At 42.5% G+C, this 144,179-nt stretch overlaps 4 protein-coding genes across 13 annotated transcripts in view; 2 read left to right on the top strand and 2 right to left on the bottom strand.

Moving 5' to 3' along the window:
• Positions 1-1,421: 1,421 nt before the first annotated feature.
• On the top strand, positions 1,422-6,120 carry LOC114565943 (histamine H3 receptor-like). Its single transcript, XM_028594286.1, has 3 exons — positions 1,422-2,151; positions 2,633-2,799; positions 5,368-6,120. Exons 1-3 carry the CDS (start codon positions 1,905-1,907, stop codon positions 6,118-6,120), a joined length of 1,167 nt encoding a protein of 388 aa, XP_028450087.1. The 5' UTR covers positions 1,422-1,904.
• Positions 6,121-16,425: 10,305 nt separating this feature from the next.
• Positions 16,426-106,357, bottom strand: znf521 (zinc finger protein 521). 5 transcript variants are annotated; one of them, XM_028593502.1, is made up of 8 exons: positions 106,211-106,357; positions 98,502-98,555; positions 91,216-91,416; positions 63,003-66,514; positions 62,737-62,821; positions 34,459-34,590; positions 28,470-28,585; positions 16,426-17,904 (listed from the first exon to the last, which is right to left on the bottom strand). In XM_028593502.1, exons 4-8 carry the CDS (start codon positions 66,156-66,158, stop codon positions 17,875-17,877), a joined length of 3,519 nt encoding a protein of 1,172 aa, XP_028449303.1. In that variant the 5' UTR covers positions 66,159-66,514; positions 91,216-91,416; positions 98,502-98,555; positions 106,211-106,357; the 3' UTR covers positions 16,426-17,874. The 5 variants fall into 5 exon arrangements, with proteins under 5 accessions (XP_028449303.1, XP_028449302.1, XP_028449300.1 ...); XM_028593501.1 differs by having other exon boundaries at positions 98,502-98,558; XM_028593499.1 differs by lacking the exon at positions 106,211-106,357 and adding an exon at positions 105,514-106,200.
• A 25,318-nt stretch (positions 106,358-131,675) lies between these two features.
• On the bottom strand, positions 131,676-142,369 carry ss18 (SS18 subunit of BAF chromatin remodeling complex). Of its 6 annotated transcripts, XM_028592520.1 has the most exons (11): positions 142,187-142,369; positions 141,630-141,706; positions 141,458-141,542; positions 140,530-140,686; positions 139,114-139,344; positions 138,770-138,940; positions 138,383-138,460; positions 137,261-137,383; positions 132,987-133,117; positions 132,479-132,541; positions 131,706-131,790 (listed from the first exon to the last, which is right to left on the bottom strand). In XM_028592520.1, the coding sequence occupies exons 1-10, from the start codon at positions 142,253-142,255 to the stop codon at positions 132,524-132,526; spliced, it is 1,140 nt and encodes a 379-aa protein (XP_028448321.1). In that variant the 5' UTR covers positions 142,256-142,369; the 3' UTR covers positions 131,706-131,790; positions 132,479-132,523. The 6 variants fall into 6 exon arrangements, 4 of the variants coding, with proteins under 4 accessions (XP_028448320.1, XP_028448323.1, XP_028448321.1 ...); XM_028592519.1 differs by lacking the exon at positions 132,479-132,541 and having other exon boundaries at positions 131,676-131,790; XR_003693856.1 differs by having other exon boundaries at positions 131,755-131,790; positions 132,479-133,117.
• Positions 142,370-142,925: 556 nt separating this feature from the next.
• Positions 142,926-144,179, top strand: part of psma8 (proteasome 20S subunit alpha 8) — a 5,900-nt gene continuing 4,646 nt past the window's right edge. The window contains exon 1 of the mRNA XM_028592523.1: positions 142,926-143,169. Coding sequence (XP_028448324.1) covers positions 143,068-143,169 — 102 coding nt within the window. The 5' untranslated portion in view covers positions 142,926-143,067. The remainder of the gene's footprint in view (positions 143,170-144,179) is intronic.

A 144,179-nucleotide genomic window follows, 5' to 3' on the forward strand; every position in this document is an offset into this window, starting at 1 on the left:
TGAGAGATGGTGGTGGCTCCATTTCTGGGAAAATAACAGTAATTTAAGGTGAGCTCCTTCAGTCACTTCTACTTTTCTGTAGTGTTTCTCATTTCTCTTGGGCCACAGCTGGGGGACTGACAGTATAGTATCAGAATGCAAATAAGGCTGCTTCCACTGTGTGGGAGGTTATACACCCACAAGTATCTTAACAGACACATGAAATATACAAATTCAAACATACTGGACTTTGAGATGCCATAGACGAGAATGCTAAATACATAGGTAAAACCTTTGTTAATCTCACAAGGCATATTAATGAGAGCTTGAGGGAGAGACCTCCCACCTGCTTCGTCCATCATGCCGTTGCTGGTTTTCACAGCTTTTCACGTCACTCAAATTGAAGGTAGTGTCTGGTGCAGGGTGGGAAGAAAAAGCAGAAAATATGAGATTTATTTTAGGTGTCTCTATATATAAATCATAACACTGTTGTTGGGTGACCAACTTGAATTTCCAAAGTGACAACTTTGATGAAACAAAATCCCTCATCAATTTCCACAGTAAATGGAAGATGCACAGATGTGCCTATGAAGCTAAAACAAAATACACAGAGTAATCTGCATTTCTAGTTGTTTCGTTGTTTGTTAATAACTGGAAGGCAATGTTCTTAATACCTTGTACAGTGTGGGATGAGGTAAGGGTAATCACTAGAGAAACCTTTAAGTCGCTGCTGAAGATTCACCTCTTCTTGTTCACAATCGATTTAGTTGAGCTAGACACCTTGATTTCATCTTCTGTCAAATTTTTGCTATTGTTTTCTTCTTGTTTACTTTTGTAATCATTTGTTCAACTGCGGTTGTTTAAAATGTGCTATACACATCAAGTTTGACTTGTCTTGACAGTTTTTGTGCCATGCTTTCAGCACACCTTATCCGTGTTCATGTCCTGTATCATATCCACACATTCAAAGCATGTTCATTTGAGGCAGCAATCAAAATGGGTAGCTCCTTAAGTGGTGGTGTGCACATGCAAGCCTATTCAATTGTGTGTTCTGCTGAGGAACTGCATGTCTTTGAATCAAATATGAGGTGAATGGATTTCAGCAGAGAAAATAGGATCAGCTCACTCTGCTGATTCACAGAACATCTAAAAAAAAAGAGAGAGAGAGAAAGAATGTGAGTCTCTGTCTGAACAGAATTATGTAAAAGTGGCAATCTCAGTTTCTAGTAGACTTCATTATACATAAAATATCATTTTTTTCATTTTTTGGCCTTTATTCAACAGGACAGCTTTAAGACATGAAAGGGGAGAGAGAGGGGGAATGACATGCAGCAAAGGGCTGCAGGTCGAAGTCGAACCTACGGCCGCTGCGTCGAGGAGTAGGCTAAACCTCTATATATGGGCGCTTGCTGTACCAACTGAGCTATCCGGGTACCCGAATATCAGGTTTTAAACATCAGCTTCCAAAACCTCTTCAATGGCAAATAACTTGTTCATTTCGCGATAGTGAAAAGAACCACACTTTTCTATGGCTATCTATCGTTTAATACCACTTCATCATATCCACTATTAGGGATCGTGGCAGTGGTTGGAATTAGTTTACTTTGAAATCATAGTCTGGCATTACATACAATGTGTGATTACAAAAGCTATTCTTTGCTTGGAGAAGTTATCTCGTTATAACAAGGCTTTACCTTTATGCGTAAACCACCAAGTGTGCAGGCAGCGTTTTGTGATGGGCGTTGTGCGCTCTCCTGTGGATTTTCTTGGACACTGTGTTCAACAGGAAAGCGAATCTTTGAGCGCACAAATTAGGATGTTGGATGCAGTGTGAATTCGCCTGGCACCTGTTGCTGTCTTTCTTATTTTCAGCGCTGGTCTACTGAGGATTTAACAGCATCATCGCTCACCATCACACCAGGACAATGTCGGAGGAACAAACTGATTCGAACTCAAGTCGGTACTATTTTGACAACACCTCTACTAGAGTCCAGAGCAGCTTCGTGTTTTCAGGACCCATGTTTGTCATTTTGATGGTGATGATGGTGACTTTGGTTGTTGTAATAGTTTTGGGTAACGCACTGGTCATTGTGGCCTTTAAAGTGGACAAGAGTTTGAGGAGACAATGTAATTACTACTTCCTAAATTTGGCAATATCAGATTTTCTTGTAGGTAAGTCCAACTTTAGTTTTTTTTTTATTTGATAGACCATGGAATAGCAGAACATAGAGTAAACGATAAATGTGCTATATCTGTCAAAAGGCTTTCTATATGAGATGATATGTGATATATGCATCCATGCTAATATATACAGGTGAAGTTTTAAAATCCTTAAAATATATTTGATGCTTCTGTGTATGCCTGTCAATCTCCCTGTAGCTTACTGCACTAATAAGTAGAGTAACTGAGTTGGTCTACATTGCTTGATAATGTTTCTTTCTTTTTTGGCAATGGGGGTGCTCATATTTGTACACATGTAATCTTTCTATGACCTGCTGTTCCACACTCATTCCTCACTATTTGCCACCTTTCTTACTTTAAAATTCAGTGAAGTAAAAATGTAATTTAGGTAACACTTTACTAATGTGCCTTACTGAAAATGTACTGTGTATTCCCTGATTTCTGATCCCTTTCCCAATTACTGTTTCTGTAGGGGCATTCTGCATCCCAGTCTACATGCCTTACATCCTCACAGGCAAGTGGACAATGGGTCAAGGACTGTGCAAGCTGTGGCTGGTCATGGACTACCTGCTTTGTTCTGCGTCTGTCTTCAACATTGTCCTCATCAGCTACGACCGCTTCCTGTCAGTCACCAGAGCAGTGAGTGGAATGTCCTGTGCCTCACATCTGTAATACACACAGCCATAAAAGTGTTTTTAGGATTGTGACTCATAGCACACTAGCCTGCCATATTTGTAAAATAAATAAATGTAAATGTTTTCACAGTCAAATAAAGGTAAACCAGAAGATGTTTTGTTGTTAATTCTAAACTTGCCCGGGATCATTTCCCTTTCTCAGTTTCCACTTAGGCAGAACTAACCTCTTCTTTTCTTTTTCTTTTTCCCAATTGGAGTGAAGCGTCTACATTTTAAAGTTAAAAGTTGAAAAGCCTTTCCTTTCTCACCATACAAATGTTCATGGTTTGTGGTCTGTGGCTTCATTTCTGACTGGTGGGTCTCCCAGGTCATTGGTAGGGGCAGTGCCACCTCATTCTCCCAAATGTGCCCATCTGCAGAGGTTAATCATTCCTGACCCATTCAGGCCCAGTGCCACCCCTAATTATAGCTCTTCCCCATGACGAAGATAAAAAAAAAAGTCACATTTTGACTTTGGGACAGAATGGGCTTCAGAAAATATTGTCTAACATTTGATGATGAAAACTTAAATACTTACTAACCTATTACCAGCAGATTAAAACTATTTAATGTATGTCCATGCAACTATGTTCCACTGCTTTATTGTGCTGAAATAAAATTGTACGGCATCAGTAGGCATGTCCATTTTCTATTTTCTGCCCATCTTGGCACATACTATATCTAGTTGTTAGCATACATTTCAGCTGCAGCTGTTAGACACATTGAACCTCGTTGGGGCTTGTCTGGGCATTAGCAGACTGTATCCTATACACATGTGTGTTAACTCAAAGGTGGGATGTGGCTTGGCATAGTAGACAAAGAGAGTGTTCTCTTTCCTTTCACAAGCAAACACTTAACATCAGAGCAATGAATACAAATAATACCAGAGAGAGAGAGAGAGAGAGAGAGAGAGAGAGAGAGCCTCTTCTTTAATTAGCTAGCTTTGATCATAGAGATCCTCCTCCGTGCCATGGTCCTTCCAACCTGGAGAGATCAATCACAGCAGAAACAGGCCACCGGCTGCCAAGCAGCATTTTCCTAAAAGCATTTCTCTCTGAAGATTGAAAGACAAAGGGTCGTCAACAGCCACAGGACAAAGTTTGTCTTTTTAAAGAAAAGACGGAGTCAGATCAGATGCATATATTTGTCAGTTAGATGAAATGTCAGCACATTAACTAAATGCTAACTGCACAGTATTAGAAAATATGCTATTTTATGTGTTACTTATGATTATGTGAGTGACGTAAGATGAATCCCTAGTAGCTCTCAGGAAGAATGTAACAATTTAAAAAGATATGCAAAATTTCAGATTGGATTCATGATTCACACCTGACTCTTCTCCGTTAAGTCTGCCATCACTACATGAAGCAGTGGCAAGAATTACGTTACACCAATTCATTCATACAAACACAAGGGGAACTATATTCATCTTTTTTGAAGAAGAACACACAGTGCAGTTCTGTCATTCAGAACAGGGGAATATATTCAGAGCAGCTGGAGAGGGTGGATAGTAGGCTGCCTGCTGAACAACAATGTTGACAGGGACATACTGTAGGATGTGACACTAATTGAGACAAGTGGTTATGAGAGGTGCTTCATTGACTTAACACTCATTCACACACTTTTCTGCAGTGCATGATGTCAGGACCTTGAAAAGGTTCTGTTTGTCCACCAGAATGTTCTGTGATTTCACAAAGCTATAATTATGTAGATGTTGAAAGATGCTAATTATATGTTACAATGTTATTAGCTTGATGATTATATTGTGAGATTCTGTTAGGGGTTTCATTGGATGCTTTTTGTAGACATGGTGGTTTAAAGCTATGGCTTCTGGTTGAAGGCCAGCCTCTGAATTAATTGTACCGCTGGGCTGTGATCAGTTCAAGGTGATCAGTGTTGTGTTTTAATACATTTACTTAAATACTTTACTTAAGCACAATTTTAAGGTACTTCTCTTCTCGATTACTTGTACTTTCTACTACGTAAGCAAATGTTGTGCTTTTTACTCCCCTGCATTTATCTGGCAGCTAAAGTTACACCACTAGTTACTTTGCAGATACATATTTTACATACAAAACATGTGATCAGCTCATAAAATATTATACATTGTTACTTGTTAGAGATTAAACTACATAACAAGCTGCAATGTTAAGTTGCTGCTTACACATTAATGCATCACTAATGACAATCCAATTTTAGAACAAATGATGATATAACTCTACAGGGGCCATTCTGCCTGCATGACATTTGTACATACATTTAAAACATGTACGTAATATTTAGCTGTGCTATTAGTTGTAATGCACAATTTGTACAGTACACTGTGTTATTGCTCTTATACATCAAAATACCTCTTCCACCACTTAAATTAACATTTTCTACCTTTCTATGGCAAAATTTCGGAGAATAAATGATTATTTTGTGCTATTTCTCCAATAATGGTAAGATGCAGCAATTGTAAATCAAAATGAGTGACCCCACACTGGCAGTATCTCTCAGTATATTTTGTGATTTGTGCTTATATTTACTGCAGGTAAGTTACCGCGCCAGACAGGGCATGACTCATCAAGCCATAGTCAAGATGATTGCTGTCTGGGTGCTAGCCTTTGTCCTGTATGGCCCAGCTATCATATTCTGGGAACTGGTGGTGGGCAAAAGCCGCGTGCCAAAGGATGAGTGTTTTGCGGAGTTCTATTACTCTTGGTACTTCCTTCTGAGTGCCTCTATGCTGGAGTTCTTCTCTCCTTTCATCTCTGTGGCTTTCTTCAACCTCAGCATTTACCTCAGCATACGCAGGAGGAGGCTCCACAGCAGGGAGGCCCAGCTCCAACTTCAACTGAGGGAATCTGCCTCTGCCCAGGAGAAAGGTATCCCCCTGTCCCACAACTGGTGGTTTGGGATGAAACTGGCTGTAAGACGCTCTATTCAATCCCAGACCTCCTCTTCCACTTTGGGTAAACTAGATCCCTCAACCAGCAGGGCTGTCCAGCCTAGCCGTCTGTCCAGGGATAAGAAAATTGCTAAGTCCCTGGCCATCATAGTGTGTGTGTTTGCCATCTGCTGGGCACCGTACACCCTACTGATGATCATCCGTGCTGCCTGCAGAGGGCGGTGCATCCAGCATCACTGGTACGAGGTCACCTTCTGGCTCCTGTGGCTCAACTCTGCTATTAACCCATTCCTGTACCCACTTTGCCACAGTAGCTTCCGCAGGGCCTTTAGCAAGATTCTCTGCCCAAAGCGGCATACTACTCCCCCATCATCTGTCCTTCGTTCTGGCCAGTGACAAGCGGATATCCATGAAAGAATGGGGATGGACAATGTGCCAAAACTTTTTCAGCAGGTGAAGCTAAACTGCATCATCGTTTGTCACATATACCATAAATAATAATTTTCAACTGTGCGTTTTTAGTGTTTGGATGTATAAGGTTGGGACTGTGCAGTATGATGTAATTTACAGTTCCCTGTGTTCACATCTAAAGTATGTATTAAACATCCATCATAGACATGAAAGTAATTCTCCTGTCCAAAAATCTGAATATACCAACACAAGTATAATGATAATTAATATAGTAGTTTTCACATTCTATAAGAAAAAGTTGTAGATTTCATATTTTGCTAGAATGAGTGCCATATAGGCTAGAAGCAAATCATCAATTATGTTGTCTAGGTTAATGTTCATAAAATGATTGCCCTCATTGTGACAACCCTGCTTTAGCTGAAGTAAAACAGATCACTATCACCCTCTGCTGTTAGAACGTTTACTACTATTGGTATTACAGAAGCACAGTGACAAAAATAAAAAGTGCTATTAAGTATAAATGTATGTTAAATGATCTATGTTTGGGCAGGTTGTTATACAATAGGTTACTAATGGATTACATTTCTCCACACACTGAGTATACATATTCATCACCCCATGCTAAAAACAAGAAATGGCTTCTTTGCTTTACTGTAAAAAAAACACACACAAACATGAGTAAACATTCCGTTTTGTTAACTTTACGTACTGTACGAGAGAGATGAGTTTACAAACAATGCCAAAATAGCATTTTATTGTGATCAGCAGATGCATGTATAGTTATGTGCCACTAGATGTCACCATTAACCTTTGAAGCTTCCCGTGTTTGCAGTGCTTGAGCATTAGGCTTCAAATTCATAACAGAGTGAAGTCACTCGTTGTGATTGGCCAACGTTTCCATTAACTGTTTTCCTTTATTGTTTGTATTTGATTTGTCAGTTAAATATGTGCTATATTTTTGCACCCCAACACTGACTAATTGAAATTGTAATAGAGAAATGTAACCTAATAATCATAGATCCATACAATTAGCTGATGCTCTCTTTCCAGTTATTCATAGTGAGTGCTTTCACTGTCACATAGTGTCGCTTGTTATTGCGTTTTTGATCAGTTACAGTATGTACTATGCTTTTTCAAATGTATATATAGTCTTTAAGTGCTGCTATGCTATATATTTTTGGTAACTGTGTTACTAAAATATTGGAGTAGTGCCCTAAATGTCTCTTGTCTCAGAAGAAAGTTATTGTATAATGTACAAAGTAGAATCTTTTGTGCTTATTTTAAGTTCACAAATCACACATCTCTGTTACTGGCTGAGGATCGATATGCACAATATAAAATTAATGAATTAAGCTCTGATGCATTTAAAAGTACCGGTAGTTGCTTTCTACCTGATGGCTAATTGGGTCAGTGCCAAGTGCAGAGGGGCTTTTGTTTGATGTGCAGATGAAATGCTGAGACTGCAATACCATTTTTGTATTGTTCCCCAGTCTAGGTAGGTTTGATTTGATAGATTAAATGAATTCTTTCCAGATGTAGACTTATTAGACCTGTAATTACGCCATCATGTTAGATAGTGGGGTTACATTTGCAGGTGCCTGGGTCCCACAGGGGACTTGCATTGCTCAAATTGTTGCTGTTTCCCGTATGCACATCTGGGCCCCTGGTCAGGTGCTGGGAATAAGGGCACAGCTGCAGGGAACAGGCCTGTGCTCCCCCCCTCACTCCCTCTCCGCCTGTGGCATGGTGGGGGACAGAAGCACACTTCTGACCAGAGGGATGCAGGCACATTTCCCTGGGGATGACAGAACTGCATTTATCAGCAGAATGGCAAGGCTGGCTTTACTCCCTGTGTATCTAAATGCGACAGCAAGAGCCGTATCACTGTGAGGAACGCTTGCACTGTGTGCAGTTTTATTAGGAGGACTACTATTGATTTTGTTGATAGATTGAAATGTCATGGCATGTGTGCCAAACCAATGGGGCTACTGACTGAGGCTGTGTTGGGGATCATGCCAACTTAAATTGGTCTAGGAGGGGTAGCACCATGGAAAATACAGATGAGAGATTTTAATTATGTGCACATGCAGAGGTGTGTGTGTCCTTTTAATCTTATTCAGTTTGTATACATGAATGTGTTTATGGGGAATTTGGATGTCTGTGACCTCAAGCAATGACTCTAAAAGCTTTGACCCCAAATGGAGCACACCTGTGCCCCTTAAGTTTATAGAGTCCCATTAGCAGAGACTCAGTCAGTGATCGGGGGCGGCGGTGAATAGTTAAAGTCTTAGTTTGCACTTTGTTAGGATGACTTAATGCGGAATTATCTTGTTTTTAAACTGGATAACACCTCTGGTCTACACAATAGACTATAAAAGGTGACATATGTGGAAAAACCAGATCCACATTCCATTTCCCACATACTTTTTACAACAAGGGGATGGCCAATATGCTACACTAGGATTTTAAAGTTAAGCTGAAATATAAAAGTGAACCGGCAGACAAGACCAAACCACTTAAGTCTGCACATACAGGTCAAAACTGTGACCTCTTTTGAAGTTGTAGCATCACTTATTGTACATCTTCCCCCCACGTAGGCTGTGCACTTTCTCAGCTAACTAAATGTAAACCACAGTTCCATATTTCATGAAGGACACACTCAAAAAGAAAAATAGACTATTTCTGCTTCATTTTTCCCTTTTTTTTTCATTCTTCCGTTTTTCCCTCTGCTTTTTCCTGCAGTGTACTTCCTGACTAGAGATTAAATAATTCCATTGGAATCCTCTTAGGATGGGTTCCCAGCACTTGGCAATTAAACAATTACATTTAATCAGCATGGGGCGACGCTTCAAGTCACCCTCATTTCAGACGTTGATTAAAGCAATTCTGCAGTGGTTATTGCTGTCGACTTTCGAAACTGTGGTTCACTTAGGTTTACTGCATCTGTGGGGTCAGGTTGGATAGCAATATGGCAGGTTCAGTGATGGTCGAGAGCTGTATCTGCCTGTGGTAGGTAAAACAGTAATGATAGAACTCATGGGAGACCTTATATTGTCCCTGAAGTCGGAGCTAGTTAGATTACTTGGAGACAGTTTGACCCTACAGCAAAGAAGACTAAACGAACAATAGAAAGCAGAGGGACATTAAGTTATGCATGTGGGAGTCCAGATGTGTGAGCGTGTGTGTGTTACATTTGTGCATTTGACTGTGTCCACACACAGCTGTTTCTTTCTGCGTCTACATTTAGGTGCATTTGCAGTGAATGAAATGCACCTTGACATATACAATTTCATCATGCCATGCAATAACATCTCCCTCTGTGATGCCAAACAAGCTGAGAGAGGGCACACAGGGGGAGGAAGGCTTTCGTGTGAGCCGTATTTGACATTATGCTCGAGTAAAAGAGTGCTACGTGGCATAGTGCGGGAGCGAACTACAGTTTTCCCTGTGCAACACAGATGAGTTGTGATGGATGCCCGGCCCCCTCTTGTGAAACCCAGGTGCCCCTGTTTCATAAGGCACCCCACTGGCTCCCCAGCCCTCTTAATTAGCGGCTTCCGTCAGCTGGCACCCAGGCCTTCAAGCACCAGTCACTGGCCTCTGCTGCTGAGGAATCCAGTTCACTCCAGATCTTCAGCTTTTCTAACAGATGGATACATTGACGGGTTGAGAAAGAGGCATCACGTTTTTGAAAAACCTGTAAATCATCTGTGAATTTCCTGGTATCTAGATCAGGAGGAGAACATGCTGTCTTGGTTTTAATAAAGATGGGCTACTGCAGACAATGAACCGTGAGTTTTTAGTCTGCAGATACACTGTACAAAACATTGATGATTTTTATATGATGAAGTCAAATATAGATAAAAGGTTTCACTAAGATTGGAATGTAGCGTTTTTCCCGGTGCAGTATCACAGCAGCGCTGTAACAATAGTCTCCTCTAATGACATTCCCCTAGTAACTTCTTGCCTCTACGGATCTCACAGGGGAAGTGCTACAAAAAGTGATAATTACATGAAATATACATAGCGAATAAAAGGAGCATGTTTACATAACCAGGCCCATAAATATCTGACGGAGAAGACATTGTTCTCCGACTCCTTTTAAGCTGATCTCCCAGGGATGCCATTTTAATGACATGATGGTTTAAAGAGATGCTGCTCCATCTCGTTCCATATTTAATTAACTTTTGCTTTTCTGACGCAGAGGAAAAACAGAATAAAGAACGTGTGATAGAGACAAACACACACGATAGCGGGGAGACAATAACAAATAGCTGGGAGAACAGAGAGGGAGGCAGGGGGAACATGAGCAGAGACCTTGTCATGCTTTTGTGAGCTGTTTACAATACAAGAGATGCAAAGGGAGGAGGAGGGGTGGTGGAACAAGAATGGGGAAGACTGACATGGGTGAGAGAGGATGGCAGTGAAGGATGAGGAAGAGAGGACAAGAATGAATGAGAAAACCCACATTTTAAAAAGGATGGAAAAAATTAAGAAAAAGGAGAAGGGGGAGAAACGAGTGAGAGAGAGCAGGGAACAATGTAAACCTTCATGTTTTGTTAAAAACCATATTCATTACTAAATCACATTAGTTGTTTGTAATAAGCTTAAGTATGCAGTGCACAGATAATTGAGCAGAGATAACTGGACATTACGTTTCTGTATGGGAGGGGGTCATTTGAACTGTTCTGCGCTGAAGCGGTGCAAAGGCTCATGGGAAAAAATATATGTTGTGAACGGTTTCTGTCCTAGTTGAAGTGTGTTTTAATAATGTTCTGTTAAAGTTGGGTGACTGACGGCATCTTGGCAGTGAAAAGATATTCTCTCTGTCTGCTGAGGAAATCATTCTTGCAGGATTTTTCATGAGAAAAGATGATTGTGTGTGTGATGGTGGTGTGCTTTCTGATGAACAGGTGTAGTAAGTACATTGTTCTTAAAATTATACTGTTAAAAAGGAAATGCCATTCATTAAGAAAAACTAAAAATGTGTTAGTAATGTAAAGTAGCCAAGTGTTTGATGTTTGTTATGTTTCTTTGCATGTTAAAAGCTATAGTGCGTAATTTCTGTCTCCTCATGTGGAATTCTAAGTAATGACGCAGTTACTAGTACATGGAGGACACGGAGGATTAAAAAACATGGTGGACTCTTTCAGAAAAGGAAATTGTCTTCACTCAATATTTCTGAGTGTGAAAGTCTCCTGATGACACCAGTTTCTGAACATAGCCATGCTGAGAAATCCAGAGAGAGTTGTGTGCAGCTGATAGTCTTAATTAGCTTTGTACCAACTCATTTGGCAATGGCTTGAATGTTGACGTTCATTAATATCAAAAAGTGACACATTACCCCTTTCCCTTCCCCTATCCCTTCGTCTTACCCCTAGCCCTTACCACTCGGTTTTGAGGGACAAGGGCTAGGGGTGAAAACATACACCTATGAAATGAGACACCACTTGGTTACATTTACATCATCATACATTGTCGCTAGCTGGCTGCCATGGAGTCCATTCAAGGCTAGTCAGAGAAATGCGGGACTGTTGTACAAATCAGCAATGTAACGTTAGCGTAGCAAACTAGCGATTTTTAAAAATGTTTCAATTAAGAACATGGTTGCAAATATATATGTACAGGACTGTGTAGAGCACAAAACAAGACTATTGTTATTTTTACAAAAGTACTCTGGGTACCCCTTGGTTTCAAGTAAGCTCGTCAAAATGCTTGGTTTTTAAAGGGTATCTACCCCTTCCCCTTAGCCCTATCCCTCGATCAAAACGAGAATCGGGATAGCCCTTACTCTCACGCGAACATGCAAAACTAAGGGGAAGGGGTAAGACAGAGAATTGGGATTCAGCATAAAGCTTTAACTTAACATGCTTATTTTAGACAACATAAAAAACATTTTATGTTTACTAATGATTTTTTGTAATCATTACTAATGTAAACTTGATTTGTCTACTGCATCAACTTAGCGCTCTGTGTTAATGCAACTTGACTTGTTAAGTTTCACCTTGTGTAAAGGCAACGGCTTTCCACGCTAATTTCTAGTAAAGCCAACTAATTCGGCATAACAGTGCACTGGGAGAATGAGGCAATTGTTTTCCCCGAGGGGCTCCATTATGGAGGTTTTTTTCTCACTTCATTGCCAATAACAAGCAAAATAAATGTGAAACTGAAATGATGTGTTAAACTGACATTCCAGATACACCAACAATAAATACAATAAACATTAACAAAAATCAAACGAAAAATGAATCCCTTTTTATTTTCTAAGGACAATGCACATTAATGAACACTTCTGTAAATGCACCAGTGTTAGCCAATCAGCTAATTTCCAACTGTAGTCCTAGTTGCCTAGCAGGCATGTCTTTATGGTGGAAAGAAACCAGAGCACCTGAGGAATCCCATGCAAACTCCACACAGAAAGGCCTGAAACAACCTGGGTTCAAACCCCAAACCTTCTTGCTGTGAGGCAGAAGTGCTAACCACTGAGCCACCATGGTACTGTCATTCTCCACATTTTGTGCAACAAACACCAGTGTTTATCTGCCGTGCTCATTAAGTCAACTTGTGGCAGTGTGCAAAGATTATTTCACATCAGTGTTAATAGTACATGTACAGAGATTTCTAAAGACACTGAAAGCACTAAATCGTAGAAAAATCGGTGTTGTCTGTTTTTTCTTTCACTCACAAAAATTGGTTTCAGCAGTCACAAGGAACCCAAATCGTTTAACCAATGAATTCATGTTCTGCCACCTATATACAAGGGACTTCGGTGTACCCTCCTCTTTCTCAGACAGTGTGTTTTCCATTTTTACTGTCAGCTGTATACAGTGTATACAGTATATAAAAGTATGCATTATTGATACTTTTTTCCCCTTCCCGCTACTCTTGTTAGACTTTTCTTGTCCTCATATCATCACACCGGCCACATTGGCTTCGCAGCCTGGAGGGTTGCAGTGAATTTGACCCCACCTGGTCTATATTTTATTGCTCTGTGTTTAATACATTTTTGAAATCCTCCCCCATCCCATCCAAACACAAAAAAAGAATCTAGTGCCTTGTCTATTTCAAGTGTTGTCCTGGTGAGGCAGAGGGAGATGACTGGAGGGGGATTCTCACCTTCAGCTCTCCTAGTTTAGGAGACAGGGGGGATCATTATGAGGGGATACAGAGGAGGGAGGAGTGTGAATGTGTTTGTTTGTCTATATGTGTGTTAGTTCGGTGATAGACTGGCGACTCATCCAAAGTGTGCCCTGCTTCTTGTCCAATGTGTGCTGGGATAGGCTCAAGTCCCCTGTGACACAGGATAAGAAGTTTAGAAAATGTATAGAGGGATAAAAAATCTTCCCTATATAAATCAACTCAGAATAAATGTTTTATTTTTACATACATTTATTTATATTTACAGGTGGGTATCCTCTGAAGGTGATATTCACAGCTCCAGGCACTTTTCTTTTAATTATTACCTCAGAACTGTCTTTGCCATCTATACATAAGAAAAGTCTGCAAGGTAACTTTACTCTGAGGATGACTATTTGAGATAAAGCTTTCATAGCAGTTTACTACATTACTACAATTGCATTTGAAAGACACAGAAACAGGGTGTATACACATTTGCACAAGATATAAACGAAAGACAATAGCAAAGGCCCTTGTGTTCATAAACACTGTGGCAGGGTTACATACTGAGGTTGAGGCGTCCATTTTGCTGACACAGTGCTGAAGTGAAAAGATGGCTCTCTGGATGTGGAGTGCCGGTTTGAGAGATTGGGTTACCCCAGACACTCCCAGTGGATCTCCCGGCCAAATGGATCTGGATCTCACGCTTGGGCGCACATATTGAATGCCATAAGAGGTCTCTGAGGTCTCCTTCAGTGGGAGGAATGCGCAGCCTAACAATGTGGAGTTTTCACCAAACTAAATTTTGCACCAAAGAAAAGTAATAGCAAGGACACTGGAACACAAGGGACACACACTGGATGCATACTGTACCTACATTTGTGCAGGTTGCTTATATCGGATAAAGTGGCAAATTCTCAGTCTGCCGAATAGCAACATACTGCACAGGTTCAGTAGGATCTCATAATTCTTTAATAAAGTCTTAACACAGACTGCCACTTTTTCTCTAGGGGACTATGGGTATTGTGCTGTCAAATGAAGAAAACAACCAAAATGCCAATTCACACACATCCTGGAGTGGAACAATGGCATTACAGCTACTCCCAAACATCTGGTCCGACTGCCCAGTTTCACCAAAGACTGGCCAGGCTCTTAGCAGCACTGAGTGCCACTTGCATTGAGGTTATGTTCAGGCGACGACACCGCAGAGGATCAGCCAGGCTAAGTTATCTCTGAATAAGCAATCCATTCTGCTGCTTTCTGATGGAAGAATACTTGGGGGCTGTGTAATTATATTGCTTTAAATGAACCCCTGAGAACGCCCCTGCCAAAGCGCCCACAAAGTCTCACACTTGGGCGAGTGTCAGAAACATATCGCTTGTGTATGCACTCATGTGTGTGTGTGTTTTGCTGCTTAGACTGGCGTTAAAAAGGAAGGCCGTAGTGGTTCTGATATGCCTCACAAGTGAATTTAATTAAATCATAAATATGAGCTGGAGGCCGCCACCCAATTTAATGTAATGGATGATGTGGGCCAGTCCATCTCTGGCAAAGCAAAGTTCTGGACCCGTTCAAATGCCCTTGAAGCTTATTAAAAGTGCCTGGCACGGGGAGATGCTAGCAAAGTTGTTTAATGGATGCCCAGCTTGCATTCAGTATGACAGTTAATGTTGGGCCGTACCATCTCTGCTTTGGACGAGGGGTTGTGTCTCCATTGTAGAAGTCTGCCACTGAAGTCCATTCTTCATCTGATCCTCATTATAGCAATGTAATAAAAGCTAATAGATGACAGACAACATGCACATTTGATGTTATGCTTAAAATAAAAAACAAATTGAACACGACAAGCTTTAGAAACCTCAATGTATTGTAAAAAACTGAACAGTATGTGATCATTTTCTGTGAGAAATTATCTTTAATATTATTATCCAGATGGGCAATATTTATATGGCTTTATATATGTTCTGCACGTAATAGACAATAGAGGAATATTATTGTGATTTGTATTCTTATTTCTGTTTGAATATGCATACAATATATGGTATTATGCAGTGTTTTATGTATGAAGTCTATAACGAAATACATTACAATATGTAACTTTATAATGTTTCTGAAACTGTGTAATTTTTCATCTAATGATGAGATTTCTTTGTAACACCGGAAAAGCCTATGCAGCCAGGTAAAAGGTAGCATGAGATTTCTTTATACAGTATAGCCCTAATTGTATTTTAATTTGATTTTAGAAGTTATCTGTTGTAGTTATGGCTGATACCGGGGCAGTGCCATCACAAAAAAAAAAAAATTAAACAAAGAACAACTAAAAGCTTAAAGGGAAAGTTACAGACGACGGGTGAAAACCAAGTCACACTCGGTCGGGCTTTTAACAGATGGAGACAATTACGGGATTGTAAATGATTCAAAACCAACCCCGAATTGGCCCTCAGGTATGTAATATGTCTATTTCATTCATAAAAAACCTTTACAATGCGCAATGTGGTTGTACCAATGACTGTATAAACAGTCTATGGGTTGTACGCCAGTAGCCTAAATTAAATTACGTCCCCCATTTCATTTTTTTTCTTATTTCTTTCGCTAGAATTAAAACACACTGACATTTACATATAGCCACTTTAAAATAAAGCATGAGTTCACAATCATTTGTTACTCACAGTGTAACCTAGTTACAATGAGCTGCAGCGCTGAGCCTTTTCAAAACAAAACTGAAAGCTTTAACAAATGTTATGCCGCTCGCGTGTCACCATTGATGAATCATTTGCTAAGACAGACAGATGTTGTTGCATGGGTTTTGTCCCACCCGGCAAAAGCATAAGAATCTTTTCCTCGGTCTCCCGGAGTGCTGGATGCTCCCTAAATAGACCTAGCGCAAGGGTGTGTAGAATGGGACCGCACAGGGTGATGGGTAATGGAGTCATTAATAACACAGACCTCCCTTAAGATGCTCAGATGTTTGTTAGCGAGAGCCACGAGGGAGTGAGGAAAAATAGGATGCAATTTGATACAATGAAAAAAAAAAGCAGTGGAAGATTTTGATGATGATCGTGGTTATGCTGTCATAGGTCTTATCTGATGGGTTTATTGTGTTCACACACATGCACACATTAACACACTGCTACACAAGTATTTTAGATAGATAATGAAGGGACAAAGAAGCGATTTCCTCATACAGTTTTTAATATTTCCATCACATGTGCAACACAAAAAAAATGAGGTCTGCCAAATACAGAACTCCATATTTGTACAATACATTTTAATAACATCAGAGATAACTGTCCTTTTGCTGCAGGAGATGGTGATTTCCTGTAAACTGTGTACGAACAATTCTCAATCAAAATGTCAAAACATTAAAGTTTTATACAAAAGTGCATCTCAGGTTCAATGAATGCAAAACATTTACATAACAGAATGGTTTAAAGTTATGATGCCACAGTGGCTTCCAGCTTGAGCAGAGAGCAATGGTACACTGCAAAGAAACAAGAAGAGTATTTGGGCACTCTCCAGGAGAGCCAGGGATGGAGTTTTGTAACTACGGTATATCCCCAAAACCCCCCAACATCCCCATTATGTTCAGTCTTCATGACCCCAAATCCAAATGGATTTACTCCCCCGTTGCGAAAAAATAAGTATGGATAACAAAACATAAAGATTAAAAAAAAATTCCAGTAATCTCCAGGCTTCAATGAGCAGTAAACATTGACAACAGAAATGTACAGGTTAAGTCAGTGGGCTGGAGATTTCCCCATGCTCTGAGAGCCACATGGGAGCTTCACGCCTCTGTTCACGAGCCAACCAGAGGAACTAGCCTTTTCCAAATCTGTGTCACTGCGTTTGCATATATCAGCATCCTGTCCTGTTTTTCTCTTCTCTGTGTTGTTTTTCTTTCTTTCTTCCCCCTTTTTTTTGCCTCTCATCTGAACTACAGCACAGGCAGTGCAGATTAGTCGCACCGCCGTTCCCAGCTGGTCCTCTGGCAGCCATGTTACGATGGACACACAGACAAGATCTCAGCCTATGCTGGTGAATCAAGCTTTTCTACCCCATAATGATTGACCATGTGAGGACACAGAGTGACATACTGCGCAGTAGGAGTGGCGCTGATGAAAAGAGTCCTCCTGACAACACTTGCTGGTTCCTACAGCTTCCTACGCTCTCAGTGGCACCCTGTTTCTCCTTTACACAACTGGGTTGAGTCCCATGTGGTCTGATTGACAATGTCATTAATATATTTTTTTCCTCTTCTCTTTTTTTGGACAAACATTTTGAACTGTACATTGGCAAATACTGCATAAGATTGCAATATAGCTGTAGTTAAGCAACACATGAAGAGTCCTATGTACAAACAAGTTGGCTTTTTCTTTATTTTTGAAATAATGGTTAGTAAAGAACAGAGAGGGTTCTTTTATGTTCTTTCCCCCTCTTTCTTTTATTTTCTTTGCTTTGCTTTTCTTTTTTCTTGCTGTGGCATGGTTCCTTGTGGTGAAACTGAATCGAAAGTTCAGTGCAAGACAGTCAGTGGGAAACTGCACTGACGGTAATTGGCGGTCAGACATTATTCTCTGCGTCATGTGATCCTTGTTCTTGGCCACGGCGCTGATCTTTGCCACGTTAGCTGCTGTGCTGAGTCAACGCGTGGTTCTGCAAGGACACAAAAAGAAACAGGGGAAACATTATGATCACATACAACAAATGTGTCTTTCATTTTCCTTCCTTTTCATTAAAAGGACAGTGTACATTATTCATCTTCCACTCCAAGGACACTAATGTTCTAAACCTTGAAATGTATTGTTGTAATCATGATGCAATCATAACACGTAATGTTATAATTGACAACTCTTTTGATTATCTTGACATTTGAACATTGTCATTATTAGGCTTTCATTATCCAGCTCCAGGAGTCAAAACCTGTGTGGGCTTTGGGATTAAGCATAGTTAAGTCGTGGTCTAACACAAAGGCACAAGACCACTGGCAGATAACATGCCATTCCTCAGAAATCCTGCCTCCTGATCAAAGACTGCGTCCATGGAAACAAATCCATAACAAGGCACTGACACACCTGACACAATATCCTCCTATCCACTGCCTACATGTTTGGAATTTGCTTCAAATGTACAGTGCAGAAAAAAGAAGTTGAGAAATATTTTATGTGCAGGTGAGGCCGCTGACTATTTGATCCTCCACACTAAATAAATATGTAACGGTGCACAATTCACTATGACAGAATAACAAGCTGATGAGATCATTCTGTTTTGCTGTATCTCCCAAATTTATGCAGGCACACATACAGACCGTTGAGAGTGGTTGTAGTGTGGGCAGCTGTGCCAGGTTCTTTAAAGGGAGTGTGGACCAGGGGGTGTGTAACTGGTGTCCCTGGTGGGCTGAATCCAGGTCATCTTTTGAAGTGACTGCTAATCCCTTTAATGCAAACTACATGCCCCACTTGCTGCGCTCTGTTTAAAACACGGCCTTGGACTCTCTAAACTGGCATGGACTAGACACACCTGTCACAGAGTCATCAGCACGCATGCATGCACAAATACACACACACCTCACTGAGTGCACACATACATTTTGTTCTGCACAGATATGAGTGAACAAGGATGTGAAATGACATTTTCTAGTTTTAAAAATAAAACGGTAAGGAGGAGACAATCTAAAATGATTAGTGCAACCTCAGTGAGAAGGTTTACCACAGCAGTCACCTTCAGTCCTGTTGGTGCAGAGTCCCTCAGGCAGCGCTCGGAGACGACTATTAGCCCCCCTTGCATTCATTCCTTCCCTCTTTACCCTTTCAGCTGCCTCCATATAAAGCATTTAAACACCTCGACAGCTTTCCTTTCAGCTAGGGCGATTACTTCCCGACAGGTGGGGTAATAAGCTGTTTGACGGGGAGCAGGAGTGTGACCCCTGTAAGGGTTAGCGTGGCTCGCTTGGGCCCTGCTCTCCCTTTTTTAAAGAGGCGGCCCCGGACAGCTCCTCTTTTTCCCTCTCTTCTCTCTTGCTGAAATAAAGCTCCTTTAAGTGAGTCTGGGAGGAGACTCCCCACGGGACGCTCTCTCTCTCTCTCTCTCTCTCTCTCTCTCTCTCTCTCTCGCCTCACCTCACCTCCTCCCCCTCCTCACACTCCACCAACCCCCTACCCCCCGGTGAAGACATCCTTGGCGTTGCTGAGGAGGGACAGGAGCACAGCAACCTTATTAATGAATGCGGCCCATTACCCGTCAGCCTGGCTCCTTGGCGACTCCCAGAAGCCCCTGCAGTACGTGACTTCAAATGGCAGGATATTGACACGAGGAGAGCAAAGCGGCTAGGACTGAGTGTGTGTACCGTGTGTGTGTGTGTGTGTGTGTGTGTGTGTGTGTGTGTGTGTGTGTGTGTGTGTGTGGAAGAGAGAGAAAAAGAGAGCGAAAAATGGTGTGCATGCCTTTGTGTGAGTGTGCCAGTGCATCTAGGTGTGTGTATGTGTGTGTGTGTGTGTGTGTATGTGTGTATGTGTGTGTGGACCCCAAAGGAACGTAGCTCCTTGGATATAATGTAGGGCTCGTAACAGCTATTAGAGGGGAAAATAACCTCTCTGGGGAATGGCTCCCCCCTCTGCATGTCCCAGCTCTGTCTGACACACACTGCATTCTACCTTTTCCTTAAACATACCAGGAGTTTTCTCACTGAGGGCTTTCTCAAGGACGGTGTTAAACGACTTCAGTGGCTGTGGCAGCCATGCAGACTAAAGGGAAATAGAGGAAAAATGTTAAAAGAAAATGAAACTGATACCTTTATCTCTGTGGATACTGAACTCTGCAGAGTAGCTATAAACTGTTCTGTGTATGAGTATGGAAGGTTGGAGGGAGGGGGAAAAATCACTTCCCAATTTTCATCCTTGTCAAGTTCATCAAGTACCTCTGCACCAGCACTGTATAAGTTAAATACTTATAGTACCAACCATAAATGTCAAACTAGATGTGTGCAAGAAAATGACCAAAATATCCACTGCCCCGGCATGGAGGATGTCACTAATGGTGTCACACCAGAATCACTGCAATTTAGGATTAGATGCCCTCCATTAAGCCTTTTAGCTCTCATCCTAACGCCCTCCTTCGATGCCATCCTATTCCCCCTGAAACTCTGCCATTCCTCTTATCATCCATTTCCTTCCCTTCTATGCAACCCTTAATCTCCTCCTCGATCCTTTCAACCACCTGCTGGCCACACAGGCCTGCTGCAGGGCCCAGTTGCCAGCAGTGTTCAGGTAAACCACAGCAGTCAATTCTCCACTAAATTAAATTTTGCTCTGATCAATAATGCGCACCCGCATCTCCCTTATGAAGACTGGCTGCATTGGCTTGGAGCGAGCCTCTTCCTCCTCGGCTCTGTACCACCGTTAAAACCACCACTTTCATCTGATTACATCACCCTACTGCAACGCCCTCAGGGGTAGTGGGAGAGGAGGGGGAACATCCGGCAGGGGTCTTGTGTACCCATGCAAACAGGTGCAACATGTCTTAGGAATTTAACACTGCCGCAGAGAGGGAGAGGGTGAGAAAAAATGGGGAACGATTGGGGAAGAGCAGAGAGCGAGAAAGAGCAAGTAGGCTGGGGAGTTGATTTATTATCTAATCATTCTTTGTGTCGTTCCCCATTGCTCTGGCCTCCATCGATAGCACCCGGTCTCCAGTGAGGCAACAGAGGTGCATCTCTTACATCAGCTGTGCAAAGGAAGTCCAGCGAACTAGCAGGCACATTCTCTCTTTCATCTGATCTCGCTGTATTAAAGACAATCTTCACATCGTCCAACATCACAGAGAGAAGATGTAAAGCTTAATCGCAACAATGTTTGATTAGCATAATGTTAATACCTGCAGTGCACATGTTAAGTACATTGTGTCTGCTCTTCTACCTGGCGTTATCCAGCGTGTATCGAGCGATTAGAGAGCTGAGTGAGCAGTAACGACTTTTTAAGCCATGGCCTTTTCAAGGCTTCTCTAACAAACGTAGCACTTTACACAAGTGTAGAGCTGACCACTGAATTGTACAGAATTTGTCGCATTATGTATCCTTCAAATTCTAAGTGCTGTATCGTTAAATTCTAACAAATTCTTGACATTTACCATATATATTGCATAGAAATGTTACCTAAATTAAAATTAGTACAGTAGTAGAACTAACACTTAATAAAAGCACAAATAAATGCATTCATCTTTACAAGGCTGTTAACTAATACAGTTGAAATTGCTGCAATTACATTGTTTGAATGACTAGTTCTATGTACGTCAGGATTATGCAAAATAATAAAAAAAAGCAATTTAAAAAAAAACAAAGCCAAAATGTAATTAACCTATAATTTTTTTTTTTTTACTGAGTACAGTGTAAAAAAAGGTATAGAAAGGTATAAAAAGCCAAGCAGGAAGAAGTGCAACTATAGAACAGATCATAACACAGTTTGGAGAGTATTATCTGCGAATATCGTAGTTGTACATGTCTGACAAAAAGAAAACTTTTTACAGAAGTTATTAAGTACTATTAAAAGAATCAAGACATTTATTTCTGACATGACATGCTAGTCCAACTGTAAAGCATAGCTTTGCTATTTTGAATCAAGAAAGTCTTAGTTACAGTAAAGATTACTCATTAAAGAAACTATTTAATTAGAAGAGTGAAACACATTCATAACCCCTGCGGCTAAAGTGTCTTATTTGGTTTATCTATAATCAGAAATTTGAAGGAACCGTCAAAACTGTAAACATCCCCCTCTAAGCTCTGATTAAAAGTCTTATCCGTCTGTGCCGAGTTTCTCTCCTACCCTGCATGGCTTACATGCATACATCTGCATAGCCGCATCTGGAGCATGGGGAGTGTGCACTAAGCCACTGAGACTTGTGCATACCCGTAGTCATCACTTAGGAATTTAATTAACACATAAGAGGACGCCATCAAATGATACTAAAACAAAGAACCTGTGGTCTTTCTTTGGGGCTCCAGACAGCAGGGTGACTTTAAGCAATGGAATCACTTGGATGTTTAAGCAAAAATCATGTTCGTGTAATGATTTAAAGCTAAAGAATGGTCAGTAACGACCCCATTTTGGCTTGGGTAATTTTGTGAAAGTTCTGCCCCCGTGTGAAGTGTTTTGTTATCGTTCAAAACTGCTGTGGAGAAAGACCAGAGTGCTGCATTCTGCCTAGATCTTTAATGGTGTGTTGAACTCGGTCCAGTATTGACTCAGTCCTCCCTTTGTGCATTCCCTACTGTTGACCAGTCCACTGAGGGAGTAATCCTTTCCTGCTTTGACCTCAGGCCGTGCTTACTGCTGGCTAGTTTAGCCAATGAAGAACACAATCAAATAAATAATACAGCAGTTGGCATTCTCCACAGTCATCACTTATCAGGCCGTAGGGAGGGTTGACCCCAAACACTGTTGTGCCACAACCGGCCTGGTCTCCTTGGTAACAGACTGTCTTGTTTGAAGTGAGGTGCCCGGGGAGTCATGGTCGTACAGTAACAGCACTAGGCTAGGGTGGAGTTGACAACAGCAATGGATTTTAATGTCTTCCATGTGTGTCATTTTACCTACAGAGATATTCACGCTGAACGCTTGTAAAAATATCTAATAAATCCATAATGCTTGAAATGCTTTGATTAGATGTCTAACTACCCCAACCAAATGCTTTTGAGGTGTAACCGGAGATGACGGACCACCCTTTTTGTGGGCTGGTGCTTTGTAGCTCCAAATGATACTCATTACCCTGTCTAAGTAGACAAGTGAATGGTACTAGAAACACACTATGCAGTGATCCCGCTGTTTGACTGAGGTAGCAAAACAACTGCACAACTGCTGTGTTATTATGGGGCCTCATTAAGTGAGGAGAGAGTGGGAGACGGGGAGAGGGAGAGAGGGAAAGCAATAGAGAGAGGGCCGGCGAGAGGGAGAATAAAAAGAGAGGTAGAAAAAAATAACACAAGAGAGCGATACAAACTGTATTCTGAGGTGATAGCAACACACAGATGCCTTTCCAGCCAAAATGAAGACTATGACTAAAGAACCCAATTAAGGGCTTTCTTAGGGGAGCCATCTTGGGAGGGGGATGGGTCTTCCTGGGACATGAGCCCTGGGCTACATCCTCTAATTAGACAGAGCGAGGGGGGAGGATCTCTGCCTGTCACTGGGAGGGAGATGGGGTCCATGGGGTTCCACATGTCAGTCCCAGAAACAAAACACAATTACTCTCACATTTAACCACTTCAGTCAGGGACAGACTTTGACTAGGGATGCTACAGAGTGTCTGGCCCCCCTCCCTCTCCTGTGCTGCTAGATATGCCACTTCACAAATGCGGAAAATGTTGAGGACTAAATTTGCTAGTGCATTTCCGCACTTCTATGGGAAGGCGAGCGTCGATCCTGCACTCTCATGTTTTCCAAACGAAATGGAGGAGCAAAACAGAAAATGAGCTTTTAATTGACCAGTGTCACTCGGCATCCTTTTCTAAAACTGAAGAGTTAAATTGCTTTGGTGGTGCATTGTGTGAGTAGTAAATTCGAGAGGGAATAATTGTTCTAATGCTGTTTATTTTGGCCTCTGCTGCATTTTGTTAACATCAACAGCGTAATAGACACTTGAAAACCAAATCACTACAGGCAGTAGATTAAACCTGTAGTGATTTACCTGAAAAGCGCTTATAATGGCATTTATCAAAGTTGTTGAAAAAGTCAACTAAGAAAAGTAAAGGAGACATGTTTGAGGGAGAGATCCGGTGATGGATTCTAGCACAGTACACCAAGCGTCTCCTCTTTGTTTGGATTTAAGTTTCCCCAGTGGCGCAACACAGTAAAAAGAAAAAAAGAACAGCTCAAAGGCTTCTGGGAGTTTTTGTCATGTCTCCCTCCAGACAATGTGTTTGCATGCACATATCAGACCCTGGGAGAGACAGACACAAAGACAAATACATAGATGTACACACACACACACACACACACACACACACACACACACTGAGAAAGAGAATATCCTCCCAGGATCATTAGGTCTGTCATGCTGTCTTATTCTGATCCACCTACAAAACTAGCACACCACTATTGTGATACATCACTAGTCATCTAAGGGTGTTTATGTCCCCATTTACAGTGTGTGTACAGTGTTGTACATAATTATAAATAAGCTTAAATATTAATGATGGCGCCTCACAAGCTGCTGTGTTTTTTTTCTAATTCATTGTTCTTTTATTTTGTAGTGCAACTTTTTGAAATGGTGACAGAATTCTGAGCACCTGGGGTGATGAAGAAGAAAACAAGTTGTCATATAAAAGAAAGAAAATACATATACAACTTTCAAAAGCGTGAAGAGCTGTCATATTTGGCAGATCAAGATATTCAGAGAAAATGGGGTGTTTGAGAGCCGCTTAGGGACAAACACATGAAGCTTTGCTTTTGTGCGACACTTTTGGGACTCGGGGCAGTTGGGGCGTTTTTGGGGGCATATTTTAAAATTCATAAAAAAGATAAAGGAAAGAAAAACTTCTGGGGAATTATGTCTCTGTGCTTAATGCTGAAAAGTGTCATTCTTAAAATTTTAAATGAAAAGTAAGGGGGGAAAAGAAAGGCCTAAAATATTGTTTTGAAGAGCTATCATTCATAGAATCAACTTTAGTTATTCTAATGCATTATAATATAAAAATGCAGCACACTGGATACACATTTGGATACATTTAACCTGTTTCATGCACTCTCCCCCCCTACTCCCTCCTTTCTCTGCAACTGTCCATCTCTCATTTTTCTCCCTATTTTCGGTTTTAGACGGACTATGACACGCGTAGCTGTTTACACCTAGTGACCGTGAAGCCTATAAATATGCTTAATTAAAACAGTGGAATTGGTCACAGCTTGGCAATAATGGCTATCACACGGGGAGCGGAGAATCTCATTTGTGTGGGGAAGTAGAACATGATGCAGATGTGCTCTTGTCACTTTCAGCACTCATTAAGGCCAGGGAGCTTTGGATTGTCTTTGAAGGAATCCTTTTAAAAGACACTCCAATTAAGGTACATGTCCTGCGGGCGTCTGAGGAGAGGGAGAAGTCATACAGTACCCCAGTCCTCCTTCCACTCCTCCGTCGATCGCGGCGCGACTTAACACATGACTTACAATCTCGTGTCACTTCCGAGGAATGATAATGAAATTGGAGGATGGAGGGGAAAAAAGACAGCCCAGCTTAAAAGGACCAAGGGAATCTCACGCAGAAAATGTCATCTTCACTGTTGTGTAACTTCAATCTCATTGTCTTGTCTTTGGAGGAATTGGGACCATTGGGAGAGAGAAGAATCCGATTGCAGCCCTGCAGTACACCGCATCGCTGGAGGAGCTGAACTTACGTGTTTCTTCACAAGTGAACTGCACTTAGAGAAATGTCAGATTTAAGCTGTGGCTAATATACGGCACATACATCAGTTAATGAATCTGGCTAATTACTGTAATCCAGCCTAGCAGCATTGTCAGTGGCTCAGTTCCATTCACATTGTCAAAAAACTACTGTGTCTGAAGCCATCGCAAAGGGAAAAGGAAGTTTATTATCAAGTTGCACATTGCAATGTGGCCTTTGCTAGAACCCAGGGACATTGTTTTTCTCATAAGTCTGCAGCTGCTTTTAAAATGACAGGGCAGTGGGTCTTATTTGGGAGAGAGGATGTAGTGAAGCCATGTCTCCTATAGTTGATCAAGGGGTGGCCAGTATTTGAGGGTCAGAGAGAGTGCTGCACTGCCAGCCTGCTTGCCCTCCCCATCAGCACCTCATGAAATATCTAGACTTTGCTCCATATTTTAATGGGCAGAGGGATGCGCAGGGTGGAGGCTGTGTGAGTGTGTGTGATGGTGGAGGGGAGTCCTCTGGAGAGTTTTGAGGGGAATGGTGGTCTATGCATCTCAGTGCTTATTTTTTTGTCTGTGAAAGAAAGAGGAAAGAGGGAGCGGGAGAGGGAGAGCAAAAGATATTATTCTCCTTTGGAATCTGGATTCTGGGGCACACAGGCCCAGGAGTCAGTCAATCTGGCCAGTCTGAGGGGGGCGGCTGGGCGGGGGGTCCTAGGAGGGCTGATTAGACGGATGCTCTCCCATCATCCATCTCGACAGGCTGGCGAAAATTGGCTAGCCCCTCGCAGGGTAGAGTTCACGGGGGGAAGCGGTGGGGGAGGATGTGTAGCGGTGCACTGGATACCTGTCACAGCCTTTGGTCTGTTTCAGGATCTCAGCAGCAAATTAATAAAATATCGTTCCTGCTTCTCTTTACCTGCCGTGGCAGCTCTCCCTCTCGCCGCTCCTTCTCCCAGCTTGCACTGGCCCTTTGACCCCTCTGACTACTGTGAGAGATGAGGAGCCCTGGCAGCCTGTGAGTGGGCCAGAGTGTCAGGGAGAAACTCCAAACTCAAGACTTGGCAAAGAGAGAGAGAGAGCTTCCACTTCTCTCGCTGCTGGAAGACAGCTCCACTTCAGACAGACTGACAAACGATGGCCCCGTGTCAGTGAGACATTTTGAAGTGTGATGCATGGGAAATGGCAACACCAAACAATTAAAAACAAGACTCCAACCTGAAACCTGCAAATCCTGTTTGTTAAAGTCCTTAACTCTAGACATGGAAAAAGGCAAATTTAACATCCACCATTACAAAGTTCAGATGTTGCATCTTAAGATAAAGAAGGATCTATGAAAAAACTTTAAGTTGGTCACAATAAACTGATGTTGTGTATTTTTCTGTATGAATGTGATAAGAAACAGTAATGCATCCATATGAGCCACATAGGTATTTGAGAGAGTGTGTGCATGCAGTCACATGGGACTGCCTTTAGAGCATGGCACAGGTTGAGCGTAATGATCGTCTTATCCCCCGAGCTCATTCCTGCTCTCCTTTCAGAACCCCGTTTCACAACAAAGTGCAATAGGTCTTTCATGTTTTACTCTTGTCTTTTCACACAGTGTGTAAAACAATATAATCATGCATGAAACAACACCTCCGGGAGGTGGAGATCACTTCATTCCAAAAAATGTCAAACAAAAAAAGTAGGAAAATATCCCCAGGTTATTTGAGATTGTTTACAGGTACCGGCAGCAACCCTTGCTATATAGACAACACTTGTACCAATGAGAGATGAAAATGCGATAAACAGGAGGCCTCGGCATGAATGAAAAGACTCCATGTAAGCAGTTTGGTGGAGCACTAGGCTTGTTAAATAACCTTCTTTGTGGTGGATTTGCATCTAGGTGGATCAGGAGTTGTTTTATTCATGGTTGCGATGCTCAAATGACCAGCAGATAATGATCACATTCACCTTCCTCCTGGCAGACACACGCCTCTGTGTTAACAACCTGAATCTCAATATGAAAACTGTTGCCGATCAATGGGCGACCAAGCCCTGGATACTTCCTCTGGCAACCCACTAATACATAATGCGGCTAATCCAAGTTTCAGATAGATGCACTTGGAGAATGAAGTCTGAAGCTTGTGGTTTCTTTCTGCGCTTTAAGGCAAATTAAGAATAATTCCAGTGATTGGACTGAACCTGATGGTTGTAGACTACTTATATATTTTAATCATTCAGTTTCAAAAGGTAATGCAAAAAGATCTGGATATGAGAAGTGTGCCATGTGTATAGTAGAGAATCCCCCAAACAAAACAGTGCTGTTTGAAAACACCACCGCAGTGAAATAATATAATAAGGTATGTTTCATTTTTTCTGGCTCTCCAAGGACCAGAGAAAAAGATTGCTAGAAAATGGATTATCTCTCTAACGTTGCGAGTTCATAAGTCCAACTACTAACTTTGTTGAAGGGCAGATACGGTCTCCCAGAGGACAAAGCTCATATTTAGCCATGAGGCCTCCTCTGTGATTAGGAGGGGAGATGCAGGCGTATTGACTCAACTGTGTTTTTGCCTCTGCACTGTATGTAATTACCTCTTCAAAAATGAACATTCCACTAATCCTCTAATTCCAGATATTTTAGTGCTCTGCTGGTCTAATAAGCAAATCAAATCATATCTGCACATCACAAATGAGTTTTGGAAACGGACTGAAATAATTCCTTCTGAGTCTCTCATCCCAGCCGGGATGGAGGGCATAGCCGGAGTGCAGTGAGCGGTGTTTAGTGTTTGTTAAGCTGTCATGTGTGATTAGCGGTCGTAGCTTCTGCTGGTGGCTCTTTTGCTACGCCAGCCCGAGGCTCACCTGTAACTCTGTCTGGAAGAAGAACTTCTGTGGGCACTGCGAGCAGTCGTAGATCTTATCCTCCTGGCCATGTGCAGAGAAGATGTGCTGCTGGAGCTTATTGGCCTGGACAAATACTGCTCACGTACAAGGGACAGAGACACAGGGACAGAGGAGAAGACATTCATGAATGTTAGTGCATGACTTTACAAGGGCTGTAAATTTCAAATATTGTCCTTGTAAGATGCCCATACTCTTTGCTTCCTATTGTTGACTGTGGTAAACTAGAGTAGAGCCTTGCCTGCATTAAGGGATCAAAGGCAACATCATATTTGCATCTGCTTGAATAAAAAGAGACTATGTCAAATGGCAAGGAAAATTACTTAATTACAAACAAATGAATGTACTATCAACAATAGAAAAAAAAAACATTCTATGTATGTTGCTATATAATTGAAAACAAAAGACGGAGAACAATTTAGATGTTAACAGTGAAGCTAGAGTGGTCCTACTCATGGCACTAGAGCTAGCGGATGCATAATGTTTTGGGAATAATGATGCTCTTTATTTAGCACTACTGTGGGGACAACAAGCCAGAAAATAAACAACCACAAAAAATTGGCATGGCTTCAAGTGCAAAACATGGCCTCCATTAGTCTACATCGCTAATTATATTGACAATATAAATATTCATGGTGTTGCACTACTTATTCATGCAGACTTAGACTACATTCACCATCATATAAACACACAACTCGCTGGCACTTAAAACATATACCATACATTTGTGCTTTAATTAAACCATAGTCCACGCTAGAAAGCTAAGGGGGAGGCAATTGTGTGGGTCTTGTGTCTTGCATTTGTGTGTGTCCGTGTGTATATGTGTGTGTGTGTGTGTGTGTGTGTGTGTGTGTGTGTGTGTGTGTGTGTGTGAGTGTGTGTGTGTCTGCATTCTCCAAGGAGCACTTCAAACATGCCGTTTGTTATCCCAGACCCTTGTGCTTTAAGGATGGCTGTCTAATCTCAAAGGTCTGGATGCTCTGGAAAAGTTAGCATGTGGGGGCTTCATTTGAATTTCTTACAGCTCAAAATAACTTTTTTTCTAATGCATGCACCGTGGGGCCACAAGGAGAGGGAGAAAAAACACACAGCCACAAAAGGTGAGGTGTCTGTCGGAGATGGCTTTGGGGTCGCTGGAGCCCTGTGGCGGGGCTCTGCAACATTAACGTGTCCCAATTTGAGCTCACCTGGGAGAGCGGTTATTAATTATTGAGCTGCGTACACTTGAGACACACTCGGCTTCATTGAATGTCACACTCCTGACCTGGGAAATAAAAGTTTAGATTCAAAGCAGACACACTGTGCAACTTTCAGACTGCTAATGCCCTGGGTGACAGCTGTCTCTGGAACATGGCAGCATGTTGACCAGAAATGAACAAACCTCCTCTAATGAACAAACAACAACTCCATGGTCCATTTCGGAAACTAATGACCACAACAATATGAAGACAAACATAATTGCAGATAGATGGCTGGTTTTATAGTCTGCTACAAAACATTGCCGCTCAAGGTTAAGGCCTCGGCTATCATGCACATTTGAGCCTCCAAAAACGATGACAATTTTCTTTGTGGGGAATACATGCTCTGACAGACAAAATGTGCGGATAAACAATAGCTTTTTTCTTTAGTTGTGTTTTGTCTGCATATCCTGTACAGAAGCAGGTCACAGCAGCTGCAGGAAGCCTTCATTATGTCTTTGGCTAGCGGAGGAAAACGTCAATACAGCAAAAATAAAAATGGATTTGAGACTTGGGGGGCCTTCAAATACTGTACAATAGGGCCAAACACAACTGAGATGTCAAGCTAGCTGATGCGCGCTGTTTACATGCATATCTGGTCCAGTTCCAGTAAGAGACACATTTAATCAGCTATGCATTTATCAATTTATAGCTCTGCATTCATTCATATGCAAGTGGATAATGACAGCTGATTTAAGTGCCAGAGCCTAAAATGCACTAATGGCACTAGCAAGTCTACTGTATATACGAACAATAAATACTAAATGGACTTATGACATTTAAGGCATGATGATTGGAAAAATGCAGTGTTTGCTAATATAAACTGTGGTAGCCATTTAATTAGTTGTAAGAGTTAAAATAAAGACTCTTTATTTATCTTCATCACCATATTAGCATGCAACATGTCATAAAGGGATAAGCTGAAACGGCCAATGAGGGGACATTGTGTTGGTATTTGGCAGCAAGAGTCACATATGAAATATGCCATTGCCATGCCCATTTAAAGGAGGAAACGAGGCATGTCCTCCTAGAGGGTTAAAATGAGGACATAGAGAAACGAGAAAGAAATAATCCAAAATCACATCCAAACAGGATCAGTGGCTGGCCATTGTGTCTCTCCCTGCTGAGAATGAGAGAAAATAAAGGAGGGATAGAGAGAGAACGACAGAGAGAGAGAGAACTTTGTGGAGTTTGTTGGCCGTGGAGCCAGAGCGGAGCTGAACAGAGCGCTGAGCCGGGTTGGGCATCAGGGGTGTCAGGGCTGAGGGGGCTGAAGGCTCTGAGGGGGCTGAGGGGCCAAGGTCTCCTCGCTGTGGGGGATATTAAGCCCTCTGATTAGATCTCAGGGGCTGCCTATGGCAGACGTCTCCTTTACTACAGGCCCCAGCTCATCTTTATTTTGGCAGGGTGGTGCTCTCTGCAGGCTGCACTGCACCAATACTAAGATGTTTGTGCAGGGAGGGAAAAAAGTTGATCCTTTTTTCCCCTTTCTCCTTTTCATTTATTTATTCGTCTAGCCTACATGTGTTCATTTCTGCTTAATCCAAGTGTTCACAATGCAGAGGCTGATCCAAGTGTTCCGAAGCAGCACAAACAAGTCGGCTGTGTAAGTTGTTTTGGAGCTATAAGCTGATAACTATGATTTTTTTTGAGTTAAAGCTAAGCCCATGTCATTTTTTTTGGATGCAAGATGTCATAATTCTAACATCACACACCAGCAGAACGTGGCGGCAGCGACTAAACAAAAAGCCAATTAAACTACTGTATTTGTGAGACTTTCGGATTTGCATCCTGTAGTTTTTCAAGTTGTACTTCACACTGTGACATAAAGTAAAAGAAAAGCACACACACACAAACACACACACACACACACACACACACACACACACACACACACACACACACACACACACACACACACACACACACACACTTTCATCAGGCACACTTTCTTCTGTTTTGTTTGTCTTAAGCACATATTCCCAATCACAATTTCCACACCAGCCCTCACTACTGCTCCTAAGGGTGCAGGCAGACACTTCTAGCTGCAGGCTCCCCCACTTCTGAAACCTGTCAAATCTGTCCTGGGAGAGTCAGCCTCCCTCTCATCATCCAGGGGCTTATGGACCTCTCTCCATTTACCCTCCCTCCCCTACACAGTTCTCTTTCCTCATTCTCTTCCCCCCTTTCATCTCACATCCAAACTTGCCAGTTGCAACCTTCTCAGCTTCCTCCAAGTTTTGTCTCCTTTTCTCCTCTATTTTGTCTCCCCTCATCTAGTGGGTACGACTTACCTTTCCCCATTCCTTCCTCCGGTCTGTTTTGTGGTATGGTTTGCCCTCTCTCCCTTCCCTTAGGTGAAGATTGAGGATAATCAGGTATGTCAAAGAATGACAATCACTCTCTGCCTCCCACCGAGTTTTTGGGTCACGGGGGGGTATATCAAACTAACACATGGGCACAGAGTGGGGATGATCTTTTGAACAAAGAGTAATTTTGTAAATCGAGTGAGCTCAATGATCCAGCCACTATTACCAGCACCACCTAGTTTGATCAAAGTTTAGCTTTTATGTTCAGACTCATTATGTCTGTAATAGGAATCATTTTAATCTGTAAATAAAGTTTTTGGAATAGTGCACACAACATCAACAGCATCTTATCAAACAATATAAAAGCGCTGCTTATATGCTAATGCATAATAATCGCAGTACATAAAAGTATGTATATACATGTATGGGGAGTAACTCTGCGTCAATTGTAATTGTATTTGTAAATTAATACTTATATTCATTGTGCTGACAATACTTAGTGTATATACTTTTAATCCTACTTTTACTTTTACTTTACAACCCTCTCCTAGAAACTATATTTTTGTACACTACCAATTTGTTTTGCCAGTTACTTTTTATGGGAAACCAGGCGTTGACATCCTGAGTCCTGTTTGGTTATGTGTGTGCAACAAAACCACTAAGGTTACAGTTAATTAAAGTGGTTTTGGATAAATAAAATAAACACGCCTTGTGTTGTGCAATGTTGACTTTTACAGCAAGACCATAATCTTTCCCTAACCTTAAATAAGTGCTCTGAGTTCCGAAACATCACGCTTTAATTGCAGACATTGTATAAAAACATAATAAATACTGTGTCAGTGAACTTTTTTTCTTCTTTATTTTATTGTTTTACTTAGTTAAAAGATCTGAATACTGCTGCTGCATGACTGCATATGTCTTAAAAGTAACACAAATCTGTGAAATTATCACACATATTATTCATCACATAATGAAAAATAAGCCTACATACATTTATCTAACAATAAACTGCAAGCTAGTGTATGTCAGGGTGTAAAAGTAGTGTCTTTTCTCTACTTTATACCAGGCTCAACTTGAAGAAATAGATTCAAGGACAGCTTTCAGCCAAACTCTCAGTTCCTCCTTTTCCTCCGAGTGCTCTGACTTCAGTCTGCCTGTCCCCTGCATCCCCAACAGAGGGAGGCCTTTCAGTCCATACATGCTCTCCACAGCCTGCCTTCCCCACCACCATGGGCCTTTGCCCATCTGTCTGCTCTGCGACCACTGTCCTGAGGGTGTACTCTGTCTCTCCCTCCTCCCCTCTCCCTCCCAGCATCCCTCTCTCATGCGCCGTGATCGATATGGACGCGGAGGGAGAGGGGGGACCTGTCTGTCAAAGCCGGCGGTGGAAAATGAAGGCTCAGATGAAGGAGGCATGCTCTGTATATTAAATGCCCAGACCCCTGTGAGGGGTGGAAGGGGGGTTCGGGGTGGGGATATATCAATAGGCTTCTGCTAAAAGAGAGATAAGGCCCAAAAAGCAATAAGAGAAGTAGAGTGGAGTAGCGGGAGGGGAGGAGAGAGAAAGAGAGATGAGGAAAATGAATAAGGAGCTGAGTAGTGAGGTGGATGAAGAGGTAAGAAATGTGGAACAAAGATATTTGAGCATAATGCAAAATGTGAGCCAATAAATGCTAATTGGCATAACTAGTGAAGGGGAGACGAATTAGTTATTTTTGAGCAACTGCGGGGGGAGGGGGGTGGGGGGTGGGGGTGTTGCAGGAAGCGCAAAAGAGGGAAATGAGCTGAGGACCCAAAAAGTGCGAAGAAGAGTAAAGAGCTGAGAAAGGAGAAAGAGTGAAGAGCTGAAGTTAACGACTTTGCAGATTTCATTATAGAGATAGTTAACCCTGTTGACACTGAAGGAGGGCGCTATTCTCTCAGGAGGAGTCCGGTCCCTCCACCTCCACGCACAGAGACAGATGAGATCATTACAGCTATCAGCACCACTGCCATCCACAATTAGCACATCTCCTTTTCTTTCCCCACTCCTCCATCCTCCATCTCCCCTCAGCTCATACTGTCCTCCCCCCTGCTCTCTTTCTTCCCCCAACTCTCACCTCATGACACTTCTTTGGCCTTGATTTGAAGGCAATTTGACTAAATAAAAAGCCACATGCAGCAAACTGTTCTCAGCTTTAGCCGACCTGCTTGGTTGACCTTTCCCCAACTAATTTAGAACCCATTTGCCATTTCACACATAAAAAAAAAAAAAAAGACAACACGGGAATGCAAATCTTTGCATCTTGAGGATGTAAATGTCTCTAAACATGTACATAAAAAAACAACTTTCTATCAGTCCACTGGGTTGCAAAACCATGATACGCACTCTTATGGACACAAACACACACGTACAATACATACCTGTAAAGCAGACTGGACACTTGAAGGTTCCTCCCATGCCCTCAAAGCTGTGCTCAATCAGGTGGCATTGAAGCTTTGCTGGTGAGTCGAATGACTGACTACAGAGCTTGCATTCATGGTTCAATCCTTCCTCTGCAGAGAAGAAACAACAAAAACACACAGAAAATCATAAGAAAGGAAATAAGCAGAGCATGAATGGCAGAGGTCTCATTCTGCCTTGTTTTTTTTTTTCCTCTTTCACAATTTAAATCACCACATTTGTTGCAAAGACCCCTGCTTGTGATTTTCATGAGACAGGAAATAATATAAAGTGTGATGTGCACCTATAAGGCATAAATTAGATGACCAGCCAAGGTTCTAATCACTCAGAGGAAGCCTTGCACTTAAAACACACGGTGAGCGTCCGCATTTGGAATAACTTACATGCAAAATCATTTATTTTTAGCGTCTGCAAATTACAACAGATTTTGAAGGACGTCTAAACGAAGGAAACAATCATTTGTGCTTTGAAAGGTGAATCAAAAATAAATAATGGAGAAAGAATAGTTCACTAGTCTCATTTCAGATGTGCAGTGTTATTACTTTTACTGCAAGGACAAAATAATATAAGAAATAGTTTCTGAAACTTTCATTTTATGTCACCAAATCATCTCATCACTTCTTAGTGTACACTGACTGTCAAGGCTGCCAAAACAGCTCTCCTTTACAACATGTTCACATGTTGACATTTTTAATACAGTGATACGACGAGTTATTTCAAGAGCATGACAGATTCCCAGTTTATCTGCTTGGCATTAGAATTCCCTGCACGTCTATCCAAACATTACACTACCTCAGCCGAGGCCACTGATAGCTTAAATGAATGTCGTTCAGACTGTGAACCTACACACTCATTTGGAGCACAGCAATGTGCTGACTCAGGCTTCCAGAGAGCTGCCCATCTCCAGCGCGTCAATAAAAAAGGCCTAAACGCTCTGCCATGGGGCCGGACTAGTGCTCGATCAAACTCCTGCCAACCCTGACATTAGGCCAGCTACTGCAAGGGGTGGGGTGGATACACACGGGACTCATCTAGGGTTTATCCCCAGGTCTCTACAGCCCAGTGCCCACCGCATATGACCTGGGTAGCAGAAGCATGAATAAACAGTCCACCTAACCAGCTGTGCCCGGCTCGAGCCCTGGAGGATCCAAGTAGAGGGTTAATCGAAGGTGCTTTAGGCAAATTTGGCAAAACATGTCTGCTGAAAAACTGCTGCTATACAACAGAAGTATAGTCTAGTTACAATACAAACCTAAAATGTACAAAAATGAGCAAGGCACTTCCTGCTTTGTAAATGTTGTTCACCAGCAAATTTCATTTCTTTTTCCTTTTTTTCTTTTTTTTTGTTATTTGTCTACTGACCACTAAAAGCTCACCTGTATGTAGAGGAACTGCTTTGAATCTGTTTGTTCGCCATCAGTTTTCTATTTTTCTATTTTTTACTCATTTTACTCACTTTAAGCTCACTAAGCTCACATGATACATGGGTATATAAAAAGGTACTGTAGTATCTCTGCACCTATTGATTCTGACTAATAGTGAACTGCAACCCAACGGCCCCTGGTATTTGTAGGAAGAGAGGGGAATGGAAACATCTCCTGCAGTGCCAAAAGAAACAGTGTATACATATTGAACTTTCTCCAGTAACATAATACCACATGTCCTTTTACAATCTTTTCTCAATAACATAAACATATGGCATTGCATATTGCATTAGGTGGTGTCTACAGCATAACAACAAAACATTAGTAACAGTAAGTTAAAAACAGACTACGTTCCCTCATGACTGTCTAGTCAAAGGTAAAGGCTGATCAAAGCAGCTCATAGTAGTTTGGAAGGGACTGAGTTGATGATATGTTCTGCAATCATACATTTTACAGATGAGCTATTCTGTAGCCTACATGTGTGTCCGAGTGTAGCAGCAGGCATCAGTAAGAGAGGGGGAGGAGGGTGGCACAAGTGCATCTACGCAGCCGTGCAATAGGATCACTGCCCTCTTTGATCACCATTCAGTTTGCTTATCTGTGTGAGGGTGTACACTAAGGTCAAGCTTGCTGCAGGGTTCACAGATCTGTTCTTCTGCCATATGCGCAGCCCCTTATTTGACCCTAGTGCATAACGCTGTCCCTTTGGAGACCTGGCCTGCTTCATTATGCAGATAACTCTGCACCTGCCTGACCGACCCTGTGTGCATGCATGTGTGTGTTTATGTCTGTGAGCAGGTGCATCAAGGGAAAGTGGCATAGAGATATTTATACAACATGCTACAAAATTTGAAGAATAAGGCTGGTGTTCTTCTATATTTTTCTTATGCTAACAAATACCATTAACAGATTAAAACCAACAATGTGTTATTCTGTTTCGACTTCCTTACCCTGAATGTGGCTCTTGGCATCAAACCCATTCATTCCCATTGAATAAGAACACCTTTAAAAACAAGTTGCAAATATGTAGTTTCATTTCTTTTTTTAAAGGAGCAGTAATTCCCTAAAACAGTAAGACGTAGATTTTACCAAACACTAATAAAACAGGAGTAAATCGTGCATTTGTGGGGAACTATTTTTCGTGGATTAATACACATTTGGTGTGCAAGCAGGATGGTGTATTTGGGATTGACTCAAAATAAACGACATTGCCCATGTTCATGGTAATGTAGCAACGTGTTACCCGGTGCACAGGTGGGGCTCATTCATGTGTTCTAATAGTTTTTGGAAACAATAGAGGTCTATGGCACAGAGCAATGAGCTACAGTATATCTTTGGCCACACTACAACACTTGTTAGGAGGATTAATTCACTGTTGGTTTTGGTGTTTTAATGAGAATTGTTGACAATAAAAAAAGTTGTTGATTTGGAATACAGTATATTTAATACAACATTGCTATATTTACAGTGATATGTGTTTACATTTTTGTCAGTACATAATTCTTCATATGTTTATAAAGAACCCTAAACTAAAAGAGTGCTATGTAATATATAGATAAACAGATGGAAAAAGAAAAGAGGTTAAGGGAACAATAGAGGTTTGACTGTGAGTCTGTTATGAGTAAATTGTGCTCTGTTAGCCGCTGTAATGCAGCCTGTGTAGGGCTGGGTTTGTATTCAGTGTAACAGCGGTTGAATCAAGCTGGCAGCCTGTTTCTTAGTGAGAGCCAAGGGAGGAAGTCAACTCGATCGCCCCTATAGCTGCCTCATTGGGCTGAGGTCACTTCCTGTTGCTCCCCCAGCCTTTCTCCAGGGCTGCCCAATCAGTATGGCTCTGCGTGGGCTCCCACCCCTCTCTATGCACTGAGCAGACTCTGGATATAGTTACAGGGCCACAGGGGACTGTCAGCTCTCTCTCTCTATTCTCATCTCTGTCTCTCTCCCTTCTCTGACTCTCTGTTTTCTAGTCTCCCGAGCGTTCTCCGCTGCCACCACCCTGTCCCTCTGCACTCCTAAGAAAATCCTTTAGATGAGAAAGGCTCCTGTGCCTGCTCCCTCTAAGCATCCCTGACACCAGCAAAGTAAGCCCATCTGCATATCCACAGGGCCTCGCGTTCCTGTGGCTCATGGTTTATGTATTTCACAGCTCCTTAAAACACAAACGCCTAATATCTCTCCCATGTGGAGGACAGGAGAGGGAAAGGCAGAGTGGAAAAACTACTCTAAAAAAGAATGGTCTTTATTTCTCTGCGCTGTTTACTTTTTATCCAGGCTGAAGTTCATGTGGTGTTGAAGGTTGTTTGGGACATTGGGGCATGCGGGTCTGGCTTGAATAGTTTAGTGAACTCTTTATGTAACAACGGCACAGCTGCAGCATATTGAATTCTGTACCTTTAAGGCAGCGGTAAAGGTGTGTGTGTACATTTGATAGAGACGTCTTTGTTTGCTTAGTGCCAAATGCACAGCCATCAGCTGACAGTGAGTAAAAGACTGAAATTAAAGTAACTAAAGACTTTCTGATAATAGTGTGTAGTTAAGTATAACGCAGGACATTGCTTAATTAAAATCTCTCCCTCAGCTTATTCCGTTCCAATGCCACCACTGACCCTTACTCTACTTAAACAACTCTGTTGAGGAGCAGTTTGAATTAGAGGGGAATTCAGAATCACTTTGAGCATTTGGCTTCGGAAGAGAAAAATCTGATACTTAGATTTACACTCCTCTCTGGGGGATAGTGAATGGTTCTTTGAAGCTCACTCTTAGAGGGACCCATGCTGCTTGTGTCGCCAAAGCAGCACACTCTAATAAATGATATTAAGGACATCAGTCAAGGCACTTCTTTGCTGAAAGTAATGAGTAAACAAGTGGGAGAACAAATTGAGAAAATGTAGTAGGCAGGAATGGGTTGTTTTGGAAAAGCCGGAGACAGAACTACCATAGTAATCAAAGTTGGTCCAGTCAAACTGGCAATACAAAGTTTCTAAACTGCCAAAAGTTGCCATTAAAGCAGACATACCAGCTCGGAGCTATGTTGTTTATGAGGAACTTCACCTTTAGCAAGAGTTTGCTTTCCGTTCTACCATCTGTTTCACAATATTCAGCCTGATGTTGGAGTTGTATGTTAATATGGTTTTCAACGGACTCACTGCTGTATATACAACCCACAACGGGATTGTGGATGGTAGCAGAGTAGACAGCTCCAGGCCTGTAAACAGTAGGTGGGTTTACTTCTCTCTTCTCTCCGCGGGAACTATCCATTAACAGATAATGGGGGGAAAATCAGAGTGATTAAGGCCCAGGGAATTATGGGTGAATACAAATTGACTCCACCTCCGTGTGGTGTGCTCTCTTGAGGTAGAAGCACTGCTCATAAGGAACAAACTCATTTCAGAAGTACTACAAGGCCCATTAAGGCCTGGAGAATGCTGCAGATGGGGGTGGGAAGGTGGTAGGTGGGAGCGCAAAGGGATGGACTCCCCCTGGACCAAAGCTGATTGGAGAACTGGCGCCTGGGGGGAACATTACTAATATCTATTTCCTGCCTCCACAGTTTGAGAAGGACAGAGTGAATCAAGTGCAAAATGTCAAAATTAAAGTACAAGATTTAATCATGGCACCTTGAAAATTCACCCCATTCTATCAAAGTGTTAATGTATTACACGAACAGTGATGGAAATGTGGTCGAGTGCTAGCTAATAAAATCAAAGAGATTGGAAAACTACCACAGCATGAAAGGGAAAGCTTTACTCCAGTTTGCCTGTGGGGAAGTGGGAATGCAAAAGACACATTCTGTGTCTGCAAGTAAAAAGTAAAAGATGAGCTAAGCGAGGTACCAAAGCCCTCATGTCAGGGTCCCAAGTTCAGTGCATGGCTGATGCTGTTTTCCAACCTCCAGAGAGAGAAGGAGGAGTGAGGTGTTGGCTGTGACATGTCAGTGGTGGTGACACCCTCACACAGCAAGAGCAAAGGATTGTGGGGGAACATGGATCTGGGAGAATGTCAGCTCAGATGCATGGCAGCTTGTTGGAGGTGCTAATCAGAGCAGGGCTAGGCTCCTGCTAGGATCAGCCACTCTGCGCCTACATTAACCGCCTCACGGCTCCCCTGGCTACTGGGCCAGAGGTAGAAACACCAAACTGACAGGTTTTTGTATCGAGATAAACATGCGTAACGCTTGAATGGATATTACAAAAGGTTTAGCAGACTAGAACACCTTTTGGAGTTCACAAAACATGGGGGACGAAAACATAAGGACACTTCTCCTTCTCCCTAACATAAACACACTGAGCAGACATTTCCACTTGAGTTATTTGCCAAGAGCCCCTGTGCATCTGTTTAGAAATACTCCGTTTTTTATTCTGAAGCAGCAAATAAAGAAAATAAAGCCAAAAGTCATTGGTGAAGCATTAATATTGGAAACATATGAGAATAAAGGCACAACTTTATGCTTAATTAGTAGGCAGGAATGGATTCTTATGGAAAAGCCATTATTATTATTATTATTATTATTATTATTATTATTATTATTATTATTATTATCATCATTATTATGTTCAATAATTTTATACCAGAAAACCCAGATGTATAAGGATAAGTTCAGCCAACATGAATGCATGTGCCGCTTCTGGTATTTATGAAGAACATGCTGTGCCTTGGGTTCCTTTATGCATGGCTTATATTAGGCGTTTAGAAGCTTTTATTATTCAGCTGTGTTGTGGCAGCATAACATTATATCAGAGGAAATTAGATTTTGTGTTTCAAGTTACATCTCATTCAATAGCAGATTATATGTTGACATTTCTCATTCTATTCTTTTTTTTAAATTCTAGAATAAGTAAATGTGCAATGTCACTCAAAAAAAACACAAGTTAGTCCTACACAAGATATGTCATGACATATGTGCTGTATGACATTTTGGAGGGCCTTGGCCAATTTATTATATTATTGCAAATGTTGTGCATATAAATAGTTTAAGATTTGAAACTGCACTGAATGTAATTTATCAGCCTGCAGCCTGCCAAAGGGAAACTAGTTGGTAAAACCATGATGAAGCTGGTGTTTTAGCAGCTACTGCTTTGAACGATGCCATTTTGTGTTTCGCCTGGACCACATTACCAGCTATTCTTACAGCTGAAACCCTCCATGGCTAAAACTCGGTCAAATGAACAGTGTGTAGGTCACAGAGGCAGAAGAAAAGAAAAAAAAGACAAGGGAGAAATCCAACACAACAAAGGCAAGAGCTGAATACTTGTTAACGAATGATGTGTAGGCGCTGCAGCTGCAGGCAGGTATGGAGGTCCGTTGGGGACAAACAGTGCAGGCTGCTGAGATGGATTGCATGGGAGTGCTGGACCCCCTGCAGCCACACATACACCTTTCTGCACTGAAATGCTCTAATTTACTCTATACATGCCAATTCTAAACTACTAGGCTTTTTCTTGTTAGAAGGAAATAAAGGTCAAGTGGCTACGCCCTGACTTTCCGAAACTCTTGTGCTCAATGAAAGTTGCTGTGCACGTGAGAAAAGAAATTACAAACAAGCAAAGAAACAGTAAAAAGGAAAAAGAAAAACTTTCTGGTAAGCAAAGAGAGAAAAAATGAGGTGTGAATCTAACCAAAATCTCTTTCAGCTTTCAAAAGATTGAGTGGCCTGAATGTAAAAAGTTAATTATGGGCACATGCCTGGCTTTTTTCACTAGCCTCACTGTGGTATTGTCAGGCTGAGGTATGTGGCTCTATGGGGTCTGTGGTCCACACAAAGGAGCAGGGAAAGAGAGCGTTGCGGAGAGGCCCCTTGGCTGGGCTCACGGCATGGAACACTGTACAATTAGCCAGCCCCTGCGTTCTGCCGGCTTATAATTATCAGTGCTTGCCTTAATTGACTCCCTTAGCCTGCTGCCCCCCTCCCCCATACCCCCTTCCCCCCTGTTCAACGCAGGCCGCCGAGTGCCACGCCAGGCTCTCGAAAGTCATTTAAAAAAGCGCTCATATTTTCGACACAAAAAAGGGGGAACATTTGGTGAGAGAGAATTCATCATCAGGTGTCTAGAGGTTTTCCTTAATAGAAAAGCTGAGTCCCACTGAGTGCGCTCCATGTAGCGGCCAGCCACGCATGCTCAGGACCAGCAAGCTGCCATTCGCAGCGGGCCACGAGACATTAACATAATTTTATATAACACAGGCACCCGCGCTGGAAATTTAATACATCTCAGCAAATACGAGACAGTCGTTTTGCATAATTTTTTTCTCATTCTCCACCTAGCTTCCTCTCTTCCTTCTATCTTTCTGTCCTCGCTCCATGTCTCTCTCCTGTCTCGTCTTCGTCTTGCCTCACCCCCTCTCTCTCTCTCTCTCTCTCTCTCTCTTGCCACCACTCTCCTTTGCCCCTGCCCCTTACACAACCACCCCTCTCTCCTCGCCCCATGGTGCTGCTCTCACTAGGAGAGGGGAAGTTCATTACCTCAGCTAAATCAGAATTAGTCCCTTCATTTTGACGGGGCGAACTTCATTAGAAAGGCCCTTCCTTAATCCAGCAGGGAGAACTGATGAATCTACATGGGGGGAATAATTTGCTTCACACAGCACATTCAGCTACTTCCTCCACACTGTTTCCCCCCTTCCTTTTCACCGTCTATCTGGCTCTATGTACTTATGGTTACATTTTTATTAGATCTAAAACCTGAGGAAGGAAAACACCTGCATATAATTAACTAATGGCAGCAGAGAGGGTGTAAAGAATGAGTTATGCTGTTTGGAATGTCCCGTCTCCCAACAGGCTTGAGGGCCTCTGGAGCAGCCATGGCTGACTTGGCCGGCACTCAAACACAGACTGAGTGAGCACGGTCGACAGCAGACGGGTCTGAGGTAACTATTCAGGATGATTATATGCCATGATTATGTTCTTGTGTTTTAAGATACACAAATCGTACTGTACTGTACATGTGGTTGTACTGTAGGTAGAATGAAAAAACAAACATAAGAATGAGTAATTTGCTGTTATGAAAGATCCTTGCATCCTTTGTTTTTTCTTTTTCTTTTTCTAAATCACAAAGTTTTGCAAGACTCTCTAAAGAGACGAAGCTTCAGCAGTTGTCCAGATCCTTAGAACAAACTAAGCGAAGAGATGTGAATCGGGACAGACAGCCCCTGACTGCCATACCACAGCGCCTGGTGTCAAACAGATGTGCAGCTTGGCAGCTACGCTCCCCAGAAAACAGAGAGCCCACGGATTCCAGGGTGGTGTTGAGTCGTGCTGCCCTCCCCCCATCTCACCACTCCCCCGTCCCCCAACATCCCCAACTACCCCACACTGTGCCCCTGCAGTCTCCCTCCCTCATCACCTCCACACAGGGGTCCCCTGACTGGTAATCTCGTCCCTCGAATGTGAAATCTCCGACAGCGATGCCCCGTGCTTTTACCCCCTGCCTCTGTGGCTGATGGGTAAATTGGAATGGCGCTCCCTGCTGGCGCAGAGAGCTCTGAACAGACAGCAGTACACACATGCTGAGGCACCCCTCGCACGCTCTGTCTAATATAGTGGACATGCACACTCTCTCCAAGCTGCAATATCCATGCACAGACACACGTCCACGCACAGATATACACACGGGAACAAACAGACATACACACAGTCACACATTCACAAAAAAACTTTATGATCTATTCGCCCTCATCTGCATAAAGATTGAATATATGATAAATAAACAGATACTAGGAACTGAGTCAATACATGTTCAAATTTAAATGTGCACCGTTTGGAATGGCTCAGCTTGGGTCCTTTTTGCAGAAACAGCACCTGATGCCGGTTGCCATAGTTTCTATTATGTGTACAATATAAGACAGAACTCACATAACAGAAAAACAGTGAAAACCGCAGAGTAAAAAAGCACATAGCTAGGTCCACAGCATGTATTATAAGCTCTGCCGGCTTGGTGTTTTTTCAATAAACATATTATAAAACTAATAAATACAATCAATGTAGAGGCTATCTATTTTTATTTGAATGTGGCCAGGAACCAGGGTAGGATTTCCCAGAGGGCTGGTTTAGCTGTCTGAGGCTTCCACTCCATCTATCTGTCTATTTTTCTACTCAGTCGATGCTCTGAAGCATGTGTGAACGGTTGAGTCCACCCTCAAATCGCAGGGACGTCCTGAAATAGTCAATGGGACCTGAAGGGGCTAAAGATCACTGCAGAAGAAGCCACAGAGGCCTTCCTGTCAAAGGCAGTGCTTTCAGGGGGCCAGGGGTGAGGGGGAGCCAGAGGGAGAGAGCCAGAGACATGACACACATTTCATTACACTTAAACCAACTGTGGGTTCAACTTAAAGCCCCGGATTTCCAATGGCGTCTCAAAGGATGGAGTAAGTGGAGGTATAAGAGAATGTTTTTTTACAAAGAACACAATGGGTAGGTGGACAAAGGCATGCAGCTGGACTAATTGCTTGGGGGCTTGTAGGAATATTTTTCTAAGTACTTCTGTTTAAAGCTTAATTTAGTGGCGTACGTCACCCTGGTGAACATAACTGTAAATCTCACTCCAGCTGCAATTAGAAAGGATATTATAATCAAAAGTTATATTTCACAATGTTTGCATATATTTGTAATTTATCTAAATGTGTTTTCATTTGATTAGACACTGTCACACATTTCTTCCAATTTTATAAATTCTTTAGCTTTTGTTATTTATCTTAAGGTGAGTGCAGCATGAGAAGAATCTACTCTCCTCTCGTCCGTGTTTACTGCCGTCTGACGGCTCTGTTTAATTTCTGCCCATAAACACATGGGCCTTAGACAAGAGCGTAGAAAACAGTACTTATCCCAGACATGCCCAGAGTGGTCTTTTCAGCGAGAGCTCTTCTGGCCTTGCACAAAGACTACTTGTCCATTAAGACTGTCAGAGGATGCTCTCAGAAATGATAGGCCATATCTCTGGAGAGGTCTACAGGGAGCATGCTCAGATGGGGGCTGGGGTTAAAGAAGAGTTAGCTGGATGGGTGTAGCGCAGTGGGCAGTCATGCACAGGGTTAAAAGGGAATCTGCGCACAGTTTCATGGCTTCCCAGTTTGGGTGTACATTGTCGTTCAGCGACGTACTATAAAGACACACAGCCTGTCATCATTGCTACATTATGGGAAATATAATTTGCAGCCTAACCTACTTTGCTTTACAAAGAAATGTCTATTTAAAATTCCTTGGAGTATTATCAAAAGGGCTATAGAATTACAAAACGCTATTATTATTGCTCGCTTGGGGGGAGCCCTCGCTCATTAAGCTTCTAAGATGTCGTGGGTTTTGATTATTCTATCAGCCTCATTCTCTTATTATAGTGACAAACTCCTGCTATTTTGTTGCCAATCTCCTTCCAGCTGTCACATCGTTTGAAAGATCACAAAAACCTTCAAACACACATGTGATATGTCTTCAACGTCACCAGACATCGCTTGATTCCCCCATTGAATTTGTAGGATTAACTTGAGGAAGAAACGTCTCATATTTCTTAACTGGTTGCTACGTCTGACATCAGAGTGTATGAGATTCTAGCATACTGGTATTGTCCAGGGGAGGGAACCCTCACTCTAACCGTCAGCGCTCCTCCAAGGGGGACAGAGATGATTAAAACACACCATGGCTGTGACTGACAGACTCCCCACCGCTTCTAGAAGATGACATGTCTCCAAGTCACACAGCAAAGCAACTCCTCTAATTTTAACTCTGACTACAACACCGACCCCCTCTGTCAAAACCCACAGAAAACAGCCATGCTGAGATTCTTAACTACAATTAAAGTGATAACAACTAAACAGAGAAATAAGTTTAAAAAAACAAAAAAAACAATAGGGAGGGTGGAGACAAAAGGGGTGAGAAGGCACCATTTCCCTCAGGTGCACACAAACAGCAGGAACCTGTGAGCTTGTGACAACACCTTCAAAGATTTCTGTTACTTTCACAGAAATATCTGATGCTGATGCTCAAATGTGATGCTTCCGCAGCAGTCTTGTCCCAGCGCACATTCGACTTGGCAAGCTCTTGGTTACCAAAAAGAAAAAAACACCCTCCTAACGGAGTGTGTTTGACATTTGTCATGACAGGAATACAGTGAGAGGGGAAAAAAGAAAAAAGGAGTAAGAGGTGGGAGGGGAAGAGGAAAATGGAGGAGTGGCAGAGGGAGATCGATGTGTGAAATTGTACGTGTGAAGAAAATCATTCGGCATTCTTTGGGTTTGTTGCAGTTTTCATTTTTTGATGATAAGGAGGACAGAGGGGGGTTTCCTGTTATTGTCACGTTGTGTAGAGCTCAGGGTTGCGTACTAAATGATTCACAGAAAACGGAATCTTTTACATTGGCGTCAGCAATTCAGCCAGGCGCCCTTGTGGGGGAATTCTTTTTGTGTGTTTTTATTGAAGTCTGCACTGAGCGCGCCCAAAAGCTCTGACAGGGGGCCCCCGAGGGCGCTTGTCTTCACCTCCAAATCATAAGATGGAGAGACGAAGCTCCCTCTGTGCTCTCAATTATACCCCTCAACACCCCATCTTGCACACAGACTTGCAAACCTGCCCTCCCCACCCAAAAAATAAAACAGAGTCAGAGAAGAAAAGCCTTCAGTAATACAATCCCTGTGGAGGGCTCCACGACCGCTTTGCGCTGCTAGAACAGCTGACAGGCTCGATGCGGCGGGTCCATTCCCTGCGGTCTGTCAGAGTTGGTGCTACAGCATGACGGTTAGTACTTCTCCAGGGATGTGACTCCTTTGCCTGCCCCTACGTGCCCCTCACATGACAGGCCCCGGCTCTGACCCATGGAAGCACTGTGGTTTTGCCCCAATTACTGGGGGTAGGTGTAACTCTGGGTTACGTGCCCCTTCATGTCTCTTCACCTCTCCCATTCTCCCTGATGAATGGGAGACCCATTTGAGGATCCTGGCACATTCAGGAGGTTGGTGGGGGGGAAGGGGGGGCACCGGCAAATGGGGCAGAAGGAGGTGTGGCTGTTGCAAGAAGGTTGGTGTAATTTGATCAGAGGGCACAGCTGCATAAATAGGGGTATCAAGGAATTTTTCTGTCTGCTTGATGGAATTGACTTTGCATGAATGGCCCCTCTTTTACCCCCAAAATGGGCCATTTTCCACATGTCTCAATGAATATGACAACAACTACAGCAATATGAGCGTAATACTGGAACTGCAACACCAACTAGGGGTAGTTTGAGCCTTTTCTCGAGCTGTGAAATTCTCCCTCTCTGGCTGTCTTTGCTAAAGACCTAATCCAAGTCCTGCTGCCTGACCTGTCAAAAGCAGCCCCATCCTCTCTAAAATGCCCAAACAAAATAAACCAACAACCGCTGGCAGGGTCAGAGGGCAGCTGCTCTGGGTGACTGGACTCTGGCGGGCCCTCTGATTGGTGGAAAGGGCAGTGAGTAAAAGGGAATCTTTTCAAAGTGAAATCTCCAGCTGATGGCTTAGAGCTCCACACCCCACAGTTTGTTTCGCTTGCTGCTGTCAGGAGTTTTGCCTGAGCCATTTGGACGGATTAGAAAAAATGCGGGAAGAAAAAACTCAACTGGGCAGATTGTGTGTACTGTAGGGTCTGAGTGATGGCTCCAGGACCCCTCGGAGAGTGATAAACCTTTGACCTTGACAGCCCCCTGTGGTGACCCCTGACCTCTGGCTTTGTGCCACAGACTCAGTGAGACAGGTGCAGGCAGGAGAGTGACCACACCCCCACTGTCCAGGCAAAAATCTCCCTCATCTGACCTACCTATCCTGATGGTCTAAACTATGTAGGAAAATAAAATCCATCACTAACCAGAAGAACAACAGCTGATATTGCAGAGTAAATTACTATTTGCAAGGGAAGCATGCAAACATTAGATTGTGACATAGCAGAATACAGTCACACTGCATTTACTAAACCAATACTGTAAAATCTCTATCAATAGATTGCTATCTGAAACAGCTAAAAGGGAAACGGGAGAGACAGGAAGAAACATAGGTAGGGGTACAAAAGCTCTACACGGAAGCGGGGAGGGTTTACAAATGGATTTACTTCCATTTTTAAAAAAGCACTTTGTAAAAAAATACAATTGTGAATATTATCAAAGTGGAGGTGTGTGGTGAGTGGAGGCACAATGACACGTTCCACGGCCTCGTTTTCGGCTGCGCAGCGGGCACTAGCTCCAAGGTCGCGCCAGTCCGCGCCAGCCTTTCCGCAGATCCATTTCCACTCCCTAGGCACTTCCCTCATGTTGTTGGCCCAGTGATTCAGTGCCTTGCATTAAGAGCAATTCACCTGCCTCTGGCATCCCAGCGGCACAGGTCCCCTGGGGAAACCAGGTGGAGCATAAAAAAGTTCCACATATGGTAAAGTCAAGCTGCTCGGAGGCTGCCGAGTGTCTGCTGTGGGGATAGAGGCTCCTAAAAGGCCCAGCTGGTACTTGGAAAAGGGCTTCTGCATTACTACACCTCAGTGTCTGTTTGGGCTCCCCTTTGGAAAGTGTTGGCCGGTGTACATGACCAGCCATTTTAGATTTCTCCCTCTACCCTGCCTCATCCCTCGCTCCCTCCCGCCTTCCAACTGGTTCTGTATCCAATTGAACATTTGGTCCTCCACTGCTGGTTAATCAAATTCCTCCATCTGGCCCCCCTATCCCTGTGGAACACAAAAGGTGCAGCCTGAGCCCGGGTCCAAGTGCATATTGGGAGGGAGGAGGGGGATGGAGACAGGGACTGCCTACCTAACTTACACAGCCCAGTCAACTAGAGCAGGTAGAGAGCACGAGGCCAGGCCTGATCGTTTTGGGCAAACAGGAACAGCTTGGGACTAAGTATCAGAGCCCTGCTGTTCATATAGAGCTCAGGGACGGCAGTGGGTTCATATGACAGTAGGAGGGTTTTATGAGCTAATACCTCCACATACACTGTAGAATACAGAGTAGAGTGGAGCCTAAGTATTACTGGATACAACAGAAGGGAGGCACTGCCCTGACTCTGATGTTATTTAGTCTCCGTGGCAGTAGAGGGCACTGCTATTGGAAAACACTGCCCAGGAACAAAGACAAAAGGGAGAAAAGGGGAATAAAGACATTAATGGTAAAACTGCAAACTTGATTGTTGTCTTCCTACAATGCTTCCTTGAGTTTAAAGTAGCGGTGTGTCAGTAACTAAGCAGTGTCTAAGTCTGTACTACAGATCAAAAAGAGCTATCTTAAGATATCACACAAAGTGATCTTTTAATCCCCCAGAGAGACTGTGCAGCCTTCACAACATATCTCCTTAACTACATATTTATTAGATGAGACCTTTCAAAAAGCAGTCCTCCCGCACAGTTAGACAGGTCTTTTAAGGGCAGTCACTTTCACAAAATGCTTCCCTTACAACTGTGACATATCCAGCTGATCACTTCTGCTCTGATTCAGCAGGAGAACCTGAGGCGAGGTGAAAACGTGGACATGAAATGAGTCACAGATACGGAAACACATGGCATCTCAAGTGCTAGCTCTACCCGTCCATAACATCTATTGTATGATTTCTATTCATGTCCAACCATCCTTTCCCCTGCCAGGTGGCAAAACATGTGTCAATAATTAAACTGCTTTTACATAACAGGATACAGGAACACAATGCAATTTGCTCCCCATATTTCATTGGGCCTTTATGAAAGCACATGAGAGAGTGTAATTAATCAAACCACTGGAATATGTGAATGGCAATTTCCAGTTAATGGCACTTACAGGGATTGGGTCCCTTAAGCACCACGTTCTGTCTACCAAACGAGCGGGATTCATTTTCATCTTCATAGTTCAGACAATAAAACCTGGTGTGGATGTTAAAAAACACCCAACTGACATTAGGAAATCTGCAAAACAACATCAGATTGGGTCCATGTGGCCTGGTCTAAATGCAATATGCCTAGCTCAAGTTAAGGATGAATTGATACAGTCATATGTGTATGATTGGTATGCTTGGACTTCCGAAATTAAGATTCTTTTAAATGATCTTGCTTTGACCTCAAACCTGAGTGTATGTTCTGTATTCACTTAACCACAGGAGGCTAACCGCCTCCCAGCCAGGGACAGGAAGAGGATCATTCACTGCTTTTAGTGGCTTTCTGTGAGAAGATGGTCCTGGTCTAAATGGCACCCATGTCCCTAAAAGTGTTTCTCTCTCCCCCACATCTCTTTCTCTCTGCCTCTCCAAAGACTCCTCTAAGTGCAGCATCTTGTTTCAGTAATTCAGCCAGGGCAGAGACAGTGGATAGAGGAAAGTAATCGATTTCTCTCTCATTTGGTTCCTCCTAGACTTGCTGTAAGGCCTCTTGGGGAGTTCTGGACTATTGGACAGGACAGTGTTATGGGAAAGAGTGTCATTGCGTTTAAGGTCATCGTTACACCAAGGTTTCATTTTGAGTGTATTTTTATTGGTGTGCGGAACAAAGTAGACAAACAAACAATGCTGCTGTCATTTCCAGGATGGCAGACATCAAGATATGCCCTCCCTTTTAATAACGGCATTGCCATTCTAAATGATAGAGCGAGATATCATGCACTACAGCAATACGATCCACTGCAAAGATACCCTCTGAAAACTGCTGCTGTGTACCAAGCTTTTAGGTCCATAGGTAAACCTTATGTCTATAAAAAGGCACCATTACTAAATAATTTAGAGGAAATGTCTTTACTGTATGAATACTATTTCTGCTTCATGCTTCAAATCATCAAGAAGGAATAAAGAAAAAATGAGAGTGGAAAGAGAAACAACAAAATGACATGCAAGATTGGGGTTGGAATAATATTATGCTTTTGAGTTTCACTGCAATATTAGACATCCACAATTCTAAATGAATTCCACCTATTTTCCTCCCATATTGAATACTGGCATTACGGTTCAGCACATCATGCAATAATATTTAGTTTGTTTGTATCACTGTAACATGGCTGCTTATAAAATAACTTATTTTTTAAGGAACAGATGTGTATGTTGAACAGTATGTTTTTCCAAGTATATAATGTTGAAGTTGATATAGCAAATTCGAAAAAGTATATCTTGTATTTTAGAATGAAACCATTATATATATATATATATATATATATATATATATATATATATATATATATATATATATATATATATATGGTATATATATAATATATATATATATATATATATATATATATATATATATATATATATATATATATATATATATATATATATATATTATTTAAATAATTAGCATTAGCTAAAAAACAGCAGGAAAATGACAGCCCGTCTGTCCCTATAGATAAGACTAAGCATTATTGGGCAGTGCCAGTGAGGCCTCTCTTGGCTTTTCAGCCTCCCTACCTGGCTTCATCAACTGGTTTGGGGTTGGTTTAGCCCTTGTGTACAGTTCGCATCTCCTCTATATTTGGAACCCTTATGGTTTCTAATCATTCATTCTGTGTTTCAACTCCACGCCAGCCTGCTAAATTCTTAATAACAGTCAGTACCTCTCAGGTTGAGCTTCCATTCATTTACATCTGATTGAGATATTCTAGCACAAAGCAATTAATTATACAATACAACTACCTGCAGATCTTGGCATGTATTATTTTCAAAATAGAGACCAATCTCGCGTGTCATTAAGAGTTGGGCAGCTGCAATACAAACAAGACAAATCTATCTATTGTTTATTGCCTCCTCGGGCTTTTTACCCAGAGGGCAGAATAAGAGAGGGAGGGGCAGAGGTCAGCGTAATTACCATTCACTCCTTCCTTGGAGCCAGACAGTGCTAAGACATGCATTGGCAAATTCCATGGCAGCATCGTATATCACATTACCATAAAGCCCCAAAGAGCTAACCTTTGTTCAATTCCATTTGATTCTAAGAGAGGAAACAGTCTCACTGACAGCCTCATCCACCCTCAGTGTTTCATGAGTTTAGTTGTTTGTCTTTCAGTCTTGTGACTGCTCTTGCTAAAGATGTGCTATTCCAAAAATAAAGCGCCAGGGGACATGGGGGATCATTGAATCATCCTGGGTAGAATATCACATCATCTGGAGAGCTTCAAGGTTCAATCTCAAACTCTGCCTGAGTAAAAAGACAGTTGGTGTTGAAAATAATACACTGAGTTTAGCTCCAAGTCACCCTATAAACATGGTCTATTCAATAATTGTATATTTCTATGGTTGCTCACATTCTGATTAACAGTTACATTGATTTCTATTTTCTTCACAATAGTGTGCCCTAAAATTCACCTGAAAAGCAATCTCCATTTTGGCCTCTGTTGACGAACAACAAAGCGCTTGCATTTTCAGCATCAGTACACTCTAACATGCCTGTTGACTGAAAATGAGAGCACCAATGCTGACAGAATGTGAAATATTGTTACTGAGCAGAGGAGGCTTAGTGGCAATGTCTTCAGTCATGCTTAAAACCAATGGCTTTGGCTCTGTGGCAATCTTTAGGTGCCGCAGAAGGACAAATGTCGCTACATAGGATGAAAGAAAGAAAAAGATGAGAAGGGGCAAATTGTACGTAAGCAGAGAGAAACGCATAGATGTGAGACATGTAGACAACATAAACCAAAGGAATAAAAACACAGGAGTGGGCAAAGAGAGCGAAAGAGAGGCAAAGTGGAACGATCGAAAAATAAATAAAGTAAGTAAGAAAGAAAGAAAGAAAATAAGAAAGAAAGAAAGAGAGAAAGAAAGAAAGAAAAAGAGATCTGTGAATTTCCCCTTCCTCCCCTGAGACCCCCCTTGATGCCAAGCATTCATCATCCAGCCTCTAATATCAGTTATTCTGTGGCTCCTCTGCTTACAGCAGAATTAATTTCTGCTTTAATTACTCTCATCGGCGGAATGCTGATGAAGGAGAGGGACGAGGCATTCTGGGACTCGGGCCTCATTCCACCGCTTTAATTTGAATGAATTCCACCCGGAGACGCTGGCAAACAACTGGCAGCCGAGCCCCGGGAGCCACTCTGGGACTGCGCAGAAGAGCTGCAGCCATGGCCCCCACCAACCTAGCTACCTTGTGTGTGTGTGTGTGTGCTTGTGTGTGTTTAACTTGCCTGTGTGTATTACGTGGAGCGCGTTGATTGTGCGCAAGACTGAGCGTCGAAATGAAAAGGTAGGGTTAGAACACACAAGACGAATATAGGAGAAAAAAACAGATTGATGGGTTCAGTGATGAGTGTGTATACAGTATGTGAGCATGTTCATAGTTTCTGTATGTAGGCGTGTGTGTGTGCGCGTGTTTGCGTTCATATAAATGTATTCAGGAATATGGGGTGAGAAAGTAGAACTGCAAACGAGAGACAGTGAGATCAGATCCATATGGACACAAAACATATGAAATATGAACAACATCACTGACTGTGTAACATAAGTGTTGGTTGGAGAGCAAAAAACATTAATAGTTAATTTGATTATTCCAGATATGGCACATCATACTCTACAACAAACCCCCAGTCCGTGTATCATACAAGAACTAGCAGTATAAAAAGGAAAACTATGAAATGACTGTATGAATAGGAACAGGCTGTGTGTGTACAATGCACACAGTCTACAGTATGTTTACATAATGAAAATAACTGCAGAAACAGTATAATATCACAGCAACCTCGTCAGAGGAGCAGAGAGAGGGGCCATAATTGACTTTTCTCCAAGCCAGCTTGGTAGTTATAGAATGTAGCATATTGGATAAGGATTGTGATTGATTATGTGGGTCTGCCATACCGATTCGTTTGATTAAATGTAACCATGGGTTTCTTTTCCAAGTCCTAATGAAGCAGCAATTTGAAACTGAGAGACTGGAGGAGGCAGAGCCAGGCTGCCTTGAGCCCCACGACATCTATCTGTGTGTGTGTGTGTGTGTGTTTGTGTGTGTGTGCGTGTGTATGAGGCTTCATCACACATCATCATGTCACTGTACCTCTTTTAGAATACAATAAAGGTGAAGAATTTTGTAGTCTTTTTGATTCAATTAATTAAGACAACTAAATAATAAAAAAAACTCTGATTTTATGCAAAAAATGGAAATTCAATGACAAATTATGTGGCCTGTATCTCTGCAGGGAAAACACACATTTCCCTCACAGCAGAGTAACATAACTATAATTAATATGTATGTTGACATTATATATGAGAAAGATACAATCTGAGGTGAAATCACTTGAATTCACGCAGTAGCGCATTTTTTTTTATCGTCATCCCACATAACACAATTCATCTACTCCAATTTTATGTTCTGAGCCATCCATTCAGCAGAGGGCAGGGAGGTAGGTGGGTGTGCCCTCCACTGACCCTGAAACCTCTGGACAGGTGGGCGGTGGCCTACGTGCACTGTCCGTTTTGGCAGCAGCTCTCTTCCACTCCCCGACAGGGAGCTCAGGCCATGATGAGCAGCTGGGTCGCAAACACTAAGCACATTAATATCTTCTTAATGATAATAATCATTATGGCATAAGCACCTTCCCCAAAGTGGGAAGGCTCACGCAATGTGCCAGAGTAGCATCGTCGTTAAGGTAAAAAAACGGAGATGAAATGACTCTTTTAATGGGCAGCAACTTACAGCCACCAGTATAATGCAGACACTAATGTAATAATGTGATAATGAGATACACCGAAGACATTAGGGAAGCCAAAAACTCAATGAAACCAGAGTGAATGAATAAATAAAATTTGTACTTGAAACTTGGGTTGACACAATTACCACTGCAGATATTCATTATACATACTGCATGCTAATATAGACTTGACTGTATTACAGATATATGTTTTAATTAGTACAAACTATCTCTCATATTTTAAGACCTTTCTGGAGTTACTGGAGTACGTCACCACCTTGTGTGCTGGTGCCTTTGAATCCATGAAGTGCTACAGCATTTCCCATATACTCGCCTCATTTATTATAACTGTCAGTATTCACCTATCATAGGCCATTATGTGTCTCATCCGCGTTCATTATTGAAGCTAATGATCTGTTGTCCTCTCTGCTCCCCATTGAAAGAAGACTACATTAAAAGTCTCTTACTAACTTAATTAGTAATTATAAATGTTAAAGATTAATCAGAGAGTGAGTGGCTTAAGGTTTGCGTCTCTAGGCAGCGGTGGGACAAATGGAGAGACAAAGAGGCCATGTCACTTCAGTGTTCACAGTCCACTGTCATGCTGGAAATGGAACGAGACATATGAAAAAATGGAAGTGTGACAATTTTATCTCTAATGAATGTCAGGTGTGTTTTAGCACTGTGTTTGCACATTAAGAGACACAAAAATACAACAAAATATTATTTCAAATTTAAAAATGTGTCGTGTATACAGTGAGAGCCTATGTGCTTTAAGCAGTCTTAAAGATACAATTCTTCCAGCCAAATATATATTGTTGTTTCTTTTCTATAATCTACAAGCACTACTATAGTTGATATAATGCTGTTACAGGAAGCAGCATTTAATATGGTAACCTATGATGCATGCAGTACTCACATTATCTCTTTCTAACAAGATGGAAATAGATCCCCTTAATTAAATCCTGGGTGTACACTAATTCCTTACTAAATCTGCACCTCTCAGACAATTCCACATTAGCAGCACCATGCACTCCAGTAAACATATAAGCACTGATATCAACATTAAACCTTAATAACTAATAATGCTTTCATCCAGGGAGTTCCTGTGTGATTTCCATTAACGTGGGGGGGAATTGCCCAGGACCATCTCCCTGTTTTCCGGAGCATGTTGACGTTCAAGCCGGGGGGTCGGTACTCTTGGTGCAGGAGGGAAAACAAGGAGGAACTTCAGCTGTGCTGAGTTGTGGGACGGAAGAGATGCAAATTGCATTTCTGCCTGAACTTCAACCATATGTGTAAGAAATACTGTTTAAATACAAAAAGATCAGTCAGAGGAGAGGCACAAGGCTCTAAGTGAACCAATGAAAGAGTAAATAACAATGGACTATAGCAAAGATGAGCAAAGATTTTACAGTAACAATGATGGGTATCCATTTCGTAGCTCTGCCCTCTCTTTTAGAGGAGAAATGCTGGTGATTTGACTGTTGAGCAGGGAGTCCTATCACACAAGACACACAGAGTGGGGTGATGGTGGGGGGCTGGCCAGTGGCCCGCAGCACCTGAAACCTATTAGAGAGCTTTGGAACATTCCACAGGGTTCTTCCACTTTGGCCAGAGGGCATCGTAAAGGTCCTCCTCACATAGTGCGACTCAGACGCCGACAAACAACTAGCAAGGTGAAACACTAAAACTAGAGTCTGGTATGGAAAAGCGTGACATCTGAGTATATATATATAGAGTAATGGTGGGATTTTTATTTTGTTGCTTCCACCAGATCCCTAACTTGCCTGTGGTCCCAGCTGAAATGAGAAATGTGGTCTAAAGGTAATGATAATATTTTCTGCACTTTGATTCACAAGGTGTTTGTCTCCATAAGAGAACACGGATTAAAACATTTACCGTCGGCAAGCCAAGCAAAACTATTATCAACTTTTTATCAAATGGTTTGCCATCTGGACTTAAAACAGTAGGGGCCCAATAGTGCGCTGACACTAAAAACAAACATGCATAAACACACACAACCTGCTGCCAAATTTCTTGGAGATAGCCTTATCTTCTCCGCTATGTGTGTGTGTATATATGTGTTTTAGTAGTACCAAGGCCCATCTCTTTGGCTGGATCTGTGTCCATGCCTCAGTGTTATGCTCACTGGGTTTCGCTCTATGGGTGTCTGTGGCCTCTCCTCTGGCCGCCCGTGTCCATTTGCTCTGCGGGTATGGCAGGCCTGAGCTGACAGATGGCCGCCCCTCTCCATTCCGCTCCAGAGTAACACAGTAACTGGTTTTTCCTCCGCCGTTGACCTTGCCACAGCCAGCCAGCAATCCAGGCTGGCACTCGGCCTGTTGAACAGGAGGGTAATGAAGTCCAGCGCTGCTCACATGATTATTAAGGCTTTGACGCTGGGGGGCCTTTCAGAACCCTATCCCCCTCCCCTCTCCTCCCCTGTCTGCCATTCACACAGCCAAGTTCAATGAGGATAGTAATTCGTTACATGGTACTTTGTAAAACCACCAATGGGCATCATAAAGAAAGCTAAAACTTTTTGGTGTACTCTTTTGGAGTCTGTTTGTATTCGAAAACAAATCTCTCTACACCTAAGAAGCGTACTTATCAACATTGAGACTCTTTCCTATTCAGTAGCATATGATGGCTACTGGCGTCCCAGCATGCATGTCATTCCAAAAACAAACTAAGTAAGAGCCACCACACAAAGTTAGATCAAATCTGTCACACTGCTATTGGTGCTGACAACTTCTAAAAGCAATGCAGTTCAGCAGTAGCGCACCACTTCACTCTCCCTGTAATTCTCCCTTACCACAAGCATCTCTAGGCACGCTTGGAACCCTGGTCCCATCAGGGCCAAGCTGGGAATTGAGAGGTGTAGGTTGCAGCTCTGACCTTTACTAAGGCAGGACTGTCTGTTTGCACTTCTCCCATAAGCCCCCCCTCCAGTCAGACTGCTAAGCAACCCCATCAGACCAGGGGTGCGCATGCACCTACGGCCTTGGTGACTTCTCAGAGACCATGGGGAAGTGGAGCAATGCAGAGGTTAATTCTGATCATCCAGTATTTATGGGCTTCACTTTAGAACAAGGGTTGGCATTAACACTCTAAAGGAGACATCCCTCCTGTATATCAATAAAACATAGTCAGAAGCACAGGAAGAGCCTACCTTTATTCAGGTCGCCTAAGTCCCTGACTAGACTTGGATAGGAGGTTTCAAAAAGTACACCAGTGATTCCTTCATTAGATGATATCTTTAAATTCAAAGACAAAATGTAGGATTTATACAAATCTGTAACATTGTATCTAGCTTGTGACATGTATTGAGGTAATCCTTCTAAAGCATAGAATGATTAGCTCAACAAATGAGCACAGCTCAACCAATCACTGAGAGGAATTTGGCCCGACATCACCATGGTGACATCAACCTACCAATTGCAATGCAGTAAGGGGCAGCAAGTGTTCGCTCAGAGTTTGTACAAACAGGCTGTATGAACTGAGAGCATCAGATATTTTCTCACATGTTGGCCTAGTCTGTGGAGTGTGGGGAAATGTCAGGAAAATCAATATATAAGGACCACATCAGCCTGAGCTTGTCTGGCCTAGCAACAGAGCATCCCCATGGTGATGTCAATTACCCCTGCTTTACAACAAAAACACCGGGAAGAGCAAAACAGTCTCTGCAATGCTGTAAAACTTTTAATGCAGTCTCCTGGTTACATTGAGAACTTTGTACAACACTTCTTTTTTTTGTTTTCCATCCAGAGAGGTGTAGGTAACACAGTGAATGTGAGAATCTTATTGATAGCTCTTTTTTTTTGCAGCTCACTGTTTTCTATTCTCCTCATGGAGGCCACATTAGTCAGGGAGAGGTATAATGTAACGAGCAGTAAGGTGCGCATAATTGCATATTAGCAGCAACACACTTGACTGCACGGGAGGTGACTGCGCTAACGAAAAGAGAGGCATTATTAATCACCAATTAATAAAAGCAGGCAGATATCACGCTCAGTATATGGCACACATGGATTCCTTTGTTTCCACTGGCTGGTCCAAGCCTGTTCTCTTATTTATTTCATAAGATTGATCCTGTTCCTGTGCCGTGTTGTCTATTGAGTTCTGACTCTTATCCAGCCCCCTAGGAGTCAAACAAGGAGTGTTTGGCCATGTTTGTTAGCAGATTACATGTGTGTGTGCTCTATGAATGAGTCCCAGAAACTAAGGGAACATAACACATACCCAATCAAAGAGGATTATAGGAAAAGAAACAAAGAAGGAAAATACCAAATTCTGTTTATGCACCAGGAGAAAAAAATCACTTAATAGAGTAGTAAATGTGTTGCCACCAGGGCAGAGACAGTGATGGAGACCATGTAATCAACAAACACTGGCCAAGTTGCTCTAGGGGCCCAAAACAAGAGGATATGTGTCAAGGATAATTTGCGGCCTTTAGCAAGAAACAAAACAAGTCTTCCAGCTTCAAATACTGTTACAGTGTGCCTCCTGTCTGTCCCCCCACTGACAGCCAACACAGTATGTTTTGCCAGGTTGGAGCACGATTAATATGAAAATGTGAGAGCTACTGAGGCAGAGGAAAATGGAGCGATAGTGGACTGAGAGAGGGGGGAAAGGAGAACGAGAGAACAGAGAGGAGGAGAAACTAGAGGAGAGCTAAAGGCCTCTCACTCTCTCTCCTCTCCAGCTCTGTAACGGCCCACAGTGCCTGCTTCACACAGAGCGGCCAGCTGTACAGCAAATGTGCCTTTCCCTTTCCGCCCCCGAACCTTTCCACCCCTCCAGTGCCCCCCTCTGCCTGGGCCGACCAGGCCACCGGCTCCTCTCTGTGAGAGAAGGCTCCTCCCTGACTTGGCTTCAAGCTCACTGCTGTCACCAACCCAAAAAATCCGTAGAGGTGACCCCAAAAACACTTTTCTGGGATGTGGTTTGGTTTGTTTGTTTACAATTGTCCTTCTGAGCACTGCCACCTTGGCAATAGCTGCTTGGAATGGACAGGAGTGAGATAAGAATTGGATTGAAAGCAGATATAACAGGAAAGCTAAAACCCTTTTCACCTTTTACAACCCTTTAAGACAGAGCCCACGCTTCAAAACATGTCAGGGCTCTGAAAATTCACACAGGGACATTTGAAACAGTGCGATAAATGGGCCAAACGTGCCCCCCCTGAGGCTCCAAATGTCATAGTTTACAGTGGGGTCAAAGTGAAGCAATGGGGTGGCATGATGGCATGCTGATAAAACCAAACAGGCTTTTGTGTCAATGAAAGACCTTCAAAGGTCCTCTTAAAAAACACTTTGTGAAAGCATTGTGATTTAAAATATTGTATTTCCAATGCAATTACTACAGATCAAGATGGCAAATTGAACTGCATGACAGATTGTTGTTGTTTTCTAATCTCAAAGAAAAATATAAATAAAAGGTTTGATAGTGACTGCAGCAGCTGAAAGCTGTATAAATCTGTGTGTCTCTAGAGAAAAATCGGACACCCTCAATTCTGTAAGTGAGCCATGCCAAAAAAACTCTAAACTAAAGAGTGGCCAGCTGTCTTCTGGCCTGCTATTAAATTGCTCCTTGGATGGTGGCGATATCATTTTTTTCTCCATAGGAGTATCACACCAGGTCCCCAAACAGAGCGACCAGCTGTACAGCAAATGTGTACTGATCCATCTGGGCCCTAGCAGGCTGCGGCCTCCATCTTAAAACACGTGGGGCCGTTCACAGACTTGGCTTGGGCTGGTCTGCAACACACCCCTCTGCACCCATGGCCACCTCCTTCCCTTTCATTTACCTCTTTTATCATAGTAAATGTTGAGTAGCTGGGCAACGGAGCTGCGCTTTATGTCTGAAACAGGACCCTCATCGTTTGAGTGTAATATCCGTGCATCAAAATGTGCTGGCAGACGTACAGAAGAGGCAGCCACGAGCACCTCGGACCGATCGGAGGAGGTGAGGGTGGAGGCTGAGTGCACTTGGTTTAGGGAGACTATTGCATTACAAAGGCAGCTAAAATGGACTTGTCTGGGTGAGACAGGCTCAGGTTTTGTTGTTCCATACACTTAGCACTATGGTTATGTCACGGCACATCACTATATATAGAGTTATCAGTGTGAACTGACACCATGGAGCGGGGCATGGATGAAAACAACACCCCTATGAATCCAGCGTCTGCTCCATTACCTACGCTAATAACGCTGACAGCTGAGCGGAGATGACCCCAGCCCCCTGTTTCCCCTCTCCTGTGCAGATGGCCATTAAAAGGAGAAAGTGTCCCCTTTTCAGTAGAGAAGGTATTTAGAGCTTTTCCAAATGAGTATTTCTTTTTTCTTTCTGTTTTTGGCCCAAATTGGCTTTGCAGTGATTACAGGCTGGATTGAATTTAACCCCATACTACATTAAAAGAGACCAATTCTTCAGAAGCTATATATACTATACCTCTTCAGTCAAATATGTTTTCTTTAATTGATTCGGTTTCATATTTGTTTGTTTGTTTTAAAAATGCAGTCACTTTTTGACAACTTCATATTCCTACCAAAATTTCATTACAATGAGTTTTGTTTTCTTCACATTTTAGAAATCATCAAACGAATGCATCTAACAGAAACCCTTTTGAGAAGTCTGATGAAACCTGTGATCATGTTGAATACAAAGCAATGGCATATCAGAGAAGTAAGAGATCAGACAATAACCCAATCACCTATCCTCCTGTTATCTTAAGCTGTCTGAATTCCACTATTATGGGGAAACTGTGTGCTTGTGCGGCTGACAGACATAAAATAACCAGTAGGGGGGTTTGTTTTCCACCCTCCCAGTGTGCTCCGTGCCTGCCTTTGCAAGAGAAAGGACTAATGCTGGCATGGTACTGTATTAGGCACCCCCAGTAGAATAGTGGGTGAGCAGATCGCAAAGATGAATACAAAATACACACCTACACACTCTCAGCTCGTCTCTCTCCTTTGCAAATACACCGAAGCATCAAAATCACAAATCACATGCTTCTGATTGTTTATGCACAAACAGTGGGTCCCTGATAGAATTGCCTACCGGTCCTGATAGAATTGCCCACCGTGTTTAAATTCACCTGCGCCTAGAAGCGTGTCCCAAACAGAGAGGCGGTTTGGTTCCAGATCAATGAGTCTCTCTCCCACTGAAGACAACAGATAATGCAGTGTAATGAAAGAGCCGCCAAACGAGCTGAATAAATGAATGAATAAAGGAACGTGAGACTGGAATTCAGACGCCTACTTACTGCAGGCAAGACAACCTGTTTTCCAATTGTCTGTTCTCTACAAATTATTCTGCCTGCATACAAATGACAACCAAAAGTAAAAAGACATTTTGAAAATGTGGAGTTTAGTCTTACACCAGCACTCTTTCTTTAGAAATCTTGTGAAAGAAAATGAGAAATTTGGAATAAATTTATGATACATAAGGTAATAAAATCAAATATCCATTTTTTCAGTTTATTTGACGTCATTAATGCAGCGAGCATGAAAGTTTTGTATTCAGATCTCAGTCATCAGAACAGACTACTTAAGTGAGGAGGCACGACAAACAAACAAAATAATGTACAGTAGCAATGTGGAGATTTTTCAAAAACTATGGAATAATATTTGAAATTTTTGTTTGAATAAAATCTGTTTTGGTATTTTAATATTTCAATAATCTGTATATTTCCACTACTTCAAACTACCTCCATACAGAGTGGTTTGAAGTGGAGAGATTCTGCTCCACAAGCATGCACACGTACTATATTATACCATTCACATGCATGGAGAAATGAATACAATGGGTTTATAAATGCACAACACTGGGGATGCAGTTGATGGTCAAAATATTAAAATAATTCCACCTATTTGGTGATGTGATCCAGATACTTGTGAGCCTGAATGAGACAGGGTCAAATATTTCATTACATATATCACACCAGTCCTTTGTATGTGATTCACCTTTTTAAAAAGTATAAAAAGACTATGCCTGAAATTTAATTAAAAGTATCAAATCTAGTTGTGAAATTTGGTGAAATTCCTGTAATGATTTGTAAATTGTTTCGATGATGATCACATAAAATCATTCCCTCTAACATTTAAATCGCACACCTACAAGCCACATTGATTAAATGTATGCTACAATGTAGAAAAAAAAACATATTTACATAGATATTACACAACAAGCACTTTTATGACTTTGTTCCAGGAGTGCAACAGAGACCATAATGAATGAAACAAAAAGAGTTATCTCCTACCCAGCATGTGGTTGGCCACATGGACTTGGATGTCCCATTCACTGTAGAACACCATCTGACATTTGATGCACTGGTATGTCTTCTTCTGGAAAATAAGACCAAGAGGAAAGGGATTATTATAATAAACTTTAGATAACAAATTATATTACACACTAGAAATCACTTTGTTTTACCAAGTTAACATAGCAATACAAAAACAATTGTGAACCTCAGCATATTTCAATGAACTATTCAACCCCATTCAATAAAACACTAATTAACAATACCTCTTCAGTTTGTGAGGGACTGGCTCTGGGCATGGGGGACATCTGGGGGGTCTTGAGCTGCCCGCTGTTGCTGTCTCCAGCCTGTTCCCGATGCACTGTCTGGACATGGTTTTGCAACTCTGCTTCAGACTCAAACTTCACATTACAGCTGGAACATCGTGTCTTGGCAGCGGTTGATGAGGATGTGGAAGAGGATGAAGATGAGGAAGAGACAGCTTTGCCTTTCCCGTCTCCAGGGCTAAGACTCTCCCCTTGGATCCATGCGGCTGTAGTTGTTGCTGGAGTGGTAGCTCCACCATGATGCTGCTGTTGCCTTCCTCCGTTTACTGTTGGACTGGAGCTCTTGGAGCCAGCTACTGTCACGCAGGATGCACAGAGTCCGTAAGGCAGTCCGTTGATGTCCAGCTTTACCAGGTCTTGTTTAGACCGAAAATCTTTCAGGCATGAGGCGCACTTGAAAGGTTTTTGGATATGTTGTTGCTGCTGATTATGAGAAATTATATTGCTGCGGCCCATGGGTTGGTGGTTGCCGGACATAGTCCCTGTCTTTTGCATGTGGAACGTACCATGGATCTTGAGCTCCAATGTAGAGGTGACTGTCTGCATGCACACAACACAGCGGAAACCTGTCAGGGAGTTCCTCAGGTCAGGGTGCATCTGGCAATGCTCCAGGAAGTCCTCCTCACTATGCAGTGGCATCTTACAAATGCGACAGCTGCCTGTGTCCAGACTTTTGCTATGGGTGACCTTGTGCTCAGTCAGGGTGAGCAAGGAAGGGAAGCGCTCCCCACAGATGGGGCACATATAGTGTTTGACAGGTCCAAGGTGGGTCTGCATATGTTCCCTCAGCCCAGCATCAGAGAAGAAGGTGCGGGAGCAAACATTGCACTTGTGGTTGCCCTTGATCATTTCAGCTTTCCTTTTCATCATGGCACTCTCACCAGGGCGTATATTGTGGTCCCTCAACTGGTGGTTAGTGAGGAGTGAGTCCATGGTGTAAGATGCCCCACAGATGTCACAGCCATACATTGGGTCTGCAGTGTCCACTTCTTCCTCACTTCCATCATGGCTGTTCTGAGACTCCACCACAGGTCCAACTGCTGCCCCTGTACCATGACTGTTAGTTAGGAGACCATGTAGCTCAGCATCTTCTTTAGGTTGGCCTTCCCCACCACTTGCAGTAGAGCCATTGGCACCACAGTTCTGTGCCTTTCCCTCAAACACACAGTGTTTCTCCCTCAAATGCTTCTCCAAAAGGACAATGGCATGGAAGGCCTTACTGCAGAAGCGACAGTTATACTTCTTGCTATGGGTAGTGATGTGGCACTGCAGCTCCACCTCTGTGCCAAAGGACTCCCCACAAAAAATGCAGCGGTGGGCACGGCCCTGGTTTTCCAGATGGCTGTGTTTGACGTGTAGCTGTAGGTCAGTCTCATGCCTGAAGTCCCAGTTGCAGGAGGTGCAGCGATACACCTTTTTCTCATTGCTGTGCTTTACAGCCAGGTGGAGCTGGGTAGACACCTTTGAGTCAAACACCTCCTGACACAGAGTGCAACGAAAGAAAACAAAGGTATGCATGTCAAGTAGGTGCTTCTGCAGGTCATCCACTGAAGTGAACTGTTTGTCACAGCTCTCACAGATGTAATAAGTGGAGGTAATAGTAAAGTGAATTGTCACATGCTTCAACAGGGACTCTTGGTTGGGGAACTCTTTGTTGCACTGTGGGCAGGTGAGTTGAGGCTGCAGGCCATCCAGATGAGTTTTTAAGTGAGTCTGGAAAAGGTCTAGACTGGTATACTTGGCTCCACACTGGTTACATATGAACTCACTGGTAGTGCGTGAGGCTGAGCCACTTTGTTTCAGCATGGTGTGTTCCACAGATATTGGAGAAGAGGGGCTTAGAGTGCGCAGGGATTTCTTCCCATTGTTTATGTAGTTCAGTGCCAGTGGAATGTTCTTGTGATTCTCCTTGATGTGCTTGTTGAGCTTCAGAACACTGTTGAATATGGGAGAATTGGTGCAGTACGAACAGGAGTACACCTCTACTATAGACTCCTTGGGTGTTACAGCCAGAGGAGAGTCAAAGCGCAGGCTTCCCCCATCACAGTGAGTCTGACGAACATGCTCCTCCAAGGTAGCCTCTGTCAAGAACCCCATGAAGCATTGGGGGCAGAAGAAGGCATTGCTCTCCTTTGCCACAGGACTGGGAAAGCCGTGGGAGCAGCGAATGTGTTCCTGGAGTGCGTTGAGGTCACTCAATACCTCAGGGCAGAAGTTACACTGAAGGAGGGCATCAGGCAAGCTGCCCAACAGGGCAGCATGGTCTTCTGCATTGTGGACCTGCTTAAGATGTTCATTTAGATTTAATAAAGATGGCAGAACCTCCAAACAAAACTGGCAAGTATGAGCCTGCTCTGGCTTGTCCAGATGCATGGTTCGCAGGTGAATTTGAAGCACAGCCAAACTGGAGAATACTTGCTTGTTGCAGTAGATGCAACTGTAGGAGACCTTGGGCTGTTTGGAGGCACGTCCTCCCATGTCTGATGTGTTCTGAGCAGCCCTCTTTCTCCTCCCCCTTGTCTTGGGCACAGGTGGTGCTGTCTCCACCATTGTGGAGCTGTCGACAGAGATGTTGGAGTCAGGAGTGGTGCTAGAGACAGAGGTGTAGCCCACAGTCAGCAAAGAAGGGCTGTTGCTATGGTTACTAGATTCAGGGAGCTGGTGGATGTCCATGTGAGCATAGAGGTCCTCAACAGACAGAAAGTGCTCAGAGCAGATAGCACAGGTGTGGCCCTTCCTGTCTCGGCTGTGGGCCTGGTCAATGTGGGTCAGCAGGGTACCCTCGTCACTGAAGGGCTCATGGCAGTAAATACACTGCAGGGTGGCACCCAGGCCTCCATCCTCTGATGGAGAGCACTCAGGGTGGCACTCGGCGATGTGCCTCTGGAGCTCCTCTGGGACATCAAAGCCCTCTTCACAACGACTGCATTTGCGAGTTTCTTTCAGCTTCCATTCATCAGATCTAGAAAGGCTTGAGCTGCTGCCGTCTTTGCCCCTTTCGTGTACTTGCATGTGGCCGTGGAGAGAGCTGGAGGAAAGGAAGCCTCGGCGGCACACAGGGCACTTGTGAGGTTTGTTAGACGCGTGAGTTTTCATGTGGATTTTGAGGTGATCACTGCGGGAAAAGGCAGAGTCACACTCTCCACAGTGGTACTTCTTATCACCGGTGTGTAGCTTCACGTGTCGATCTCGACTGCGCTTGTGCTTAAACAAGCGACTGCAAAAGGTACAGCTGAAAGGTAGTTTATCACCGTGGCTCTGTTCGTGACGCTTGAGGAAGCTTAAGCGGCTAAAGGACTTGTCACAGAACTGGCATGGGTATGGCAGGCCAGGGCCCCCTTCATCCTCCCCAAAATCATAGTCCTCGCAGTGTCCTGGAGAAGTCTGATCCTTACTGGAGGGAGATGATGCTGGCCAAGAACATGATGGGTCATCCTCAAGATCACCACCGTCTGAAGAAAAAAACAGAAAGAGGGACAAAAAAAAAGAAAAGAGGGAATCAGTGGCAAGTCAATAGGAATAAGATGGGGAGAGAATGACAGAGTGAGCAAGAGAGGTGTTTTGTAAGACTTAGCAACTCATTTGTTTCACTCTTTCAAATAGAAAAGGTGGGCCACCGTGGTGTTATTTGTCGTAGTAATAATAAGGTTGTGGTGAATACATTTAGAATTCTTTGCAACATAGACCATTTTTTCTTCAGTGGAAATAATACCTCTCCTTAGGTGTTATCTAGAAAGTTATACTTAAATATGCAATTTAAAGTATAATTAGAGAAGAGAATAAGTGGAAATACTTTTACCACAATTAACCTTGTATGAGGCCATGTAATGGCTTAGCCCACTGTGACTCAAAACACAATCTCTTTGACATTTAAAGCTAACACAAGACAATGAGTGTACTTTAGGACGTAAGCCCGGCATGAGGTAAATTAGAACATTTCTATTATTCCTGAACAATTACTAGAACATATTTGAAAAATAAGAGCCCTTGAAATGACCTTATGACAAGAGAAAAAAAAACTGGGAAAAGCAGTTTTCAAGGGTGAAAGGGAAGATTAAATGTGCAATTTAGACCAAAGCTATGCATAGCTACTAGGAAGCACCCACTGCAAAACAGATGATTTTCATGAAACATGGGCTTTTCAGAACATCAGTCAATAGATATCAGATTATAGAATATGCATTATTATCATATTTGTCTGTGTGGTCTGCGCTAAGCCGTGAGGCAACTGATACAGGATGGATGAATGGGCCGTGTGCTGATGCAGAGGGGGGCACGAAGGGGACAGGGAAACGGATAGAGGAAGACAACCGAGTGGCTAACCATCTTACTCAAGGACAAGCAGGTGCAGAGAATGACCGGTGAACACCAGTCCACTGACAATGCAACACCCATTTGTTTTACAATCACTTTAATGTGTCCCTTTTCAAATCGCTTCTTTGCCGACATTCCATTCCCCTGGTTCACTGCACAGTGATATGAATGGAAAACACAGAACACCACTTTCCAGAAGTTCAAAAGGTTACAGACCACTTCTTCCCGCTGCCGAATTCTAAGTGCTGTGAACTTCCTTACCTAAATAAAACAAAGTAATCCCAACCCCTTCAGAAAAAAAAAATTGTGTCAAAAGGCCAAAACTTGGAATGGGAAAAACAAGAGGAAACTGCAAAGATTTATGAGAGGGACGAAGGAAAAACACAAGCTCTTTCCAGGATCCAACCTGTACTCTCCTTCAGCTGACAAATCTAAATCTCTCTATCTCTCTCTCCCCCATTCTGTTGTTGTTGCTGGGAGATCTGCCCTTTGTCAGGATATCATGCCCTCTCTGAGCACTTACCCCCATCAGGGCCTATCTTCAGGAAACAGATGGGGTCGGAGGCCATTCCCTTGCCCCTCCAAACTGCTGAAAGCGGCACATTGAGAGCCCACCTCCACATCGTGGCCCTACCGGAAACCTCCCACCTCTGGCAAGGCGCCCACTCTGCACACACATTTAACTCAAGAAGCAAACCTTGCCTGATTTACTCGCTTTATCTTTCATACATGTCTCAATGTTTTCTCTCTCTCTCTCTCTGGTTTGAGGGAGGATGGGTGACTCAGTGCTATGCCCTCCTCCACAGAGGGGGCGGATCTGCCCTCACTCACACTGCCTCCCAGGGTATAGGAGAAGAAGACAGTGCAAGAAGAATGACCCCAGCCAATGCCTTACAGTCAAACATATTGGCTTGGAGACAATAATATAAAACAAACAAATAAATGGGCATGTATACAAGGCTAAATTAAATTCTACTGTCTTAAATGAGGATGTATTTGCCTTAAGACATGACGAAGCTGTCAGGACAACATCATTCAATTTTTTTTGGTTTGTTCATTCGATGTATATTATTTATTTAGTGCCTCAGCTCCAATAACACACATACATAAAGCTGTATCTGTGGGGGACATGTGGGCGTCGCAAACATTGGGAAAATAGCTATGTTAATATTAGGTTTGTGAAATATTACAGAAGCTGCTGTATACTAAAATAATACCATTTTACAATTACAGTAATAATGTAATTATTTTGCCTCTGAATTGCACTTATTGTACTATTCAAGGTATCATCAATTTGACTAAAATATGTTGTATGTTTGTGTTGGACCAAAAACTCAGAATTTCTGTTTTCAGCAGTCGCTTAGTCCTTTGTGTTACTGTATTGGCCATCAAAATAACTGATTAGAAAAAGAAAAAAATGAAATCTGTTTTAGAGCATTCAGAGCTAAAACTAAATTTGAGGTACAATTGACCCTCATAGTCAGACTTGCTACAGTTTTCCTCTCACACGCACACACTCGGTAATATACACACAAGAGAGCATGAGTGCACACCCTGCACACTCACTCACAGTAACAAACATATAGATGTGCAGACATACATGTACACAGAGCATACACAGATACAAGCGCAATGGCCGAAACAAGTGTGTGAACAACTGTAGATGAAAGAGCAATCTTCCTCAGGAGACCTCAAGAGGAAACAGAAAGAGAGACTTGTTTTTTTCCTTCTTCACCCAGACAAGAAATGCCCAGGCCTCAGCAGCAGCCTGAGTAAATAAAAGAGCGGGCCTTACTTCCCTGTCTCTCGGGCCGGGGGCCTGTGCACGCCAGTACTCTCTGTGCTGCTGCCAAAAGGGATGCTGGGGCCTGAAAAACTACACCCTGCAGCTGAAGGGCTGTCTTTGTTGGTCTGCCAAGGCCTTCCTGAGCATCCTCCAGCCAACAGCCTGTCACGTCCTGGGAGGAAGACCTCCATCTTAAGGCCTGTCCCTCTCTGGGAGTTCTGTCCCTACCCCCTCCCTCTTTCTCGTTTAAATGTCTCCTATATGGAACAAAACAGCCTCATTTGGAGAGCTCCTATAGGGGATGGCATAAAATGTGCCATAGTCATATTTACTAGTAAGATATAAATTCAGCCTTAAGCTGCAGTGCATGAAAACTTTTTTAAGAAATAAAGAAAAGAAGCGTAGCTTAGTCAAGTTCAATAAATCCATATATGTAAGGTTAATAAAGACATGTGAAACAGCTTTATACAAATTAGTGTTTCTTTTTCTTCTTTTTCTGCAACCAGTAAAAATTCCCCCTTCACACGCAGGTCTCAGTTTCCTCTAAGCCAGTCTGAACTGCTCTTTGTGCACCACTTCCTCTATGTTCATTTATAGCACCCTTTCCCAGAGTAAATACTCCTGTTCAAACAAGATCCTTAATGCTGGGAACAGGTAAGTTTGCCATTACTGTACATAGCGGCCCAGCTTTTAAAACCCCTGTAGAATGTTTTGATTTATGCAATTAATGGAGCCTATTTGAGGTTTAGCAAGATATATGAATATATTGTTAAGAGAGTAAGTCATTAATTTTCCTGATGAAACTGTTTCCCTTTGGACTATTATACATATGGTGGAAAATGTTGTCTCTAAATTTTAAATGCTAAATAATACGCATAATTTGAAAAGAATTATTGCAATTTAATTTTTGTAGCCAGATACTACTTTGTCATAGTGTGAGCTGTGCGCACGACCAGAAAGAAGGCTACATATCATTTTCAGCACTTATTCTTCACACTTTTCTTGCAAAAATGCCTATTGTGTATACATTCCAGACTAAAAGAGGTATAATTAATTATCATGTTAAATGTATTGGGGCTAAAGCTAAAGGATGTTTGGTGTTACATTTTGTGGAAGTAAGAAAGTCCTTAAAACATGAATGGCTTTTTGCCAAAATACCATTAAAATCTAAAGCAAAAGTTTTGTTACCCTCATTCTCAGACCCAACTGTCTGGCCATTTTTAAATGTTGTGAAATCTTTTTACAACCACCAGCGCTACACACTGATGTCTTCAAACTAAAATAAAAGACTAAAAAATAATTACAAAAAATATTTTCATTGTAGTTGATTTAGTGTAAAACTATAGATTCTAAAGCTATTCTGTGAAGTTTCTATTTCAGTTGGACGGAAATAGCAATGATTGCCCTGGCTTTTTTTTTGTGCTGTGAAGCATGTTGTAGCCCATAAAGTGCAATAATTACATAAATAAATAAAGTCATATTTACATAACTACTTACCTACTTCCATTTTTTAATCAGATAATTTGACATTTATTAGCAGGTTTTTCCCAAAGCTCACTCCTAAACAGAGTGCTTACTAAACAGGCATTTGTGATTCTATTGTTTTTAACCCCTCCTGAAACCTTTCAGGGACCATGGTTTTGGAAATAACTCACTGCTGGTGCCCGGACTTTCGTGTCCGAGGTCCTGGAAGCAGTTCAAGATGGCTTATCACTGCCTAACAGCAACGGAGTACACCTCTTCTATTTAGGAAGCCAAACTCTTATCCAGGTCCAGGACCTTATCTTATCAGAAAAGTGTTTTTGCTATCACTCATCTGCCACTTCTATAGCAAGCTAGACTTTGTTCAAAAGCCATTCTACTGAAGCAAAGCATGGCCATGTTTACAGCAGCCAAACCTCATCTTATTGTGTGTTGTACTAGAGATCTGTACGTAGTGGTTGTCATAAGAGATGTGTTTGTGTGAGTGTATTTGTGGCACATTGGGGATTGGGGATTCAATGAATAAACAAAAAGCTGACAACTTGTCTGATGTAACACTCTGACCCTACTTCATATTCAGAGAGGGGATCTTTTTACAGTTACAGGGAAAAGTAGTGAGCCTCTCCCATGAGACAATGCATGTGTCATCTCAACACTTTTCCTGTTCTGATGCCCAAATAGCAATGTGTGTCTGAACAACACACTATCATGTACGGCCCTGTTTGTGACACAACCACTTAAGATCTAATAGAGGAGGTGGTGAGATAATTTTTTACATTAGCTAAGCCTCCAATCTCCCTGACTGAGACAGAGAGGGGTGGTCGATTTTTTTGGGACTAATTCCAGTCAGATGAACGCATCACTCAGTTGATTCAGGACCGAGAGCTTAGAGGACACAGAGCTGTTGGAGGAGGCCCAAGGCTGGGCTTTACTCACAGTAGTCCTGCTACATCCCTGTTTTAAGACATCAAATCCAGTCAAAATAAAACACTGATAATTCCCAGTAGCTGTCAACTAAAGTGCCAGGTGGCTAGACATGACTCTTTGCACCATGCCGCTGATTAACACACACAAATACACACAGGTAGAGGAGCTGCTATTTACCATGAGACAACCAACCTCAGATATAAGTATTGTATATGCATGTGTGTGTGTGTGTGTGTGTGTGTGTGTGTGTGTGTGTGTGTGTGTGTGTGCGTTGTGTGTATACTCAGCCTGTCTCTCTCTTATTCCCCTTTTTTTTCTTAGCAAACACAATATGTTTTTTACACATCACTGAGAAATGTCAAGTCCCTCCCCCCCTTGCTACAGATCAATCAAATCCACTATGCTACAGGATGAGAAGGAGGGGTTGTGTGAGACGGCTGAGAGGAGCAGCGAACAAGGCTGCTATCTTTTACCAAACAAGGTAGAAAAACAGTAGATGAAATAAGGATTCACTTCCCGGGGTTTCATCAGTGCCTTAGCAGCGAGTTGCTCTGGCCTAACATCATGTACACAAGACATTTCCACACACACTTGGAGGAGAAATGCACACACCCCCAAAACTGCAGTCAATGGGGATTTTTTTCACACAGGGCCTGACACAAAGAGCTGGAACATCAAGCGCTGTCCTGACTCTGTGGTCTGGGTGTCCATTATTCCGGCCCTCATGGCTCTGTCTCTCAACCATAGGGAAGCGGCAAACTGTCAACTACTTTGTCCACATTACCCACGTCCCCCAGCTCAGACAGGAGCACTTGGTCACTGTCCCAGAAATCACAGTGCCCTAGTGGCGTCCCAGGAAAGTTAGACAAATGGAAGGCCAGAGGAGGAAAGTAGGGCGGCCAGTCATCCTTTACTAGGCTTTTTCTTTCCATGATAGTGAGACACAATGAAAAGTGGAATTCCATTACTTATCGCAGAGATGTGTCCCTGCTACACTGATGTCTTTCCACCAACATGGACAAACTGAAATCAATACTAATGATGACAATCAATAATAATGTTTCTTGAAATAATGCCAGGCCTCTAAAATGACGGAGGATGTTTGTGCTTTGGGCAGGATCTGCCTCATTTTTTTTCTGTGAAAATCTGCATCATGTAACAATCCATAACCGCAGTGTTTGAACTCTGAAAGCATGCCAGAGATGACTTACTGCCGCGTAACACATTTCTTATCCTCCATAAGAACTGCATACTATTACATTGAGGTCACTGAGGTCAGCAACACACTAGCAAACACAACATATGAATGCCAGATAACAAAAGAATAGGGGTTTAAAGTTGCTGTTAATAATGTATTTTACTCAGTTGTTGTAGAAATATTATCAACATTTCATCATTTTTTTTTCTTTTGTCATTAAGTTTGGCCCTGCTGTTTGTTGTGTATTTCTTTGTAAGAGAAACAAGTGTTAAATCAGGGCAGGTCACAGAGACAGGGTTAACACGAACTGTCAAGAGGGCTTCATTTTGATTCTTGCTTTCAAAAATGAAACCGTTTTTTTTTTAAACGAGAAAAAGAAAGACAAGTAAAGGGAGACATTTAATTACACCATTATTCAGGAAAGGTGAATTTGGGGTGCAGTGGGTGGGCTCGGGGAGGGCTAATGCAGATTTGAAGTGTTAGAAATATTAAAAGTGAATCACACTGGGCCCAAAATACACTTCACAGCATGCATGTCGTTACCTCTGTGATGCTGCATATAGTGTTTTTATGTTAGAAATACATGCATTTTAATTGCATATCACTGTGGCAAAACTAAATTAGTAACGTGGAATAATTGAAATGGTCAGTATGTTATACAGTATTCACTCATAGGTTTATAACAGGCACGCGTATTAAGCTTTGGCGATGAACGATTCGACCTAACTGTGCTGCGATGAAAGATGGCAAGAGGTTGTGTTTAGGATGTAGGTGGAGCAGTTTGTGATGAGGGGGTTATGGTGTCATCTCCTGTAGAACTGAGTTGCAGGTGGTGTGGAGAGGAAGGACAGTTGACCACTTCAGGTAGGCTACAGCACAAACAGGAAGGAGGCTGTTCCCCAGGTCTTGGCTGGACCAGCAGCCAAAGTGAGCCTCCCAGGGGGAGAAAGGAGGATGACAATCTGTCCCCCAGCATGCCCCTTCACCGCCTGCCTCACTGCACTGGCTCTAAGGGAGTGCTGGGCCAGGCGGGACTGGGCTGGGCTGGGCTTTAATCAGCAGGGGAGCTTGTGTGTGTGTGTGTGTGTGTGTGTGTGAGAGAGTGTGCTGCTCCCTCAACACTGCGGCAGACCAGGCGCAGGACCCAGTGGACAGTCAGCTAGCCAGTCAGTCAATCAGTCAGCCAGCCACTGTGAGAGACACTGCAGCACTGTGCTTTACTATGCAACGACTCGATTAATATATATATAATTCATTGCGCAAGAGTTTACTTGGATGCTCTTTTATTTTCCCCGACTCTTAGTTACTCACGGAAATTTGATTTATGTGAAAAAAATGTTGTGCGCACAGAAATATGCTGAGTTACTGTATGGCTGCTTCATTAAAATAGGGTTTGCTCTGCAAGTTTCAAGAGGTGCTATCCATTACTTAAAACCAAGCACAGCACACACTGAATTCAGAAAATAGGGTCTAATTCTTTTTAATCAAACTACCTCATAGTGACCCATAAAACTTGTGCTAGACTTACAATTATTTCACTTTTTAAGGATAACTTCAGACACTTGGATCTACGTTTCAGTACACTGGGAATATTTTGAAAAAGGGCAGTTAGTCTGCCAAATGCCCATAAAAAAGCCTTATATCAACACCTCTTTTTTTCTTTTCTACAGAGGATGACGAAAATCACTTGCATATGGATAAACAACCCGAGATTCATGTGTTAGCGTTAGCATTAGCATTTATCAGAAAAGCCTGACCATGCCTCTTCACCCTTGACCTTTGGTCCCACTGATTAATACACTGTGGCTCTATTTGATATCTCCTTAATGCCATCCCAGCTTGTCAGTGGTAAAACAACTGGAGACAGCCCAGGAGGGAGAAGAAAACATGCATCTTGGAGAGGAGAGCAGGAGGGGAAGAAAAACAAGCATCAACTCAAGCAAGACGATGTATTTTCATGCATCCCTGTCTTAAATGTCAAGATTTCTTAACCCTCAGTGACTGCAGCGCTGACACCTCTCCAAGGTTCAACAGAAACCGCATTCATTAATAATTAGCTTAGCTGCGAGAACAGGGAGTGAGCCTGAGAATGAAAGAGCGAGCGAGACGGCTCAAATTTAAACTTCTCTTCTTTCCCGAGAGAATCAAATTTCACTACAAGTTTTTTTTTCATTCTTCTTCATTTCTTGTTTTCCTGGTGTGTTGGCCAGATTCCCGCAGGCGGCCCACGAACGAGCGATGCAGACGTCGCATCAGCCTCGCTACTCCCTCCTCTCCTTAATTATGGCTCTAATACCCTCCAGATGAATAAACATCTTCATCCCCTCTCTGTTAAAGCCAGAAGGCTCCTCCACTCTCAAATCCAAAAAAGGGGGGAAGAAAGAGAGAAAGGAATGAAGAGTTGAAGAAGAATCACAGGAAAGGGATGACAGATGGAAGGGTGGATCAATGTCGGAATGAACCAACAGCAAAGTAACAAAGCCACGGCAAGGTTTTTTGGTTCTTCCCCTAATTCGTCTGATCTATTTCCCTCTCGACACAATTATCACAGTCCTCCTAATTATTTTTTCTTCTTTAACAGATTTCTAATGGCAGGCTGTGTTTTTTATGATCATGTTTGTAAAGTGGAGGTTTTGCGAGCTGTTGTGCAACCTTGTCGCCTCAGACTGTGTCCACAGACTGCACAGGAAGGGGGAAGGGGGCGGAGAGGGAGTAGGCGGGGGGTTGTCTCTGGAGAATGGGCCAGGCCCCAGACCAGCACTTCCCTGGCCCAGTAACTGTGCCAGAATACTCATGACATGTGTGTACAGTATGTGAACGCAAATGGCAGACAGATTTAGAGGTTTGCTTTGTTTCCCCTTCTATTGTTTTCTGCCGGTATCCAGGCAGCTCATCATCATATCTTAATACTACTAAGTGTTATGAAAACACCGACACATGCACACAAACATGCACACACTTCACGGAATGAAGCAGTTCCTTCGCTGCCCTCACCCTCATCTTCATTTGCAGGGCTGGAATATGAGGCCTGAATACAACCAGACAAATGACTACAGGGCATTTTACTTATTCATTCATCACTTCACATTGATTTATTCCTGTTTATCTATTTATCAGTTGAGAAAAACTTCCCCCTGAATTGTTTTTGCTTGAAGTTTGCATGCTGACGTACTTAGTGGAAAACTTTCAGGGTCACTGTAGAAAAATTCCTAAAACAGATCATCCTTACCCTTAGTCTTGCATTGCCAGACCTATCTCCACAGTGCTGTAAAGTAAGGTCTGGCTACGCAACAGATACATTCTAGGATAGGAGGAGAAAATGCTCTGGGTTGTTTGCATTTATTTAAACCAATAACAATCGTCTTGGGCGGCGCTAAATTCCCGATGCTGCGACGGTGGCTCTGCAAAATAGTCTCGGGAAGGAAGTTGTTTTGGTGGAACATTTGCCCCCCGCGAAAGAAAACACCACATACAATATTAAATGAAGGTAACCGTTTACAGAATACAGTAACGTGAGCTATATAAATTAGCTGGATACATGGTTAAACGTAATTTGCTCTTACCAGTATATTGCCGTATGTGCTTCGCCCATAGCAATTCACACCAATTGGTCCCAAAACGTAGTATGGTAAATGCTATAAACATATTATTTGTAGGTCTTTACAATGATTTCTTGAAATAACCAAGCAGGCCTGCCTTATTGCACTAATTACATTTTGCCATTTTCAGCGCGTAACGTAATCTTGCTAGCTCGGAAGTTGTTCTTGTTGTTTCCCGTAGCGAAAGGATTTTGACACACAGATAGTAGCAGGGGACGGGAGACGCACTTTGCTGGAGTGTCCGGCTTGTCAGGCTTATCCTGGCAATTCACTTCCATTGATCCAGACCATCTTACCCTAAATACCCTCCTCTCACCCCAACACCTCAATGGATACTTCTTATCGCCCTATTTACATAGGCCCAGCACTCCTTGGCTTAGTAACCATTTACTTAGTTACACACCACCACCTGGGAGGCTATTTACGTCTCTCTCTGGAGAGGATCTCGGTATGACAACCAACACCCCCATATGAATTATCATCCATTCAATACAAGTAACATTGAGAAAAGACCTCAGATGCTCAGTATGACTTTACATTTTGAATCTTATACAATATTACATGAATAAATCAAATATTGGAGGTGAGTCATGTGTTAATAAAAAAGAGAAGACTGCAGTATATTAAATCTTTTTTTGTTTTTTGTGGGATACTGTGACCATTTCCTAAAAGGTATATGCAACTCTCCTGCAGTAACTTGGAGCTTTCCTTCTTATATGCGGTAATCGTACGTCTATCTGAATGTGCAGCTTACTGTGATGAACCCATTTCAAGGATCATCATTCCAGAGAGTGAATATAATAGTCCCCCAATATCCGTTATCACTGACAGCAACATCCATATCAGCTAATTACTTTTCATTGGGCTTGTAGACGAGAGGACATCAGCCTTTATCTGTATATGAAAGGAGAAGACATTACTATTATGCTATTACTGTGAAAGAGCTGGTGTTACTGTACCACTAATATAGAAACAGCATACAATGAGGTGGTTATTATAAAACCCGCGTCACACCTCCAGTGGCTGTCTTACGTGGCTACTTTAAATATCAAGACAATATTACCAATAAGGTGACCTGTAATTACATTTGGCATGCAAATAAGTTGATGAGTCAGGAAGATAGGGAGGAAAATAGATGTGCTAAGATTACCATTGGAGTCCTGAAGACACACACACATAACACATAAAGCCTTACTCGCCTGATAACAGTATCCATGCTGCTTCTTTTTTCTTTAACCAGCATACATCCAGCACAAACAGAGAAACCAATAGGTCAGAGCAGTGCTTTCTCCCTTCCTTAATTTGTATTTTCCTTAGCGTTCTTGTGTTAGTGAGGTGACTGTCATCTCTGCGGCTGTTCATTGTCTGAGGGAGGAGCTGGAGTTGGGGAATATAATCCCACGCACTATGCATACAGCAGGGAGGAAATATGGGCACAGAGGTGGTGCACGACCCCCAGGGTAATTTGTAAAACATGAGCCATGGCACCCGAGCACCATGCTGATGCTCGGGTCAGGTGACTCAGTCACAGGTGCACCATGGGAGGATCTCGGAGGCACACCTCCCACAACAGGGCATGGTGGGCAACACAATGTTTTCTAAACATGGAACTCTCTAGGAAGTTGCATCGGTCTTTATTTTTAGGAATGTGTACTGTAGAACACTGAAAATGTAGCAGAAGTGGTAGCTAGATTGTTCTTCACCATTTAGCTGGATGATCAGCTTGCATCTGTAACTGAAGGTTAAATGTTGTTACATCAATAGATCATCATACAGAACAGAATAGCACAAACACACCGTGCATATTATACATGCCTGAGCCCACACATGTCGCTTTAATAAGAAGTCTTGATTAGGATTCGGCAGACATAACATCCCACATGCACGGTCTTTGCTTTGCTAGGCCTCAGATAACCTTTATCCTATAGGGTTTAATTAATGTCAGCCAGTCTACTCTGCCTTTCAGAAGGAAACGACTTATTTCTCTGCCCTCATGAAGCTCAAATCCCTCTGTTTCACTGGTGCTGCCTTGTTTATCCCAACTACAGGTACTGCTCCCTATTAAGGCCAGCACTTGTTACAGGGAAAAGGTTGAATTATTTACCAACAGTATAGAGGGGGAGGAAGATAGAGGGAGAAAGAGAAAGAGAGAAAGGTATTTCATACATGGGAGGATATTTTTATGTTGTTTTTTTTTAGGTTATGAAGAAGGCAAGATTAATGACCCATGGACATTAGATACAGATGATGATTACTACGGAAATGGGCATCCTGGCATACAATAAGTAGAAAATAGGGCCATACTGGGATGAGTAAATTACTCCCAAAACATTATGCATTAAATGTCTTTGATGAAAACAGACGTATACCATGTGCTTAAAAAGCAGATAGAGTTTAACACATTTGGTCATGTGTAAATAGATGAATGTGTTTTGTTAAATAGATACCAAGGGTGCTTGTGCGCACTCTTCACCCAGGGCAAACTGTCTGCATTCTATCTGCATCTCAGCCTCTCTGCAACAATACAACAAAACATACAGAAAACAAAAGGGAGCACAGAAGGGGAGAACGAAGAGACAGACCAAACAATAAACTCAACCACAAGAGACAGAGTTTGACTTTGTGTGTGTGTGTGTGTGTGTGTGTGTGTGTGTGTGTGTGTGTGTGTGTGTGTGTGTGTGTGTGTGTGTGTGTGTGTGTGTGTGTGCGTGCGTGCATGCGTGCATATGCGTGTGTGTGTATCGAGGAGGGAGACAGAAAGGGAGAGGAGGACGAGGGAGATGAAGACAAATGCAGAAAGGGGGAGAGAGACAGAGGGTGGCAGAGAAAACGAAAGACAGAGGGAGAAATCAAATTTGCAAGAACATAACAAAAAGCTGTATCTCCGACAAAAGAGAACACACAAGGGTATTTGTCTAGCTGTCTGCACCAGCAGGATCCTCTGAAAGTTTATTAAACTAGAACCCTTCAAGAGAAGGCAGAGAGTAGTAAACTATACTACTGGGGAGGAAAAGAGAGAGCGAGAGGGAACGGGAGAGAGGGTGGGGGGTTGAAAAAGAAAAAAGCTTGCTTTTCAGCCTCTGTCTCAGAAATTCTTTTATTTCAGCCATGCATTAAGTAACCTCCCCACTGAGTTCTGCTCCCCTTCCTGGTGTGGATAAAGCCGTCCCTCTGGGGAGCCGCTGGTAATTTCCAGCTTCGCCAGAAACTCAGGTATTAGAAAAGACCGCTTGGGGACCTGCCACAATATACCTTCACAATTTTATACGCTCTGAAAAAGAGGGAGCCCCTCCCTCCCAGCCCACCCCCACCCTCCCAGTAAACCCCCTCGAGGGTCCCCAGTTCAAATTTCTGAAGTGCAGACAACGGGTGTATGTGTGGGGGAGGGGAGTTTGGTGGTGGGGGGCCCGTGGGACTGAGCACCAGCAATAGAAAATCCACTGCATAGAGGAGAAAAAAGCATTTCCTCTCTGGTCTGGCAGGAGTGCCTTTTTTCCCCTGGCTCCCACCAGAGGCTTTTTACAAAACATGTGTTGCTGACATGTTGACAGATTGCTCAGTGAAGTGTTAGGCGCATGCACACGGCTGGCCATTTAGGGGGACATGGCTTCCTACCCAACATCCTCTACCTGAGGCACCATGTTTTATACATCATCCCCCAAAGAAAAAAGGGAAACAATAAAAGGTAAGGGAGTTGCTTCCTTTGTGAGAAAAGCAGAATATCAGAGAGCAGAAAGAGACTGCGTATAATGCTGCCTTAGCTGAACTGCAGCGATGGGGAGGAGCAACGGAAGTGAGAATAAGGGAGGGAAATGGTTTCAGGCACGAAAGGAGATGAAGCACAGAGGTGGGAAAAAGAGCTTGAGGATGCATGGATTGCTTATGTACAGCAGGTGAGCCTGTTAAACCAATAAGAAGCCCAAAAGACCTCCTCTTGGTTTTCCTGTATTGAAGCCACCAATATATAGCAGGCAGGAGGATGGAATCTGATCAAAGGCCAGCTTCCAGATCCAACTTTTGCTCCTATCAGGGTATCGACAGCACACGTCTTAATCGCCCTGCGGCTCCAAAAGTGCTGCCGTGGCAACAGGATGGAAATGGGAATCATAATGTATTCATGGTGCCGGCGACCTGGGGGCTGCGGAGCGCGCTCTCTGGGGACCGCACTTTACCCAGAGCCAGACGTGTCTGGGCAAAATCACTCCACACAAGACAGCAGCAGAATACTGAGGAGCCATGACAGGATGGAGGGAGGGAGAGAGAAAGAAAGAGAAAGAGGAGAGGCAGCAAAGAGAGCGCTACCGATAGAAATGGAAGATGATAATAGAAAACAAAGACGGAGAAGGGTAAGGACATTAGAGGTAAACAATGGCTGCTGGGGGTGTCAGTTTACAGCAAAAAAAAAAAAAGGAGGAAAGGTTGCATTACTCCAGTACTGAATTGAAACTTTAAAACACAAAAGATCTGAGGCTTGAGGAGGAAAAAACAGGATGTGATTGGTGGGAAGGAGCTTGCTGGGATGAGTGGCGCTACCTTGAGAAGCCTGATGCTGCTTGACCAGGTGGGTGGTTGGCTGGGAAATAAATTGCAGAGGAAATTGGTCCAGATTATCAGGGCCACAAAGAGACATGGCCCTTTGGCCACAGGCAAGGATGGTAAATGGTTGGATGGGTAAATGAACAGAGGGATAGAAAGAGGGAAGATTGATGGCTGAGCAGATGGATGATTCAGTTGGATTGAGAGTCCAGTTAGTTACCCACCACCCCCATACCCACCCATCCTATCCACTCCTGAAAAATAAATGCTTTGGTTACATTGAAGATTCAATAGCTTTTTTCCCTGGCTCTCTGACCCTTCCCATCCTAATGATCTCCCCTTCCACACACACACACACACACACACACACACACACACACACACACACACACACACACACACACACTCACATGCACAATCAAACAAACACAAAACTATAGCCTGACCTGCTTTTCCTCAACAGGAGGGCAGCTACAACAGGCACCATGCCAGGTAAACATCCTCAAGCCTTGTGCACTCACTGTAAAGCTCAATGCTGGAAACGCACTCTAAAATACAAGAAATAGGCAATTATGTTTAGGACTGGAAAGACATTCTTAGAATATATATTCCTCCTACATAGGCCTCCTGCTGTATTTTGAAATGAAAAATAAAAGAAAGACACAACGTTTGCTGCATATTACATTAAGGTTCCTTCTGTAACAGAAAGTCATAACACTCCACCCAGGTGATGATTCAAATGCACTAAGTCAAAATGAGAGGATTCACCTGCGGACTGCGGTGCGTCCTACTGCACTAACTATGCTCCACACGCAGTACACCCTCAGGCATTCAACCTAGGGCCACAGACAGCTCCCCTGTCTGTCTTTCCTCCTTCCCTTTAGCTGACAGGTTCTTCGGCTGCTAAGCTCCAACACGGACCTCTGTGTTTGAGATGACTGTGCAGAACAATCAAGGGAGAGACAGAAAGAAAGAAAGAATGCGAGAGAAGGAATGATAAAGAGCGTAGAGAGAAGGAGTGCGGGCTAAGAAGAGGTAGAGAGAAACAAGGACATCAACAACTTGTTCTCACAGAGAGATGACCCCTGGCCATCCCGAGGCATCTGGTTTATCTAGCTGTCTGGGTAAGCCACGCACACACCTAATGACTCCAGCCTGGTCCATGTCCCATAGGTTTTTTTATCCCGGATTACGGATGGGGAATGACAATGGGCTGGTAAACTACTGTGCCTCACGTCTAGGAGCTCATATCAGACAAGGAGTTCTCCATGATGAAAAGACCGGGGTGAGTTGAGAACAGGGTTCAAAGTTACTGAGAAGTTTTTGCATTAGTTTCTGAATTGATGTAAGATGAATGTATCCTATGTAGGTTTGGGTCACCTATATTTATAATGGTGCGGTATTGCTGATTTGTATGCATTATGAATAGTATGTCTCAAACTGAAGGTCAAATACACCCATAACTCTGAGTTACGCATAATGTTTGGGGCCAATATGGAGATATAGTTTGGACTCTCACCACCCTCTTTTTTTCCCTCATGTTGCATGGCGCTGCTGAACAGACCTCAATCTACTTCTATGGTGGAGATTAGTAATCATCTGGGGTCTTCATATTGATGGCCAGGCTCAGCTTGTTTGCATATTTACTGGCCTCCGAGCCCAGTTTCCTGAGGTGAGAAGCAAATTACATTTCTGCTTACCCCCACGCTCACAACTCTCTCACACTCTTTCAAATTCTATCCCTCGTTTTCGCCTCCTTTTTTTTCCCAACCTTGTTTCTCTTAACATGCTGATCAGTCATCTTGCGGTAACCATCCTTGCCTGCCTTGGTTGCATCCGAATAGCAGTCTCATTTGGCTAACATCATCACAGCGTAATCTTGTTGGAGAGAGCAATCAGTTTACTTTGGAATTAGGTATTCCGTTGGCGGGCCTAGAGAGAGGAAAGGCTCACAGGGTTTAAAGGATGCAAACGAAAGCATGCTCTCCAGAATACAGTCTTGAGTCTGATTGGGTGATAACAACCCACACAGGCTCCATGTGAGAGTAATGAATGGCCAATGGGAGGCCTGAATAATAATGCGATTGGATTAAAAACCAATCACACAATGGTTTTGTCTGTTGACTTTGTTTGTGGGGTATGTTCTACAAACCAAGTTCATGATGAGAAAAATGCATCATGTTTTGACTGGGGGCACATAATGTCCTAATATACAGATTACCACTCTGTTTACCATGGCCCAATCTCTCTTGGCTGTCAGTCAGTCCTGCAGGATTTTGTTGATCTGATTTTAGTGTACACGTATTGCATATAGAATGAGCTTGATAACATGATGAAGTGATAGTAAGTGTTGCATGTTCTTTGCTGTCTTACAGTAAATCAGTGGCTTGCTTAGAGAATGACTACCACAGGTGTCAAGTTACTATTTAATCAGGGATTTTAATGTCTTGATTTATCACAGAGACATGTACCAAGCTGGCACACTCTGCAGCCTTCCGCAGAATCCCAGCCACTCGTTGGGAGGCCATCTCTTTGGAGAGGCTCTCTGATCAAATCGATTGACTCCTCCAGGATGATCGATCAACCAGGCAGGTTGGAGGTGGAATAGATTAGATGACCTTTACATTCTCAGTGGTGTTGGACCCCCCGCTGTCCACTGCTCTTAACATTAAGAGGACATCTCTGACAGCATGGCTTTACTGTCAAACCATTACATTCTGTACCGACACACAATGTTCTCTCTGCCAAAGCACAGTCCAGCTGGTGGCCTTGGAGACCTTAAACGACACCCATCCTGCCCATAAAACTAAATTTATGAACCCACCTTCCAGTCTGAAAATGGCAATTAGCACTAAGGAACAAATGTGTTACTTCACATGATATTTGAGAATCCCTGTCCTTGTGTGTGGCTCAACTCCACATTTCCTGAAGTATAGGAGTGGCTATTCCACAAAGCCCTCTAGCAGCCCCCACCCAAACAGTACCCCCTAGCCAACAAAAACAACCCCTGGGAGGGGTAGAGGAGAGGGGGAAATGTTGAGTCGGTGATAGTGTAGCCCCAAAGTTCCGAAACCACAGTGGCTAGCAGGATGCCGTCACAGCTGGCTCCGCTCCTTCCTGTGGGCCCACTCCATGAAGCTCAGCCTGCTGGGAGACATAAACCTGTCGGACTGGTCACTCTTTCCACCGCCCTCCATCTCCCTCCTTCCTTTTCTCCCATTACTGGCGAGTTTGGCAAAAGCCTTCTAAGGAAAAAGCCCTATGGGGATCAATGTGCAGAACATTTCCATGCAGACATAAGCTAAATCCTATGACCTTCTCATTAGAGACTAGTGACATGATTCAAAAGCCTGTTGATATTTCTTTAAGGTGTCTATGAATGAGGTACATGTTGATTGGTGACTTTTTCTTTGTCTTAAAGCCATGTTACATTCCATCAACTCCTGGTGTAAATTATATTAGCGAAGCATGTTATTGAAAAGTTCTTTGGCATTTGATACGCTAATACAGAGTGTTAATTAAAAATCAAGTGTTTGTTCACATTACGCAGTTCACACGATTGCTTCAGAACGCTCATTCACCACATAACACCAGACACCTGTAAGGTGCCATCTGATCAAAGGAAATCAGATTACAGCAAAACAAAATCAAAACACCTTCTTAAAGTAGTTGCATTTTTAGCGTAACATTGTATTTTATTACTTTAAAAGGTAGAAAAAAAACAAAGCTTTCACACCTGAATGTACTTTGCAGATTGAGAGAAGAGAGAGATAGAAAAAAAAAAAACATTTCACAAAGCATTTCTTAGAAAACTGAGCCCATAATGTCCATAAAGTTTCAAAAAAATACATTTTGCCTTTGCTTTGTGCCAAGTTATGTTTCTCTGTATTTGCTTCATCATTATTCTGGTGTGCAGTCCCACGTTTGAAAGAGAAAAAAGAAAATCATTTGAATTCCGCGGACCCAGAGGAGAGTGAGCAAAACCCAGAGGTAAGATCCAAGCTTGCTCTCCGTGCCCTTCCGTTGGCTGCCTACCTGGTAAACATCTCCACAAGCTCCTTGCTTTCAAAACACGTCAACCGGTGCCTATGTACTTTAGACTGGCCGGCCAAGAAGGAATTGAGACTTTATTTGTTTTTTACTTTTTCCTGTCTCTCTTCCGAGCCACCGCACATAACCTGTCTGGCATTAATGATGTTGTTAATAAAATGCGGCTGGACTGTGGGTGGATTTGCCTGGCAGGCCTGGTGCCTGTCCTTCTCAGAGATAAGCCCACTGCTGGCCTTATCTACCTCCCACAGCCCCACCCAGCAGGGCCGTGCACTGGACACACAACCAGTCAACTCATCACTGGCTAATTACCACCTCTGACTGCCTTACAAAGCAGGGCTGGACTCACATCGCTGCTGCTGCTGCTAAGATTGGCTCTCTCCTACATTGACTCTGTCTCTCTCTGCTTCTTTGTCTTTTACCCATCCCCCTCAATACATTTCATTTGTCTCTCCTGGCTAGTTTTGTCCTCTTGTACTCATATCTGTCTCAGTCAACAGGCTATTGGAATATAAGTGCTAAGTTTTATGGTGGTATTTTCCAACTGTCACTGAGAAGGGAATATGCGACAGCTACATTGTGGGTGGTCAGGTAAATCCTGTGTCTACCTTCCAGTGTATGTCTATGCATATTGAAAAGGACTAATGCCATTTATGTTACAGTTTCTCAGTACGGGCTTATGCCATTTGTGAGCCGGAGTCAGTTCAGTCTCATAGCTTCAGCAGGGCAGCCAAAGTCACTTGTGTTACAGAGGGAGGGAGCGGTTTCTTTTATTCAATTGTTTTCCACTTCCACGAGCGTATGCCAAGGGGGAGGAAAGCGCCGGCTTAACACGCTCTGCAATTCAACACGGCCAGACGCAGTCCTATTAAGATTTAATGTGCCATTCTTCTGCTTGTGCCGCTGTAAAAGACTTGCAGGCTGAGGAAGAGAGTGAACAAAGAGCAGCCAGAGCCAGGGCCAGGGAGAGATGAAGAGAGCAAGAGAAACCGAGACAACCGCTCCATGGCCAGGTCTTTGTCACTCGACTGAAGTCAGTAGTTTCAGTGTTTTCAATGTGTGTAGTTCTAGGTGAGTACATAAGATTATCTCTGTTTTGTCCACATGTCACCCCCGCTATTGTGGCTACCTACTTAAGAAAGAGGTCAACTGGATGAAGTCAGAGCATGTGTTTACCCTCTTGGGCGATGAATTATGTGTTGTCTAAAATGCAGAGTGCAAGCACGCAGGTGCTGTGAGGGAGTGTGTGAGCTTGTGAGCGTGTGAGCGTGCACGTGCGATAATACGTGTATGGGTGTGTGTTTGCATGCCTAAGCGGATGACTGATTGAGCATGCAAGTACATGGGATAGTGTTTTGGATAGAGGGGGATGTGAATATGAAGGAGTTGCAGTGCTGGCCATCCTCATCTCTGTGATGAACACACAAACACAAGCATAAAAAGCAGGCTCCTCTATTCTTTTTTGGATTGTTTTCTGCAGGAAATGCAGCCCTAGTCTCACAAAGACCAATAAATACTTTATACAGTGCATAATGTGTGTGGTGTGAAGCACTGGGGAGCGAGAAAAAGGGCGTCCTCACGAGGGCATATGCTTTGAATTCCTAATGACACTCCTGTTAACGTTACTGGCACTGTCGCACAGAGAGGAAACACACAGGGATGCTACGCCGTGGAGTCAAACATCTACTTTAATACTCCCTTTCTTTCTCAGCCTCTCTTTCTCTCCCTACCTAACTCTCTTTCTCCTGTAGACACTCACATAGAACATACCCCCCCCACACAAACACGTATTCACAGGAAAGACTCAAGCCCAATTCTGAGAGCTCACTCTAGCATGAGGTCTCTTTTCAGTGGCTGCGTTGTGCCAGAAGTAGCTATTCTCCCCTGACCGCCTCTCCTCCTTTCAAAGCCTTGTAATCAGTGTGCTGCTCTTTGTACCAGGATGTCGCAAGACGCCCCGGCAAAAACACAGCAGAAATTCTGATGAACGACAGTGGCTCAGAGTTCGGCTAATCAGGTCTTGCTCATGTCGCTTTCCTCTTATGTGAGCCCTTTTGAAGCAAATAAAGTCTTTGCAGTTTGGCACATTCTTCTTGGCAGCCACAAAGCAGCTGTTGGATCAATATACAAAGTTAGTTGAAAAAACCTCCCATACAACCAATAGGAGCCGGTTGGAAACAGTTAGTAGAAAACGTGGACTGCCAGGAGCCTGTTCATAGTTGAGGGTATTACTGAATGTTTCCATACTGCTGACCCAACAACTTGATGTAAATTAATTCAAACACTTCAAACAAACATGTCGTGGTTGAGAATGGAAAGGGGAAAACATATATCAGTGGGTTTAAAAAATGTGTCCTGTTCCCCGTTGCAAACAGACTTCATATTAGAAATGTGTCTAAACTATTTCACTCATATTACCATCCTCTTCATTGTGGGGGGATCTTATTGTTTTTCACAGAGTATTAATATTTCATTTGTATTTTTCTCATAAATCTGAAACGTATTTTATTGAAGCTGAGTGCATTTTGCAATGTCTACGGGGAAGAAGAAAGGGGAAATCTACATAATATAAATCCATATATGGCCCAGTTATCTCTCTCTCTTTCTCTGTTGCACCCTCTCTGATTGATTCCTTTATCTGAGGGAAGCAGAAGACATGCTCTGTTTGCTCGCACAGTGGCCGGCAGGAAAACAGAGAAAGACACTTATTAAAAAGGTCATCTCACAGAGGGTTAAAATAGCAGGGCACAGATCACTCTGGGGGGAGCAGCCATGCCCCTCCTCTAGTGAAGGACACAAGAAAAGGTGTTGCTCAAGGGAGCTGGACCCGTAATGAAAGAATGGCCACCAGGCTGACAGCCCATGTGTGCACTGGGCTATTCAAATACCTTCAGAGACACGGAATTGGAGAAGTGATAGTGAAAGGCTTTGTGAAAATGCAATCTTTTGAATTAAACTCTGAGCTAGATGTGTTATTTTTATTTACAGTGTGGGCTAGCTAGTAAACACAAGTTGAAATGAGCTGAGGAGCAAGGTATTTCTTTGGTGAGTGGGTCTGAGGGCATGTCTCCTTGCCTACCATTGCAATCTCATATCTTGCAGATGAACTGTCTTGTGCCAACTGAAAACAAAAGTCAAACTGTAGACACTGGTTCTCTTTCTCCATGAAGGATCAGTAACAATGCAAGGGGTGAGACAGTGAGACAAAGCATTTGTGAAGTGTTTTTGGAATGGCCTATGGAATAGCAGTGCCTGCAGCCTCCTGTCTCCTCCCTAGGGCAGCCTAAAGCCCTGTCGGCAGGATGCTGATCCCCACACGGAAACCTGATCCGCAGCCATCCTGGAGCCGAAGGGGGGACGGGGGACGGGGGACGGGGGAGCGCTCTCCCCCCGTGGAGCCCCTCCACTTCTGCTCCGGAGTTAAAGGGGTGCTCTGGGGGAACATTCCTCTAGCCCTGCCCCAGCCAGCCTCCACTCTCAACTCTCTAGAGGAGCATTCTTCCAGCCCTGCCCTAGCCTTCAGTGGGATCTCCTGGGGAGCATTCCTGAAGCCCTGCCCCAGCCCAAGACGGGCTCCCTGGGGATGCATTCCTGTAGCACTCTCTCTCTTTCTCTCTCACCATCTCCCTGCTTCGTCTTCACTCCCTTTCTCAGACTCTTGCCTTCCTCCGCAGTCCAGCATTAGTGCGATCAATAGCACCGATCGCATCAGGGACACGAGGCAATCCATACCCATGCGCTCCCTTAGCACACTGCAGTGGTCATGGCTTAAGTGCATGGAAAGGTGTTATACCTCTGCCAGACGAGGGGGAGACAATGGCCGCCATTGATCGCAGTGACATGTAACATCTTTCTCTTTTCTCTCTGTCCATCGGGCGTGGTCGACATGCAGCTAGAATATGTTTAGACTTTATTTAGTCTGTTTTGTCTCACTACTGTGGCGAAACTTGTGTTTTACTGTAGAACGTAGACGCAAATTATAATGAGGCCCAGAATAAACACGTGAGGTAGTGGGTTTATATAGGCATGTCTGGTTCTGGTAATACACTGTATACGCTTACAAGATATCAGCTGGGGGGGGGTAACTGAGTTCTGTCAGAGAACAGCAAGCAAATCTACATTTGTGGATTGGTTCCAGTCAAGCTTTGCAATGTGTTTACCAAAAATACATTTAAAATTGTAAAAATGGAGGGTTTAGCAGGTGCTGGTGGTTGATTAGAAAATGGTTCTAATAAAGGATCCATCTGTGAGTAGAGACTTGATGTAAGGCAGATTAATTGGTCATGGATGTCTACATAATGCCACATAGGAAATCTCCTCCCATATTCCAGAGAAAACACAAACACACTCACACACACACACACACACACACACACACACACACACACACACACACACACACACACACACACACACACACACACACACACACACACATTCGCAGTACTTAGTATGCCATCTAGAAGTTTCTTTTCTCCCACTGTGTTTGAATACTAATAGAGTGTTTCTGCACAATCACAATACCCTAATGGCAATTAGATTCTTTTGTTTGGTTTCCACGGGGGCTCTTATCCAAACTCTGTTTTTTTCATCATTGAGCAATTAAGAGTTATTTGTCCGTAAGATTGACATTTTAAAAGCAAGGCTTAATTATTGAAAAAATATGGCTGAGTCAGTCATGACCACATTACAACAGAGCTGAACATAAAAGGCCTGCCCCTGAATCAAATATACAACTATTATAACATGACTGATTATCTGCAGAATATTATACACCACCAAATAAGTATAATTTATAATTATAATTTTAATTTTAATTTAAGCAGTGATAGACCACAGCCCCCTATGACTTAAATAATACCCTTTGTGTTTTATTTGCTAAGTTCCTCAAACAGACAGTCCACAAATCTGTGCTGGCTTGATGGAATTTGGTGTTACATTGAAAGAAAATGGTGGCAGGAGGTTCTGCACTTAGTCTAACTCAAACCAATGAATGCTTTTGATGGATGACAGTAATGTGAAAGAGAACAGTGCATTGATTTTCACACCTTTAGTCAACTGAGTGTCACTTTGAATTAGCACACACACCAGCACACCCGAGGCACACATATGCGCATACATGTACACATACAGTACATGTACATAAGCACGCCTACACATACGGTCGCTCTTTCTATGAACATGCATGCATTTCTGCTTAAATTAACACCAATGTGGGCATGACAGAATTCACACGTGCACGCTTATATACACATACATGCACACACAAACAAACACAGGACTTGGCTCGTGAGTCTTACAGTTAATGGAAAATCTTTGTAAAACTTGTGGGATATCTACCCTATAATTTGTGGCTTGCTGATTGTGGGTTGTAAAATATGAAATCAAACTGTGCTTGAATGTAAACAGAAAAGAGACTACTCTAGCCTTCTCATGAACAGTGCTTTGACTTTGCTACTACATTAGAAATCTGACCGTTACATCTTAACCTGTCCATGTTGTTTCTGAACAACATAGTAAGAGACAAGGTCTATGCCCAAACATGGGGAAATGTGTGTCAATTGGTGTTTCTCAATGCGGGCCCATCAAGACGTGTAAAGGAGGACAGCAAGTCCAGGAGAAGCACATGGAAACCTTCAGTTCACATCATTAGTTCTGTCTGCCACCTTGTCAGAGTATTTATAGCCCTATTCATCCATCAACAGGTCAATGACACAGTCTGCCAATGGCATCCTTCTCTTTCAGTCCCACTAGGTATTACTACTGCAGCGAGCTAGCATTGGGACCAGCTAAGGGACTTTCCTGGAGCAAAGATCCGTTTCCAGTTGGTGGTCTGGTTACTGTGGGACTTCATAGCTGCATTATACACTCGAGTGAAATGTTAGAATTAGTATAGTGCTGTGTAAAATGTTACACTGAAACAGGCAAGGACACAATGCACATACTATAAATACACATACTGTAGCCTACAGTGATCTATTATAAGGACACATGGAGACCTATTTGTATGCCATGCCTGTAGATATTGATGTACAGCACATATAAAATAATGTGCTATGTGTGTGTGAGGCCTGTGTGTGTCTGTTTTGTTGGCTATCTACCAAGGAAACTGGTAGTCTGGTGTTGTGCTCCCCTCGGTGCAGTGTACTAACACACATAGTGTGGCATATTCTCTGGTGAAGGCATAGAGCGAGAGTGGGAGTGGGAGAAGAGCTGAGTGGCAGAGTGGAGGGGAGGCTCGGTGGGCTGAACGTTGTTTACCTGTCAGCTGGCATTGATTAATCTTGTGTTCGGTGAGATCGCTCAGCGACTCGAACACCTGCCGGCAGCTGTCGCAGCTGTGCAGCGCAGGCTCCTCGTCGTCCTCCTCTCCCTCCTCTCCTTCCTCTGGAGAGAGCAGCCTCTTCCTCAGACGCCCGGTCTCACCATCCTCCGCCGCCCTCTCGAGGGCGCACTCTGGATCTGCCGAGCCACAGGAAATGACAGCACCACATAGTCAGAGGGGTGACCCACACAGTGAGGTAACACAGCGTCCTCTGGGTGACAATAAAATGGATTTCTAGACTCTGGATTTAATAAAAACAATAATAAAAGCTGTAATAAAAATGCAGGTTCAATTTGGTCCTCTGTAACTCAACCACTCATGCCATAACAGAACTATGGGGCAGGTGAGGGTGAGAGATATACAGGCATACACAGACAAGGTGGCACGATGCTTACACACACACACACACACACACACACACACACACACACACACACACACACACACACACACACACACACACACACACACACACACACACAAATCTAATACACACATGCACACACACACCTCTGTTATTAGAAATGGTTTTACGTTGTGTTTGCCCTGCTTCACCCAAGCAAAACTTCAGTATATGAAACTAGACTGATGGGAATATGTGTAGTTAATAAATCCTGGATTGCAGTTTTGGCTCGACCAAAGAAATATAAAATTCAGCCAGTGTGTGCTGAATTGCATCAGTCAGCGTCTATCAAAGGAGACAGACCTTGCCATAATATCCAGACATCTAGGCCAGAACTGTGGATGTATGGTGCACAGTAAGACACGCGAAACAGAGATTGGTGTGTGTTAGGCTGTCGTCACGACACACTTCCCTAAATTATTCAGCCTTGCTCGCAGGCAGCCTCGGGTCGCACACATCAATATTCTTCAATCCATCTGCAGTTTTGTCTCTTGTTGGCTTTGTGTTGCAGCAGTGCCAGGGGTGGGCGACTGACTGAACCAGGAATAGGAATCATCTTTCAAGATACCAGTCTAATCCAAAGTTCTTCACCTAATGAAAAAATTCGGACAACAAATCAAACCTTGCATTGTTCACTCACGGTGCACCATAAACATCTTCACTCCAAATCTACATCTACACTCAGAAGCATAGTAAATCTGGCTTGCAACAGCATCTAATAAATAGGCAGCATGGCCTGCAGGCCTCTTGCTCCCCTGCTGTGACATTACACTTCACAATAAGACTGATTAAAAAGCCATACTTACAATCAAACAATCATGCCACCCTGGTTAAGGCTTTGTCAGGGAGAAGAGCCCTTGCACTTCACTGGCAGCCATTTTAAGCCCTACTGATGCAAGTGTTCCTCAGCTTGTCCTGAAACTCCGGAGGGGAACGTTAGGAAAAAAGCCTGTTTTTTTTTGTTTAGCACACATTTAACAGTGTTTGAGGACAAAAGGCGTATGTTGCACCAATGCACGCAGGTGTGGGTGTATATTATATACCGGGTGTACATGGGCGGCCATTTTAAATCCTCCTTCTGTAGGGTGCTCTTAAACTGTGAAATTCCTTGAGGAAAGGCGTTCCAGGACTCATCCAGGCCACCCAGGATTTTTTCCTTTCCCCCACTTGCGCCAAGTATTGATGTAACATCACACCCTCCATTGTCCTTCCCTCTTGGCGACTGAGGCTCTCGGAACATGCCCTCTAAAAATATCAGCACTGTGGTCCCCAGTGGGACCATGCAGAACAGAACAGAAGGTGTTTCAAGAAAATGAAAATCCCAACCCAATCCTCACAGATGCAGGCCTTTCTTGCTCTGGGGGGAAACACTTCTTACTGAGGCCAAAAGCCACACAATATAGACTAATGATTCATCCACACACAGAGACACAGAATTCACAATATGCACTGAAATGTGAACACGTCATGTCTTTTTTTACAGGGTGCCTGAGGAAGAGGTTAAGACTTTGATTTTTTTTTTCAACGGCCTTTATGAATCATTAATTTCTCTAATATTACAGCTCAGTACTGTCAGAGAAAACAAATGATGGCTACATTTATGTTTTATCTGCAATAAAAAAAAAAGCATTTCTCAGTGCAGGATGAATGCATTTTGTTCAATTGTTCATATTAAGTTGATATTATCATATTGTTTCAATAGATCTACGATAGAGGACAAATAATTCAGAGAAACTGGGAAATTTACAAGATTAAAATCCAAAGAGCTTTATGCATTTGTGATCTTTTTGAGATTTTCACTTGTTTTCGTCATCACTGACCTTCATCACTCACGTGTCTACGACGCGCACACAATATCATCGAGCACCACACACACCCCAGTCATGGACTGTTCTCCATCCTCCCGTCTGGGAGACGTTACAGGAGCCTTAGGAGTCGCACCAGCAGGCTCAGAAACAACTTTTTTCACAACACCATAACGCTGCTCAACACCAAGACCCAACACTAGACCCCTGCCCCTGCCCCGCCCAGCTCTGCCCCCTGTCCTTTTACACATGGACTATGGACTGTCTTACTACCTCTGATCACTATGCACTTTATTAATGCACCTCAACAATGCACTATATATGATCATACTGCATTCTGTCTCTACTATTATATGGACTATGCACTGTCTGATTTCTCAGAACCTTATGCACTTTGGGGGTGGGGGGTGCTTGACACGGCAAGGTCACGTCCAACCCTGGCATTAAAGAGCCACGTCAATACTGAGGTTCCTGGGCTTCTGAGCCTCATACAGTAATCCATCAGATCAGGACATCCTCTTCTACTAGTCTCTACAGGCTGGACAGCAGATCAATACCAGCATGCTTGGAATGGCTGACAATCACATGTGGAATATGGTGGGAAGACGTGTGGCATATTGAGAATTTTTTATCATGCCTGACGCCCTTGTTAATAATTTTGTTAATCAGCTTGGCAATGTTAGTACAGAAGGTAAGGACAAGAGGGAAGCTACATTGACCGCTGATCCATATTCTGATAAGGTCAGCTCGATGTAAAATGATCGTAGCTCGGACTGAGAAATTATTCATAAGGGGAATATGATGAAGATCTGACTGAAAGGACACATTTTTAATCTTTATGGTACTAAAATTGCATTAGTTTTGAATTAATAAAACGTGGAAATCTGAATGGTGATTGACATCTTTATAGCCATGTAATATCTGCCTGAGTTCGAGTCCATCCATCATACACACTCTTGTCTCTTAAGGTGCCTAGTGACATTTATCATGCCACAACTTTCATCTTGTGAGTAGAAGAGTCCCCTGGACCCCCCACCCTTATATTATTGAATATTTCTGCTCTTAAATATTTATAACCATTTAATTGATATTCTCTTCCCTGCTCCCTCAGCCCCACCAGGGACCCATGGTCCCTAGCAGGGAAGCCTACATGTCCCCCCACTGTCTGGCCCACACACTGAGATAGGCATAGGCAGAGCCACTGACCACGGGGAGAGGAGGAAGGGCATGAACGTACAGGAATACTCAAAGAAGGAAAAAAAAACAAAAGTCTGGCCAGGATAACCTCAATAGAATTAAGATTTTTCCATGAACCCTGTCTTTACCGCGCTGGGGATTTTATTTCTAACCCTAAGCCTAAGCTTGAAGGTTTGATGAAATATTGAACACATAGAACAAGGAAAAATGACACGGAAAAGTTGTTGTTGGGTACTAAGCCATTTTTGTAATGCAACATGTGATGGATGTCAGTGTTTTAAACTGATTTGGTTCCAAATCAGTCAGGGCTATGTTCTTACTTGCCTGTAGATACGGTATGTCTAGCTCCATCAGGCTAGTCTCTGTGTTTTTCTTTGTGCAATGAAAGACCTTAGTGTCGAAAACATCATTAATAGCTCAACCATCTCCTCATTTCCCCATCATTTACAAGAGATCCTGATCCTACGATGCCCCCTCCCCAGCAACCCACCCGACAACCACCCACCCCCAAGTTCGAATTAAGAATTTATTTTAACCAGCAAGCAGCTTCTGTCGACACATGTCGGCGGGCCTGATCAAAGGTGAGTGCGCTCCTTTATCAGAGTGAGGGAGGCTGTCAGAAATAGGAGGACATTAAGATTGAATAACCTTCACACGGTTGCCGGCACCTCATTATTTAAGAATCTAAAACTTTTGCAGAGCACCCGCCATATATAGGTCACACTACATTCTAATGCCACATGTGCCTCAGAGTGTATCCTCCTCTGTGTGGATGGGATTTGGGGGCTCTCGAGTTAGACCGTCATATCCACTGATCCCCCATCATTAAAGATGTCATGATCCGACAACGCGGCTGTACGCTTGACACTTGCCAGATTGTTAACGATCCTCAAGAATTTGCATGGGGGGAGTCTGTGTTCATATGGTCGGTGAATGCAATTTGAGTTATCTGCTTCAAGTCCCCCAGATTCATATTAAGGACTAATTGCTGTTTAATATATTGGTGCATTTGAAATTTGAAAGTAGATTAGAGGAGGTGTTTGTCAAAAGTTATCTCTCTCTCTCTCTCTATCTTATTAACACATTACAAGCTCAAATTGATGCACTGACAGCCCACCTTGTTTTAAGAAAACTTGCAATATATTTATGAAAATGTTATAATGCATGCTGAGATAAATATGAAGAGTAGCCGGGAGAGAGAGAAAATGTGCTAAACAAATACATGAGGAGAGAGCAACATGACGGAAGCAGCACATATAATCACAGGTATACAGATGGCATCATCCACCATTAAAATCTCAACACCAAAAAAAAAAAGATATGAGCACACGCAAAAGAATGGAAATGAAAGCAGTTGAATGAGAAACAACATTTGAACATACCAAACGCTCTCTTTTTCTCTCTCTCACCCTGTCTCATACGCTCACTCACAGGGAGTGATAATATTGAACGGAGCGCCTTGCTATGCCATTAGTGCAGTAAAACATCAAAGGAAATGAATAATAGAGAATATGATTTTCTGAAGTGGTGGAGTGAAAGAGTCCTTTCCTCTTCCTGCTGTAGTGAGCCCTGCAGTACATTGATCTGTGGGCAGCCTCAGCAAGAGCCAGAGTCTCAGACACCGCACCACTACGCTACACTACTCTACACTACGGCACCTTGCCACCCAGACACCCCTTTAGATCTCTATAACACTTTTATTTGCCTCAGTCCACTCCACTTTGACAGAGCTGACACCCTCTTCCAAAAAAACAGTCTCAATTTGACATAGCCGAGAGCAAAATAAAGAAAGAAAGTAGAAAAGAAAGGGATGTATATATAAGAGAGAAGAAAAAGAACGGAGCATGTGGTTATAATTACACACAGGCAGCGCAGTGGTAAAGCCAAGCTGCAGATCTTAAGCCTGCTCGACACTCTCTGGGTAAAAAAGTGCAATGCCTCATTAAATCTCAGATATCACACTGTTCCTGCCCCTCTATACTATGCATAATACTGTCTATCTTTTAGAGGGCCTCTTTTGTTAGCATTTCTCCTTTGCCTTTGCTACATATCAAACATGAATGAGAAACAGGATGCAGGGCCTGCAGAACACTTGCAGAGTTACAGAAGAGCACAACTGGGGGTCTACTTATGAGGTAGATCCAGACACCACGTCTGATTAAGCCCTAGGCTTGTCAGGAGTCTAATGGCTATTGTAGCCGTGTCCGTCAAAGTGACGAATGCATGAAAAGCAGGTAAGCTTTTCCACTGCTTTCCAATTTGAAGTTAAAAAGGGCTTATTTGGGCAGTGGTTTAGAAGGATGAATTACTGCTGTTACGATAAAGACACGAGCGGCGGTGAAACATTTTAAAAGTTGGAGGAGACAAATCGGCAAATAGCAAGAGCAATCTCCCAGCATCTTAAAAGTGTTCCGCCACAAACAACACTTTTCCCATTGACCATCCGTCAAGCTGCATCCTGAGAGAGGGTTAAAAAATAAATCAGTCAGACGAAGTCAAATGAGGAAAGTGAGAAATTAATTTGTGCGCCCTCCTGATTTCTCCACAGGCAGACATCGATCATGTGGCGGCTGTCTCCTCTCACTCTGGAGATAGAGGTGGTGGAGGGATGGGGAGAGGGGAGATTCGTGTGTCTGAGGGGGTCGTTGTAATCAGGCACACTCATTAGCTCTACTTTGGCTCAGGATGACAGGAGGTCTCCGAGGCAAGTCTGCCTTTTATGCCCAGTCCTTCATCTCTTGAGCCGGGGTTAGAGGGGCTAAGGAGGCGGTTTCTTTCCACAGAACCACCCACCAATACCTATCAATACACATTAACTCAGCGGCAGATAGATATCTGCTTTTTGCAGAGATGAGCAAAAATGTTACAAAAATCTTTACTGGCATATCTGATCAATTACACACTAAAGGGTCAATCGAAAACACATGCGAGGAATGATGGATAACACCAAAAGTCAGAACCTGCTGGTGATGTCTGAGGCCCAAATCTTCCTCAAAATACCTACTAGATGCTAAAGCGTAGGTTTGCAGTGAAATCACAACCAAAATAACTGAAACAATAATACTGTAGTCATAAGCAACTGAGAAAAGCCTGGACCTATTGTAGTAGTGCATGCTTCTGTCTTTTGCACAGGAGCACTTAGAAAGCTATGGGTAAATGCTGGACTAATGTGGCAGCCTAGGGGTACCCAGGGTCCCCAGCCTGCTGGGCAAAACCATCCATATCGGGTTTAAAATAACCACGCCTGAGACTTAACCTTTACCAGAGACAAATGAAATGAAAATATACAGTGTGGTGCATCAGGAGCAGGCTTCATTCATAGGGGGCTTTCTGCTAGCCTGACCTGAATTACCGCTCTGTTCCTGGAGGGCCACTGTGAATGGCACGCGTGGAGACAGGACACATTCATCTGGGTAGCTCTATTCTACATCATACAGAGGGTTGGGAAACAAAGAGTCTTAAAAAAACGGCAGAAACACACAGGAACACAAGGACAGCTATAAGCACACCTGCATGTATGCATGCACACAAACAAAGACGAAAAGCTACACCTTTCTGCCCTTCCCCTATACAAACACATGCAACCATGCAGTTCACAGTATGAAAACCTCAAAAACAGGAAAGACAGTTTGTGTCATTCTGAACCCAACAAATACTTTACAGACAAACAGACAGACAGACAGACAGACAGACAGACAGACAGAGAGACAGACAGACAGACAGACACACACACACACACACACACACACACACACACACACACACACATGATCCACCTTCCAGCCCGAAAATGATGAAATATGAAATGGAGCATTACCGCTTGGAATGGCAGTCTGCCCAGGACTGTGCTGGTCCTCTGTCACATTGTCTTCTACTGCCAGAAAAAAGAGAAGAAGGAGGGGGGGGAGAGAAGAGGGAAAGAAACAGTTAACAGTGAAAAACAACTTAGACACATTGAGATTTACTTCTTTTTTATTATTTACTATTGAGATTTTCTGTATGGAAACTCCACGAGATTTCAACAGCTTTCGACAGCTCAACCTGTGGTTTGGGAATCCACACAAGCCTTTCATATGTATGAGGTTTGGCAACAAGGCAAACAGCCACCCACATACATAACATATTGGACTGGGTAATGACGAGATGAATTATGAACGTCTCCCATGAAACGTCCTCCCAACATCAACAGTGACCAAGGAAAAAACACCTTGATGACTGCATTAGTAAGAAGGTTGTGTATAGTGCCTTGGTTAGCTAAATTAGATGGGTATCAAAAAGATTAGTACATTCCAGTATAAATATGGACCTTCTTAAAGCTGACTGTGATCCAAACTTAAATGCAAAGAAAACATAAATGCACGAGTCATAACAACCAAAGCAGCTGCAAAGTGCTTTTGCTTCTTGAACAGGATGGCTGAAAAAATTGTGACAGCTGTATCAGCACTGAAACCCGCTCATTAGGCGCATGGCAAGTAAACCACTTTTGACTTTTTGACAACAACATGGCCTTGAAAAACATGACTTCTGTTTAGTAAAAGGTAAGAACCTTTTACATTGGAGCCTTTTTGGAACTGGTGAGAGTTCCTTGTGGCATGTCAAGTACGAGAAATAAAATGGATTTTAACAGCGGGAAGAGAACAAAAGAGTCTCCCACCTGTTCCATGTAAAATGAGGGTCTCACTGAGGACTTCTTACGCCTCTGCGTTCCACCCCTGCAGTTGAAATGCATTCTCCATTATGTCTTTTCTTTCTAGCCTTTCATTTTCCTGGGCAAAAAGGGAAGGGGGAGTCTGACAGGACCTCCCAGTAGGGGAGTGTAGCAGTGACTGCCAAAGCTGGCGCACTTTTAAAATCGCACAAAATATCCTCTACTTTGCATAATTAAGGCCGGATCCTATGGTGGCAGAAGCCCCCTCAGGGGAGCAAGAGTCAGTGTCAAGCAGGGTGTCAAACATCAGTGAAAAATGAACAGGAAAGTGTTGAGCTGTTTCTTATAAAGATGGCAAACAACGGAACAACTACGTTTCACTGTCAGGCCTTGTCCAACCAAAACTGAATTCCAAAGGAATTCCTGTGAGAAGCTTTAATTCAAAATAATCTTTGTAAAGAAATGCCACTATTCACTCAATACATACAATAATGTCTGATCAGGAAAAAATTCCCTTAGTAACAATTATATTTCATACACACAAAAATGCTAAACAAACATATTGGGTCAGGCAATTAATTAGCTAAATCAATTAAAAGTGATGGAATAAACGTAGTTGGACACCATGGAGGTATATCCCTCGGAACCACCAAAGAGGACCGTATCAGCCAACACAGAAAGCTTGTCCTGTTAAAGGAGGCCTCAGTGACTGACGCCCTGAGAGTTTAATGAGTTTCTCCAGCACTGTTGAGCGCCTTGCATCTAGGATCATTTAAATGGGATAGGGATGGGGGTCCTAATAAATCCCCCAGGGTTCTATCAGAGATTGGCAGTGGGAGCTGGAGTTTCTGTTTTGATTACCGTCCCTGTTGGTGAGATGAGGGAGTTCAGGCAGAAAATTCTATTTCACAATGCCATAAGAACTTAAACATTACAGCGGTTTGCGATGATTTGTCACCACTGTGAACGTATTAAAAGTTTTTCCATCACAGTGCAAATACTTTTTTTAATTTGCACCTGTCTTTTGGATATTTAATAACTAGCTAGGAGCGATCATAGAGGGTGAGCTGTCAAAGCAAGGGCAGACTCCTGTGATGTTTTATACGAGCTGGACATCTGATCAACAATCACAAGACAGTAGAAATACAAATAGCTTGACAGTTTTAATTAAAATACTTGAAAGCATGATCACTTCATAATGACATTAACTTCAACTGAATAGTCCACATTGTTTTTAATGCATCACCGCTATCAGTTAATTAATGTTTAACAAGGTACAGTGTATCACTCAGTCAGTGACAAACTGTAATCATGCTGCTAGGTTTTGTTGATATATACCAAACACACTGGGGACCATTTCAGCACTGCTCCTTTGATTTTCAAAACACGGAGCAGGAAATATATAATCCCACAACAAGTGGCACAGCATTAAAGGCCACTAATTAACACACTGGCCACACACAAAAATGACTGTAGAGTAACTGCCATTATATTGAAAGGAACAATCCCCCAGACAGAACATTTCCTTTTTAGGGATGAATTCATTTTCTACAGATAGGGGAGCAAAACAAAACGCAGGGTAAAAAAACAAAAGAATACAAACTTGAACAGATTGATCACCACATGCACAGTCCATGATACATCACACCTGCATAAAACTAATGATTTAATAGACATGAATAAGCAAAACATGACAAACTCTCAGCAGCTTAGACCTCTCCTAATCCATCAAATGAATTCCTGCTGTGTCAGAGAATAGAGTGAAGGGCGCGTATATGCACAAAAACACGTGTGTATGATTACCGTACATTTTTTTGGCTTTTAATTATGGATTGCCACGTATTTGTTTGTGTGGACGCATGTGCGTGTGGATATCTCGCAGCACTTCTCAGACATAAAAAAAAGCCCTGAGTGTGTTCCTGGATATGCGTGACTCATCTGCTTGGTTACAGCCAGCTTGGACGATACAGTGCCTAACACAATGGCTGTGTAATCCGCCCTGACTGACCGGGAAGGAGACGCTCGCCACAGGGACTACAACTCAATTTAGCTCGGGTCAAAAGGTCAACTCTCCTCAATTAGGGCTGGGAAGGGAGGGAGGAGGACACACACTGCACATGAATAACTTTCTTAATGAGCATTATTTGAACTGGTGATTAGTGTCATAAATAATTTGCAATAGAGGAGCATGTTAATCACGTTGCATAATATTTGTAATCCTTCATTATATTGCCATACTGTAAGCAAATCATAAGAGCAAAAAATGAACTCTACTAGTTCCAATAAAAAACTGTCATGAATCAATAATCCCTTTTAATAATTGCAAATTTAGCTTCCAAAAAATAATCATGCTATTCATACAGGAAAAAGAGACAGATGCAAATAAGCAACATATCATTTCATTTGCAGCAGTGATTGAAATCAATCACTGTCTCTGAACAAGAACTCTTTCTGCATGTGGCAGACAATCCATGACAACAAGAGAGACACATGCCATGGAATAAGAAGAGATATCGGCCAGCTCCCGCGACACCCAGTCCAACACACTGAGCCGCATGTCAAGAGCACTGACAGCCGTGCTAATGGGATTTTTCCATGGCTCCATCATAATTTCCTTAATGATAATACTAACCATATTTTTGTGTCACATTAGAAAAGTGTTAATGGGTGTTATGCCACAGATCATTAATTGTGAACAGACTGGAATACTGCAGCTTCCTAAAAACTAAGAATGACGCAACTGTTAATAGGCATTTTAACAGGGGAGGAAAAAATAGGGCTGAGTACATGTCTGCGTTTTTTAATTGCTCAAATTAAGGAGAGGCCTTTATAACATACTGAATACAGTGTGCATTTAAAATAAAATAAAATGAGTTTTTGAGTAGCTCCTATGATAAAAAATACTGAGCTTAAAGGTGCAATCACATTTTTTTGTCACACGGGCCTATGCCTATAGGGAGTGAAAGGGGGAGTGGTTATGGGTCTCTGGGCATAATGGACACGATCAAGTTTCTCTTCTCCAAAAAGAAAAGCTTTAAATTATGAAAAATGTGGGTTTAAAAAAATACATATCTATTTTAGTTTCTCTTGATAGGTCAAATTTTAATAGCAGTTTCATTCACCTGACATGAAGGGAAATAAAACCTCTTTATGTCTGAGCAGAGGAATTTTAATGTAAAACTGACTTTCTTTTTAAAAGGCCCTTCATATATTTCATAAATCAACCTGTTCTAAAGAGTTTATATTTAAAGTGTAAAATAATATTTTTATTTATGTATAGCCAGGCAAAACTCATTCACGTGGCGACAAATTTCAGCAACTCCAAAATATTAAATATTTAAGGTGTACATGACACAGCGCTGATTTCATGACAACTTCTATACTTAAAGTAAATGGCGCAGAAAATATATTTATATATGCGGATGACAGATCTGGAAATTTCCTCCTCAGCCAATAAACACATCAGGCTTGAGACTGTCATTTGTGCTCCAAATGAAAATATCAACCCAGCCTCATATTATTCAGGAAGTGCTGTAGGACAGGCAACGTGGCAGTCATCACACGCTACATGCAGAATTTGGAGTGAGATCCTCCTTCCTCGCTGCAATGACTGAGGCAATGTGCTGACCCAAAGCCTCTGCACATCAAAACAAAATTACAATGTGGCTACAGTTGAGAAATGTAGAAGGCTCAGGATTGAGTAAATGTCAGTGGCTAGGGTGAAGTGTTTGCATATAAGCGAATGATGTATGGTCTTGTCCTGTGCCATTTATTCCCCTAAGCAATAACGTAGCCGGATCTGTCTCTCAGACTTAATTGAAACGGGACTTGTAATGTTGCCCTTTTCCTCGATGGGACCAAAAACATAACCTCTGACTCCCACAAGCAGCCAATACTGAGGAAGTGGGTGTGTTGGGGTACACAAGGGAAAAAAGAGTGCCAACTGTCACAGCATTATTTTCTCATCTCCTCTGCATACACTCCATGCCCATACTATCCATACCAGTCCCTAAAAACACAGCACACGATGCCCGTTCTCTACCTTCCTTCCATAGTCCACCGGCCCCTCTGTTTGATTTCCCTTCCGCAGAACAAAGTGTTCTTTCTGCGCAAAACAAGCGCCATCCACATTGACCACTGCCTCAAGTCAGCAGAAGACAACCTATAAAAGTGAAACCTGAACTGTGCAACCACATTCTGTTTCATGAAAACATACAGTATGGGCAGACACAGGCTCACACACATCCATGCACATGAGGACAAAAATGTGGTGCTACAAATTTAGCGGTCACTTTTGTGTTAACAAAATGTTAAGAAAAAAAGTCTACAAATATGACAATTCCTGTCTCTCCTGCAATAGTGGAAAGAATACAGTGTCAAGCAACTAGTTTAAAAAATTGACAGGGAAAGTTATTGTGGACATCTGTATAAGTGTATCTCTGTCCCAGAGGAAAGAGATAGACAAAGAACAATAAATAACATCTGCCTGGCCTTCCTTGGGTCTGATCCAAAACAGGGAAATATCTATGACGTATCTGCATTTCTGCTCTGCTTCACCAGTCGGTATGAGGACATAAAAGTCAGTTGTTTTGTGCACCACATTTTTCCAATTTGAATTTTACTGACAATAACAAAACAAACAATGTCATCACTTTGACTTCATTTGCATGCTGATTTGTTCACTCTCTATCCCTCTCCATCCCTCTCTCCCTCTCTCTCTCTCTCTCTCTCTCTCGCACGCACATAGATGTACACAAATCTTGACAGATGTTCTTCTGAATTCATACACATACAAACACTTGTGGCATGTAGGTATGCTTGCAGGAGATGATTATATCTAAGTGAGGTGTCTTTTGAGAATAGCAATTGTCACACCAGCTAGAAAAGAAAAAAGAAGTCAATGCCAATCTGGTCAGAGAAAAATAGGGAATCTATGTATAGAGCTGTTTACTGTGAAATGAGCAGTGCAGGTCTGGAAACAGAATGTGACAATTTTAAGATGTGCATGCACTCACATTTCCACCCTCTCCTGGGTATTGATTTAAAATGGTGGCTGCATGAATGTACTACCGCAGACCATGTAATCTTCCTTTGAGATGAAAACTTCCGAGAATGAAAGGGGAGAGAGAAAGGGGTCCACAGACCACAAGCTGGGAATGTGAAATTGTGGACAATTATTTGCTGAGCAAAATACAATGCCTGCCAGATGAACTGGAGCTCAACCTCCAAAACCCAGCAGCTCCCCCACCAAAATGCTACAGAGGAAAGTAGTGTGTGAATATGTGTGTGTGTGAGAGTGTGTGTTCATGCATGTTGCTCTGTCTCTATTTCTCTCTCCCTCCCCCTCTCCCACACACATGTACACTCAGACACAAATGAACGGTCCAATTACCGCAAGTCCAACTGTTTCAAAAAAGACAAGGCAAAGTAACAAAAAAAAGAAAGAGCTCATACATATTGGCTGCTATATATATATATATATATATATATATATATATATATATATATATATATATATATATATATATATATATATATCCTAACATGCTGTTCTGAGATTTGAAAGCTTAAGCTTTTTATAGCTTTGACTGATAAATCCAGATGTGTACAACTTTTTAATGAACATGTCCAATTAGCACTCAACACTTCATCTAATTTCTCTTGTAACTATTGTATACACACACACACACACACACACACACACACACACACACACACACACACACACACACACACACACACAATCACAGCCCTCCCTTTCCCCAACATATAAAATGTTTCCTCCTTAGTTTCTCAGACAGGGGGGTCACGTGACTCTGCACCCCATTCCATCAGAAGGCTTAAGTTCCGACCAGGAGCGTCTTTAACACATCCAGATGTTTGCCAGCGTCGCGCTGCACTGTTGCTCTCTAAATTATCCATGCCCTGCCCTTGCACTTTAGCTATCATTTCAATACAGTGTGAACTGTAGCCGACCAGCTTTCCCCCGATGCCATGTACGTAGGCTAAATGCAGTCCATTCCATGCGCAGCATAACAGGAAGAACACTTCGAAATGCGTAAAAAAAAGGGAAGACAGAGACATTTCAGTGAGCGCTAAGTTCAGTTCATGCTCGTCTAGACTTGTCATCACCTTAAAATAAAATGTTCTGAGAGCCACCAAACATAGGCTTATCACTTACCTTTCAGAGATCTTGGTTTAGCTTGCTTGCGGCGCGACATCCTATAGAAAACGCTGAAGTTGCTCAGTTTCTGTCTGATAATTTGTGTAACACGGGATAGTCGAAAGGTATAGTGTCTCTAAATTCCACTGACCAAAATCGCGGCTGCCTTTTTACCATTACAGTGAGATGCAACTTAGCCCTTGCCGTACGGTCTGAACACGAGTTTGCTGTTATTTTGTGATGAGTAGGTGGATGTTATAAAATCCAATTACCCCGATCGGTATAGGCGACTCTATTTAGTTGAGCTGGGTATCGGGAAAAGTGCGAGAATATAGTAATCCCCGTCATGCGCTTCCATTCTCCGGGAAAACACACACGCGTGTAGGCATGATGTTCGTTTAGAAATAAAAGCGGAATATTTGCTTTTCGCATCTCATCTCAAATGCATCCGCGTGAGAAAGACATCAGCAAAACGCCTCCTGTGAGAGTGCAAAAAATTGCAACAAAACCAAAAAAAAGGAGGAAAAATGATAAATACACTTTTCACTTCATATCCACCTAACAGCATCAAAACTATTATAGACTCTTCCTTTTCTCACTCCAGTCAGCAAATCATGAATTAGGTTCGGAATCTGATCTAAGTCTACGTCTAAATTGCTCTTAAAAGAGGATGAAGAAGCAGAGAGAAGATGGAAGCTCCCTCCTCATCACAAACCTGCAAGGTCTTGGACTGCGCTGTCGCTCCGGTAGTCCACATAATAATGGAAAATGGAAGCAAGGCCCCCAAAGCCATCAGGATGGCTCCAGAGGGGGCCCCTACCCCGCAGGGACTCGCTCTGTACGTAATCACTGAGGAAATCATTGTCAGCCTGCCTGCACTCACACACAGACAGAGAGGCATGATTAAAATCCTAGGGATCATGGCAAGATGCGGAATGCTGGATCTTCTGGTCCCCGGATCTGGAGTCGAACTCTAAACCCAAAGTCGGCTTGCTCACCCAGCCGTCTCCTCCGCCTCAGCTCGCCGTCGGCCACTCTCCGTCTACGGCAGACGGACTGGTCCCCCTTCTGGTAGAAATGGTTAAGCAGAAGTACATTTTCTGTGTGACTGTTGACAAATATGACATGTAATGGCACGCATCAAATTTTAGGATGATTGGTTTATTTACAGATGGAGTTTTTTTCCTCTTCTTGTTATTACTGTTCACTATGAATTAGATTATATTGTATCCCCTTATTTGTGTGAATAATATTTATAAAGAAGTCTATTTTTATTTTTTTTATTTAAAATGATTCTGGTTGTTGTGGCTGAGTCAAACAATGTAGCCTCCTCCCCTCAAAATTTATAATAAGATTTGTTTATTGTCTTTATTTTTCTTTTCTTATTTGATCATTTCTATACTAATCATTTCACTTAGTTTCAGTAAAATCGACTTAACTAATTATAGCCTGCAAAGTTATTTGATTAGAAGGCCTATTATTGTGTAAAAAAAACATCACACAACCTATTTCTTTCTTTCTTTCTTTCTTTTTCTTTCTTTCTTTCTTTCTTTCTTTCTTTCTTTCTCTCTCTCTCTCTCTCTCTCTCTCTCTCTCTCTCTCTCTCTCTCTCACACACACACACACACACACACACACACACACACACACACACACACACACAATGGAGCATTAGAATACACCCTAACCCACACAAGGATATCCAGGCCCCATAATACCCCTGCTATGTGAAAATGAGATCCAGAGAGGAGTCCTGTAGTGGGCTTCTCACTCTGCACTCTGCCCCTCCGCTGCCTGGAGGTAGCCTCTGCCAGGGGCCTTATCTAAAAATCCCAGTCACTCAACTGCTTTCCCCCTTTCAATGCATTTCTATTCTGCCTGATTCACAGAGACAAATTTAAGAGGAGACCGAAGTTTTGTCTGCACACCTAGGGAAGGAGAAAAACAGTCGATAGGGCAACTCCCAAACACGGGCTGGTGTGGAAGAAGACAATTAACAACAACCTTTGATAGCCTTTACTGTGGCTGAATTTAACTTTGTTAAAGAAAATTCCCCATTAAAGTTGACCAAAACTATAAAAGTTAATGATGCAAGTATATAATAAGGCTGCTCTTATTCTATAGGGTATTCCCACCTTTTACTTTGGAGTTCATAATAAGGCCATATACTATTATAGGCATCTAAGCTAATCACCTACAGTAGCACAAAGTAATAAATGTAATAGAACTTTGAGAGCTACAGAAGAGACACATCTATTAGACGATAGTCATTATTAGCCTCCTATTTCAAAGAGGCCTTGTTATTTTCCCTTATTTGTACCTGATCAGTGGCAAATGTAAGACTTAAACATAATAAATGGGGACTCATGACCTACATATGATGGCAAGACTTTCATTCTGTTTGCTCAATTTGAACCTTGTAATTTTATCTGCACCATTTGTTTTTAAAATAATTTCCCCACCCACACGCTGCCATAAAATGTGTGCAAAAGATCAATAAAACAAAGTATGACACAGATTGACGTGATGTGCTTTAATAAATTCAAAGCCTTCACAAACTACAAAAAAAGTTGGTAAACACACACATATGAAATATCTATTTGTAGGTGCTTGGAATCTGTCAGGAGGTCCCAGCTGCCTTAAAACTTCAATCTTAACAATGCTCCAAAGTTCTCCCTCTCTGCTGTCTTCTCAGCACTCTGTCAGGCGGCTCTCCCAAAGTTTTACCACCTTGCCTCCCCCCCCCGTACCTCTCGAATGCTCTCTCAAACACAAACAAACAGTGCTCTTCAGTCCTCCAGGGCTCTTTGCTACTTTCATTAGTGACAAAGTAACTGGGAAAAGGCTTGACTTGACTCAGTGCTTGCACACTTCAGTCTCTAAGTTACAGTACACTCTTGCTCAGAAGTTGTTGTTTTTCTTCAAGTGGAAGAAACCTCATGTGACGAATGTTGCTCATGATGCTCCAGAAACTGTCTGACATGGCTCGTCCCTCAAGAATAACTTTATAAATATGGAAAGGAGAATCAAATATAATTTTTTGGGAGCAAATAGGCACAATGAAAATCAACAAAAATGTTTGGGTTTCAAGTCTCACCTCCAAGCGTGAGGGGAAAATGAACCAAACAAAGATACCTAAAAAAAACGTGAAATGTTTGTCATGAAAACGATGCCAGCCAGGAAATTTTGATGTACCTATAGGATACTTCAAAATTAAGCAGTTGATTTATTTGTGTAGGCCTACATGGTGCATCTGCATGCAGCATTTAGTCATTCACATAAACAATTTAATGGACTTGTTTTGTCCTTCAAAATGCTACATGCAGACTACAAGCCTTTGAAATTCTATCAAACGCACAAAGGCATAGTCGGTTTTCAGGTCACCTAAGCTTCTTACCACCGTTTTTGTAGGAAAACTGAGCAGTTATGTGGAGATTTTTTCACCTCCCATAGCTTTTAGTTAGACATTGAGACGCCACAGCAAGTGTGTGTGCCGCAGCATTAGAGATTCCACTCTGCTTCTCAGCAGGGTGAAATGTTCCCCTGTGGAATCTGTGGCCCTCGGGTGGTGGGACCCTTCAGCAGTTCTTCCTGACCTGTGGCCTGCTCATCCTCTGTCCATTTGGCTCCGACTGCACATTGTCCAAAAAAAAAAAACAAGTAGAAACTGAACTTTAAAACTCAGAGAAAGTTTTAAACCCATTGAAGTGTCTCCTGTAGAAATAATAATCACTGAAGGCTATTTAGTAGAAAATTCTCGCAAATGGTGAAAAACGGCGGCTTAAAAGCACAAGGGGTCAATTACACTCGTTAGAACAGGGCAGATACACAGACATGCATGTACACCAACCACACACACACACACACACACACACACACACTTGACTTGCCTCATTAAAACCCATCCAGTTGCTAGAACTCAGAGATGTGAATGTTTCCCTTGAGGGGTGGGGCACGTTCATTCTGAGAAAGGCAGAAGATTCAACTTTTTTCTTACTTGCTTATAATTACAGAGATTGCTGGAATTCATGACCCTGAGAATAAGGCTGAGTCCTGGGAGAGTCCACCAGAAGCATCACCATCTTCACTCTTGCTCTCCATTGTGCGTCTCCCTAGTTGGATGCCACCCACACCAGGCATGAGTGAGGTCTTGGCAGTGCCCCCATCACCAGAGGAGTGCTCCCCGGGGACTTTAACTCTGCTCCAACAAGCCAAACTCCTGAGGCGGAGAAAAAAAAAAGTCAAGATAGCAAGTGACTGAAAACATTGCTGAGACATACATCCACAGCAAACTGATTAAAAAAAGAACAAAAACAACACAGAGAGCTAACAATCAGATGGCTTCAGAGTTGGCAACCAAGAGTGAGTGCTGCTTTCCAACTTCACTGTTATCCAAATTGCTGGGCAATTAAACACTGGAGCAAAAACCTATTATTCGTATGCAGTTCACATAAACCTTGTGTCTTTCTCGACCAAGAACTAGTGCATATAATTACAAAAACAGTGTGGAAATCACAAGAATATTCCTGATTTGCCACTCAGTGAATCGCCATGCCTGTTTCAATAAAAGGACTCAATGTCTCAACATCCTTGCAAACTGAAAGATGTCAACAAAATAGAGGGGATGTGAAGTGAGTGGTCCTCGTCAACAGTGACCTTCCAGCTGGATATCCACAACTTCCATCTTCCCAAGCCAAGGAGCCCCGTGGAGCAACTCCCAAACCGGGTCATTAGCGCAGTGGTGTCACCAGACAGCAGATCACGGGCCAGAGAGGGAGCAAGAGGGGGACTCCTGGCACTGCAGTGGCTGCTGTGCGGTTTGACATTCAGAGCTGGCTGATCTATGGGGCTGGGGAGACAGTGCCCTTGCTCTGGGTCTTCATGAGGAGAAGGTCCTGGCAGTTTTTCCCTTACTTACTCCATCATAAAACTGAGGTCACAAGATGTTAGATGTAGCCCTGATTTGCAACATCACGACCCGAGCTGTAGTGCATTATCATGGCTTAAGTGACAAAATGATCACCTGGATCCAGCACTGAAAGCTATTTCACATAATCAGCTAGGTCATGGATAGCATGACACAATTCCTAGACAAACTAAAACATCTAAACGTACTCACCAGCTGGCTGCATTACTATAAAGTCCACCATAAACTGTGGATTTATTCTTTTAGACCAACTTTAAATTGCTTGTGATGGCAATAACCTCCACAAAGATGTGTTGTTGGCATGAAGAATACCATTTAACCACAATGGGACGGTTTCATAGTGTGATCAAAAATCATTCTAGGGGTTTTATGTCCTTCTCAAATGGCTTTGACCTCCACAGCCCGTCTCCAGCAAATGGTGACCACTATGGCCATGCCAAGAAAGAGGATCCCCTGGGGGCACTACTATGAGCCAAGAAGAACATAAAAATCTCCCAGTGAAAGATGGACATTTTCCACTTGGCACCGCCATACAAAATGAAAGAAAAAGATAGCAACCCTTTCAACACTTTTTCTTTACTGAAATGAGAGTGATTTTTTTCTTGCTCATTACCACTCTCTCATTAGGAGATCCTCACTGTAAGATGAGATCAAGCCTACTCACCCTTCTATATCCCGGTAGTTAACTAAGCTGCAGCATGTAAGTGTGCTACAGAGCCCCTTATCATACAGAACATTATACACAATCAGTCAGGCTCAACTCGGAGTGCTACCAATGTCTGAGGTTCAATGGATCTCACACTGAATTTAATAATTTACTCAGGCATATTTCTTTCAGGATTAAACACATAGCATCGTTAAAAAACATGCCTAAAGCTAAGTATCTACTGCTTTAGGTTATACTGATGATTAAACTCCATGAAAATGGAAACTGGATAACAAACAAAACTTGTTTTGCTCTTAACTTAACCCAGTGAATTAGGCCTTTGTGAGTTTTTACAAACGTGAACAATTGCGTAGTTAATGACTAGAGCTGGAAAAAAAGCTTTTTGACTCTCTTGCAGAGTAATGAGCTGTAGTGCAAGTTAAGATCAGCCATCTTCTCATCAGCATGTCCAATTTACTTTGGGATCGTCCCTGGAAAATAGGCAGCTGTGTGGAATGACTGGTGTGTTGTAGTTGTCTGAAGGCATGTGAATAAAAAAAGGCTCAGAAGGATTAGAATAACCCTTACTCCCAGGCCATGCACGCATTATTCATCCCACCTCCTCCTCCTCCTCCTCCTCCTCCTCCTCCTCCTCACCCCTCTCACCTTCATCACTCCCACCCACCCACCACCTCTCTTGCTCCCTGATGACTCTCCCACTTCCCTGACAGTTGCATAAGCGCCGAGAACCTCTCTCTGGACCATGGTGGCGGGAGTTTGTAGTTGGGTCGGTGTTAATTAAAAGAAAAGGTTAACACACACGGGGCTGGCACAAGGCGCGTTCAGGAGGCTCCCTTGGTAGAGCAGCTGCTCACTGTTTTGTCCCTTGGAGGCCCCCAGGAAGGGACCAGCGACCAGGGATGGAAGCCAGGTGATTGGGGACACCAGGATGAAGGAGTGACTGGGCCATAAAGGATGGAGCTGATTTGACCCTCACACTAAGGAGCAGCCAGGGGGTGTAGCGAGTGGTACTACTCACCTGTCCAGTGCCTCCCTGCCCGGGCCTTGGTTTGGAGCTGATTAGTGTGTCCCAGAGAAGGTCTCACGTCCCTAAACACCGCCCACACACACATACCTTCGTTAGACAGTGGGATGCATGCCAGGCCCATTTAGGGGAGTATGTCAAAGAGGTAAGGAGAAACAGAGAAAGTGTGGGATGAAAGGAGAGGCACTAAAATGGCCTTTCAGAAAGAAAAAGTCAGGCTGGACATCAAAGAAGGGATCAGAGGGTTACGGTGGGACTGAACACGCAGAAAAGCTGAGTCTCCGAGAATTAGCTCGTCAAGATCCTGCACAGCTGTTGTCGCTGACTGCACCATGTGTGATGTACTGTCTGTGGGAGATCATTAAATAATGATAAATTATCACTTCATATTGCTCAAATATGCAGCATTATTTTCTTAAAAAGAATATTCATTTGGGAAAATAGTTGGCCTAGTTTAGGAAAGCTAACATTGAGATAGGTGTTTTGCATCAATTGGGAATAAATGATAAATGATCGCACGTAGACGCAATATTATAAAGATTAATTCATTAAAGTAAATTAAGAACACTAAATCAGTTCAATATTTATTCACTACATGTTTTAAAACCATGGTTTAATATTTGTATTTTGGTTCTGTTTTCACCGTAAATACGACAATGCGCAATTACCCCCTCTTAGTAAATTCTCTCACAAATGGTTCACTATATTCTCTGTCCTAGGTACCAATACATTGTGGCAATCAAACATAGCTCACAGATTGCCACATTCATTAATTCCAATAAATACTCTTGAGCTTTTAAAACAAACAAGAGGGAGTGAAACAGTTTTTCCTTCCTTTCCCCCCCAAACAGGCAGAGATAATTAAACATCTATCCTCAGAGAAGAAGTGTTCCCACTGGAAGGTTGTTTGGTTTAAGGATTTGCTCAGTGGTTTGACTCGCCAGGGACTCTCCATTTGAGTCTCAAGGTTTTATATCTCTAACAAGGCTTTAATTGCCAAGGTAACAGACCACCTGATTAAGCCTGACAATAAGTCTGCTTTATCTGTGGGGTAGAAGCGAGCAGAATAGACAGCGGGGATAAGGAGGAATATTCAAATTCAGCTATCAAGGCGTCATGTATTCACGGTCAATAAGATTGTTATTCTTATATAGCAAACAAGCACAGACACGTATTGTATGGTCATGCACCTCAACAGTGTGAATTTGCCTCAAAAATGATATTTACTGCACGTCAACTTTGGAAATGCACAGTACTTGCAGCTCCTTATTCTACTGAGAGTGTGGAGGAGGCGGCATTCAAAGCCTCAGGTCCCATGCCATGTGCCCTCCTTATTGTAACGAGTGCATTTCTCTCCTCAAACTCTGACTGGTGAGTGTGTGTCGAGGAGGAGGGGTATTCTTCAGAGGAGACGGAGAGCGTCTGGTGGTGAAAAACTCTGTGTTAAAGTCCCATCTCTCCTGTCAGAGGGCTGACACAGGGCATCCAGGGATGCGGGGCCTTTGGTGCTCTGAGTCTGGACACTGGCCTAGTTTCCCCCCTCTACAAACCCACCAAACCCCCCCTCCAACAACATCCCACCTAAAAAACACTCCTCAGCCACCCCATCTCATCTGTTCTTTACTGTCAACCTGACCTCAATGAACTGCCCCCCTCCTCCAGCACCTCCTCTCCATCCCTTCACTTCTCCCTGTCTTTCTTTCTTTCTTGCTCTCACTTTTTCTTTGCAATCCTTTTAATGTTTGACATTTTAAAATTCATTTGGAAAGGAATTAAAAATAGTATGTCCTACTGTAAACAAAAACAACATAGTTGTGTCTAGGTTTGTCCCAAGTCCGTACTACTGTAAGTAAGTAAGTAAGTAAGTAAAATTTATTTGGATAGCACCTTTCACAGATAAAAATCACAAAGGGCTTCACAATGAAATGCAATTCAACACAAGAAGCCACAATACGAGCACATTGAAAGACAAATAGAAAATGTAATGAAATCATGAAAGAGTGCCAGAATATTGTACTCAAGTAAAAGAACTGTTACTTTAAAGACATTTTACTGAAGCAGAAGTACTTGTGTAAAAATGTATTTAAATAAAAGTAAAACGTAAGTCAGTTTGAGGGCTGCAACGACAATTTTGATAATCAATTAATCTGTTGATTATTACATTGATTAATTGATTATTAATCAATATACAACTGCCTTCCTCTGTATAGACTCACTAGAATTAACAAGAAAAGAGGACAACACTCAGACAATTAAACAAAAATGACCGTCAATAAATTGAAGTCTATAGACACAACGGTGGGTGCAACAAGCATTATTAAGCCACATAAATTAAATAACCTGACGCTTCTTATATATAGGGCAGCGGTGGCCTAAAGGTTAAAGAAGCAATTTTGTGACGGTTCAATCCCCAGACCGACAGGATAAAATCTGGGTGGGGAAAGTGAAAGAGCAGCGCTTGTCCCTCCCTCATTACCACCACTGAGGTGCCCTTGAGCAAGGCCCTTAACCCCCAACCGCTCCAGTGGAGCTGCTCAGTGGCCAGCAGATCAGACCGTGGTTGTACTGGGCAGCTTCCAGGAACAAATGTGTAACTGTGTGAATGTGACAGGTCGTCGTTGCAAATGAGAAGTTGTTCTCAGTCGACTTACCTGGATAAATAAAGATTAAATAAAAACATAACCAAGTCAGACAACACAGAGATGTATGAACAATATAAACTCAGTTTTTGGTGCAGGCACATGCTACATTGCTATGCAATGGTTGTTGACGTTCTCATCTGGAGAGTAAGTTTGAGTATGATCAACAAGTTTGTTGTTGTACTCACCCATCTGAATGTCAGTCAGTGAGTCTTGAGCACTGCAAAATATTCCACACGCTGCTTTAGGTTCAACTGCTCTGCTCGTTCATTCTCAATCCAGAATATGACCAGTCCACTCAGCCCCTCCGTCCCACTTTAACCAGTCCACTCAGCCCCTCCGTCCCACTTTAACCAGTCCACTCAGCCCCTCCGTCCCACTTTAACCAGTCCACTCAGCCCCTCCGTCCCACTTTAACCAGTCCACTCAGCCTCTCCGTCCCACTTTAACCAGTCCACTCAGCCTCTCCGTCCCACTTTAACCAGTCCACTCAGCCCCTCCGTCCCACTTTAACCAGTCCACTCAGCCTCTCTGTCCCACTTTAACCAGTCCACTCAGCCTCTCTGTCCCACTTTAACCAGTCCACTCAGCCCCTCCGTCCCACTTTAACCAGTCCACTCAGCCCCTCCGTCCCACTTTAACCAGTCCACTCAGCCCCTCCGTCCCACTTTAACCAGTCCACTCAGCCCCTCCGTCCCACTTTAACCAGTCCACTCAGCCCCTCCGTCCCACTTTAACCAGTCCACTCAGCCCCTCCGTCCCACTTTAACCAGTCCACTCAGCCCCTCCGTCCCACTTTAACCAGTCCACTCAGCCCCTCCGTCCCACTTTAACCAGTCCACTCAGCCTCTCCGTCCCACTTTAACCAGTCCACTCAGCCTCTCCGTCCCACTTTAACCAGTCCACTCAGCCCCTCCGTCCCACTTTAACCAGTCCACTCAGCCTCTCTGTCCCACTTTAACCAGTCCACTCAGCCTCTCTGTCCCACTTTAACCAGTCCACTCAGCCCCTCCGTCCCACTTTAACCAGTCCACTCAGCCCCTCCGTCCCACTTTAACCAGTCCACTCAGCCCCTCCGTCCCACTTTAACCAGTCCACTCAGCCCCTCCGTCCCACTTTAACCAGTCCACTCAGCCCCTCTGTCCCACTTTAACCAGTCCACTCAGCCTCTCTGTCCCACTTTAACCAGTCCACTCAGCCTCTCTGTCCCACTTTAACCAGTCCACTCAGCCCCTCCGTCCCACTTTAACCAGTCCACTCAGCCCCTCCGTCCCACTTTAACCAGTCCACTCAGCCCCTCCGTCCCACTTTAACCAGTCCACTCAGCCCCTCCGTCCCACTTTAACCAGTCCACTCAGCCCCTCCGTCCCACTCAGCCCCTCTGTCCCACTTTAACCAGTCCACTCAGCCTCTCTGTCCCACTTTAACCAGTCCACTCAGCCCCTCTGTCCCACTTTAACCAGTCCACTCAGCCTCTCTGTCCCACTTTAACCAGTCCACTCAGCCTCTCTGTCCCACTTTAACCAGTCCACTCAGCCTCTCTGTCCCACTTTAACCAGTCCACTCAGCCCCTCCTGTCCCACTTTAACCAGTCCACTCAGCCCCTCCGTCCCACTTTAACCAGTCCACTCAGCCCCTCCGTCCCACTTTAACCAGTCCACTCAGCCCCTCCGTCCCACTTTAACCAGTCCACTCAGCCCTTCTGTCCCACTTTAACCAGTCCACTCAGCCTCTCTGTCCCACTTTAACCAGTCCACTCAGCCTCTCTGTCCCACTTTAACCAGTCCACTCAGCCTCTCTGTCCCACTTTAACCAGTCCACTCAGCCCCTCTGTCCCACTGCGCTCATCAAAATAAATTCAAAATAGTTTCAACTGACTCAACACCTGTTGGTGCCACCCTGGGTGTGTTTGATTTGGATACTTACACATTTATTTTGTTCCATTCTCACAGTTTATCAAGCCTTTTTCATGTGACTTTTGTTTTTCCTCTGAAACACGATACTTGTGATAAAATACACTTACCAATGAATCAGAGATGTTTTTAAATACTCACAAAAGTACAAGTAGGCCTACACAAAAAAAAACCGACTTTTGACAAACACAAGAGTAAATGTAGCTAGTTACTTCTTAACCTTTTACTTATTTTTTTCTTAAAGGACCACACAGGGCATGTGATTTACAGAGCAGTTTTGTGGGCTGTAGCAGAGGAAAACGTGCAATTTCATTTCAGCTGTCCACCAGAGCTTTCAACTGCATCACAGGGTCCATAAATAAAGACTGTAAGTTTGAATGCTGAAGAAGAGTTTTTTTTCCATAACAATCTTTAAATCTGAAATTTAAAGATGTTTTAAATTGGATGTTTACTAATCAATGTTGTATGTCTCTTGTCACAGTATGTCCCAGGTGAGACCAGACACAATTTTTCGCTGTAAGCCCCATTATGCTGTGACATTACTCTTGGCAGTGTTGGTATTCATTTGCAAATATACTGAGAAAAGCTTAATGGCAACTTGCACTATTGACTATTTTGTCAAATTGTTGATGCACTCAAATTGTTCTGTCCCAGATCATAGAATTCTCTTTTCAAAGCTTTGTATGTGTTACATTCTAAGACTGTTACTGTATACAAATGACTTATATGAACCCCAAAACAACATTCAAAGCACCTCTGTCTATGAACATGTTTTACATGTCACTTTGTGAAATTCAGTCTGACATGAAGCGTCAACTCTTGCACTTCATATCATGCTGTGCGTATGTGGCTATGGAAATTTTCCTGTCAGGATGGTGCTCTCTCTCTCTCTCTCTCTCTCTCTGTCGCTCTCTCTCTCTGGCAGGTGTAAATGGTGCAAGTTTCTGTCTTGTTCAACACCCATGCTATTTTGATGTGTTGGCAATCCCTTTGCCAGACCAATAACTCCCTCACACCAACACTCCTCTTTCATGCTGCATGCTTTATTCTCATTCTTGGGGGAATCCTCATGAGATACATAGTGTGCCTCTTAATTTCCCCAGGGATGCATGCAGGAGGCATACACTAGTGATTTTCCAGGGATGAAAAACTGGGAAAACATTAGAGCAGGATATATCATGACATATACTGCTGCTGGGTCAGATAACAAGTTAAGTGGGTCCCATAACTTGTCACAAGTCCATGTTTTGCATTTCCCCTCTTTGTTTGTCTCCCATTTTAGTTTGCGCTTTTGTTTTCCAGGCTGAGGGTGGAATTATTCGGAACAGCGTAGCGTTGAGCAACATGGAGCCAGTCAGCGCAGCATAGTAAGAGAGAATCCCAGGAGACGACGTGGCCCGGTGGGTTTGGTTTGTACACCCGTCACACACTTCTGAGGGGTGACGTGCATCACTGCTCCACTGAGGGAGAGCCTCTGCCATGTTTACTGTCATGTTCCAAGGTATGCTACGTGGCTTCAAACACATCAAACACGTCTACAGGAATACTGATATTGGGAATGCCGTGGGGAGCCACACAAAAGGTACACACATACTCCTGAAAACACACATGCCCAGGACTGTGCCACAAGCACTCAAAAACCACACACAAATAAATCCATGTTTTTAAAATGCTGTTTTTATGTATTATCAAATTGTCTATGATTGTCATACATACTGTATATTTACATAGAAATGCGGCTGCAAAGTCAGGTCAAATTGCTATATCTGTAAACGACAGCAGTGTATTGGATATTGTCTCACTCATGCCTGCACGACTGTATCTACATTTGCCAAAATGCCTTTTCCTCTGTACAGTCGTTTCCATAGTAACAATGCCAACAGTAGCACCTATGATGTAAAAGGAAACAGGGCAGCCAAGGGATTCTTTGTTCAGATTGTGAGAGCTGATTGGAAACAAAAATGATTACAATTATCTGCAGCACTTAAATCTTAAATATCAAAAAAATCCCAATTTCTTTTTACAATAGTGTTATGTCAAACATTAAGGCACAATGTCAACATAATGTCAATGACCTGTTGTCTTTCATACACAATATGCTTTTGGGGTGTGTCGTCACACGGTTGTACTTGATTTATGAAGAATGGTCAAGACAAATTTGACTAGCAAAGTGGTCCCCTCCCGGCCTGCTGTGTGTAGTGTTGACGAGGGCTGAGTTGTTTGCTGTGCCTCTAGGCGTGAGGATGAGGGGGAGCAGCCTGGAGTTCCTGCCTGGCTCAGGGGGAGGTTGGACTGGATTAGACGGCTGACAGCTGGGCCACATCTCTGGAGGCGTAGGGCGGAGAGGCCCCCTGTCTGCCTGCCTCTGCACCAAGTGTCAATTTGAGCATGAAGGAAGGATGGAGTGAGCCAAAGAGTAAGTAAGTGAGCGAAGTGGGGCCACTGGTAGTCCTGGGTGGATTGACATCAGCGGTGCATGGACCGTGCACACCGTTAGGCATCAGGAAACACACTGTTTATCTAGCGGATTTTGACTTGGGGGCATAAACGTGCTCACTCGGACAGACACACCAACAGAAGACAAAACACTCTTACAAGGTTGTAGCTCTTGACCTCTCTAGTTTGGCTAGTGATGTTCATAGTCAGCACTACATGGTATAAGGGAAGCATGCACAAACAGGCTAAGCTATTTGACTTCAAAATGTTCAAAAGTGTTGCTATCAATTGCATTTCTTTCATAATCAAAACACAATCGTCTCTTCACCGAATCAAAGCTTTTCAATAATGCAGAAATGGCAGCGAAACTATCGCCTCAGGTGGTATCCTGTACAATTATGTGCAATCAAGATTACAATCTACTTCAAAATCAAACGCACTCCTATTTTACTTCTATTTGAAGTGATGGAATATATAATTAAATCTGACTTCTCTAAGTGGTTGCATGATTTGATAGGATGACTTTCAACATTTTGCTCCAACTTCCATAGAAGATTTCCTAGTAAATTATTTGATTGTAGCATGCACAACAACTGGCATAATTTACATCAGCAGCACAGTGTTAATATGAAGAATGTTGCAGTGCCATATGAGAATTTTCTATAATAGGTTTTCTCTAATCCTGAGAGACTGCTTTGTGTATTTCCTGCACTGAGACTTGGCTATCACTGGGATGTGGGATGTGGGCCGGAGTAGACTTTATTAGCTGGTGATGTTCTAATGTGATTTATTTTTATAAATGAGAGTGGGGTGGGAATGCAAGTGGGGGTGGAGGCCAGTATGCAAATATGGACCCTCATTAAACACCGCCACCACACAACATTATCTGCTGCTCCTCAGATTGCTTGTGTGCATTAACGAGGTGCAACCAAGTCTGCTACCTAATGACAATGTAATGATCACAGCATTCATGATAAAGTCATCACAAGGCATGACATTTACACATTTGATATATTAGGCGGATCTCTACCACCCATACACTCAAGTGAACCCCAGGTTACTCCTCATGAATGTATCCATTTGAGAAACAGAAGTGATTAACATATTTAATTTAGAGTTTATAACAGTGACAACAAACAACTTATCATATCGTCACTTCTTAGACAAGAACTTGGTAGTTGTACTTTTGAGTCTTGTGTTAGGATTACAAGCTCCCCTAAAGGAAACAATTATCTGACAACTTGCACAGCTGAAGCCCTTTAAAAACATACTAAGAAGTCTACTTTCCATAGCTTTATTGTGATATAATGCAATTTCTACTTCATTTTGACTCCAGTTAATAGACGTGCCAGTATGTTTAGAATTATTTTACTACACATTCATAATTTTGCGTTTGTATTTATTGTGGCGCAAATATATCATGTTATACTGTATATATATAGATATATTTGTTAATGGATATTGTATTTCAAAAAATCTAAGATTCAAAACAAATTATTAATGCATACGTAGGTTGCTTAGCTTTATTTCAAGATTTTGCAGAAATGACCATGCAAGTCTGTGCAGCAGTTTTATTTTTGGTCCTTCAAACTTTGTTATGAAGTTGGGATGCGGTTCTCTGGGGATTTTCATGAGCCCATTTCTGTGTAAAGATGTTTATCTTCATGGCTTTTTGCGAGAATGAGGAGATTAACCCCATAACAAGCAGACATCTTATAGTTGATCTGAGCATCATTAGTCCACATTAATAACCCATGGAATGGCAAATGGGCTTTTTTTATCATCTTAATTGCATGACATCTGAGCTCTCTATCTAAAGATGACTCTCTTTAGAGATGAGACAGGCTCAGTGACTTCGAGGTACTTGTTTTCGTGTTCAGAAAAAAAATGATAAAACAAATCCTGGTGCTAAAGAATGTGCACGTATGCTTGTACACACACACACATGCACACACACACACACACACACACACACACACACACACACACACACACACATGCACGCACGCACACACAAACACACACGCTGCACGCACGCGCGCGCACACACACACACACACACACACACACACACACACACACACACACACACACACAACAGCCATCTAAACTAAAAAGGTTGCCATTGCCCATTAGAGAGATGGATTGACAGGAGTGCAGAATAAATCTTTGTGGCAGTGAGTCAGAAATATAAATAGAGCACCTAAGATAGATTTGTCTCTGGTGTTGATGAAGTTACCTTTGGGGGTAGAGCTCTATCTTTTTTTGTAATGAGGACAACCACAAACAGTTTGGTCTCCTAATGAGAAATGATAGTTTTGGAGGTGCCATACAAAAATGCCATAGAATTACATCTCATTTAAACATTTTTTACTGTGATTCTCAACAAAAAAGCCAAAAGTGGGATTCATTCGTGAAAGAATCAGCCCCACCTGGTGGCTTTGATGTAGCTACACTATACACTCGTAATACATGAGGAGAAGAAATATTCCTCAATAATATCAGTAATCCACAGCACTTTTGTATAATTGCAATATCTTCACAATTTTTTTAAGCTGTTCTGGGTGTTTAGAACATGTTATATCAGAAGGCATTCATGTTCAGCACCAAGCACAGATAGCATTAATACAACAAACTGCAGAAACAAGAAATCTTCCTAAAAATTCTATGTATTCGGAGTGTGTCTGCTCACACAAGTCATCTTTTTAAGTGTCTGTAATCAAAACTTCCGTTCCATAACAAAAAAGCACACCATTAACAGCAGAATTATTTTAATAAGATCAATAAACGCTGGTAAAATCAGGTAGGCAGGGGAGGGAAGGAATGCTTTATTACCCATTTTATCATCAAAGTGAGTGCTGTGCTAATTATGCTAGCAGCACCCAGTCAGAGCAGCCCACCAGAGACAGATAACAGATATAGGGTTACACACCACAAACTCCCTATACGCCATCTCGTTGGACAGGTTGGGTTGCTGATATTCATGCACAAATAGGATGCATAATGATATAGAACAGCACTGAGAAGGTGTGGTACGTGCTTTTCTTCATTTTAACCTGAGTTTGGGAGCTGGCATCCCATTAGAGCTCTATTGCTAATCAATGTGAGACATTATAGGTTGTATAAATCACACTCTGACACCTGCTGTATGGGTCGTTAACAGAAAACTCACCAGGGAGGAATAGACAGAGCAAACATGCAGACACAGAACAGAAATCTCTGAAGCTCAGTCTGAGGCATTGATACGAAAAACACGATTATGGTGATCAAGGAGCTGATCAATGAAAAGATCTGGTCCAACTTAGTGAGGTCGTACACTTAACGACTATAGGCATTTCTCATTTAGACAAGCAAATATAGGTTTGGCTTTGTTACAAAGATACACTCACAGTCTCGCTGCTTTCTAATAGTGCTATGTAATCGAGGCTCAAATGATTATTTGCAATTTGTGGTTCCCAAACAACCACAGACCACCGGAGGTGTTTCTCAAATATTAGGAGGCAAGAAAAAAGAGGTTCCTGTGAACATTTTTAATTGAGGATGTATAGTTATTCTGCCCGAAAAGGCATGCAGGAAAGTGCACACGCAGGCATTTGTAACCTGAGTGTGTTACAGAGGGGGACCATCTGAAGACTCGCAGGCCCTTTGATGTCTTCTGAATACGAGCATAATGCATGTGTAATTAATAAGCCATTTGCATATGATGAACTAGGGCACTTAGTCAATGTTCTCGGGATACAAATACCTGAGGAAAACAATAACAACGGAGTACATTAAAAAAGGGAGTCTACGCAAAAAAAGACAAATCTATGGCCCGCTTTGGATTAGAAATACATTAGCAGCTAATTATGTCCTAATTGCCAATATTTTAGCAGGTGCTTGTACTTAACCAGTGGTAATGCCCTCCTGGAACAAGCTCATCAGGGTTATTCTCAGGTGAATTTCTGCAGTCCTGGATGATTAGGATGCGACAAGATGGACTCATGGTCAAAAAACAGATGATTATGAGGCTGATGAATAGGACAACAATAACAGCAACAACAAACATAGCAAAGTCAATAATAATAATAATGATAATACAAACAATAATGTCTGCAATAATAATAATAATAATACAAATCTAACAAACGGAGGAGAGGAAGTAGAGGAAGAGGAAAAATAGTGATTCAGTGCCATCTATAACAGAATACAGTACAAATGTAGCTGTAACAATTATAAACGTACTTACTGGTGCTGAGATATTAGTGTTGAGAGCACACATTTCAAGAGGAGTATTAATTTTTTGGCCAAATATTTTCAAAGCAATCAAAGACTCTGGGAGGTTGAATTCTCTTACCTAATCAAACAGCAAATGTAACCCAGCGCTTGATTAAATATTGAGCTTAGGAGTTCCAGATATCTTTTTTCATTGGCCTGCTGGCATTTGGCAGCGAGGGAGCATCAAACTCCCATAAGTCCTTGGAGTTGGTCCACTCTGGACTCTGAAAAGTGCTGAGCCAGCAGATCAAACTGTAGAAATGTCATGGAGTGGGAAGAAATGAACCTCAAGCATACATCAATTGAGTCTTCTTTACATCTGACACTTTAGTTGATGAGGTCCACATGAGTTATACTGTGGAAAGTAAACTTGGTTCAAGACTGTTGACTCACAGTATTATGGTGTGTTCGGTGTTGATATTAGGATTTGTTGTAATAGGCCTGTTTCATGAAAGTCGCAGTAGTAAAAGCACAGGTGTTAATGATGAAAAATAATGATGGCTAAATTCAATTTAGATGTTTTTAGTTTCAGGGTCCTGGTATTGTGTATGCTGGCTCACTATCACACTGCCGTGGCGACACTTAAATAGAACAAAGCCATTGTTAAAGTTGTAATAATAATAATGATTTTCATCAAATCAAACCCAATTTTTGACATAATTTATATTAGGCATTTTCAGCAGTAGCCATTCGATGTATATTCATTCTTCCATTACCTCTCATTACAGAAGTTTTCATTGTGGTGGCAGCTCCGCACTGGATTTGAATGACCGCACACAAGACATTCACAGGAAACAATGCAGCACGTAATCCAGTGTTACAGTTTGTAATTTTATCTCATTGATATCAGCCTCACTGTTACAGTTCACTCTCCCACAGCTGCACCAACTGTGTTAAGTTACTGCTAATGCAATTAGAACATTTCCTATTTCGGCTGTTTCACATTAAAAGCATTCCACTGACGAAAACACGGGTTGGCTTTTATTGTGAAGCAGTAAGAGGAAATGCAATGTATTTGTCACTGATGTTGGAACTGACAATGATTTTTTTGTCAAAACAAGAAAACGTTTGGTTGCATTGTGTTGTATTTCTGAAAGAATAACAGCTCCAGGAGTAGGGCTTTTAATCTGCACGTGATGTTACCACCAGTAACCACAGATGTTGCCAAATCAACCAGGACTGAAATCCTAAGGATTATAACAATAATGTTATTAGAAACGCATGTGCTTTACTTTTGCAAACACATGTGCTTTTTGTTAGGGAAAGGAACTTTTGCCTATATGGGGGCAGTTCAGTGGAACAAGTTAGATCGTCATATTAAAGTCATTTCCAGCCTGAACTCTTTTAAAAAGAGCATCAAGGTCTGGTTACTAGAGAGGGTTGCGGAATAGATTAAAGGGCAAGTTACTATTTTTATTTATTTAAGAAAAATGTTTTTATGTTATTGAGTATCTTGTCTTGTCCTGATGTGTGTTGAGGACCACAATGGAAATAAGTCTTGGACTTTATTGTGTTTTTATCCTCGATTGTATTTGATGTCCTTTTATCATGTGTAAGGCACTCTCTTACAATTAAATAAATCAAATCAAATCAAATTCCTATTATGACGAGTCAAGATGTCTGCTGTGAAAATGACTGCTGTTTGTTTGATTGTACAGATTCACCCTGAAGGCTTTGCTGTCTATAAAAAATTCAGATTCACGCAAAGGTCTTCTGAGAGTTACAATTCCACATATCCTTTTGTGTTACTGAAACTACCCCAAACAATCATACAGGTCCTTTGATAATTGCCTCTTGGTTCTACGAGTCTGAAGTACCACATTTCCATTTCCTGACTCAATATCCAGGGAAACATCAAATATCTGTTCAACTTTTTCCTCCATCTTTTTTTGTTCCACTCCCCACACTTACCATTGTATTGTTCGACCTTGAGTGAGTTGCTGTCAGGCGCTTTTTTAGAACATAAGCGTTGCAGTTTCCCATAATCCACTGGGAGTGTTGAGGTGAGAGCTGTGGCCCACTAGCACTCTGAGTGGCTGGCAGCGGATCAAAAGCAAACGAGGTTCCTGAGCTCATTCCAATTATAACAGCACACACTATCAACTACAAATACAAACAGCACGTAAGTGATAGCGCTGGTGGCCTGGAGGACTGCTGCCAGAGAGCAGGCAGCATGCTAATCAGGATACCTCTTGCCATGGGCTATTTAGGGAATAGCCTCTTATCCCACCAATTCCCCATGCCTTAGCCAGGGAAACGAAAGAGAAAAAGGGGAGTGAATTCCCTGGGTGCACAATCCAAGGACAAAATATAGAAAATGGATCTTTATCTTTGCTGTCGGCCAATATCCATATTAATTACAAAAAACATTGCATGTACTGAATAAAATATAAAGAGATTTGTCCAACACACACAGCTATACATTTTGACCACCTAATTTCCTTTTCTTAATTTGATCATCAAACAAAAGTTAAATGCCGTCTTTTTTTCTTTTCCTTCATGTCTGACATAGGCCTTTGTTGATTTCACTAAGCTGGCATCACACACACTCTACCCTATGGTTTAACCTTTGCAAAAGCAGAATTTTGAAAAACAAGATCCTCAGTCGTTTGCACATCACTTCACACTGTTTATTTCAATTAGTCTGATTATTCATAACAACATCTTCCCAAGCATCCCATTGTAGTCGGCCAATCCAGGAAAGTGATTTATATCCGGTCGACTGTCATGGGGGAAGGAAGTGAGATGTTTGGAGCAGTTCTGCGGTAACATGCATGCTCCCCCACTCGCACGGACAACCCCTCAGAGTTTGGCAACTCTCCAGAGCCATGCAGGGGCGGCGGAGTACAGCAGGAGCCTGAGTGAGAAGCACACATTGTGCACCGCGGGACCCCACCAGCCCTGGCCCGAAGGCACAACTCTCAAGGACATGGAGAACTGGGGCAGAGAACTTCCAGGCTTCCCACTGGTAGGGCAGGCTGAGAAAAAAAAGAGAGAAAGTTTCCAAAGTGTCTCCGTGTGTGTGAGCGTAGCTGGTGAAATGTGTTGTTAGGAGAGATACATGAAGTCTCTTGATCAGTAAACACTAATCATGCAAATGTTTCTAATGCCTACGGCTCTCCAGAATCCAGTAAGTATGGAACACTTAAATGTGGTCTACTGGTGAAATGAAACTGGAAATAAATCACATTTTGTGTCAAAAGAAATAGGGTCAGGCTGAGGTCACGAGTCATACAGGTGGGTTGTTGTCAGGGAGATATGGTTAAAATAAAGGAATACCAATCGAGAAGGTCTTTATTAAAACTATGTATGTGCATATAGATGAAATAACCGTGTTTGTGTTTCTATCTCTGTATCCAGACTCTGATCTCCTAGTCAAATATAATTACTGACTTGTGTGACACCCCAGCAAGTGATACATCTGAATCAATGGCTCATATAGCCTCATTGTGTCCATGGAGGGAAGTGTAATTCTAGGTTTTGCAGACAAATAAAAACGTTATCTGGAAATGGAAATTACAGCTTACTGTTGTACTAAATCACTAAAGACTTCTGATATTTCAAACAACGCGATAAATCAATGCATATTTACTGTTTGCAGTGTGCTTAAGAGTAAATGTGCGTGAAAATCTAAATTCTCAATCTTTTGGATATTTCTGCTGAATAATGACAGAAAATGATGTATATTCTCATTTTCTTCTAATATAAAATTGTACAATAGAGGTCTTTGACACTGCTGGAACAAGCACTGGAAGCAGCAGCCCTTTCTCTTATTGTCCTTCCAGTCAGGAGCTTAGCTTTACTGTGGGTCAGCCCCCCTCTCCCTCTACATCAGGGGGAAGGAACCACACTGATCTGAGATGGAGTACCCCCAACCAAACCTTACCACATCGACCCATGCCACCATCCTGGGCCTCTAATGGAAGTCCTGGGCATCCAGACACCTCCCCTGCTCCGACTTGGACGTCAAGTAGCTCTGTACTCATCATCGGAAGCAGCAGGACTCCCAGCCCTCCTTTTCTCTCCCTGAGACTGGCTTTTTGGGAACATTGCAGGCAGATGTGTCCAGATGAGCACGTTCTAATTTGTGGGCCCGGGTTAATGCTCCGCCAGAGGCCCCGGAGGATCAATACCTTTATTTCCCTAAAACGCCGGCGTGGTGAGAACCAGCTCACGGGGTGCTTTTAATACCACCACAGTTCCAGTGACTACTGGGCTGTATTGATTTTGCCCATGTGGAACTACGTGCACCTTCTGGGGAAGGATCTATTTGTGTCACCCTGGGCTGGGATGGGGGCTCCACTGGAGGAGTGGAGAGCTCAGCCAATGGAGGATGCCAAAAACATCAAAACAGCCATGTTTACAGATTACCCAAAGGGAAAGCAAATTACAGCAATTATGCAGGCTGTGGGAATACTGATATCAGCATACCTGCTATTTCACTCAGAGACTACTTTTATGAGGCTAGAACATATACAAAACAGCACACTCAATTTGATTTGATGGCTAGTCCCTCAACAAACGATGGGATCTAAACAAAGCACTGCACATCAGATGCATGTAAAACTGTCTTTCTAGGGGATCGCCCTGTTTGTGTGTGTCAGGTCCAAAAATCTTTTCAGTTGTTTTGAAACTAGATATAATAGCTTACACCAATATCTGGGAGGCAAGTATGTATCTGGCAGGCATAATGATGAACATGTAATATTGAACATCGTCTAGTTTTTTTTTTTTCAAACAATAGCAATTAATCATTCTTTGTAAACACTGCAAATTGCTTTACAGAAAACTCATTTACCCTTGCAGCACTTATCTCATATATCAGCGCAGAGACAACATACAGAGGCGTCTTATCCAAATCGCAGGCCTTTGTCTGCAGCTGTCGTGACATATTCACGACTGGGGCCATAATAGTAAGATTCCTGTTATATCCCCCAGGGAGAGCAGAGAGAATGGTGTCACATCCAATTACTGCGGCACACTGTAGAGGTAAATCAAAACTCCTGCCATGAACTCTGGAATCTAAGGTGCACACACACACACACACACACACTGCATGAGCATAGCGAGACAAGTAATATAAACATTGATAGAATATTGGAAAACACATTCTACTGGAGGTCACGTGTGTATTACACAGGGAAATGGGATTGGCTGGAGGCTGTCTACTCAAAACATAAACTGACATACATAAGATCACGGAGCAAGTGAGGCAGACAGCGCTTGATTTTACAATTATAGATTTGCTCACCAGTGTGCAGAAATTGAAATTGCAGATGAGGACGATGATGTGCCCCTTATTGAAAGAGGGACAGTTGGGTCACCAAGTTCACCCACACTTTCTCCTCAGCACCTATGAGATGCTTTTCTGCAGAGTGAAATGAATGCCTTTGTCTTTTCCTCCACAGTAGTCTTTTGGAGGCCTGGTGGTTTGGTGGTTGGAGGGTATCTCAGCAGTGCATAGCCCTGTTTCACCCTGGAGCAGTGCAAAGCTCCTGCCCAATAAAACAGGCTGCATCCCCAGGGCCCCTCCCTCAAGCCTCCAGTCAGCGCTTGTTTTTGCACCATTTATTTAGTGTGACACATCTCCAATTAAACTGTGGAGGCTGCTGCATTCCCCCCATAACTACCTCTTATACCTCCCCATAGACTTTCTGTCACACTGAGAGTGTGGGTATGAGAGAGTGAAAGGGAGAGTTAGTGGGAAAGAGAGAGGGGGACACAGAGAGAGAGATCACATCTTGCCTGCCAGCTATGATCACAATGTCATTTTCCCCTCAGTGGTTAGGATCCTCCTCTTAAAAGGTGCCCTGAATTATAATTATCAAAATATTGAACAAGATAATCCTCTTCTTAAATGATGCTGCCACCTCACTATTTGGCTTAACATCTTAGAACATGTATGGAGTAGTGCTCTCCTGTAAGCTTTCTTAACAAGTCATGTAGAAGTAAACAGCCAAAGACATCTTTTGTGCAAGACTACACTTTGTAATATTGACTTTGAAGTTCATTCTCAAGCTGAATTATTTCACTGTCTCACTTTTAGCTCTGTGTCCATCAATTTAAATTCATGAGCGATTAAAGGAGATCTTTCATTGGAGGCAAGAGTCTCCTTGCCACCTCTTCATCCTCCCCCAACGGCCCCAGACACAGTCACAGGAGGAGTGACTTTGTCCGACCCCAATACCGTCTGCGAGAGCGCAGCTGAGGGCAGCAGCTGCCAGGGAGGACTGGTGGGGGAGCGCCCAAAACGCCAGCTCTGCCAAGCAAAGGGGCCAGGGGGAGCCCCAGTGGCAGCTGGGAAGGGTGGGGCTGCCAGCTGTGGAGCAGCAGGATGGTGGGGTGACTAGGAGATGCCACTAAACCTGAGCAGGGATACACAAATGTACATACAAATTTTATACGTAGACACACTCAAAAAGTTCACACTTCCTTCTTTTCTTAAAGCACTTCTGCCACACACACTCATAATTTGCACCAAGGCAACCCAAGCAGTCTGTGGCCCTCTAAACACAAACACCAGTCTCCCCTCATGTGCTTCGGCCACACATCTGGTGTACCATCTGTCTCACTCCCCACAATGTGACAGGTAGTCTCTCTCCCTCTCTGGAGGGAGCAGAAGAGGAAAGAGGGACACGGAAGGTAATTTTGGGTGTAAATGTGCTCTGGACCTCTCTGGATGCATCTGGACAAAGCAGACATGCTGCTGAGTGGTGCAGGGTCATTATCAGTTGGAAACTGATTACCAGATAGCAGATGAAGACAAAACAATTATATCATACTGTCACATTATGAAGGCACCAATAGTGCACATCTTATTTATGTTTCCGTCTGGATGAATGGTTTTGCACTTTTGAATTGACATCTCAATAAAAGATCAAATGCTATAAATAACAAGTCAAAATATATTAAAGATTCTTCCAATTTATTGTAATGTACAGTTATACATTGTCATGACACAAATGTGACCACTTTGATGGGGTGCAGAATGCCAAATATTAAAATTGCCATAAACAATGAATTCCTTTTTTTTTTTATTATTATGCTGCTGTACATATGGGATCAATAAAGTATGCACCATAAAACAGATATCAAGCCAGTGATATAAAACTGCACAACCAGTCTTTACTGTGAAATTAAGGAATCCATTTGAGAACATTATTTTCACATCTTATGTTACATATTTGACAGTAACAATCTTTATTATTCACACACAACACCATTTGAATGACATCAACTGAGACGTTTATTCAAAAGGGAAAAGGGGATTCCAGCAATGTCAAGACTAACAAAACATACTTGTTAAGAAAAAATTTTTATACCAAGTTTGATCTTTTCCATTCACCAATGTGCAGTCAACGGACAAGACTGAGGTGCTTGTATAGAAAAAAGGCAAAAAAAAAAAAAAACTCCAGAGAGCAATGACTTACAATTTGCAGTGGATTCTGCTACATATTACATCTTTGGGCACATTTGTCAAATAAAAGGCCAGTTGCCATTATTGTTATACCTTCAGGTTATGTGGTTTAAAAAAAAAAAAAAAATACAGCAATTGTTTCTTGCGTTTTCAGACATTAAGCATTTTCTAATTCCAGGTATGATGTATGTTTTTTGTCCTTCAAGGAATTTCTTTGCAAGTCAATTAATGTTCTGTTTTTACACAAATAATTCATAGTGCCCATGTCACAGACGTAGCAGATCCAATTGAATAGTTATACAATTCAACAAAAATAAAAAATAAAACAATATGCTGGATGGGATCATTACAAAAAAAAAAAAAAAAAAAACATTGACACATACACATGAAATAAACAACACCGCTTTAGTACTAGTTCCAATGTCTTATACAAAGTTATTTTGATCTAAAAAGCATAAAATATATTTTTACATCATCACATACATCAAGACACGTACCATGGCCTAGCGGGAAGTTCGTCTGGTGCATTATTTCATCTCCAAGCCCACACACATTTCCCTACTGCTGGCATTATTGCTTCTTATGAACAAGGAGCTGAAGGATAGAGAAACAATGCACCACAGTAGATTGAAACTGTACATTTACATTTATCTCTGATATCCAAAATTTTGTTTCACAATCTGCAATGCTAAAGGATAAGGCAGTTCCATTTTTAAGGCATTGCTGCTTTGAGACATACTGGACCAGAGGGTGAGTCATGGACTTGTATCAAGTCAATGTACATGAGAAACAGAATACATTTTATAGGCATTGGATAAGAGCCCAAAGAGAAGGGAAAACGTATTTTGTATTTTTGAGTGTTGCATGTTCGTGTCTGAGAGAATCTCAGTGAGCTACAACCATCATTTGAGTCTGCTTAGCAGCTGACCAGAGGTCAAAGCTCAGACAGAGATCAGAGTAGAGCTGTGTGGGTTGATGTGACCATCTCTCATTGCTGGTAATTTCCATACTGGCCCTGTGGAGAGAAATGTGACAGACTCGTGTTACTGACCTCATCAGAATAAAGACATATATTCACAAATCACAATGGGGTGCAAACAAACATCCGTGGTTTCAACCACATCATAATGCAAACCATGATTTATGGATGCATTTGCTGGTATTGACCAGCAGGTGGCAGCATGGCCTCACAATTCGAACTTTATACCTCATGTTACAGCAGCAAAATGACTGAGGACACAGGATATTCCTTAGTAAATAGTGGACACTTGTTTTAAGTGAGACAAATTCAGTGCAAGAACAGTAAGAGTTGATGCATTTCTAAACAGGGGTCGAAGTATGTTTGGCATTGATGGAAAATACAATGGGCACCAATTTTGGAAACAAACTATGATTTGACAGCCTGATAAACATTTTTAATTCAAATAGTGTTATCATAAGCACAATTGTCATCAAAACCGGTGCTTTTAGCTGTCTCACTGCAGAGTAAGCATGCTGTGTTTCAAGACCTCATAACTTACAATTCGACCCCTGGTTAATAACAAAATAAAATAACAGAAACAAAAAAAAAAAAAAAAAAAAAAAAAAGAGAAAGATGGAAAGATAAAGACAAAAGAGAGACAGAAGAAACATAACAAATGCAAATTAAGGCTAGGTGTTCAAACGTCTAGATTGGACGTTGAGGTCTTCACAGCAACCATTACCTTTGCTTCTTACAGAGCTAGTCAGGGGTTCAAATCCCCGGGTCTTTATTTCCTGATGTGCCCCTGAATATTCAAAGATAAAGATATCAAAGTGTAGCTGTGGTCCCCACATAAGACCACAGGAAATACAGGGCAACATATAGATCTCCCTTTAAACACTAGAGCAGTCTACATCAAGTTTAAGGAAGAATCCCTGTAAAGCCCACATATTTCACTGAACTGGCATACCTTATTAGCCAGGATATGTAAGACTCAAATAAACAAGTGAACGACAATAGTAACACATACACTCTCTTGGGAAGAACAGATTTAAGCCAACAATATGATGACAGCATGCAAAAACATACTACCTTTTAATATTTACCTTCTAGATTCACTCACATTGGTCTCTGGTCTCACTACACAAAATATACAACCAAGTCTGGCAATCAACATAATAAAAAGGGACAACCTAAGGCCGATGCAATAACAAGCTGCTGGGACTGTCCGGTGTTGTGGGTATACTCACCTGGTCATAGCCATAGGGGCGTTGCTGTTGGCCCTGTGGGGGTCCAGGTTGGGGAGGGCGATAGCCCCCATACTGTTGTCCCTGCCCCTGAGGATAATTGGGATACTGTCCCGGGGCACTTTGGGCAGGACCTACGGCAAACATTGAAAACTTAAATTTAAAATGATGTATGTTTGACAGAGTAAACTTGAAACAACTTTGAAAATGCCGTTGGGCACAGACAGCACAATGAAAAGTGTAGCCTGTTTTTTTTCTTTTTCCTTTCTTTTAATAAATGCAATTTTTGGTCTTATCACCAGCTTAGAAAGAGATGGGACTATGGAACTCAGGTTTGGACTTAAACAAAAGAACACAGTGTGAAGACAGCCCGAGGTTCGCTCATTATCTGTTTCGGTTTCCTACTTGTCACTCTAAGAACTCTAGGGAATCCCTCATAGTTTACCATCACTAATGGGCTGCAATAAAAAAAAAAGCTGATGGATGACAGGAGAAGATGATGGATGTGTCAGACCCATTTGTTTAGGCTGCCTCCACGTCTGACTTAGTAATGAATGAGAATGAGTGAGTTGGGCAGGAGCCGGGCGCTGGTTTCCTAATTCAAGGAGGCATCAAGGAGATTTAGTTGGTCTTCATTAAAAGGAGCAGGTTTCATTTAAATAAATAAAAAAGAAAGAAAGAAAAATAAATCACTTCATCAGCCCCCATACACTGAAGCTATCAACGCAGGTGCTGTGGAAGAGCACGCATTGCTTGACTGTGGCTGAAGTCAAATGAGGCCCACGCAGCATCGTTAGGAGCTCATAATGCCTTATGCTGTTGAGCATAACCTTGTGGGGGCCTGCGAGAGAAAGCATGTGTGTGCCAGATGGATCTCACCTCACAGCCTCTGCCTCTCTGCTAGCTCATTACTAACACGAGCTCTGGCTCAGACAGACGGTGAGTGATGGAAAGTTCCAGTGAAAAATAGGATGACAAAGAAGACCAAAGAGCTGCAGGAGACTAAATGCTTAGATTTTTTTTGTTAACATACTTTACTTATTACTTTGGCTGAATCCCAAAGCCACACTCATTGGTAATAGGTATAATTTAATGAAGTGCTCCAACTTAAATCTCTCAGAATTCTTTCAATTCATATTTTGCATTTGTACATTAGCTCATTACCTTTTCTGTCATGAGCTCCAAAGCATGGTGACTGCTGTGTCTTATAAATTCTCAACAATGATTAACCCTTGTGTTGACTTTGGGTCACATTGACCAGTTTTCAATTTTTGTTTTATATCAGAAAATATGGGATTTAGAAATAAGCGCTGAACATGTGTAGAGGAAAAATTTAACAATTCAAAACGTTGGAGAAGGCAAAAAAAACAATTTGAAAAAAAAGGCGTCAAAAACTTGTGTTTTTTTTCAAGGTTGACGGGAAGACAACACACACACAACCGGTCAAAAGTTTTAGAACACCCCAATTTGTTTAGTTTTTTATTGAAATTTTAGCAGTTCAAGTCCAATGAATAGCTTGAAATGGTACAAAGGTAAGTGGTGAACTGCCTGAGGTTAAAAAAAAAAAAAAAAAAGTAAGGTTACCCAAAACTGAAAAATAATGTACATTTCAGTATTTTACAAAAAGGCCTTTTTCAGGGAACAAGAAATGGGTTAACAACATAAAGCTGTTCTGCAGCAATGGAGGTTGATCAAGCTTTGAAAGTTGGTGCTAGCAATTCCCATAGGTGTTCCAACTTGTCTGGATTACTTACAACCCCCTCTGTTTGTATAAAAGTATTGCTGGAACACACTGTGGAACCATACCCTCGTGAACATTATATGAACGGTATTGTACTGCAGAAAGTAGTGTGTTGCTATAAAAATGGCAAGAAAAGGCAATTAACAGAAGAGAGACAGACCATCATAACACTTAAGAATGTTGGCCTTGAGTGTCCGTGAGTACAGTATTCTTCACCATCAAAAGGCGCTTAGAAACTGGGGGAAACTCTCACAAGAAGAGGTCTGGCAGACCCAAAGCCACAACAGAATCAGAAGACAAGTTTCTGAGAGTCAACAGATTGTGTGATAGGCGGCTCACAGGACAACAGCTTCAAGCACAGCTTAATAGTGGTCGTAATAAGCAAGTCTCAGTTTCAACTGTAAAGAGAAGACTTGGAGCTGCAGGTTTGATAGGTCGAGTTGCAGCAAGAAAGCCATTGCTAAGACGTCAGAATAAGAAAAAGAGGCTTGCCTGGGCCAAGAAATATCGTCAATGGACTACTGAGGACTGGAAGAAGGTACTATGGACTGATGACATTTTTGTACGCCGTCGAGTAGGTGAAAGGACGGTTCCTCAGTGTGTGACATCAACTGTCAAACATGGAGGAGGAAGCATGATGGTCTGGGGCTGTTTTGCTGGATCCAGGATTGGTGATTTGTACAGAGTGAAAGGCACCCTGAACCCAAACGGCTACCATGGCTACCGCAGCGCCATGCAGTACCCTCTGGTATGCGCCTAGTTGGTCAGGGGTTCATCCTACAGCAAGATAATGACCCAAAACATAAGTCCAAGCTATGCCAGAACTACCTTAGGAAAAAAGAACAAGATGGTAAGCTTAAAAACAGGGAGTGGCCAGCACAGTCCCCAGACTTAAACCCCATTGAGCTGGTTTGGGATGAACTGGACAGAAAAGTGAAAGCAAAGCAACCTACAAGTGCCACACATTTATGGGAACTTCTGCAACAGAGTTAGAAGAACTTTCTGAAGAATATTTGATTTCCATTGTAGAAAGAATGCCACGAGTGTGTTCAGCTGTTATATCTGCCAAAGGGGGCTACTTTGATGAGTCAAAAACTTTGAATACATTTTCGTTTATAAATTGATTCCATGATTTATTTTTTAACTTAAATTGTTCATTTGTTCTATTCTTTCATTTCAGAGTACAGTACGACATTGAACTGCATAAATTTTAATAAAAACCTGTAAAAATTGTAGTGTTCTAAAACTTTTGACCGTGTGTGTGTGTGTGTGTGTGTGTGTGTGTGTGTGTGTGTGTGTGTGTGTGTGTGTGTGTGTGTGTGTGTGTGTGTGTGTGTGTGACACCTGTAATCTTGATTGCCAATGTTAATTTATCCCCAATTTCAGATTACATTCCTGCAAGAATATGTCTGGTTGTGTAGTTCTTGGTTCTTACTATATCCCAGGATATCTGCAGGAATCCTGTAAATTAAATACCTTTTAAGACCTGTTTCATACGTTTTAAGACCTCATTGTCACTTCAAGAATTGCATCCCCTCCTTTGTCAGGCCAGGTGAGCGTTACATAATGAAAGGCTAAAACAGTAAAAAAAATCATTGTTTAATCCCAACATGTCGAAAAAGACACTTAGGAGGTGGACGCATTATTTGGCAGACCTGGTTTTGGATTTTAGAGATCTACTGTTGGATCAGGACTTGAGCATCAGCTGGTTCAGGTGTGCTAGAGCAGAGAGAACTGGAAAATGGGCAGGTAGGGGTACCTGGAGGTCCACAGTGTAGGCCATTATTATTAATATCATTAGCAAGGTCCTTTCTATAAAGAATAAGTGAACGGTTAGTCATAACTTTGTTTATTTAATTGATGAAACATTATGTATACGTTTTATGATTTACAGAATATGATTTTATAAGGCAAACATTGCCAGAAGAATTACATTTTCAGACAAAGACTGATGTGTACATAATGCAATCATTTTTATTTCTAAGATTATTTATTACTGTGCACCCCAAAGTCTGCACATAAGCCCTCAAAAACCCACGGAAAACCTGATCTATTCTTTAATGTGTAATTTGTATGCATGTACATTTTAGGATATTTACAATTCAGAAATTGCTCAACTTTTTATCCAAAATGCTAAAATGCAAGGAGTTCAAAATGTGTGGCTGGCAGTCAACACACACTTTGCCCGATGTCTGTAGCCATCAGCCAAAGCTGCTCTCCCATTCCCTCAGAACAGTGTGTCATATCAAACCGAAGCACCAAGAGAAATGCTAATGTGGTGCAAGCCACCACTATACTGATTAAATTTCTCTTCCAAGCTCCCATCCTTGAACCAACCATTCATTAAGGTGGTTCTTTAATTCCTTGCTCTTGATGTCTTGACATGCATTTGGCACAGTTACATTTCCAAGGGGCAGTAACCACCAACTCACTGAGGAGGAATTATTATTCAACACTTAAAAAAGGTAGCCAAAGAGAGCTGATAGTGCCTCCTGCAGGACAAATATGTGCCCCTATTCGAGAGAAGGCAACTCACCGTAACCCTGCTGCTGTGGTGGGTAGCCCTGTTGACCTGGGTACTGCTGTTGAGGAGGGTAGCCCTGCTGCTGCGGAGGGCCTTGCTGGTATGCTTCCTGCTGTTGGCCATACTGGGCATTACCTTCAAGGGGCAACAGCAGGCAATGTGAGCAACATGTTGACAACTATAGCGCAACAGCACAGCAGAAAGGTGACAGCTGTAATTGAGCCAGCCATGTTTTAAGAACTCATGTGTTGTGTGTTGTATTTTTTTTCAAAATGGCTGGACTTTCTTTACCTCAAAAAAGGAAAACACTTGTGTTTAAAAAAAAAAAAAAAAAAAAAGTCAGAAGAAAAATAGTGTAGTCAGTAGAGAAAATAAATAAAACAAACAAATAAGTTAATGTTAATTGGACAAAGAAAGAGAAGGAGTTGTTTATTATAAATCTGTAATATTTCCGCGTGGCTGCTAAAGTAATAATTCCACCCCTTAACACACCAACAGGGAGAACATTGGCAGTATATCAAGTGTAATATCATCTAGAGGATAATGCAGAGGTAGCATATTTCTCGGAAATGGTGGTTTATAAGTCACTAATGCTGCTTATCTGCAAATCAGTGTGCACAAAATCTGTGTTACCTACAAAGAATGGCAGCCCGAATGGCAATATCAATACTCTGGCTACCACTCCAAACACGCAAACAAGTAACATGCCATGGAGTTTTAAAAGTATCACATGTGGCATTTTTACATGCAAATCTGAAGGATTAACATTTTACTTTAATACAACTTTGGCCATTAAGACTCACACAAGACTCAGTCCCTGACTTTTCTTTCACACCAACAGGTGAAGCAACAGCCAAGATTGGGGGGGGAGGGGTGGCAAGATAAGACTGGGTAGGTGCTAACTTATCCCTGGACTGCAGCACCTTTTGGAATAGGGTGTCATTTTGAGGATTTCTCAAAATTAAGAGGCCATATTTTTTCTTTGATAGAGCCCAAAGTCACTTTGATTTCCCAGAAAATGAAGAAACTGAAACATTGGTTTTGTCACAGTCTCTTAGCATCATTTGTGTTTTAACACAACTCCTGGGTTTTGTTTTTGTTGGTATTCTCCAAGTGACTGGAGGGTTCTCCTACCTTCTGAGGCTCCCTGTCCTGCGTGACTGTACTGGTCCCCATAGTAGTCTTCCTGCCCTGGGTACTGCTGAGGGGGTCCTACATACACATACACACAACATACACACAAGTAGATTCAAGGTGTTGTTGGATCGGTTGTGTGAGGGGAAGAGTGGAGAGGATGGATTCCTTGCCGCTAGTTCTTGTTAGAAAGATTTTTTTTTGGTCACTCGACTAATTTTATAATTGGAGGCTTTAGGTTAAATGTTTAGTCATCAAGATGTCTGTGAGTTGCAGAAGTGGAAATTGAGAAGAACAAGAGTAAGAAATGCACGAGTGTGGGTTAGGAAGAAGAAAGACCAACACTCACAACTTGCACACTTAACAGACACACTCTGAGGGGTATACCTTGCTGTGGGGGTCGGTAGGGGGGCATTGGCCTCTGCCCCATGACATGGTTCCCTTGGTTAACCTGGCCCATCATGCCCATTGGGGTCTGTTGTCCTTGGTAGTGCTGTCCACCACCACCAGGAGGCATGTTATACTGCTGAGTGGGAGGCTGCTGGTGCATCATGGGGCCTGTGGTACACCAACAAAGCGTTAACTCTCAAAATGGTACTAGGTGGAAAAACCATACAAGCAGTATACGGCTTATCGAATGCAGGTGAACGATGTGACGCAAGCACCAATAAGACAGGTGATAAGGCACTGGAAATCAATACAACCAAGTGGAAACTAAAAAGTTATTTTACCTTGACTGGGTTGCATGTTCATGTTTGGCCGAGGCCCATAGTTTCCCATGGGCTGGCCCTGGGTCATGTTCATTTGGCTCTGAGCTGGTATGCCCTGAGAAGAAGGGACAGTGTGATTGTAACCACCCATCGAACCATGGCTGCTGGGGGGCATATTCATAGAGCCACTGGGCATGTTTGGGGGCTGGTTGGGGCCTGGACCGGGACCTTGCATGGGCATGTGATTAGGCCCTGGAAAACAACAACAGAGGAGATTAATGACCTTGTTTAAAAAAAAAAAAAAAAACATAAATATTCAATACACATACTTATGTGTAATTTCCATCACATTGTGATGTGCACTGTGTTGCTCTGTGAAAAACTGTAATCTGAAGCTGTGCTTCTATATAACAAGAATGGTATGTAAAAAATAAAATACCTTGATGACATGTTGGAGGTTTGGGGTTCACCCAAACTGTAAGCATCAATAATCAATCACCTGGACCTTTGTCTAACCAGTTAGTTTGGGTTTGCATCTTATTTTCATTTATTCATCTTGCAATATTTAACCTGCTCTATCCACAAAAAAGCAACTAAATCTTTTAAAATTTAAATGTAGATAGATTTCTCTCAATTAAGGATTTATTAGTTACCACTATTTACCAAGTAAACACTAAATGTCTAACACATTGTATACTAACAATGCAACTGACTTCACTACAGTTCCAATGACGGGGCAAAAGAGCAGATCAGAGAACACCAAGGTTCCCATGTGTTAAATGAAGAATGGGAAGTTGCGAGGAAAAAAGGACCTCCAATGGAGGACAACTCTTCCATGGTGCAGGAGCTACAAAGGTTCTCCAAACTGGCCAGTCTTAAGGATGGTGCCTACTCTCTAGTCACCTAAATGACCAGACATGTTGGGTCTTTAAGGCCTGAACAGGGAGAATCATGGTGAGGCCCACTTTATAAGTAATGCCATAATAGTGTTTCAAATGTATATTCCCTCTTGTGAGCTTCCAATGGAAATCCAGGAAAAGAGCATGGCACAACTTAAGTGAACACTGCCCTACCAGTGTTAAAGCAACACCATATTTTCAACATTGTCTGGTTTCTAATGTGTCCTGGAATATTACCCTTTAGAATGTACAATCTTTTAACATAATTAAATATATACATGTGTAAACAAAATACAAATATAGCACAAACTGAAACAAACCATGATACTTAAGGAGAGAAAAACCATGATCAAATGAAGGACAAGTCCAAGACCACCAGCGCTGGCAAATGGGTGACATCATCCTTCAGCAGAGCGACCTACCTCACAGTTCTGTGGTGTTGCTAGGCAACCCAAGTGAGACAGGGACTGAGGGAGAAGAAGGGGAAAGAAAAAAAGAGAGAAAGACGAGGGAGGAAAGGTTATGGGGGGTCACTTACCAGGCATCTGTCCATTCATCTGGTTCTGCATGTGTGGGGCTGGAGGGCCACCGCTGACCATACCCTCAGAGGGCATGTTGTGACCATGAGGAGGCTGAGGGGGGGGCCCACTTTGGTTCATCCCACCAGGGCCCAAGGGCATGTTCTGAGTGGGCGGCTGCAGGCACAAAACAGATAGAAAATCACACATCAGCTGGCTAGAAACAGGAGTTTTATTAAAAAGAGGAAACTGATGAAAATAGCAGATAAAAGCCAAGATCTCTGCATCAAAGTATAATGAATGTACCTTAATCAATCAAGGATGATAACAATTAAAAAAGAAGATATAGTATATTCACAAAATTAACAAATAGATATGCAGTAGTAACGCTAGGCATTATCAATGACTAAAAAGGTGTTGAACACATAAGCCATTATTATTTAACTAATTGTAAATCAATCTGATCTACTGCAGCTTTATATGATATATGATTGGGTGGATTAAAATGAATGGGCTACTAAGCAAAACCCAAATATGTAATTTTTTTTTTTTTAACAAAGTTTAGTGCATCGAACAAGTTCATAGGAGTACTCCAGTGCATCTGGCCTTTTAACCCCTTGTATGGGTCAAGGTCCAAAAATGCTGAATTCTACACTTTTGATAATCTTGACATCACTGGGGTTATGTTTCTATTAGTGTAACCTGACAGTGTCTCAGTAAATGTAATACTGCACTGATATTTGTTCAGACTGCTTACGTTAAGATTCTTGAGTAATTGTTTCAGTAAATGTTTACCTGAACCAATACAAAAATGACTTGTATTGGACATGAGCTAAAACAAAAGCTCAACATTGACAGGTGAGCTCAACATTACCTTACGATGCAGAGAGGTCACACTGTTATATACAATTCAGTCACTCAAAACAACCAGCAAGGACCAATACTCACAGCAGGGAGGAGAGACTGCATGTTTTGATTGGAGTCTGCTATCGTGGCCAGGTACACTAAATTTCTGTGCAGCATCTGTTGATACCTGGGCAGTTGGAGAGTCATCAATGCAGGCTTTGTTTATTTAAAATTACTGTAAGGCATAAGCAAAAGGGGAAGTTTCTTAACTTACTGTGAACATTCTGCTGTTTTGCCTTTACTCTGGAAGTCCATTATACACTGGATCAGCTGGTTGTTTTCGTCAAGTAACTGCAACAGCAAATGCAGAGGTTTATATTGCATTGATTACACACACTTTACAATTAGTAACACGGGGTAATTTTGTAGGACTAGCACTTTGCTTTCTGGTGGTTAATCTGCCGTAACGTTAATTTAACAACAACGGGGAGGACGAGGGCGTTTTTGTGAAATGTGAGTGTGCGTTTCTAGCTAACAAAAGACACGTCTTGCTAGCTAACGTTAGCTGTTCTCCGCTAACAAGACGGCAGGCCCCTATTCATTTAAAATAGAATTTTACGTTAGTCCAGTAAATCGACCTAAAACGCATCGTGTACACGTGGCGTCCTGACTCCAGAGACGTTCATATTCACCGCGCTTTGACCCTGCAAAATTGTTCCCGATCTAGTCACCGTTGGACTTGGATGGGCACTGCTACTTAGATTAGCTCAACGGCTAGCACCGTCTGATACAATTGCCTTCATTCTGAGACGCGCTAAAAACATGAATTACCTTTTGTATTCCAGCTGGTGTTATGTCACCCTTCCCACGCTGCCTGTGAGGTGCAAACGCCACCGACATGGTGATTCTCTATGAAATTAAAGTGAACTAGACATACAAGTCAAAAGTAGCTAACACACTTAACAAATCGGTAGAACTCAGATCACACAGTTCAGAATAGGATTCAATTTCGTAATGCAGTGGTCCGTTTTGGGGGGTGGTTACAGCACATTTAAAAACATAGTCGAAGATTATTTTTTATTTTGATTACTCTGGCATATGTGATGTTCACATGTATTTGTGATACATTATCATGTTTAAACACATGAATTTATATAGTTGAAAGACCCAATACATATGCTTAATTGAATTACAATTTCACCTACTTTGTTGTATAATGGAACAGTCTAAATCTAGTCCAAAAGACCACGGGAAATGGACTGCTCAACAACAAAAAGGGAAAGACAGTCAGAGCTTCGATATATGTCTATACAATATTATTAATAATTCAAGCAGTTTTAAGGCAGTAATACCTGATATCAATGTTTATTAGTCGTAGTTGTTTGTGTTCAGTTCACTCACATTGTACCCTGATTCTACATTAACCGTCACTAAATAAAATCAAACGAGTCATAAAATAGCTAGCCGTTTTTTTACTGTAACTTTTAAATTAAAACTACTGTTTACGCAGAGAAAATAAAATAGTAACTAAATATTCCAATCCAATTTTGAGTAGCAATTTCCTCTGGCGAACCCTAGTTTTGGTATCGCCCCAGTTCAGAGGTCATGCGCAGGCGCTGTTTTCAACACACGGCATCTTCGCTAACTAGCTGAATCATTTGGTGGAAGTCTCCCTTTTTCTTGTGATTGTACGTTACTTGTCTTGCATTGCAATGGCGGCAAGATACGACAGAGCTATTACTGTCTTTTCTCCCGATGGTCATCTCTTCCAAGTGGAGTATGCACAAGAAGCTGTAAAGAAAGGTTCCACAGCGGTAAGTCCTAAAATGAAACTAATGCTAACGTTAGCACACGTCAGTTAGCCAACCAGCTAAGCTAACGACTAGCAGGTACGCTTATTATTACTCATGTATTTAGCTTATTTTGTTGTTGCACTCGAGTGTTGTGATTTTTAACAACCATGTCGGGCTGATCATCTGTAACTTCCACATGTAACGGTAATGCAAGAAATATTAAACAGCTACTGAACATGAAAAGAGTATCACTAGCGAGCATTTTGCCGCTGTGTCACTCTCACGATAGTTTCAGTTTCAATGTGATCATGTCAACTAACACTAGCTTGCTAGTTTACACATGCAATATTTGATTTCAAAGCGGCCAGCTAAGTTAATTTAGCTCCGCCAATTGCTTAACGTTTAACAATAAAATGTTAGTAACGACGCAGGGTTACATGTCTAACGTTATATGGAAATGCCCATGTTAGTTACTAGGCGGCTCCACAATTGCTCTAGCTAGATAGCTAACGTTACATTTGAAAGCCACTGTAGTTGCAGCTAACGTTACCTTGATTACAGGTAACGTTAACGTCTATAGTAGTTAGTGTAACTTAGCATGTATAGGAAGTTCAGGAAGAATTAACGTTGCATCTAACTTTCGGATTGCATCGAAGTCCATCGAATCCTGCGTGAATGGTCACCTTTCAAACCCTAAAAATGTATAGAAGAGCTTGTAGCTTAAGAGTAATTGTTTGGGTGTAATCCGATAAACGGCAAGCCAATTTTGTTGAATAGCCTTAGATATAAGACTCGGACTTGACTGTAATAAGTGTGTTGAATAGGCATCTAAACCTTTTTAACTTTAAGCTTGAAGACATGGGGGGTGATGACGCATGCCTTTGGTGTGGGAGATCTGGGTTCATTTCCCACTGCCATACATCAACCAGTGTGTCCCTGCGCAAGACCCATAGTTGCTCCAGTGGCGTGTGGCCTCTGACATATACTGTATAGCAATTGTAAGTCGCTTTGGATAAAAAGCGTCACCTAAA

This window comes from Perca flavescens, chromosome 12, assembly GCF_004354835.1.
Source record: "Perca flavescens isolate YP-PL-M2 chromosome 12, PFLA_1.0, whole genome shotgun sequence".
Taxonomy (NCBI): Eukaryota; Metazoa; Chordata; class Actinopteri; order Perciformes; family Percidae; genus Perca; species Perca flavescens.

Bases quoted from the DNA above. Each gene is read 5' to 3' on its own strand.
- LOC114565943 (XM_028594286.1), top strand. From the start codon at position 1,905: ATGTCGGAGGAACAAACTGATTCGAACTCAAGTCGGTACTATTTTGAC. The intron at 2,152-2,632 runs GTAAGTCCAACT...CTGTTTCTGTAG, and splicing joins AATATCAGATTTTCTTGTAG to GGGCATTCTGCATCCCAGTC. The intron at 2,800-5,367 runs GTGAGTGGAATG...TATTTACTGCAG, and splicing joins TCCTGTCAGTCACCAGAGCA to GTAAGTTACCGCGCCAGACA.
- znf521 (XM_028593498.1), bottom strand. From the start codon at position 105,553: ATGTCGCGCCGCAAGCAAGCTAAACCAAGATCTCTGAAAG. The intron at 98,559-105,513 runs GTAAGTGATAAG...TTTTTCTGGCAG, and splicing joins TAAACCAAGATCTCTGAAAG to TAGAAGACAATGTGACAGAG. The intron at 66,515-91,215 runs GTAAACAACGTT...TTTTTTCTTCAG, and splicing joins TAATCAATGCCAGCTGACAG to ACGGTGGTGATCTTGAGGAT.
- ss18 (XM_028592519.1), bottom strand. From the start codon at position 142,255: ATGTCGGTGGCGTTTGCACCTCACAGGCAGCGTGGGAAGGGTGACATA. The intron at 139,345-140,529 runs GTAAGTGACCCC...GTTGTTTTCCAG, and splicing joins GATGAATGGACAGATGCCTG to GGCCTAATCACATGCCCATG. The intron at 138,461-138,769 runs GTATACCCCTCA...ATGTGTATGTAG, and splicing joins CTACCGACCCCCACAGCAAG to GACCCCCTCAGCAGTACCCA.